The 144,179-nt window shown below is 43.1% G+C and overlaps 1 protein-coding gene and 1 long non-coding RNA gene across 2 annotated transcripts; one reads left to right on the top strand and one right to left on the bottom strand.

The window, feature by feature from the left end:
• The first annotated feature begins 30,020 nt into the window (after positions 1-30,020).
• LOC137332785 (protocadherin-20-like) lies at positions 30,021-51,186 on the top strand. Its single transcript, XM_067996721.1, has 2 exons — positions 30,021-30,131; positions 48,561-51,186. Exons 1-2 carry the CDS (start codon positions 30,021-30,023, stop codon positions 51,141-51,143), a joined length of 2,694 nt encoding a protein of 897 aa, XP_067852822.1. The 3' UTR covers positions 51,144-51,186.
• Positions 51,187-67,335: 16,149 nt separating this feature from the next.
• On the bottom strand, positions 67,336-136,778 carry LOC137332696 (uncharacterized). The gene is made up of 3 exons (XR_010965716.1): positions 136,532-136,778; positions 134,261-134,406; positions 67,336-68,591 (listed from the first exon to the last, which is right to left on the bottom strand). It is a non-coding gene; the product is annotated as an uncharacterized lncRNA (long non-coding RNA).
• Positions 136,779-144,179: the final 7,401 nt, after the last annotated feature.

The following is a 144,179-nucleotide window of genomic DNA, read 5'->3' as shown; positions in this document are numbered from 1 at the left end:
AGGAATAAGAGTGGCAGGGCTATAGTGATAGGAGATTCAATTGTAAGGGGGACAGATAGGCGTTTCTGCGGCCGCAAACGTGACTCCAGGATGGTATGCTGCCTCCTTGGTGCTAGGGTCATGGATGTCACGGAGTGGCTGCAGGGCATTCTGGAGGGGGAGGGTGACCAGCCAGTAGTCGTGGTCCATCTCGGTACCAACGACATAGGTAAAAAAAAAGGGATGAGGTCCTGCAAGGTGAATTTCAGGAGTTAGGAGATAAATTAAAAAACAGGACCTCAAAGGTAGTGATCTCAGGATTACTACCAGTGCCACGTGCTAGTGAATATAGGAACAGGAGAATAGACCAGATGAATGCGTGGCTGCAGGGATGGTGTAGGAGGGAGGGATTTAGATTCATGGGACATTGGGACCGGTTCTGGGGAAGGTGGGACCTGTACAAACAGGAATGGTTACACCCGAGCAGGACCGGGACCGGGACCTGGACCGATGTCCTCGCGGGGGTGTTTGCTAGTGCTGTTGGGGGAGGTTTAAACTAGAATGGCAGGGGGATGGGAAACTGAGCAGGGAGACAGAGGAGGGGGAAACAAGGATAGAAACAAAAGACAGAAAGGGAAGAAGCATTAGTGGAAGGCAGAGAAAACAAGGGGTAGAAACAAATTGGGCCATAGTGCAAAATAAAACTAAGATGACTAGCAATCTTAAAAAGACAAGTCTAAAGGCATTGTGTCTTAATGCGTGGAGCATTCGCAATAAGCTAGATAAATTAACAGCGCAGATAGATATTAACGGGTATGATATAGTTGCAATTACGGAGACATGGCTGCAGGGTGACCAAGGATGGGAACTGAACATCCGGGGCATTCAATATTTAGGAAGGACAGACAAAAAGGGAAAGGAGTTGAGGTAGCATTGTTAGTAAAGGAGGAAATCAATGCAATAGTGAGGATGGATATTGGCTCGGAAAATCACGATGTGGAATCTGTATGGGTGGAGCTAAGAAACACCAAGGGGCAGAAAATGTTGGTGGGGTTGTCTATAGGCCCCCAAACAGTAGTGGAGATGTAGGGGAGGGAATTAAACAGGAAATTAGAGACGCATGCAAGAAGGGTACAACTAGAATCATGGGTGACTTTAATCTACATATAGATTGGTCAAATCAAATTAGCAATAATACTGTGGGGGAGGAATTCCTGGAGTGCGTACGTGATGGTTTTCTAGACCAATACGTTGAGGAACCAACTAGAGAACAGGCGATCCTAGACTGGGTATTGTGCAATGAGAAAGGATTAATTAACAATCTTGTTGTGTGGGGTCCACAGGGAAGAGCGACCATAACATGATAGAATTCTTCATTAAGATGGAGAGTGAAATAGTTCAATCCGAAACTAGGGTCCCGAATCCAAATAAAGGAAATTACGAAAGTATGAGGTGCGAGTCGCCTATGATAGATTGGGGAACTTTACTAAAAGGGATGACGGTGGATATGCAATGGCAAATATTTATAGAATGTCTGCAGGAATTACAATAATTATTAATTCTTGTCTGGCACAAAAATAAAACAGGAAAGGTGGCTCAACCATGGCTTACAAAAGAAATTAGGGATAGTGTTAGATCCAAAGAGGAGACATATAAAATTGCCAGAAAAGTGACAAGCCTGAGGATTGGGAGCAGTTTAGAATTCAGCAAAGGAGGACAAAGAGGTTGATTAGGAGCGGGAAAAATAGAGTATGAGAGTAAACTAGCAGGGAACATAAAAACTTACGATAAAAGCTTCAGAAATGGGGTAATTATAATGGGGAACAAAGAAATGGCAGAACAATTAAACACATACTTTGGTTCTGTCTTCACAAAGGAGGACACAAATAACCTCCCAGAAATGTTAGGGAACCAAGGGTCTAGTGAGAGGGAGGAACTGAAGGAAACCAGTATTAGTAAAAAAAAATAGCACTCGGGAAATTAATGGGGCTAAAGGCTGACAAATCCCCAGGGCCTGATAATCTACATCCCAGAGTACTAAAGGCCTTGGAAATATTGGATGCATTGGTGATCATCTTCCAAAATTCTATAGACTCTGGAACAGTTCCTACAGATTGGAGGGTGGTAAATGTAACCCCACTATTTAAAAAAGGAGGGAGAGAAAAAACAGGGAATTACAGACCAGTTAGCCTAACATCAGTAGTGGGGAAAATGCTAGAATCTATTATAAAAGATGTGATAACAGAACACTTGGAAAGCATTAACGGGATTGGACAAAGTCAGCATGGGTTTATGAAAGGGAAATCATGCTTAACAAATCTACTGGAGTTTTTTGAGGATGTAACTGGTAGAATAGATAGGGGAGAACCAGTGGATGTGGTGTACTTGGATTTTCAGAAGGCTTTTGTTAAGGTCCCACACAAGAGGTTAGTGTGCAAAATTAAAGCACATGGGATTGGGGGGAATATACTGGCATGGATTGAGAATTGGTTGACAGACAGGAAACAGAGAGTAGAAATAAACGGGTCTTTTTCCGGGTGGCAGGCAGTGACTAGTGGGGTACCGCAGGGATCAGTGCTTGGGCCCCAGCTATTCACAATATATATCAATGATTTGGATGAGGGAACTAAATGTAACATTTCCAAGTTTGCAGACGACACAAAGCTGGGGTGGAATGTGAGCTGTTAGGAGGGTGCAAAGAGGCTCCAATGTGATTTAGACAAGTTGGGTGAGTGGGTAAGAACATGGCAGATGCAGTATAACGTGGATAAATGTGAGGTTATCCAATTTGGTTGCAAAAACAGAAAGGCTGATTATTATCTGAATGGTGATAGATTGGGAAAAGAGGAGGTGCAACGGGATCTGGGTGTCCTTGTACACCACTCGCTGAAAGCGAGCATTCAGGTGCAGCAAGCAGTTAGGAAGGCGAATGATATGTTGGCCTTCATTGCAAGAGGATTTGAGTACAGGAGCAGGGATGTCTTACTGCAGTTATACAGGGCCTTGGTAAGACCACATCTGGAGTATTGTGTGCAGTTTTGGTCTCGTTATCTGAGGAAGGATGTCCTTGCCATGGAGGGAGTGCAACAAAGGTTTACCAGACTGATTCCTGGGATGGCAGAACTAATGTATGAAGAGGGATTGGGTCGACTTGGCCTATATTCACTAGAGTTTAGAAGAATGAGAGGTGATCTCATCGAAACATATAAAATTCTAACAGGGCTAGACAGACTAGATGCAGGGAGGATGTTCCCGATGGCTGGGGAGTCCAGAACCAGGGGTTATAGTCTCAGGATACGGGGTATGCCATTTAGAACTGAGATGAGGAGAAATTTCTTCACTCAGAGGGTGGTGAACCTGTGGAATTCTCTACCATAGAAAGCAGTGGAGGCCAAGTCATTAGATGTATTCAAGAAGGAGATAGATATATTTCTTAATACTAAAGAGATCAAGGGATATGGGGAAAAAGCGGGAACAGGGTACTGAGTTAGACGATCAGCCATGATCATTTTGAATGGCAGAGCAAGCCCGAAGGGCCAAATGGCCTACTCTTGCTCCTATTTTCCATGTTTTTTTTTCTATGTAAGTGGTTTGGGCAGTGCAAATGATAGAAAGCAAAGCCAGGTGAAGAGCTTTCAATGAGGGAGGAGGAATGGCCACCTGTGAGCCACATTTCTCTCAGTGCCAGGATATCAATAGATTGATCCACAATGAGGTCACGGATAAAGAAGGCCTTGTTTGTGAATGAGTGATCATTCTGGAGAACAATATGGAGTGGAGCAGTTTTGGTTGATTCTGGGCTGGGCAGTTGAAGATGTGAACAGGAAGGACTTGCTCAAGGCAGATTCAAGAATGGGCAGGGGCAGGAAGGGAGGTAGGCTGAGGAATCGTGACAACTGGGGGGAACGATCGAGGAAAGCGTGGTGTTGAAGAAGGGGGAAGAAAAAGGAGTATTGCCAGATGAGAAAAGGAGGAGGAGATACCAGAGCTGCAGGTGGAAATGGCAGAAAAGGAAGGAGTAGGAGGCTCAGGTCTATGGTGTGGCAGCCAAAATCCACGCCAAATGGACACAGAGAAAGACCTTAAATTGCAAGAACCAATGGCAGAGATCTCGCTAAAGTCTTTGGGTCGGGACTGATAAGACAGGAGGTAACCAGTCCAATATCAGAGGGCCTTACTTGAGGTAGTGGAAGCCCAGAAAATGAAGAACAGGTCCAGGAGATGGTAATAGAGTGAGTCCAATGCAAAGATAAGTGGTGGGAGCAAAGATACAACTTGGGCCCGACATCAGTGACAACTCATATGGCAGCCAGTGGAAGAATGAAGCCCAATCAGGAGCCAGGAGAGGAGTGGAGGTTGATCCAGGTGCTGCCAGAAAATCAGAAAATGTGCCATGAACCAGCAGAGGTTGATCCTCGAGGCAAGCAGAGGAGCAGAGAATGATCGAGCAATGCAGTGGAGGAGCAAAGTGACAATCAGGAAACCAGGAACAAGTCCAGCAGCAGAAGAGTGAAGTATAGCCTAAGGAGCAGAGTTTGATTCAGGAAAACAATAGAGGAACGCAGTAAAACCCAGGAATCTAAGAATGGGGGCAAATAAAAGAGCCAGCAGAAGGGCAAAGCCCACTCCAGGAAACAAGCCAACAATGGAGGTCAGCCAAAGAAATCAGCAGAGTGACAAACTTTGGACCAGGAGTCGGCAGAGCAATGATCTTCTGCCAGGGGCCAGTGAAGACTAGAAGCCACCAAGATAGCGGTATGTAGCCCAGGAGCAGGCAGAAAACTTAAGGTAAGAGAGGTTTATCCTTTACTGGCAAGCCAACGGGTCCAGAAGTAGAGCAGGAATTCAACAACTGGTGAATCCCAGGTGGTCCAGCAGAGCATCTCAGTGCTACTTCAAAACATTTTCAGCGTCCTAATGCTTTGAGGTATTTCCTGATTTCAAATGTGTGTGTGTAAGAGAGGGGGAGGTGGAGTTGATGGAATGAAGATTAACTATCCACTCCACCACGATAACACAGTCTTGGGCCACACAGCCCTATGTTCTGGACCTTCATTCCAAAAACTCTTTGCTTTGCTACCTGTCTCCCACTTTCAAAAGCCTCCTCAAAACTCATCTCTTTCATTTTTCTTTCAGTCAACTCATCCTGCTCAGTGCTCACCTTATGTGCCTTGGGTCATTTTGGTTTGTGTGAAGGGCACTATATCGATGTTTGTTGTTGTTGTTGTTGTTCCTCCTTGTGGCTGATTGCTTTCGGAGAGGTCCTTGTGAGGAAGCCCGCAGCTGTGATGATGCCTCCCAGCTTTCTCTAATGACATCATCAGACTCCAACCTGCATATTTAAAGAGGCACCTCACCTGCTTCAGTTGGGCTTCATTGCCGCCTGCTCGGAAGAACAGGTTACACTAGAAGACAGCAGGAACAGTGCAGGGTAAGTCTTCCAGTCAATTTTAACTGCCCGCCCACCATTTTCATCGGGCAGATAAGGTTAAAGAAAAATGATGGAAGTTGTAGATTTCACCCTGCTCCTGGAGAACTCCACCATCCAGAGTATACTGTCACATGCTTGGATTGATTGCCTTTTGCCTTTGCACTTTTAGGCCCACAACAGGAGCTACACCTGCCCTCCAGGGTGTTTCTGGCAAAATTTCCAGGAAAGCTCGGGAACACACCCAAACAGGCTCCAGACCCGTTGCCAGGATGCAGGTAGAGCAGGCAGAGGAAGAGACTGCCTCCCTTGGATTGGGATATCCTGGGCAGCCAACTTGGAGTGGCAGTTTTATGTCCTGTTCCAAATTGCCATAAATATGCTGGAATTCATTCCCCTCAGAACGGAAATTTTTCCCGTTTTACTGTTTGGAGGCAGCTATGCATCGTAAGGACATAGTTATCATTAAAACAGCCTTTGTATGAACTCATAGGAAATTTAGCCCACAAATCTATTGCGTGGTGAGGGCAGGACAGGTAGTCGGCATGGGATCATTTTTTAATTAGTAAGTATAAGTTGATATATATGAATCTAGGGCCAAAATTGCAAATGGATGATGATTTACAATTATTGCCCGCAGTGTTGCCATTTTGCTACTTGTGACCGCTCTGTTGGTTGTAATTATAATAAATTCATGCTGGCTTAACTGTATTGTACATCTTTGTGAGAGAGACTGACAATAGAGCAGCTTTTTGTCTCTTCACTATATCAAAAAGTGAACTTAATTTGAGCCAAGCCTGTGAGAGGAAGAGAATTATTTTTTTCCTCTTTTATTCAATAATTGGAATCAGAAACTACATTACTATTTGCCATTGTCAGAAATTCACTTTCATAGACCCCATCATGATGGATCACAGCAAGTCATTGGTTATTACTAATAATAATAATGGTTCTGCTGCTGCCGTTTATAGCTACTCCTGATCAATCTTTTGTTTCTTAACCTGTTCCATTACCACCTTCCTTGCCTTGCACCATCATCCCTTTTGACATTTAATCACTCGTGCCCTCTACCCGATCACAGACCTTCCCTTTTGTTCTTTCGTCCCCCCACCCCCCGCCTTTCCCTGGCTCTGTACTTGCTCAAAAACTTTAACTCTTTAACATCTTCCAGTTTTGCCGAAAGGTCTTCAGCCTGAAACGTTAACTCTGTTTCTTTCTCCACAGATGCTGCCTGACTTGCTGAGCTTCCCCAGCATTTTCTGTTTTAATTTCAGATTTCCAGCATCTGCAGTATTTCGCTTTTGCTTTGGACATTATTGTTTAGTAATACTAGGTGTCCCTTTAATGTGCTTGTTATATGTTCTTTATCATCAGCCATTATTAGCCGTATTGTAATAACATATTGCTGTTATGACACAGAATGTCACAGAGTGACTCGATAGACAAATTTCATTTTGTTATATAAGGCAGGAGAAAATCTAAACCTCAACCCTGTTCCTAGTGGATATGGAACCAAGGAGTAAAAAATTCAATGGGGCCTATTATTGGGCATAGTCAGCGTGATCCGCTGTTAACCCACGCCCAGTGGCCCCTGCGCAGGCAGGACGAGACCTTCATCTTGCCTCAGTACTCACCTGCAAGCTGCGTTCAAATCCAGGCCTTGCACGTCAATTCAATGCAATTCGCACTTTCCACCAGCAGGAGGAGCCCCAATCTCTTAAAGGGAGGATGTCTCTTCAAATCTCTTAAAGGTAGACGGTACCTGTTATTTGCTAAAAGTAACAGCCTGCTATCTGCACGGAGTCTGAATGGAGATCAGACATCAAACACGTAAAACACAGATGCAGGTCCCGTGTCTATGTTTACACACTGATGAGTTATGGTAAATATTGGATAAAGGTTGCGGACTACTAAATCCCACATCTTCCAATCTGCATGCCAGACCTCACCAATCTGCCGATCTGAGTTGGTACCAGGCCTGCGAGAATATGTGCACCAAAGTTCCCCGATGATGCACTAGAGGCTTGGTGCAAGAGGTGGACAAAAGGAGGGACATCCTATATCCACACGAGGGGTGGGCAAGATGCCCTCCAGACAAATGCCCAAGTCAGTAGGAGACAGTAGAGGACGAAGTCAATGCCAGGCGCATAGCACCACAAACATGGATGCAGTGCAGGAAGAAGTTCAGTGCTTTGACATGAGTGATCAAGGTGAGTGAGGTCAACTATCAAGTGGCGTCTCCTACCAACTGCACAACCAACCACATCCACTGCTCCATGCACTACACCTCCCATCACCCACATACTAACAAACTCTTTCCATCAGTACTCAACTCTTCCAATCAGATGTTTCCTCTCACTCTAACACATTATCACTGTTGCAAGCCGCCCACCCACAACTCACAGGCCACACACACTGGCAGCTATTCAACCATGACAGGCACATCACCCGAACACATGTCCCGCTTTCTTGCAGGAGAAGGTGGTGCATATCAGAAGGCAGCAAATGGCATTGGCATTTAGCCCCTCATGCCTGTTCCGACATTTAATGAGATCATGGCGAACTTGTGACCTAACTCCATGTACTTGCCTTAGCCCCATATCCCTTAATACCCTTGGTTCACAGAAATCTATCAATCTCTGATTTAGACTTCACAATTGAGCCAGCGTCAACTGCCGTTTGCAGAAGAGCGTTCTAAACTTCTTCCACCCTTTGCATGTAGAAGCATTTCCTAAATTCACTCGTGCAATTCCTGGCTCTAAATGTTAGGCTATGTCCTCTCGTCCGAGGATTTAAGTACAGGAGACCACCAAAAACAGTTACAAATGTCTCGGCAGCCAGAAGCAATAATCCAGTCACTAACCTGTAAATCCTGCATGGCCCCTTTAAATAGCGCTGGTCGGGGTCCTCCAGGCACTCAAAGACACGTTCAGATGGTCGGGATTAAGACTGCGCATTGAGTTGAGCGTTAAGTGCCAAAATGGTGTCTATCACTTTAAATCAGCGTTGTACACTGGTTGTATCCATTTTCTCCTTACTTTACATGCAGCCGACATTCAGTATTTGCGCATGCGTTAACTCCTATACCAAAATAGCTTCCGGCTCACGTCATGCTGGAAACATGCGTGCGCAGGCAAGACGCCATCTTGGCACCTTGAGAGGCCACATAGCGCCGAAACAACGGCTGCTACACGGCCCAATTTAGCGTCCCATGTATTGAAGCTGCCCCTAATTTGTAACTAATTAGTTTTAAATTTGCAATCTGACTCAAGAGAGGCCACAGGATGGCCGGTGTAGGAAATGGAAGACTATCACAATGGTGCAGCAGGGATGCTCTTCTAAGGTTGGAACTTAGGCACATTGTTAGTGTAGAGTAGAGAAGACTTTGAAATGGACCGTGCTGTGCCTGACTTTGGAATGCTTTTGATGCTGACAGTGGGTGCCTGAAATGGAAAGTATTACATTCCTCAACACTAAATCTCTCACCTTAATGCGCACAAAAAAAAGTGAAGTCATTTTATTTTCAGTTAATAGCCAGGTGCTGCTACACAAATAGACACGAAAAGAAAAAGAGGAAGCTGACCAAAACAGACTTAAACCTGGGAAGAGGAAAGAGAAGGAGTCAGAAGAGACCAAACTCACCTGTATAACTTTGACATCCTTCAATCAAGAAAAGGATTGTTAGATTTTGGGGCTTTTGTTTTTCATATTTTTGTCAGGGTCAGTGTTTCCAACCATTCCCACAGTTGAGTCCTCGTTCCCTATTGTTTGAAGCCCAGGGATTTAACAGAAAACCTTTATTTTTCAGCTTACTGGTTATATCGCGTGTCCCCACACGATCTTCCTTGAATTCAGAAGGTAGGAGAATAAATACTTCACTAGACTGTGGGTTAGGCTGTAATGACCAAACAGATTTTCTAAACAGTAAATACATAAGTGGATAGTAGCAATGACACACTGTCAATTTTACAATAGTTATAAGCTTAACTATCTCTCTAATTGGTAGAAAATAAAAATGGGTCACAGTTGCGGCATTAAACTGCAATGTAATCATTAACATTGCATAGAAGTTTTTTCTGACTGTCCACTAAGTCTCTTTGGTCTATACATCTCAATCTGATGGCTTCAGACAAACTATTCAATGTTATAAGACACGATGAGAAATATTTTTTAAAAATGACTGGGACTAAGTAAATTTACAAATGTATCTGTTTAACTCAAAAAGACGGCCAATCAAACAGGTATTCAGACAAAACCCACAAGATGTTTTGAATTGACCTCTGCCCTTGGATTCCTGACTCTGAGAATAATATCTAGTTATGTGTCAAAATAACCTGGGCCATATTCTGTGACTAAACCTGTTTTTTCACCCTATATGTACTGTGATTGAAAAGAAGGAGTCAATATATCAGACAAAGGTACATCACTAAACCCTTCAAGATGCTCAAGAAAAATAAATACTTGCATTTGTAAAGCACCTGTCAGCAGCATTGCCTTTAATAAATTACAGCAGTATAATATCAGTCTCACATCATAGTCATGGAAATTTTAGTTCTGCCTTGAAAAAGAATTCTGATATTTCTGCTGACAGAGTGGAGAAGGAAAAGGTGGAGGATGTGGGCGAATGTTCCACAACTAAACCTGCTCAGGCATAGATGTTATCATTATGAACTTGATCAACAAACTGTACTAGAACATACTGTGTGTGCTCATAAATTGAAGTTTGCATTGTAGTGCTCGAGGCAATGCAGTACTTGTCAAGCTACTACTGACCTGTTTCTTTACTCCATGTGCACTTTTTAGATGCCAACAAAGAATTGAAGAACAATTCAGGAAGTTACAAAGGGACTTCGACAGATTAAGTGAGTGGGCAAAATTGTGGCAGATGGAAATCAATGTGGGGAAGTGCGAAGTCATCCACTTTGGATCCAAGAAAGACAAATTGGAATATTTTCTTAATGGTGAGAGACTAGGAACTGTGGAGGAACAAAGAGATTTGGTACCAGGTACACAAATCAATAAAGGATAGTGTACAAGTACAAGAAGTAATCAAAATGGTGAATGGAATGTTGGTCTTTATCTCAAGGGGACTAGAATACAAAGGGGAGGAAATTATGCTTCAGTTGTATAAAGCCTTGGTCAGACCCCATCTGGAGCATTGCATTCAGTTTTGGGCACCACACCTCAGAAAGGATATATTAGTGTAGGAGAAGGTACAGCAGAGATTCACCATTACCGAGACTTAAAAGGTTAATTTATGAGCACAGGTTTGTATTCCCTTGAGTTTAGATAGTAGAAGGGGTGATCTAATAGAGGTGTTTAAAATGAGGAAAGGCTTTGATCGGGTAGATACTAGCAAAGCTATTTCCTCTGGTGAGAGAATCCAGAGCAAGGGAACACAATTATAAAATTAAAGCTAGGCCATTCAGGAGTGAAATCAGGAAGCATTTTTTCACACAAAAGGGAGTGAAAATCATAGAATCTTACAGTACAGAAGGAGGCCATTCGGCCCATCGTGGTTGTGCCGGCTCTTTGAAAGAGCTGACCAATTTAGTCCCGCACCCCAGTTTTTTTCCCATAACCCTGCAAATTAGTCCTCTTCAAGTACATGTCCAATTGCCTTTTGAAAGTTCCTATGGAATCTGCTTCCACCATCCTTTCAGGTAGTGTGTTCCAGATCTTAAGCACCCCCTATGTGAAAAAATTCCTCCTCATTTCCAATCCAGTTCTTTTGCCAACTATTTTAAATTTATGTCTTCTGGTTACCGACCCACTTGCCAGAGGAAACAGTATCTCCCTACTTGCTCTATAAAAACTCCTCATAATTTTGAATACCTCTATTAGGTCTCCCCTTAACCTTTTCTGCTCTAAGGAGAACAATCCCAGCTTCTCCAATCTCTCCACATAGCTGAAGTCCCCCATCCCTGGTATTATCCTGGTAAAATTCCTCTGTATCCTCTCCAAGCCCTTGGCATCCTTCCTAAAGTGTGGTGCCAGAATTGTACACAATACTCCAGCTGAGGCCTAATCAGCGATTTGTAAAGGTTTAGCATGACTTCCTCCTTTTTGTATTCAATTCCATTATTTACAAAGCTAAGTATCCCATGCACTTTCTTAACCGCCTTATCAACTTTCCCTGCCAACAGCAAAAATTTGTGAATATGCACCTCCAGGTCCCTCTGCTCCCACTCAAAATAGTACCATTTAGATTATACTACCTCTCCATGTTGTTCCTCCCAAAGTGCATCACTTCACATTCATCCGCATTAAATTGCATCTGCTATGTGTCTGCCCATTTCACCAATCTGACTATGTCCTCCTGAAGTCTGCTACTACCATGATGACTATTTACTGCATTGCTAAGTTTTGTATCATTTGCAAACTTCAACATTGCACTCCCTATACCCAAGTCCAGGTCATTCATGTAGAACAAGAAAAGCAATGGTCCTAATACCGACCCCTGGGGACCCCACTGCATACTTCTCTCCAGTCAAAAAAACATCCATTCACCACTACTCTCTGCTTCCTATCCCTTAGCCAATTTCGTACCCAAGTTATGACTGTCCCTTTAATACCATGTGATTCTATTTTCCGAATATGTCTGTTATGTGGTACTTTATCAAATGCCTTTTGAAAGTCCATGTACACAACATCTACTGCACAACCTTCATCAACCCTCCCTGTTACTTCATCAAATAATACGGAGGGTTCATCAAAGGACTCAATTAGGTTAGTCAGATATGATTTGTCTTTAACAAATCCATGCTGGCTGTCCCTTATTAGCCCATGCTTCTCCAAGTGAGAATTAATTTTGTCCTTGACAATGGTCTCTTGTGGTTTACTGACGTTAGACTGATTGGCCTGTAATTACCAGGTATTTTCCTCTCCCCTTTTTTGAACAGGGTGTAACATTTGCAATCCTCCAGTCCTCTGGCACCACTCCCATATCCAAGGGGGATTGAAAGATTGTGGTCAGAGCTTCTGCTATCTCCACCCTTTCTATCTACTTTTATCCCATCCAATATCTCTACTCCTGCCTCCTCTACTACGACATTAACTTCATCCTCTTCTTTTGTGAAGACAGATGCAAAGTACTCATTCAGTACCTCAGTTATGTCCTCTGCCTCCAAAAGATTTCCTTTTTTGTCCCTAATAGGCCCCACCATTCCTTTGACTATCCTTTTACTTTTTATATGTTTATAAAAGATTTTTGGGTTCCCTTTTATGTTACCCGCTAATCTTTTCTCATACTCTGTCTTTGCCCTTCTTATATATTTTTCAATTTCCCCTGCAATCTGTGAATTCTGCCTGGTTTTCTACTGTATTCTGTACCTGACATTTGTCATAAACCTCCTTTTTCTGTTTTATTTTAATCTCTATTTCCTTTGTCATCCAGGGAGCTCTAGTTTTGGATGCTCTATCTTTCCTCCTTATGGGAATATGCTTGGTTTGTACCCAAACTATCTCTGCCTTGAAGGCCTGCCCTTGTTCATTATCTGTTTTCCAAGCTAATCCTTATTTCCAGTCCACCTGTGCTAGATCCCTTCTCAAATCACTGAAACTGACTCTCTTCCAGTTGGGAATGGTCACCTTTGATTTTTCTTTGTCCTTTTCCATAACTACTTTAAACCTAATTATATTATGATCACTATTACCCAGATGTTCGCCCACTGAAACACACTCACTTGCCCTACTTCATTCCCAGAACTAGATCCAGCACTGCTTCCTTCCTCGTTGGGCTAGAAACATACTGTTTAAGAAAGTTCTCCTGTACACATTTTAGGAATTCTTCACCTTCCTTGTCCTTTACATTGTTTTTTCCCCAGTCTATATTAGGGTAATTGAAGTGTGTTTTTGCTCTATTATTTTTACATTTCTCTGAAATTTGCTTACAGATTTGCTCCTCTATCTCCTTCTCACTATTTGGGGGTCTATAGTAAACATCCAGCAGTATAACAGCTCCTGTTCTGTTCTTTAACTCTAACCAAATCGATTCAGTCTTTGAACCCTCCAGTACATCGTTCCTCTGTAGAACTGTAATATTATCCTTGATCAATACTGCTACCACCCCCACCAACCTTTCTTTTTGACTTCCCTATCCCTCCTAGATACATTGTAGCCAGGAATGTTTAATTCCCATTCCTGCCCACATCAAACCAGGTCTCCATTGTAGCCACGATACCATAGTCCCATTGGACAACTTGTGCCTGCAGCTCATCAACCTTATTTGTAACACTTCTCGCATTTTCACACATGAATTCCAACACCAAAGTATCCAGCTTTGCTTTATGCTCCGATTAATTCCTGTTCTTTTTACACTATTCTTTATTCTATTGTTGTTTGCCCCTCCCAGTTTTCTATGCACCCTGTCTCTCCTCTCTGCCAGGTCATGGTTCCCCTCCCCCATCCAAATTAGTTTAAACCCTCCCCCACAGTACTAATGTCCCCGCGAGGACATTGGTCCCAGCCCTGTTCAGATGCAACCCATCCGGCTTGTACAGGTCCCTCCTGCCCCAGAACTGGCCCCAATACCCCAGGAACCTGAAGCTCTCCCTCCCGCTCCACTTCCCCAGCCACGCATTCACCTGCATTATCTTCCTCTTTCTGTATTCACTCGCACTTGGTACAGGGAGTAATCCAGAGATTACCACCTTTGAAGTCGTGTTCTTTAATCTTTTTCTTAGCTCCTAATATTCTGCTTGTAGGACCGCAACCCTTTTCCTACCTATGTCATTGGTTCCAACATAGACCACAACTTCTGGCTGTTCCCCTTCCCCTTGCAGAATGTCCTGCGCTCCGTTCAATGACATCCTTTACCCTGGCAACAGGGAGGCCACACACCCTTTGGGACTCATGTCTGCAGTTGCAGAAATGTCTGTCTATCTCCCTGACTATCAAATCCCCTAGGACAACTTCATTGCTACATTTTCTCATGCCCCACTGTGCAGCCTAGGCTCCCATGGTGCCATGGATTTGCTTCTGATGGTGAAATGTGGAATTCTCTCCTCCAAAAGGGTGTGGATGCTGGGCCAATTGAAATTTTCAAGACTGAGATTGACAGATTTTTGTTAGTTAAGGGTATCAAGTGATATGGATCAACAGCGGGTAAATGGAGTTAAGGTACAGAACAGACATTATCTAATTGAATGGCGGAACAGGCTTGAGGGGCTGAAAGGCCAACTCCTGTTCCTGTGTGCCTGGAGTGTGATACCTTTCGGTAGTGTTATACTTCAAAGATTTGATACCTCAAAACCTCCACACCTCCAAAGCGTTACACATCCATCGGACAGAAAAAATCATGATTGGCTCAAAGAACCAGTATCTGTTAAGTTAACCATGCTGATTGGCCCAAATAGTTAATTGATGAAACGTGAACCAATCAAAAGCAGATCCATCTATTAAGCAAGTAGTAAATATTACCAATCAACAATGAGTAACCAGCAATCAAATCTACCATTCATAAATCAGCAAATTAATTAATTAATAGCATTGTTTAGCAAATTAGCACAAAATTGAGCAATCCAATCATTCAAAAAAATGTACTGCAATGCCTTTTAGAGGCCAGGCTGCTTTCTGAACCATTGGCAATATACGCTTAAAAAATTAATTTATAATAAACATATGAAAAATAATTCCATCAATAAGGCCTGCACCTTCCTGAGTTCTACTCGATTCTACGTGTTAGACATGCATAGCCGGGCTTCCCTGACACTATTTCCTGCGCTCTGAGAATGCTCCACCTCAGTGTGCAGCCTGTGACAAAAATATGCTTGACAGAATCTTCGAGACAAATGTTATTCTCCAGCGCTGCAATGAATAAATAATGTCAGAAGTTTGGACAGTTCTAAAATCTCTGGGCTGCATTGTAGTAAAGTGGACTAACAGGCTGTGTTTCACCTACCAGCAGGCAGTGTTCAGCTTACTAGTATGTGTCCTGCCTAGGGGCTCTTTTCAAACATTCTTAGTCGTAACTCTAATCGAGATAGTTCATAATTGGGTCTGTGACTGCACTGAATGAATCACGGCTTTAATACATTGAGAAATTATTTGACTTTGTTTTAAAATTAATAGCTACCAAAAGAAAACTACAACATGCACGAACCCCTGACTTTATTTATTTCAGCAAAGATCTTACTGCCTTTTGGAAACAGCTTCAAACTCACAACCTCCTGGCTACCAGCCCCATGTTCCTTTTGGCTTTCCAACCACACCCCCTTCCCCAACCAACACACCCAAATGTGAGTTTTCTTTCTAGTTGTTTGACACACGTAGAAGTTCAACACTGCTGTAATTATAATGAAGAAAGGACAGTGGAGGATCTGAGCTGGAAATTCCTCTCAATCAATTCCTTCCAACCACATGATGCATTTTGTGCTGCCGGTTGTAAGTGCTCCATATGAATATTCAAATAACTACCTGGGAGTTTTTACACCAGAAATAGTCACCATTAATAGCAAAAGGAGAGGGGAGTGGGGGGCAGAGAGTCCATCCAAATGTTCAGTGGGGTGAATCACAGTTTTTAACTTTTTACGCTAGATATTCTCTCGGGTTCAGTGTTACCAGTCATTCCAGTAAGCTGACCTCAAGTCCCCTATGATTTAGAGTGTGCCCTTTTCTGTTCATTATCTAGATAAATAATAGCATGACCCTTGAATCATAAAAGAGAATCTTTACTCTGTACTCTGGCTACTGGAATATATCATGTGCCAACACATGAATTCTCCTCTCTTTATGGATAGCAGATCTGATCAACACTTCTAGTGAATTGGGATATAGGCTTCAAACCAACAAATGGTATTATTTACATGAAATAGATTAATGAACACTGCACAGTTTTCACCGTGAAATATGATTTCCCCACCACACCTTTACTTACCTGACTTAACCTGACTAACCTGACTTAACCAGATTTTTAAAAAACTGAATTCAAATTTTTTAACTGATTTCAAAACTCAAACTGCCATGGTGGGATTTTAACTCATGGGGGTAAATTTTAATTTCCAGTCAGAAAGGAAGTGAGGGGGAAGAATTCTGGATGCGAAACCCAGAAGATAAGAGGGTGGGTTGCCTGATGGACAGACTGGCCGGCTGTCGGGCAGGAAGGCCTGCTGCAGCAGGCTGCAGCCAGGCATCAGAGGGAGGGAGGGAGTGATCCTTAGGCCGGGGAGAAGATTGGGTTGGGGCCAGGGAAAGGATCGGGGGTGGGGGCGGGGGTGCTGAGAAGAAGATTGAGGGGGTGAGCAGAAGATCGGGGGAGCTGAGGAAGAGATCGGGGGGCTGAGAAAGAGATCGGGGGGGCTGAGAAGATCAGAGGCAGCTGGAGGTCAGCTGAAGAGTTGGAGGTAGGTGGGGGTCCACCATCAGTTGGGGGGGTCGGCCGATCGCAGGGGCCCTGTCGGCCAGGTGTGCTTGTTGCACCTGGATGAAGCACTCCTGGTCCTCTGGGCCCACAAGCAGTGCAATAAAGGTATTCACCTCATAGATCCGGCCCTTACCGCCTGCTTTCAACTAAGGTGAATGGGAAGCGATGGGAAACCTGAACAGGTAAGGTTAAATTTATTTTATTATTCCAATACACAAAATATTAAGTACCTCAAGTATCTCAATGAGGCGCATTGCCCTTTTAACGATTGGCCTGCCGGCTTTAAGTGGGAGCGGGACTTCCTGGTGTTGGCTCTCCATACGCAGACAAACCTGCCTGGATTAAACCCAGAAGCAGGCGTGTTGGAGCCAGGATGAGGTCCCACTCTGAAAACAGAGTATTTTTACTCCCCACCCGCCCCAACCACCCATTCTTGGGGGTTAAAATTTACCTCATGTTCTCTGGATTACTAATTCAGTAGCATAACCACTACACAACCGTACCCCCAAAGTCTAAGTTAGTGCGACCCATAGCTTCTCAGACTCACATGCTCCATATTTAAAATGCTGAGAGGAAAGGATAATGTGGATGTATGTTATTTAACACTCTATGGGCATAGAGGAGCATAGAGCTAAACGATGGTCAATGTCGTCTTGATTGGCTTTTTCAAAAAAGGATATGATAAATATCTGTTTAGGAATATTACTGGAAGATATAAGGACAAGTATAAACAGAAGTAATCAAATAATTCACAGGACACAATACATCTTCCTCTGCTGTGACCAGCAAGTTTGACTAATGAAACTGTGTGGACAGATAGATAGTCTAGAGATTTCTTGATCACCTTTGGAGTCAAGATGATATTTTGGAGAATGAGATTGTTTAAAGTAGGATAACTGCTGAGTTGGGTAAGCTGTACATGGTCTGTGAAAGGGGAAAACATGATGGGTTGAATGGCCTTTTTGCTTCTTCCATGCTTTCTTATGCTATTTTGTTCTTAACTTTGTTGAACCTCAGTCAGAACTTTTTCCCCCCTTTGTCACCACCTCCTAGTTTTGGTTGCTCAGCCAGTTTTCATTCCAGCTAGTCAATTTGCAATTAATTCCAAGAACCTTTATCATCTTGAAAAGCCTTGCACGCAGAATGTTATGCAATGCCTGCTGAAAATTCAAGTAAATTATATCCACTGCATAGCCCTCATCTGCTGATTTAGTGTCCTCTTGGATAAATTACAATAGATTTGTGAGGCAGAACCCATTCCCTGTAAACCTATCCTCTTTAACTGAACATTGATAGCATCCCGTAAATTGCTGTGAAGCATTTTCCCTGCTGCCTATGTTAGACTAACTGGTCTATAACTCCCCAATCCAATTCTCATTCTTTTTGACTATCGGAATCATGCCAGCTAATATTTAGGTACAGCTTCTGTATTTATGGACATCCTTAAAATGCTAGCCAGAGCCTCACTTATTTCTTCACTCATTTCTTTGAGGTCTCTGTGATGTATCCAATATGGCTTAGGTGTCCTCTTTGCCTTTGACCCTCAAGAAGTGTTGACAAAATAACTATTTTCAGGAGCACTTAGCTTCCACCAGTTGGTTCATTGGGCATTCAAGCTGTTGTAAGCTGCCATACGCCTGCCCAATTATAATGTCATAATTGGACTGTATTGCTGGAAAGGAGCTGGGCATCCAGAGCGTGGAACCAGGGCTGGGAGCAAGGGAGCTGGAAGGATCATTATACATGGTGCAAAGGCAGATCGACTCCTTGGCCATTCTCATGAGCCAGTTGGTTTTATTCTACGTCAAGAAAAAGAGCACTTGAGCTGGCTTCAGATAAGAGAATTGTGGGTTGAATTGGTGTGGTGCACGATGAGGGTTTCAACCGCACCTGCTCGGGAACCTCAGTAGTGAGCCAGCATGCTGATCCACAGGGCTCGAGTTGGAGATCGGCGTGACTCCTGCAGTGGATGCCAGTGAGAATCAGAGAGCGGAAGCCAGCAGAAGCCGAGGAGGCCTGGGATGAGGCTTATCGGACTATTTCTACTGTGCAAAATGAGCGAATCTGAATTTAGGGCATTTTAAACTTTGTTTATACTTTTGATAGGGCAGAAAAGTTACTTTTAAGGGTATGTAGCAGGGTGAGTGAGAAACTGCCATGTCAGCTGGATTATTGAGAAACTTCTTTCCTGGAATATGATTAGATAGAATGTTGTTTGATGGAATGTGACTGGGGAGAAAATTGAAAGATTTTGAACAATGTGATTGGTAAACAGTAGAAAATAATCACTTAGAAAGGAGAGAAATATAATTAGCCAATGAGGAAGATAAAAACATGAACGTTCAAAGAAAAGGCATGACAAACACGGTTGTCTCACTGTTCATTCTGCACATTTTTATGTAGGCAGAAAACAGTAAATTTACTAATAAAGTTTCTTTTCATACCTGACTAGCAATATTAAGTCATGGAGTAGGATTTATTTCAGCATCACACCATATAAGCTTATTTTTTTCAAATAACCAGCTCAGGGATCTTCAAATTCCCTGGATCTGCTGCTCATCAAGGGGTTAATGTTTTGAGTTGCTTCATAGCACATCCTCTGCTGGCCCCTTCCTGAGCCACTTTGATTGGATCTAAACTTTGCCAAAGGTTTTTCATTGTAAAGAATTAATTTACTCCTCGGCCCACATAATGGCCATGAAATTCGTCTCGGGCTGTAGTGCAAATCAGATGATAGCGAATCAGCAACCCCTGTTTTACACTCCGCCTGATTTTCTTTTGCATTGGAGTGTAAAATGAGCTGCCGATTCACCATCGCCTGTTTTGTGTTACTGTCCAAAACTAATTTCGCTCTCTATATTTCTATTTTTGAATCCATCTAGTTTTTAGCATTCCACTTACTTGAAGATTTTTTTCTTCATAGCTATTACTGCTATCAACAGTCAAACTTTCTATTTCCTCTTATCACTAATACATGTTTTAATTCCCTTCAGGAGACTTTTGTACAACTCCCAGTCCACGTTACATTTTGATTCCTTGTGCTTGTGTGCTTTTCTCTTACCTAACAGGATCTGATGGAATGATAGGAAGAAAACGATTAACACTAATGCCCTGAAATTACACTGTGGGATGCTAGCGTGTGAACATTTAACCCATGCACCTAAAATAAATTTGTGCTTGCCTCCACTGATATAGCACAGAGAAAAATTTCAAACAAAGGCATTAAGTGTTTTCCCATGCTGGTATCCCACACTATAATTTCAGGGTCCAAATTTTTTTTGGACAAAAAACTATTTCAGTAAACTGAATCTTTTATGAAATATTGTAGCAATACCCAAAGGTTTAAGTGATTTGCTGCATTGCATTATTTTCCTCACAAACTGCTCATGCTTAAACAACGTTCAAAACACCGGTGAAGTTTTCAAAGTTGAAGTGCAATGAATAATGAAATTTGCAGGCGAACCTGAATGCAGTTATCCCTGCCAGTTTCCTGGATTGTGTGCCTTACATTAAAAACAAAAATGTTAAAAAGCTGGTAGCCCCACCTACAGCTGCTGGCATTAAAAGCAGGAATTTCTGCTACACTGCAGCATTGACACTTTCAGGGACTGCTGAAGCAACCACACAGTTTCTTATTAGCAGATTAAATTCTATTAGTTGGAACTATGGATCTTAAAAGTATCTTCTATGTGGATTGTACAGGATCAGTGCTTCAGGTAATTGTTTAATTTTTATTTTTTACTTGTCTGCAGATTCATTTGTTTCTGTCCACTTTGAGAAGTGCAAGAACAGTGCATTCAGAAAGCCTGCTACAAGAAGACAGCCATATCATCAAATGTTTAATTTAAGATTAACAATACTTAAGAGCTTTATTTCATTGTACTTCCTCAACAGCATATTCAATGTTATTTATTCCATTTAAGTTTATACAATGTATTTCACAAGGAAAAATGGGCACTGTAGATGTTGTGTATAACTGAGCTATTGCCACATTGCTATTTTACATCTCAATGTCTGCACTCTGCAATGGGTCATTTTGAAAAGCATAAGGAATAAATGTACACATAGTGTAGTTGTTACTAGAAACTTTAAGGACTGCATTCTGCTTGTTATCCATAGGAAAACTATGACTAAATGTTGCTGAAGTACTTGTCAATGTCGAATTTGGTGAAGTTCAAAAAATTTTACTAACAGATTAGAATGATTAGCCCTATCGTAGGTTTAGTCAACTCAGAATGAAATAAAATCTGATGATAATTAAAACCCGACAGAATGGCTGTTAATTTCTGCTAACAGCATCACTGGTATGGAGTTTTAAGCATTTGCAAAAGCTGGCATTATTTGTATAACAAAATATGTGAAATAGAATTGGTGACAGGAACCAAAATTGGAAGCAGTAAGCCAGCTAGCACTGTATAAACAAGCAAATGTTCTTATCTGGCAATTTAAGGACTGTATGACATACTGGCAGTGGGAGTAAGTGTTCAGTGTCTACAGACATTTCTCCACAGACTCATTATTTGTTCCCCGTCTCTTATCTGCTAGATTATACCCATTATTAATGTTGACCTGCAATGATTTTTCATTGTTATACTTTTTTTTTACATTTTCTATTTTTACATTTACTATATTGAATATATATTCATCTCATACAGAGTTCTACACTATAAATATTTACTGCACATTCTTAATGTACAGTTATAACACATTATTTTCCCAAAAAACATTCACCTGCAAGCATTCCTGCAATGAGGCTTCACTATTTATAAAGTTATTTCACAGCTATTAGGTCTTTGAAAAGACATTATCATTTCTCACTGCAGTTGAAAATAAACTGTGATTAATCATTCAAATGAATTACAGCCAAGGTTTTCCTTCTTATCTAAATGATGGCAGGAACAACATCGTCTGATTGGGGTTTAAGCCCATTTCCGTCGAAAGCTTCTACTTTTCCCTGAGGCTAACCAATCAGGAAGGTGATTTTTGTGTCACTTAAAACCACTCCCAAAACTTCCACGACAACTCAGTCATGTGGCGTGGTGCCAAACTGACCAGAATGATCCCAAGTTCAACTGCAGAGCTTTCTAAGTTAGCTGATCTCAGCCCTGGACAAATAACAAGCTGTGGACTGGTGCCAGTCCCCCCTGGGTTAGGTAAGGAGACTCGCCAACTCCTCTTATGGACAGAATTTAGGGTGGAAATTAAACAGAATGGAAACCCAGCAGAACTGGGTCCCACCTGGGTGATGCCTACGGTGATGCACCCATGCTCTGTCATCACTGGCGCCCAGAATTTCAGGGCCTAAACACCTGCGCAGCTAAAGCCCAGCATGACATCCTTCAGAAGAGAGATGGAGAAAAAATTGGAAGAAAACAAAATTGCTTCCAAAGAGCTATCTATGCTCCAGTAACTATTTTCTTCTGCATGACCCTTTGGTTGGTGAGTGAAATATATAGCCTGGTGACAATGCTGATTTTTGTTTTAAACAAGGAAACAAGATTCCTGGTGTAAAAACAGAAAATGCTAGAAAACACTCAGCAGGTCAGGCAGTATCTGTTGGGAGAGAAATAGTGCTAATGTTTCAGGTCGATGACCTTTCATCAGAACTCCATTCCTGGTGTACCTGCTGAGCCAAGCTGTGGGGGGTGTTTTCCACTTTTAGAAACCCATGCATTAATCTTGTCATTAATCTTTGTTTATTTAATGGTAACAAAAGGAAATGTTAATTACTTCAGTTCTCCACTGGGTGAGTTTGTTCAATTGGTACCCCGAGCTGAGAGCTGCTCAACTATTGAAAGTGCTAATGAGCACAGGGCAGGAGACTGTTGGCTGGGTGAGTGTTTAGTCCCCAGTATAACCTGTGGTTCCCAACAGCCATCCCCTATCCCCAACACGACAGTGAGCCAGTTAGTGCAACAATTATAGCAAAATCCAGGTTGAACGGATAATGTTTAGCAGCTACATTATTGAACTAGCTCCAGCGATGACCTAATTCCTACCTGGTCATTTTAATTTCCTCCAGTGGAAACAAACCCATCTTTCTTTGAAAGCTCATTAGCAAGGCCTTAACAAGCAAAAGCAGATTGACAATAAAAAATGTTACCACCAATTTCGCTCACTTTCTGTTGAGGCAAAAAGAGGTGGCTAGATTTTTATCTTTTCCACCTGGGCATTAAGCATCACATGGGTGGAAGTTTGGTGGGGACAGTTACACCCCCCCGACAGAGCTCATTGGATTTTTCTTCCATTCATTGAAATGAAAGGAAAATCAGGTGGGTTCTGTTAATGACAAACCATCCACCCTGCCAGTGTTTCTTTCCTGCACTCCACCCAGGGCTATGCTTAACATCCTGGCAGTAAAGGTGAAAACTTATTCTTGGGAGTAGTGCACATAAGGAAAAATAAAAGCTAACAGTTTCAGCTGACCTGTCGGTTTCCCACCAGTTTCATTGCCCCTCTCTACCATTATTGCTGTTAAAAAACAGCAAAACAAAAACATCCCCCACAGACATTTGTTTGCCAGAGTTACTAATGTGCCAGTGCTAAAAAGAGCACAGAAACACTGAGAAGTTTCAGGACGTTATGAATAGATTGACAACTGTCCAAACTTGGATACTCGTGATTACATTTAAAAATGTTCCATTCATAAAGCTTTGTGTAAACAAAGATACAAGCCTGCAATGAGTTATTGTTGACCACGCTACAAGAACCCTGCGCACTCTAGAAACTCTGCACAAATCATGGGTTGTCTAGTTAATAATGAGTGGATGGTACAATATAGAAAGAAACCTGCATTGTACCAAAAGGCAGACAGCGATGAGCCAGATTTTGTGTGAGCGGCAGCACCGTTCGTTAGACTTCCACTTGCTCATAGACTTTCCATGGGGTTTTGCACGGCAAATTACAGGAGAGCCAAACTGCACAGCGGTCTCAACAGGGCATCTGGGACCTGTGTGAACAGGGCAAGCAATGGTGTATCTCCTTAACTAATCAGATTGAAGAATTGTTAATGCGCAGCGCAGAGTCTGAACCAGGAAGTGTAAGTTCGAATAGTGAATTCAATGCCAAATCAGGTACAGTAAGCAAAATAAAGAGAGGGAAAGAAGAATTGGATTACGAGAGAGAGATAAAAGACAAAAGGAAAAGAAAAAAAATTGTTAAAATGTTTTTTTAAATCTCCAACAATTAAAAGCTGAAGGAATGAAACTCCACACTTTTAAAAGTTAATTTTAGTGCCAAACTTTTAGTGCTAACTTTTTGTGGTGAGTTGAGTCCGTATCTACGACATCAGTACAAGAACGTCACGCCGTTCAATACTTTTGAATGGGGATCCAGATAATAAGATGCCATTTTTGCAAAGTGTACGGAGGGGCAGCGCCTTTCGGACAGCAACTTCCGGATTTTCACATTTAACTGCGCATCTCCAGTCATCGGAGGTTGCTGTCCGATTTGCGCATAAATAACGGTCAGTGCTATTAGCCTCACCATTATGTTCACGGCAAAATCTGGGCCATTATGTTTTGAACACACGCTGCCAACAGAGCTCTGTAATAATCGTATCTAGTGTTTCCAGCACTCGCAACGATGTACTGAATTGTTTTAATGGGCACAATTCAAAGGGTAAAAGAATGACAGATAACTTTTCTGTCTCTCTCCCTTCTATCCCTTGAATTGTTTATTAAAGCAATAGTGCCCCAAATGAATAAATCACTGGCCAAGTCACAAGTATTGGCAAAGCTGTACATCCTGTTATTTGAAGGACACTGCTTGAAAAAGTGGTTCGTGAACCTATTTTCTTTGTGGAGAAAGAGCTGAAAAAGTCTTTTCATGGTAACACTGCACACAATTGAAGCAATGATGCATTGCATAAATCACTGCATCCTGTGTCTTTAAACAATTTTAAAATGTTTGCCAAACATTTTCTTCATGAAGACAGTATATGCACAGCCATTGGAGTTTGGCCAAAAAACAACAGAGCCCAAAAATGAATGAATGGATTAAGATTTTTACTCACTTCACAATTTCGTTTTAACTCTAACCCTGCAAATTCAAATAGAAATCCATCAAACTTGTTTCAGAGCCCTTGAACTATTCATGGTACTGTGCAGATTCAATTCCCCAGCACAGTAAACAGATGAAATTGGAATAACAACATTCATGATGTGCTGCTCACTCTCAATCTGCTACATGTTTATTATGAACTAAGAAAAAAAATCCAGCAATTACTTTTTGAAAGGTTTTGCTGCAGCAGATGGAGAATCACAACAACTCAAGAATGTACAAAATTGACAGTCAAAAAAAGACCAGCTGGTCCATCAAGCCTGCCCCACACCATGATGGCCAGACCATCACAGATAAACACTTCTTCCCTCCCCCACAGCAATGTAATCTACAGGGAGAGGCAAAAAAAGAGAAAAAAAAACAAACTTGCATTTATATAGCGCCTTTAACAGAGAAAAACGTTTCAAGACGCTTCACAGAGGCGCAATCAGACAAAAATGGAGACCGAGCTAAAGAAAGAGATATAAATAGAGGTGTCCAAAAGCTTGAGTTTTAAGGAGTGCCTTAAAGGAGGAGAGGGCGGTGGAGAGGCAGCGAGGTTTAGGGAGGGATTTCCAGAACGTAGGGCCTAGACGGCTGAAAGCAGGGTCGCCAATGGGAGAGCGAAGGGAGGGGGGACATACAAGAGACTAGAGACAGAGGAATGGAGAGTGGGGCAGCAGAGTTTTCAAAGCAGGTTGTTTCAAAATCTAACTTTACCTTTAATTTTATATTAATTTGAAGGCAGAGAAAATGCACGCTCACATGGCTTATGACAAAAATGATGCACTGGCTCTTTTTGTTCCTTAAACAAAAGACAGTTTGCCACTTTCAAGAAAATGATGACCAGAGAAAATGTTATATTTTATCGATTCCCTTTGCAACACACATAAGGTCAGGATTCCAATGGCATCTAATCAAGAAAGTAACCTAGAATACAAACCTTGTGTTGCTCAGAAGACCAACACCCGACTTGATCTGTTTCCAGTGAAGCTGACTAGTGCTCATTCCTAAGGGTGCATTGACACCCAAAATAGCTGGTAAAAGTTGTCCAACAGCTTCCAAAAAAAGCTGGCACAGCTCCAACAGCTGACAACTGAAGAATAGTCCCATTTAGAAGCCTATGACAAGTGAAAACAAGTAGTTACTTTGGTTTCTAACTTAAGCTGTAGGTATACCCAATATTGGGCTCGATATTGCCAGGGCTGCGGGTTCGCGGCGGGGGGGCGATTGGGCACGTGGCTAACGTGCCCCGTGAAATCAGTCTGCCCCGCGCGCGATCGCAGCCTAATTGCATCCACTTACCCTGTCTTCCGGGTTTCCCACTGCTGATCTGCGCGTCGGGCGGACTGCGCATGCGCAGTAAGATCTGTCAGCTGGAGGAGCTCTATTTAAAGGGGCAGTCCTCCACTGACAGATGCTGCAACAAATCGGAAAAAATACAGCATGGAGCAGCCCAGGGGGAAGGCTGCTCCCAGTTTAATGATGCCTCACTCCAGGTATCATTAGATGGGGTGAGGAGGAGGGGGAGGACAGAGATCTTCCCCCCGGCGGGCGGGAGGAAGCGGCCTGCCTCTGCCACCAGGAAGACCTAGCTCGAGGTGGCAGAGGAGGTCACCAGCACCACCAACATATCGCCCACCTGCATACAGTGCAGGAGGCGCTGCAATGACCTCAGTCGGTCAGCCAAAGTGAGTACACTTACTCATTCCCCTACACTCCATCTGCCACATCACCGCCCCCACCCCACTTCTCCTTCTGCACTGCCAACACTACTCTGTCACATCACCCCTCACACCCACTCAAACCTCATCCTCATCTTACCTGCACTTACTCACCTCGCCAGTACTCATCCCGCCACTACCACTCAACCCAATCCTCATACAATCTCATGGCTCTATCTCATACTCACCCTCTGATGCATCTCTTTCACGGTCAGCCTCACTCAACCTGCCACTACTTGGGCATGCATCACATATGTGCAGTAGGAAGTGTAAGGCAAACGTGTCATGGATGCACAAGGATGTTTGAGGGTTTGTCATGGTTTTTACTTATATTGAATTTCTGACCAACTCACATCACATATTATATTGGCACCACTACTGGCACGTCTTTGTGAACCTTGTCTGGTTTGTGCAATAATGCCCTTTCCTGAGGATCACAATGAAGACCCACACCTGATGCCACCCATTGTGTCACTGCAAAGTGAGTGTAGGTGTATTTGCAGGGCTTTTTTGTGCAGATGACTGAGAGACGTTGGCGATGTCCCCGGTGGCACCCTGGAAGGATGCGGAGGAGAAGTTGTTGAGGGCAGTGGTAACGTTGACAGCGACAGGTAAGAAGATGGTGCTCGGGCCAGCCGGGAGCAGTTCGGCATGAAGGAGGCTGCAGATGTCCACGACTACACGTCGAGTGACTCTGAGCCTCCGTGTGCACTGCTGCTCAGAAAGGTCCAGGAAGCTGAGCCTCGGTCTGTGGACCTTGTGGCGAGGGTAGTGCCCCCTGTGACGCATCTCTCTCTGCGGTTGCCCTCCCTCCTGCTGTGCAGGTGGATGTGTCACAGCACTGTGTTGTGGAGCTCCACGTGTCAGAGGTGGACGGCTTGGCCGGCGAGGCTGGTGATGCTGTTCGCCCTCCGAGGAGGTCATGACTGTAGCTACGGCGGCCCCCATCCGGAAGATGTACATCTGAGGGGGTCCACAAGGTAGGTACATGTCTCTGGACCCGGGGTAAGTGTGCAAGTTGGTGAATTTGATTGTCAGGAGGAGGGTGGTGGAGGCCAAACTTTGTCCCAAGTGACAGAGTGGCCTCCTGCAATGAGTGAGGGTCTCCCCCCCACACCTGTCAAATGGACCTTTGCAGCTGCCACAGGCTGACAGCTGCAACACATCGATTTCAACTGGGAGTGATTCCCCAGTATGGGAAACAGTCCCAGTTGCCTCTAAAATCCCACCCCTCCTCACATATTCCCTTAATCAGGTCTGTTAATGACCTGAAATACCTGAATAAATACTCTTAAGTGGCACCCCGCCGGCTTTAATTGCCTGCGGGAGTCCCACATGCGGGGGCTGCGCGCGCACGCCGGCGCATCTATGGGGAACCCGGAAGTGGGCGGGTTGGAGCCGGGCTCCCGACCCGCTCCAGGATTCCCCGATTTTCGGAGCCCCCCCCGCCAGGAACGCAACCTATAGCGGGTGCTAAAATAGAGCCCATTACTTCACTTGTATTAAAGGGCGGAAAAAAGTAAATAAAAGAGGAAAATCCAAATATTGAAGGCATGAAATAATGCAATCTGATTAATTGTAAGCACTTTTATAATTCGCAATTGATAGATTTTTCATCTAAGGAAGGAAATACAAAGTGACATGTGGATTTTCAACAGATCAATTAGACTATCAACTCACCAAAAATTACCTCAACAGTCACTGTCCCACATCCAACTGCCTTCACTGCCCAGTTCACAGAGGCACACCACTCCACCAGGCCCTGTTCAAAAAGGTACTGCACCCCAACTCCCCAGCCTTTCACAGAGATGCTCTGTCCTCTTCCAACCTTTTTAGTTGTACTATTCTCCACTCAATGCAACCTGGCATTCTTTTCCCCTTCCGACTTAGTTCAAGCTGGTATTTGGTTCCCACCCCTCCCCATTCAATCTGGCACTGTTCTTCCACCTCCAGTTCAAGCTCGCATTCTGCTCCCCCTCAGCTGGTACTATTGTAGCCCATCACCCTCACCCCCTCCCCACCACCACCTCAGTTTCTGCTAGCATGCTTTCTCCACCTTTCAGTTCAAGGTGACACTCTTTTCCCTCCATCCTTTTGTATTGGCACTCTCCCCCCACACTCCCTATTAGATAATGCTGGCAATCTTTTTCCTCCCCCATTCCAAAGTATCACCCCCATCTGCTCCCTTCTTCTCCCACAACACTCCCAGATTTTCCCTCTTTCCACCTCCCCTTCTTTCCTCCTCCATCTCCCCTTCACTGACATCTATTTCCCCCATCCCGATGTCATTTATTGCTATACATTTCCTCCTTCTCGCCCCCCCACTTCATTGCCAGCCAATTCTTCCTTTTCACCTTCCCTTCACTGATAACCTCTTCTACCTCCTTTTCTACCCCTTACCTTTCCATTTCATTTCTATCCATTTCCCCTCCCCACTCCCTTCAGCACTGCTCCTACCTGAATGCTGTTGCTAATTGAAATGAATCTAGTCACTCCATACTAGAAGTAAGAACTACTGTTCTCACGTGAATTCCCACGTACAACAACATTGTATGGAGTTCTGGTCTCCATATTGTAAAAAGGATATAGAGACACTGGAGGAGGTGCAAAAAAGATTTACTGGGATGATACCAGAACTGAGAGGTCATACCTACTTGATCTATTTCCAGAGAGATTATATCTATCAGGAAAGATTGAGCAGGCTTGGGCTCTTTCCTCTAGAAAAGAGAAGACTGAGGGGTGACCTGATAGAGGTCTTTAAGATTATGAAAGGGTCTGAGAGGGTAGAGGTAGAGAAGATGTTTCCACTTGAGGAGAAGACCAAAACTAGAGGCCATAAATACAAGATAGTCACTAATAAATCCAATAGGGAATTCAAGAGAAACTTCTTTATGCGGAGAGTGGTTAGAATGTGGATCTTGCTACCACAAGGAATAGTTGAGGCGACTAGTATAGATGCACTTAAGGAGTAGCTAGATAAACACATGAGGGAGAAAGGAATAGAAGGATATGCTGATAGGGTTAGACGAAGTAGGGAGGGAGGAGGCTCGTGTGGAGTATAAACACAGGCATAGACCAGTTGGGCCGAATGGACTGTTTCTGTGCTGTAAATTCTATACAATTCTATGTAACATACAGTGGCCGAGTCACTTCCATTGACAGCAGGACTCTCGTAGGTGCAGCAATGAGGAAACAGGGGCCAGAAAGGGTATTAAGAGCTACGGAACCAAAACGGGTGGATGGAGTTAAGATACAGATCAGCCATGATCTAATTGAATGGCGGAACAGGCTCGAGGGGCTGAATGGCCTACTCCTGCTCCTATATTCCTATGTTCCTAGGTCCTAGCTCCACAGTGATTTTTGTGATTAAATGCTGACATGAGAACCAGGTCCCCAAAACAATGACATATGTCATAAATATAAGATAGTCACTAATAAATCTAATAAGGAATTCAGGTGAAACATCGTTACCCAGAGAGTGGTTAGAATGTGGAACTCATCACCACAAGGAGTCATTCAGGCGAATCGCATAGAAGCGTTTATGGAGAAGCTGGATAAGTACATGAGGGAGAAAGGAATAAAAGGATATGCTGATAGGGTTAGATAAAGTTGGGTGGGAGGAGTCTTGCGTGAAGCATAAATGCCGGCATAGACCAATTGGGAAGAATGGCCTGTTTCTGTGCTGTAAATTCTATGTCATTCTATGTGCATTCACAATACAGAGGTAATTTTAACCTTTGGCGATAGTGTAAAATGGGCGATATTGGATTGGCTGGCCGTTATCCACCCCACCTGATTTTCCTTTCCATTAAAAGTTATAATTACTCCCTACATGATTGCATCAATGCAAAACAGTTTCACTTCACCCTGACCCTGCAGTTACAGTGTAAATGGAGCCTGATCTCAAGGTCAAGGCACATGGGAATCTACCTCACTCTGTTTCACTTTGGAATCGATTTGGGCTTTCAAACCTGATTAACACTGCACGAGCTTAGCACTGGTGTGAAACTGAAAGCGCTTTGAACTGATACTAAATTTGCAGTGTGAATGCACTATTACGGTGATTATTGGCTATTTGGAATCATTTTACACATGCAAAATGATTCCAAATAGCCAAAAACAGTTGGAGATGCAAATGCCGTCCTAAGATCCATCAGCTCTCCTTTGTTTTTGTTTTGAATTTTAAAGAAAGAATTTGTATTTACACAGTGCCTTTCACCACCTCAGGTCCTCCCAATCCACATCACGGCCAATTAAATATTTTTGAAATGTGGTCACTGTTGTAATGCAGGGAAACGGAGCAGCCAATTTGTGCACAGCAAGATCTCTTAAAAGCAATGGTATAATGATGTTGGTTGAGAGATAAATATGGACCTGGACCCTGGGAGAACTGCCCTGCTCTTCTTCGAATAATGCCATGGAATCTTTTAAGTCCACCTGAGGGAGCAGAGAGGGTATTGGTTTAACCTTTCATATAAAAGACAGCACTTCTGACAATGCAGCACTCCCTCAGTACTGTGCTGAAGTGTCAGCCTATGGCCTCAAGTCTCTGGACTGGGGCTTAAACCCACAACCTTCTGATTCAGAAGTGAGAGTGTGACCACTGACCCAAGATTGATATCTAAATTTTGCACAGAATTGTTCAATACCTGTTCAAAAATTGTTTACCTATCATACCAAATTCTATTTTTCTGAACTGCAGTGTCTATTTGCAAGCTTTTTTAAAATTTTGCTTTCGAAACATTTATTTCATTGATTAGGTCTTCATTCAAGCCTAAGATTCCATACTCTCAAGTTTGTTGCTGTGCATTTACTTTTAATTGAAATTTAATTTATGTGACATACCTTTTTAAAAGGGGCCCTCGTGTGCTTAATGGATGCATAAGAAGAAGAATGAGCATCTCTTTCTTGCCTGATAACCAGAATGCGATTTGCTGGATTCAGTAAGATGTTAGATGTTGGCTGCTGTCAGCTTGAGGCCCCCACTCAACACAACAGGAGTGGGAGTATTGTACTCGTATAAATCCCAATTAATTTTACAGCCCAACTGACACCTAGCTCAGCAATTCACACTGGGTGGTTTAAGTCCTTACCGAGCCAGCATCAAAACTATTGTTTAAAAATGAACTCCTGATAAAAGAGTGGTTTTATTTTCTCTGAATCACCTTTTCCCAACACGTGTCATCGTTTTAAATGAGAAGGCGAGCCAATTTTTTTTAGTGTCTTTTTTTTTCTCACTGATTTGGGGCCATTTCACGTAACGTATCTTAGTATCATCGTATGGTACAGCACAGGAGGCCATTCAGCCCATTGTGCCTGTGAAAGAGCTATCCAATTAGTCCCACTCCCCTGCTCTTTCCCCATAGCCCTGTAAATTTTTTCCCTTCAAGTATTTATCCAATCCACTCCACAGCCTCTCAGTAAGTCCAGCTATAAATAAAAAATAGTACTAATTTACACCAGAGCTTTTAACAATTTAACAAATATTCTGCATGGTTTAAATAAAATACACACAGTATATGAATTGATTATAGAGAATTCACATTGTGGCCAATAAAATTCATTCACAGAATGTAACTCATGTCAGTCAGTGATTTATTTTCCATAGATTATCAATCCAAAACACCTCTACCTCATACTGGAGTTGTTTATAAGATCAAAATAGTCTTAAGCTTATTATTTTAGTTTACATCATTTCATATAGTCATACGTAACCTTGCTAATGTAAACAAATTTTCAGCAAGGATATGCTTTGAAAGGAGTGTTAAACTGAGCTTGAGGCAGTAAGGATTTCAATCACTACTGCACTGACCTCTTTCTTTATACCTGATTAGTTATTTGTTGCAAACCCACAAAAAATGAACCACTGGCTTCCAATTTGACAAAAACCCCTTCCCCAGGACTGCATGCTGCCCAAACTCACCCACACCTAGTGCATAACAAACCCTCTACCCCATTATCCCTGTTCAACTTGAGGCTTTTGCGAGTGAATGACTTCACTCCTGTCAACCATCAAAGCACAGGCCTACCAAACCTTACAGAATCGTAAGATCATCAGTTTATATATCTGCATGTAAACTAATCATGTATCATGAAAACTGCCATATCACATAAACTAAAGTATACCATTTACTATATAAACTGTAATGTACTATGTCATTTGTAATATACGATGACCCAAGAACTCAGTTCAATAAAGCAAATGAATCTCTATCTGGAGTCTGTCTGGTCTACGTTTTCAAAGTATATTTTTTACCAATTGATTTTTCTCTTGCCGTTGCAATTGGGTAAAATGAATTTTTCACTTATCCCAAATCTCAGTTTCATTTCTGTACATTTCTAGCAGTCCTACAATGCCACTTCCTCTTATTCATTTGACTGAAATCATTCCCACACCAGCTCAAGATCCAGATCTTTCATTAGTGGGCATTCACCCACTAAATCTTCAATTGTGTATATGCACATTTAACATATAGACTTAAAAGAATTCTCCAGGATGAACTTTCAGGTGTAAATATACCTCACTATCAACAAATTAAAAACAGATTCCAAGTTCAATTTAAAAAGATGTTACTGTGAGCCTTGACTGAGAGCAAAGTGTTTCTGGCAACAAATGTGCACAGAATATAGGCCATTGAACTGGCTTGCTAGCTTTTGTTAGCTTGGCTCAGTTGGTAGTTGGTAGCACTCCTGTCTCTGAATCAGAGGTTCATGTTTTAATCCTATTCCAAGATGTAAGCACACAAACAGTACCGCAGTACTGAGGGTGTGCTGTATTACTGAAAGTTCAGCTTGTTATGGTTCAGGCTATTACCCAACATTTGCTCTAGTGTTCATGGCTAGTGAGTAATCTCCATAATCAGACCAAGACCCTTATGAACTAAAATGTATAACCTTATTCGCTTCGTGTGCAAGTTAGCGTGCCCAAGTGTAGCAATTAAACACAGATCATGGTATTGGTGAATACATAGGATGTTCACTGTACACTCTCATCACGTCCAAAGGTAGAAAATAAAATAACCATACCAATGTACGCAGGTTAATTTTATGTAAAGGTTAAGTAATAGATGTCAAAAGAAGTAGCAACATGCACAAAGAACACAACATTTAAAACAATAACTCCGATTTTCCTTTCCTTTGTTCCCCAAGAATACTCAGCTCCCACAAAGCAGGGGTAACAGCAGTGGAGATTGGTTGGGTGCAGAGTGCTTTTGCCTGAAACAGATTCAAGTAGAGCAGGCCCATGAAAGTATGTGGGAGAGGCCAAGAATCATAGAATAGAATCATAGAATTGTTACAGCACAGAAGAAGGCCATTCAGCCCATCGAGCCCGTGCCGCTCTTTGTAAGAACAATCCAGTTAGTCCCATTCCCCCACTCTTTCCTCGTAGTCCTGTAATTTTTTTCCGTTCAAGCGTTTATCCAATTCCTTTTTGAAAGCCACGATTGAATCTGCATCTGTCACCCTTTCAGGCAGCGCATTCCAGATTATAACCACTCGCTGCGTAAAAAAGTTTTTCCTCATGTCACCTTTGGTTCTTTTGCCAATCGCCTTAAATCTGTGTCCTCTGATTCTCGACCCTTCCGTCAATGGGAACATTTTCTCTTTATTTCTTTACCTAAATCATTCATGATTTTGTAAACCTCTATCAAATCTCCTCTTAACCTTCTCTTCTCTTAGAAGAACAAGTCCAGCTTTTTTTTTATTCGTTCATGGGATGTGCACGTCGCTGGCAAGGTCAGCATTTATTGTCCATCCCTAATTGCCCTTGAGAAAGTGGTGGTGAGCCGCCTTCTTGAACCGCTGCAGTCCGTGTGGTGAAGGTTCTCCCACAGTGCTGTTAGGAAGGGAGTTCCAGGATTTTGACCCAGCGACGATAAAGGAACGGCGATATATTTCCAAGTTGGGATGGTGTGTGACTTGGAGGGGAACGTGCAGGTGGTGTTGTTCCCATGTGCCTGCTGCCCTTGTCCTTCTAGGTGGTAGAGGTCGTGGGTTTGGGAGGTGCTGTCAAAGAAGCCTTGGCGAGTTGCTGCAGTGCATCCTGTGGATGGTACACACTGCAGCCACAGTGCGCCGGTGGTGAAGGGAGTGAATGTTTAGAATGGGTGGATTGGGTGCCAATCAAGCGGGCTGCTTTGTCCTGGATGGTGTGGAGCTTCTTGAGTGTTGTTGGAGCTGCACTCATCCAGGCTGTATCCAGTGCACTCAGCTGTTTCTTAATATCACATGGAGTGAATCAAATTGGCTGAAGACTGGCTTCTGTGATGGTGGGGATATCGGGAGGAGGCCGAGATGGATCGTCCACTCGGCACTTCTGGCTGAAGATGGTTGCAATCGCTTCAGCCTTGTCTTTTGCACTCACGTGTTGGACTCCGCCATCATTGAGGATGGGGATGTTTACAGAGCCTCCTCCTCCCGTTAGCTGTTTAAGTGTCCACCACCATTCACGACTGGATGTGGCAGGACTGCAGAGCTTTGATCTGATCTGTTGGTTGTGGAATCGCTTAGCTCTGTCTAAAGCATGTTGTTTCCGTTCTTTAGCATGCCTGTAGTCCTGAGTTGTAGCTTCACCAGGTTGGCACCTCATTTCTAGGTACGCCTGGTGCTGCTCCTGGCATGCTCTTCTACACTCCTCAATGAACCAGGATTGATCCCCTGGCTTGTTGGTAATGGTAGAGTGAGGAATATGCCGGGCCATGAGGATACAGATTGTGGTGGAATACAATTCTGCTGCTGCTGATGGCCCACAGCGCCTCATGGATGCCCAGATTTGAGCTGCTAGATCTGTTCTGAATCTATCCCATTTAGCACGGTGGTAGTGCCACACAACACGTTGGATAGTATCCTCAGTGCGAAGACGGGACTTTGTCTCCACGAGGACTGTGCGGTGGTCACTCCTACCATTACTGTCATGGACAGATGCATTTGCGACAGGTAGATTGGTGAAGACGAGGTCAAGTAAGTTTTTCCCTCGTGTTGGTTCGCTCATCACCTGCACGGTACGGTAGCATAGTGGTTATGTTACTGGGCTAGTAATCCAGAGGCCTGGACTAAAATCCAGAGTCATGAGTTCAAATCCCGCCACGGCAGCTGGCGAATTTAAATTCAATTAATTAATATCAATTAATGAAATAAAAATCTGGAATTAAAATACTAGTATCAGTAATGATGGCCATGAAACTACCGGATTGTCGTAAAATCCCATCTGGTTCACTAATGTCCTTTAGGGAAGGAAACCTGCCGCCCTTACCCGGTCTGGCCTATATGTGACTCCTAGACCCACAGCAATGTGGTTGATTCTTAATTGCCCTCTGAAATGGCCGAGCAAGCCACTCAGTTGTAAAATCTCGCTACGAAAAGTCATAATAAGAATAAAACCGGACGGACCACCCGGCATCGGACCACTAGGCACCGGACACGACAACGGCAAAACAACAAGCCCAGTCGACCCTGCAAGGTCCTCCTTACTAACATCTGGGGACTTGTGCCAAAATTGGGAGAGCTGTCCCACAGACTAGTCAAGCAACAGCCTGACATAGCCATACTCACAGAATCATATCTTTCAGCCAACGTCCCAGACTCTTCCATCACCATCCCTGGGTATGTCCTGTCCCACCGGCAGGACAGACCCACCAGAGGTGGCGGTACAGTGATATACAGTCAGGAGGGAGTGGCCCTGGGAGTCATCAACATTGACTCTGGACCCCATGAAATCTCATGGCATCAGGTCAAACATGGGCAAGGAAACCTCCTGCTGATTACCACCTACCGTCCTACCTCAGCTGATGAATCAGTCCTCCTCCATGTTGAGCACCACTTGGAGGAAGCACTGAGGGTAGCAAGGGCATAGAATGTACTCTGGGTGGGGGACTTCAATGTCCATCACCAAGAGTGGCTCGGTAGCACCACTACTGGCCGAGTCCTGAAGGACATAGCTGCTAGACTGGGCCTGCGGCAGGAGGTGAGCGAACCAACACGAGGGAAAAACTTACTTGACCTCGTCCTCACCAATCTACCTGTCGCAAATGCATCTGTCCATGACAGTATTGGTAGGAGTGACCACCGCACAGTCCTCGTGGAGATGAAGTCCCGTCTACGCACTGAGGACACCATCCAACGTGTTGTGTGGCACTACCACCGTGCTAAATGGGATAGATTCAGAACAGATCTAGCAGCTCAAAACTGGGCATCCATGAGGCACTGTGGGCCAGTGGCAGCAGCAGAATTGTATTCCAGCACAATCTGTTACCTCATGGCCTGGCATATTCCTCACTCTACCATTACCAACAAGCCAGGGGATCAACTCAGGACTACATGCATGCTAAACAGCGGAAGCAACATGCTATAGACAGAGCTAAGCGATTCCACAACCAACGGATGAGATCAAAGCTCTGCAGTCCTGCCACATCCAGTCGTGAATGGTGGTGGACAATTAAACAACTAACGGGAGGAGGAGGCTCTGCAAACATCCCCATTCTCAATGATGGCGGAGTCCAGCACGTGAGTGCAAAAGACAAGGCTGAAGCGTTTGCAACCATCTTCAGCCAGAAGTGCCGAGTGGATGATCCATCTCGGCCTCCTCCCGATATCCCCACCATCACGGAAGCCAGTCTTCGGCCAATTCGATTCACTCCACGTGATATCAAGAAACGGCTGAGTGCACTCGATACAGCAAAGGCTATGGGCCCCGACAACATCCCAGCTGTAGTGCTGAAGACTTGTGCTCCAGAACTAGCTGCGCCTCTAGCCAAGCTGTTCCAGTACAGCTACAACACTGGCATCTACCCGACAATGTGGAAAATTGCCCAGGTATGTCCTGTCCACTAAAAGCAGGACAAATCCAATCCGGCCAATTACTGCCCCATCAGTCTACTCTCAATCATCAGCAAAGTGATGGAAGGTGTTGTCGACAGTGCTATCAAGCGGCACTTACTCACCAATAACCTGCTTACCGATGCTCAGTTTAGGTTCCGCCAGGACCACTCAGCTCCAGACCTCATTACAGCCTTGGTCCAAACATGAACAAAAGAGCTGAATTCCAGAGGTGAGGTGAGAGTGACTGCCCTTGACATCAAGGCAACATTTGACCGAGTGTGGCACCAAGGAGCCCCAGTAAAATTGAAGTCAATGGGAATCAGGGGGAAAACTCTCCAGTGGCTGGAGTCATACCTAGCATAAAGGAAGATGGTAGTGGTTGTTGGAGGCCAATCATCTCAGCCCCAGGGCATTGCTGCAGGAGTTCCTCAGGGAAGTGTCCTAGGCCCAACCATCTTCAGCTGCTTCATCAATGACCTTCCCTCCATCATAAGGTCAGAAATGGGGATGTTCGCTGATGACTGCACAGTGTTCAGTTCCATTCGCAACCCCTCAGATAATGAAGCAGTCCGAGCCCGCATGCAGCAAGACCTGGACAACATCCTGCCTTGGGCTCATAAGTGGCAAGTAACATTCGCGCCAGATAAGTGCCAGGCAATGACCATCTCCAACATGAGAGAGTCTAACCACCTCCCCTTGACATTCAACGGCATTACCATCGCCGAATCCCCCACCATCAACATCCTGGGGGTCACCATTGACCAGAAACTTAACTGGACCAGCCATATAAATACTGTGGCTACGAGAGCAGGTCAGAGGCTGGGTATTCTGCGGCGAGTGACTCACCTCCTGACTCCCCAAAGCCTTTCCACCATCTACAAGGCACAAGTCAGGAGTGTGATGGAATACTCTCCACTTGCCTGGATGAGTGCAGCTCCAACAACACTCAAGAAGCTCGACACCATCCAAGATAAAGCAGCCCGCTTGATTGGCACCCCATCCACCACCCTAAACATTCACTCCCTTCACCACCGGCGCACTGTGGCTGCAGTGTGTACCATCCACAGGATGCACTGCAGCAACTCGCCAAGGCTTCTTCGACAGCACCTCCCAAACCCGCGACCTCTACCACCTAGAAGGACAAGAGCAGCAGGCGCATGGGAACAACACCACCTGCACGTTCCCCTCCAAGTCACACACCATCCCGACTTGGAAATATATCGCCGTTCCTTCATTGTCGCTGAGTCAAAATCCTGGAACTCCCTTCCTAACAGCACTGTGGGAGAACCATCACCACACGGACTGCAGCGGTTCAAGAAGGCGGCTCACCACCACCTTCTCGAGGGCAATTAGGGATGGGCAATAAATGCCGGCCTTGCCAGCGACGCCCACATCCCGTGAACGAATTTTAAAAATTTTTTAAAAAGAAGGACTCGTACAGCTCGGTCAGTAGTGGTGCTACTGAGCCACTCTTGGTGATGGACAGTGAAGTCCCCCACCCAGAGTACATTCTATGCCCTTGCTACCCTCAGTGCTTCCTCCAAGTGGTGTTCAACATGGAGGAGGACTGATTCATCAGCTGAGGGAGGGCGGTAGGTGGTAATCAGCAGGAGGTTTCCTTGCCCATGTTTGACCTGATGCCATGAGATTTCATGGGGTCCGGAGTTAATGTTGAGGACTCCCAGGGCCACTCCCTCCTGACTGTATATCACTGTACCGCCACCTCTGGTCGGTCTGTCCTGCCGGTAAACAGGACATACCCAGGGATGGTGATGGAAGAGTCTGGGATGTTGGCTGAAAGGTATGATTCTATGAGTATGGCTATGTCAGGCTGTTGCTTGACTAGTCTGTGGGATATCCTTCCTAAAGTGCAGTGCCCAGAATTGGACTCATTCCTTCAGCAGGCCGAACCAGTGTTTTATAAAGGTTCAACATAACTTCCTTGCTTTTGTACCCTATGCCTCTATTTATAAAGCCCAGGGTCACGTATGCTTTTTTAACTGCTTTCTCAACCTGTCCTGCCACCTTCATAGATTTGTGCACATAAGCCCCCAGATCTCTCTGCTCCTGCACCCCCTTTAGAATTGTACCATTTAGTGATTCTATGATTTTATGATTCAAGTAGAGCAGGCCCATGAAAGCATGTGGGAGAGGCCTAACTGCACCTTCTGCTCCACTTTCCCTTTTCTATGCCAGTGGGTGTTTATTCAGAGATGCCCTGAGAAGAAGTTGGTGTTAGATCCTGCGCCCAGGCTCATTCAAATCGAAGCTTGCAGAGCATGCTGTAGCACTCTCAGGAGCGAGGGCCTCTGGATGCTGTTAGAGGGCACTGAGGTCTGCAGCAGGGGCTGGGAATCTAGGAGCAGGAGACCTCCAAGGGTTCTGAAATAAGGCGGCTTCAGGCCATGGCAGGTGGAGCACACTTCAGCTGGCACTCAACTGGAAGTGGGGGAGGGTAAGAGGAATATCAGGACAATTAAAACTAGGATCAGTCCATATGGTGTGAATACATCCTTTCCAGAATGGTGTTTCTTGTACACTCTGAGAAGCAACAGTACTTTTGGATAAACAGTCAGGTTTGCCTCTTGCTGAACCTTCAAGGCGAGAAGTTGCATGGATACAGCACAAGATCAGAATCATCCACAGACTTCACTTTTGTCATATTTGAAAACTAATCGCCTTATTTGTGCTTTACACCATGGCACTTCATGTTACAGCCATTTCTTTTCAAGTAAACAAAGAAACTGAGAGCTTGTTTTCCTTGTGAGGTGAGGTATTAATGGCTGGAAATTGCTGTTTCCTTTATATATTTCCCATAGTCATGGTTTTACCCCTTATAGTTACAAAGAATTTACAGCACAGAAACAGACCATTCAGCCCAACTGGTCTCTGCCTGTGTTTATGCTCCACACGAGGCTCCTCCCACCCTACTTCATCTTACCCTATCAGCATAACCTTCTTTTCCTTTCTCCCTCATGTACTTATCTAGCTTCCTCTTAAAGCCTTCTATGCCATTCGCCTCAAATATCCCATGTGGTAGCAAGTTCCACATTCTAACCACTCTCTCGGTAAAGAAGTTTCTCCTGAATTCCTTGTTGGATTTATGAGTGATGGATTCCTTTCATTGCTTAGCAGTCAGAGAGAAGAGAGTAATCTACATTACTATCTGTCAATCTTGAAATAAAGTGTTCCAGTCATCAAAACAACCGTTTTCCCACAGACATACCATTTGCAGTTCTCCATTTTGAATCTCGGTGAGGCCAGACAGCTTCAATTTGAACTCCAGCTAATTTAAAATCTGTATGAAACAGAGGTAGAAGTGTCCATATTTGTCAGTATTGTCCTTTAGATGAAATATTAAATTCATATTGCATCTGTTTATTTCTATGGTTTAGATGGATATTAAAGATCTCATGACACCATTCAAAGAAGAGCAAAACATTCTCTCAGTGTCCTGGCCGACATTCTTCCCTTAATTACCACCACCAAAACAGATTAAGTCGTCATTCATCCCATTGCTGTGTGTGGAATATTGCTGTTTGTGCAAAATGGCTGCCACATTGATCTACATGACAACAGTCACTGCACTTCAAAATAACTCATTATAAATTAAGCACTTTGGGACCTTTGGGAGAGATATGATCAGATGCCATTAAATGCAAGTATTTCTTTGACCTATAAGTTCAGTACCATCCACATTCTCACATTGCACCCAAGTGGTGTGCAATTGAAACCAGTTGAATTTCTGGGTTAGTTAATTTCTGTGGCCTGGGAGCAAAAAACACCACAGGAATGGACAGGTTCCTCAGATCAGGGGAGGGAAAGGTCTGCATAGCTTTAATTCCGACCAGCTTCAAAGCCTTCTGGTTACTGTGAAGAACAGCAGACAGATAGGGCTCAATTTTCAAATTTAAAAACGGATGGATTGGGGGAAGGGAAGCATTGAAAATTGCCACCATTTCAGACCTGCCCCCAACCCACCTCCAACCTGCCCATTTCCAGGATGAAGGGTGGGCGACCAACCCGCTTCCAGCAGGCAGGTCAGGCCTTAAAACCTTTCAAGGAAGCTTCAAGCCCACATTTTTCACTAATTCCCGATTTCAACCCCAGGGAGCTGGGATTCCCGGGCCTTCTGTTTTACGTCTCATGAAAGGAGGCGAGAAGGCCCGAGACTGAAAGGTAGATACCTAGAAAGAGGAGCAGGAGTGCTTCCCCGGGCCCAACAAGCCTACCTGCACCAACCCCACCCCCCAACGATTGCAGGAACACCCCCCCCACCAATCGCGGACCCCTCACTGATCACGGGCCCCCAACCCCGATCCTCCCCCTCAAACCCCTGATCCCCCAACCCCGCTCCTCACCGTCCAACCATCGAACCCGATCCTCCGACCCCGATCCTCCCCTCCGACACCGATCCCCTGACCCTGATCCTCCAACCCTCCGCCTCAACGATCATGGAACCCCGCGATGACCTCCGATCCTGGCCTCCCCTGTGACTGACCCCGATCCTATCCCCCATGAATCGCGACCCCATGCCAACCTATGTCCACCTGTGCCCACCTATGCCCACCCATGACCCCTGCCCCCATGCCCCTTGCCCATCCATGCCTCTTGCTCACCTATGGACATAAGACCATATGACCATGAGATAAGAGCAAGAGTAGGCCATTCGGCCCCTCGAGCCTGCTCTGCCATTTAATGAGATCATGGCTAATCTGATTTTTTCCTCAACTCCACTTTCTCTCCTTTTCCCCATATCCTTTGACTCCCTTGCTGATCAAAAATTTGTCTAACTCAGCCTTGAATGTATTCAATGACTCAGCCTCCACAGCTTTTTGGGGTTAAGAATTCCAAAGATTCAAGACCCTCTGGGAGAAGAAATTCCTCCTCATTTCCGTCTTAAACGGGTGACCCCTTATTCTGAGACTATGCCCCCTAGTTTTAGATTCTCTCATGAAGGGTAACATCCTCTCAGCATCTACCCTATCGAGTCCCCTCAGAATCTTATATGTTTCATTAAGATCTCCTCTCATTCTTCTAAACTCCCATGAGTATAGACCCAACCTGTTCAATCTTTCCTCATAAGACAACCCTTCCATACTCGGAATCAACCTAGTGAACCTTCTCTGAACTGCCTCCAATGCAAATATATCCTTCCTTAAATAAGGGCACCAGAACTGTATGTAGTACTCCAGGTGTGGTCTCACCAGCACCCTGTACAGTTGTAGCATGACTTCCCTGCTTTTATACTCCATCCCACTAGAAATAAAGGCCAATATTCCGTTTGCCTTCCGGATTACCTGCTGCACCTGTACGTTGACTTTTTGTGTTTCATGTACGAGGACACCCAGATCCCGCTGTACCGCAGCATTTTGTAGTGTTTCTTCATTCAAATAATGTTTTGCTTTTTTATTTTTCCTCCCAAAGTGGATGACTTCACATTTTCGCACATTATATTCCATCTGCCAAATTTCTGCCCATTCACTTAACCTGTCAATATCCCTTTGCAGACACTTTGTGTCCTCATCGCAACTTGCTTTTCCACCTATCTTTGTATCATCAGCAAACTTGGCCACAAGACACTCTGTTCCTTCATCCAAGTCATTGATATATATTGTAAATAGTTGAGGGCCCAGAACTGATCCCTGCGGCACCCCACTAGTTACAGATTACCATTTTGAAAATGGCCCTTTTATCCCAACTCTTTGTTTTCTGTTAGTTAGCCAATCCTCTATCCATGCCAGTATATTACCCCCAACACCATGAGCTCTTATCTTGTGCAGTAACCTTTTATGTGGCACCTTATCGAATGCCTTTTGGAAATCCAAATATTCTTTATCCATTGGTTCCCCTTTATTCACCCTGCCCGTTACTTCCTCAAAGAACTGTAATAAATTTGTCAGACATGATTTCCCCTTCATAAAACCACGTTGACTCTCCTTGATTGTATTATGAGTCTCCAAGTATCCTGCTACTACTTCCTTAATAATGGACTCTAGCATTTTCCCAATGACAGATGTTCGGCTAACTGGGCTATAGTTATCTGCTTTCTCACTCCCTTCCTGAATAGAGGTGTTACGTTTGCGGTTTTCCAATCCGCTGGGAACTCTCCAGAATTTAGTGAATTCTGGAAGATTACAACCAATGCATCAACCATCTCTGTAGTCACTTCCCTTAAGACCCTCGGATGCAAGCCATCAGGTCCAAGGGACTTGTCAGCCTTTAGACCCATTAGTTTACCTGGTACTTTTTCTCTAGTGCTAGTGATTGTTTTTAGTTCCTCCTTCTCCTTTGCCCCTTGATTATCTGCTATTATTGGTATGTTTTTAGTGTCTTCCACTGTGAAGAATGTTACAAAATATCTGTTCAATTCCTCTATCTTTTCCTTGTTTTCCATTATTATTTCTCCAGTCTCATCCTCATGCCCCCCCCATCCATGCAAACAAAGTCTTACCTGCAGACTTACCCGAAGATGTCCTCTCCGTGGCTGGTCTCCTGTCTAACTGAAACCAGCCTGTCAATCAGGCCAGTCAGTCGGACGGGAAACTGACAAAAAAAAATAAAAGACGTCCTTACGTCAAAATCGTAAGGACATCTGGGAAACCCGTACTAATGGGTTTCCCGACCTCAAATTGACCCCCCCTTCCCAGCTCAGTTTTAAAATCACCCCCATCATCTCCAATCCTATAATCCTTCTTGCTAGCCCATTAATATTTGTCTGGATGTTCTGGCATCAATCTAAAGGGGATGGCCACAACCTCGGTTACTCAATTTTTTGGTTAGTCTTCTTTTTGGATGTCCACCAGTCAGAAACTCAGAAAAATGACTGGGGGGCATTTTGAATTCATTTCCAAGTAATTACCATATTGTTTAACTTTTACCTATCTTAGAAAGTAAGATTATGGTGCCCTCTGAAATGTGTGCTAAACCCAAAGGGGTTGGAGACTCAGTGGGCCAGATCTCCATTCCAATTTCCTCTGCCTGACATCCTAGAACAGGCGCTCGCAGGGCAATAAGCAGAGGAAAATCAGTCCCAAAATGTTGATTCATCGCAGAGATATTTTATCCTGGAGGAGTCCTTCAAACAAAGAGTAGCCTTACATGTACAATTTAGGAGACAACACAATGTCAGAACTATTCTACAAACCATAAAAACCATTCCTTGAATTAGATGTCAAATTTCTATATTCAGTATTAAACTGAAACCATTAAAAACTGGACCATTTTTCTCCAATCATATCAGTGACTGCACAATATATGATTTGAAGCCTGGTTGACTCCAAGATGTAAAAATAATAGAATCACTGTACTGTTGAAAAAACAAATAGCCTGCAGCAGCTTTCAATAAGTCACAAAGACATTGATAATATTATCTGGATATACAGTAGTACTTCTACGGATTGAAGTCTTTGTCGATGTAAATTAAAATTTCCATGTTCCACATATCATAGTAAATGTTCTACTACAATAAACACAGGTTGACAAGTGATGCATGTTATCACTTGGCATTGATCAGTTTAGACACCAAAATCGGTGAATTTTTAATTGAAATTGCGTCCGCCAAAATTAATGCTTGCCTTTGGAGTCCAGAAATGTTAATCCTTTCAATACTATTGTGAATCAATCCATAGATGTAACCAGATTAAGATGTTTTTGTTTATTCCAACAATATAATGAATTAATAAATGTGCTTTTGGTTTTTTTTAATACTCTTCTCATACTTCCTTACAACAATAAACATCCAAGATTCTCTTTGGTAATAACTTCAAAATTTCTCTGCTTTCCTTCTTCAAAGAAATTACAGGGATAAATGCAGGCTTAACTGTCGTTTCTCTAAGCTCTCAAGGCTCCTCAGACTGAAGAGCTTTGTAAGTGCTTATGTATTCTTGTGAACCTCTACCTGAGGAATATGGCTCAAGATAACAGTTCGTTACCAAGGGACACAAGCAGGCTGGAATGTTATTCTCAATGTCAGCACCAACTGCTGGAGAAGAGCTGTTGTAAGCTCTGTTCAACTGCATGTTATAAATGTCAGTTATCTTGTACGTACTCTCGTATTCATTTAATTTGTATATTTTATAACTTTACTTGATCTTGTAAATAGATTTAGTGGCTTTGGCCTGTCAAATCCTGGTTGGTGTGTCATATTTTTAATTCTATCCAAAGCGAGTTTGGGACCTGTACTTATTCTAGTAGCAATATGGTAATCATGATAATTGCAATCTTCAGGGACAAAAAGTGAAAAGATGCAGACTTCAGCCTGTAAGGGGAACAATCTACTTAAGGAAGCTGTCATGAGGCAATAAGATAGTCACCAATAAATCCAAAAGGGAATTCAGGAGAAACTTCTTTACCCAAAGAATGGTAAGAATGTGGAACTCGCTACCACAAGGAGTAGTTGAGGCGAATAGCATAGTTGCATTTAAGGGAAAGCTAGATAGACACATGGGGGAGAAAGGAATAGAAGGTTATGCTGATAGGATTAGATGAAGACGGATGGGAGGAGAATCGTGTGGAGCATAAACACCGGCATAGACCAGTTGAGTCGAATGGCCTATTTCTGTGCTGTAGATTATATGTATTTCTATAAATTCGTGTAAAGTTATTTCTGCAGACCTTAGGGTAAAAATTCCAGAAGATGCCAACATTTCTACCACTGTCAACTGGGCAAGCAGGATCCAGAATTTGGGGGGCAAATGAAGTCGTTTGGGTCCCTGCTCCAATAAAACACTGTCCAAAATTGTTGACTTGACTGTTCTCACCAAGAGCCTCATTAGACCATCTGAAACGATGCAACTGAAGAGCAAATTGGCCCAGCATGCAATGGGCAACAACTATATGTCCGCACAACCACTGAAACTAGATATTAAAGATTAGATACATCCTGTCCTGGAGGCGAGGCATTTCTTCAAGTGCACTGCTCCAAACTGTTCAATTGCAATTGAGTTCAAATTTTGAGTATTTGATTCAGTGATCTCCTCTTACTAGATGTAATAGAAGACAATGAAGATCAAAGAAGAGATGCTAGGGAGATTAGATTGCATCAGAGGTGCATTCCCCCAACTCCGCCATTAGCCAAGAACCCATCTCTAATGGTCCCAGAAACAGCTACTATGCAATGTTGCATGCTCAAATTCAGGAGGGAAGCAATGCCAGAGCTGTGCCATTGTTGCAAATAACAACTTGCATTTATACAGCAACTTTAACATAACAAAAATGTCCCAAGGAGCTTCACAGAGGTGTAAGGACAATGGATACCAAGCCATGGAAGGAGATGTTAGGAGGGGTGACTAAAAGCTTTGTCAAAGATTTACGTTTTAAGGAAGATCTTAAAGGAAGAGAGAGAGGTGGCAAGGCAGAGCGGTTTCGGGAGGGAATTCCAAGGCTCAGGGCTTGGTGGCTGAAGGCATGGCTGCCAATGGTAAGACGCAGGGAGTGGGGGATGCGCACGAGGGCAGAGTTGGAGGAATACAGAGTTCTTGGATGGTTGTAGGACTAGAGAAGGTAGAGATAAGGAAGGGCGCGGCCATGAATAGATTTGAACATGAGGATGGGAATACACAGGGGGGTTATCGATGGCCATTCTGGTCCCTAGACTTGCATAAGCTGAAAAGGGTTCCACTCATTCACTATGCAACTGGTCAGTAATGATCAACGTCAGTCCAGGAAGGCCAATGTCTGTTTCCCAAGCAGTAATCATGATTCCTTCCTTTTAACCTGATCATTTTTGCCACCCTAAATTAGCGTGAAGGCAGACTGCAAGTATGCCTCCTTAAGGGCCTTCTTTTTATGTGATTAATAAGCCCTTTGTGGCAGCCAGGGGCAGAAGCTGAGCACATGAACAATGACGCCCATGTAGCTACCAGGATCATCATAGAACTTACCACTGGGATCTTAAAGTATCTTTTCTGATGTGTCAAGAGGTCAGGGGCTGCTTACAGTACAGTCCCACCAGGGAGTCCAAGATCATTATCACCTGCTGCGCGCCACATAACTTTGGGCTGCAAAGAGGCCTGACCATCCAGTGGGAGAAAAACTAGAAAGGCCAGAGCAGGTCCAGACCCTGATCCAACAAATTAAAAGAGAACAGCAGCAGCCAGGGTGATTTTCCTCCAGGTTTTCTTTTATCTCTTTGGGAGGCACTTGACTTCTACTAGATGCTACATCTTTTAAGGCAGAGCCAAGTCCTAGACCTCCACTGTGTGGAATAGTTGGCATAAACAAGCATAAAACCCTCAAACCAATTAGATAATAATTTAAATAGCATATCCTATTATTTACAGGATAACTAGAAAGGATTACATACTGGAGCAGAAAAGTCTTCAAACTGCCATTTTTTGGATGTATTTTTAGGGAAATAATTACAAATACCAATGGCTTGAGGGGCCCAGATAGAGTAGACAGGAAGTACCTGTTTCCCCTAGCGGAGAGTTCAAGAACTAGAGGACATAGATTTAAGCTGATTGGCGGAAGGATTAGAGGGGACATGAGGAAAAACTTTTTTACCCAGAGGTTGGTGGGTGTATGGAATTCACTGCCTGAAATGGTGGTAGAGACAGGGACCCTCAACTCTTTTAAGAAGTACCTGGACCTGCACCTAAAGTGCTGTAAGCTGCAGGGCTGTGGACCGGGTGCTGGAAGGTGGGATTAGAATGGGCACCTGGTTGTTCTTCGAGCCGGCGTGGACACGATGGGCCGCATGGCCCCCATCTGTGCTGTATCTTTTCTATGATTCTATGGTTCTATGGCTTGACTCCTATGTTCATTCTCATCATGAAGATGGTTTTCTATTTTGGACAACTTTTGTTTAAGAAACAATGGGTAAAACATCTTCTTCACATCAGTGGGAACATCGCCTGATCAATGGGCATCATTTTGTGTTTTCAGTGTACCAAGTGCTTTAAAAAGTGGTGCAGTCGGGCATGCTCTTTTAAAGTTGAGGCTCAGGCACAATGTTGGACAGAGCTAAGGAACCTTTATTCTCCATCTAACCTTCTATCCCTCATCTGGGAGTGCTGGATGCTGAAACAGGGTGCCTGAAATAATATATTCCATTTCCTTCCCCTTGAATAGTATGAAATTCACAGCCAAAACACACGGTGAAAACTTAACAGCAGAATGTTTTTATTTGCTTTTGATATCCATAATAGTAGATTCAGGTGAAACATTTCATATTATCACATTAAGTAACTAATACTTTGTTTTACAGAAACTTGTCTACATTTTGCTTATGTTATTTTGCTACAAGATACATAGTCATCTGGCCACAGAACTTGAATATGAAGTGCAAGAGAATGAAGATGAAGGAGTTTTTATTGGCAATATAGCCAATGATATATCTTTGGCATCAGATACTAAATGTGATTCACTGGCTTACAAACTCATGAATGAAATGGAATATGTGATGCTCAAGAGCGAGAGTGGGGAGTTGTATACGTCTAAGCAGAGAATCGACAGGGAAACTTTATGCCCAGTTGAATTCCATGGTGGTCCTTGTATCCAGGAAGTCAATGTGGTTATTCTATGTTCTGATCAGTATCTGCAAATGGTGAAGGTTAAAGTAGTCATCCTGGATGTCAATGATAATGCACCTTATTTTGCAGAACAAGTGATGAAACTTTCTATTCCAGAGGATGCAGCTGCAGGCACGTCATTTGGAATTGACTATTTTGCCACCGACAATGATACTGGGAAGAACAGCATTCAAAATTATTATCTTGAAAATAGCCAAAATATTTTCAGTTTAAAAAATGATGAAACATTATCCATTGTTGTCCAGCAATCACTAGATAGGGAGGTAAAGGATCTATATGAGATGAAAATTGTCGCTGTGGATGGTGGCACACCACCATTATCTGGAAGAGCCACACTTCTGATCAATATTCAAGACATTAATGACAACTGTCCTGTTTTTAATGCATCAGAGTTTGAGGTTCATGTTCCTGAAAATATATCCTCCAACAGTGTGGTGGCACAGCTTCATGCTGTAGATGCAGATCTAGGACCGAATGCTGAAATCACCTATTCTTATGGTAACCGTGTGCAGGACATATCCAAGAAGCTATTTAACTTAGATAGTGTCACTGGGCTTATCACATTTTCTGGAAATAGAAGTCCGGAAACACATCCTGAACATAAACTCACCATTTTAGCTAATGGTCCAGGCTGTGTCCCAGCTATAGTTCAAATTACAGTGTCCATCATTCACAGCAGCAAATACAATCCAAAGTTGGAGATCAGCTATATAGCTAACCAGGCAGATGGTGTGATTTACCTGAAAGAGACTGCACCCGAAAACACACCAATTGCCCTCCTAGAGGTGACTGATCCAGACCATAGTCTAAAAGGGACACTCTACATCAGTGGCAATGTGCCTTTCTATTTAAAACCCTATGAAAGGTCAAGAAATAAACATTTGGTTGTCACATCACAGCTTTTAGACCACGAGCTTGAAAACCAATATGAAATCATCATTAAGGCAGAAGATCCTCATAATATTCATGAACTAGCAATCCATGTTAAGATTACTGATGAAAATGACAACTCCCCACAATTTTACCAAAATTCATTTGAAGCTTCCATTGAAGAAAACAATGCACCTGGAGCTTTTTTACTGAAGATTTCTGCAACAGATGCAGACAGTGGTCAGAATGGGAAATTGGCCTACCTGCTGGGACCTGATACTCCGCCCATATTTTCAATTGAACGGTTTACAGGGACTTTAACGGTGTCCACCATCCTGGACAGAGAGAAAGAGAAACTGTACAGGTTTACTGTTTCCGCTGTTGACCATGGAGCCCCTCCTAGAAAGAGGAGTACCGTTGTAATTATTCATGTCTTGGACCAGAATGATAACGCACCCTCCTTCCTCACCAATGACTATACATTCTTTATACCAGAAAACTTCCCGAGACGTGGTGAAATTGGAGTGATCAATGTAACGGATTTAGATGCAGGGCCTAATGGATATGTTACTGTCTCCATCCTAAATGGTAGTAATAATTTTTTAATGGACAACGTTAGGGGAACCTTACGCTGCAATTCTTCAGTAGACAGAGAGAAAAATACCATGCACATATTCTGGGTTGAGGCTGTAGATGGAGGAAAACCATCCCTCTCTGCAACAGCAAAAATAACTGTGTTTGTTCTCGATATAAATGATAATCCTCCAACAGTATTACTTCCTCAGTCAAATGCCTCATGGCTTCTCGTGCCCCCTAACACACCTCAAGGAGCCGCAGTGGCTGAGATTTATGCTATTGACTATGATGCTGGTATTAACGCCGTCATGACTTATAATATTATTGGGAGAAATGGCCCTGCCCCTCATGTGTTTGGAATTAATACTGCGACAGGAAATATTACATTGCAGGAGAAGCTCTTGCGCAAAGACTATGGTTTGTATCAACTGCTAGTAAAAGTCAGTGATCTTGGGCAACCACAGCCCCTTCATTCCACAGTAATGGTCAATTTGTTTGTCAATGAGACCGTGAGTAATAAAAGTTACTTGGAAGCTTTGTTACACAGGCAGACTGTTTTCACAGAAGAGAAGCAAACTGAGCCAAATCCATGCCCATTGTTACAGACATTAGATATTCCCTGTTCGCCTCCAATCATCCCCATTGCAATCACGATGATCATTGTCTCTGCTATTTTCTTTACCATTGCTCTCTGTATGCTTCTAAGCATGAGAAAGAAAAGCAAAAGAAAAGAACATTACTTAGATGCCCAAATACCATTAAAGATAAATCTTGACTACTACACAAAAGACTGGAATGATGCACAATTGTAGTGCTAATAAACCAGTTGAAGAAAGCACAGAACAGACTGCAAAAAGCACACGACAAGTGACTGTGTAGATTACTTAAAAATAAACTGCATTTCAAGAACATTTTCTATTTTTCTTATATATATATATTTATAACATTTTCTCGACAAATTGCGTGTAAACAAGCTCTTCAAAGATGTTCAATAAATACTACTGAGAAATTTGGCACAAAATATGAACATTGAGCAGCCGAAGTTCAGAAGAACTGAAAATAAAGCAACTGTTATCTGTATAGTTCTACTTATAAGATACAGAGGAATTAAGCACAGGAATGTACTATCAACTTGGTTTGTTGAAATACTGAAATCAATTAACTTGATTGTAGACTGAAAACAGTCCATGGGAGATAAGCTTCCCATAGCGCTCATTTCTTTTCTTTGAATCTTACCAGCATACCAAAACAAAATATCTTTTTCCAAAATTCTGTTAGATTACATTTCCACTGCCATTTTTGCATTACTACAAAATGGTTTCAGGTAATCTAATTCTATAGTGCACTGCAGCAAGAGCAGTTGGATTTTCAGCAGTTGGGGGTTTCAGATCTTAATTCAAATTCAGAGGTGACAGTATAATTCTGGTTTCCCAAAGCTAGAGGGCTCGATTCTCCTCTGCATTCCTGCCCAAAATGGGGCAGAATAGTGATGGAGAATGAGACAGAATTGGGCGCTGAGGTCTACTGCAGCCTCACCGCCCTATCCTCAATTTCCCTCACCTCCCACTGGGACGGCTGCTGGCTGCCCTTTCCCAACTCACTGCATGCAAATATTGGCAGAGGAGCGGGGCCAAGGGCACCGGCCCATTTTCCAAGGTCAGGGAATGAAGTGTGAGGACCTAATAGAGACCTCATCCCCCTCCATGTAGCCCCCTACTCACTTATCTGTGTAGGCCTCTCCCTACATATGGGCTCCTACACACTTGTGTAGGTCTCCGTCTCCACGGCTCCCTTGGTCTTCAGTGCTGCAGTACCACTGGGATTTTGCAGTCAGGCTCTAGTGGCCAGATTCTTGGTGACGGGAATGCCGCCAAGAGCGCGATGTGCATATTCAACGACCCCCGACCCACACAGAGGTCAAGGCGGAGTCGGAGTGACAGGCGGAACTACGTGCCTGAAGCTACTCTGCCCTGAAGGGAAGAATCCAGCCCAGGATGTCGGATAAATTCCCTGCATCATGACATTAATGCAAAAAGCACCAAAACTTAAAATGGTATATCGTATGTTGAGCAAATGTTTATTTCTTAAGTTTTTATTTTCACTTTAATTGCACGCATTGGTCCCGGTGTGCACATGCATGCATTGATGAGAGTGCCTCATCACACCACCATTCATGGTATGCACATGTGTAGAGACTTGAGGACCTGTTACAAGCAGCATTGTAACCATGAATGCCGCCACATTAAAAAAAAATTTGGATCACAACCTGCATTATAACTGCGCCCTTACATATTCTCTGAGTTTTAGAGCAAAACTTGTGAGTCTATAGGAGAGATTTACAATCATTGTGGCAAAAATGAAGCATTTTTTGTTTTTATTAAGACATCTTTTGGATTGTGTACTGATGGCTACAATACAGACACAAGGTTAAGGTCAGTTCTTGGTTGGTGTTTTCTACAAGCCAGAGGAAATTTACATTACAGTCTGCCGAAGAGTCACATCTCGAGCAAAGCAGAGGCCTGAGTAATTCAAGAAGTTCTTGGTCTACATAATCTGACTACTGTCATTGTACATAGAAGGGAACCCAGCCAGGGTGCTAGAATGGGTATCAATAGGGGAATGTTCATATATTAGTACGTCTATGACTAGTTCATGTTGAAACAAAAAGTAATTGAAAACGCTAATGTATATTGAATGCCAAAGCATGGGTTTTCCTTGCTTTATAGAATCTTTGATAGCTGATGGATGAAGCATTAAGTTCCAGCTATCACAAATGTTTGAAACTATGTATTGATAAAGAATGGCAATTATAAATAAAAGCGCTAGATTGTTAATGTATTTTGTACTGACACGTCTTCACAAGTTCTGGAACCAGTAGTTTCAAGTTAGTTGGCACAGATCAAAGAATAAGGGCATGGTTGAATAGCAATTCTTGATTGACAGCTGTGTGAAGATATGGGTTGCCTCTGTCAGTAGGGCAGGACCAATAGCTATCTGTAGTCATTTTGACACACAACTCTGCGGCCAAGAGGTTACAATAATGGGTTTATATTGCGCTTGCTGTACTTACTAACCAGCCATTCGTTAGCCAGCAAAGAAAAGGAACTAGTTTGTCTCCATGGTAGTGGCCTGCCGTGTAAGAACTGAACATCCATTTTCAAGTTTGAATGTATGATGAGAGATAGCCAGGGAGAGATGTTTTTATTGTTTTTGGCTATGTATTGTAAAGTTTGTAAATTATCGTAAATATATTGTTTTGCACTGAATACTGTTTATTTACCTGTTCTGTGTTGAATAAATTCTCTATTGGTTTATTGTCTGAGTCTCAGTCTGATAATAGTGTGTATTCAATCTGCCTACCAAAGAGAGGAGAATCACATGGCGACTTACTGCATCCCAGAAGCCAGCATACAGTGACAAGGGTTCTAGATATGATTCTTCGGTCTCACTATTGTTTACCTAAGAACATAAAAACATCAGAAATAGGAGCAGGAGTAGGCCAAATGGCCCCTTGAGCCTGCTCCACCATTCAATAAGATCATGGTTGATCTTCGACCTCACCTCCACTTTCCAGCCTGATCCGCATATCCCTTGATTCCCCTAGAGTCCAAAAATCTATCTATCTCAGCCTTGAGTATACTCAATGACTGAGCATCCACAGCCCTCTGGGGTAGAGAATTCCAAAGATTCACAATCTCTGAGTGAAGAAATTCCTCCTCATCTCAGTCCTAAATGGCTGACCCCTTATCCTGAGACTATGCCCCCTAGTTCTAGACTCTCCAGCCAGGGAAAACAACCCCTCAGCATCTAACCTGTCAAGCCATCTCAGAATCTTATATGTTTCAATTAGATTACCTCTCATTCTCTTAAACTCCACACAGTATAGGCCCATTCCACTCAATCTCTCCTCTTAGGACAACCCTCTCATCCAAGGAATTAATCTAGTGAACCTTCGTTGCACTGCCTCCGAAGCAAGTATATCCTTCCTTAGATAAGGATCAAAACTATACACAGTACTCCAGGTGAGGTCTCACCAAAGCCCTGTACAATTGTAGTGAGACTTCCATACTCTTGTACTCCAACCCCCTTGCAATAAAGGCCAATACGCCATTTGCCTTCCTAATTGCTTGCTGCACCTGCATGCTAACTTTTTATGCTTCTTGTACCAGGACACCCAAATTTCCCTGAACACCAACATTTAATAGTTTCTTATTATTAAAAAAATATTCTGTTTTTCTATTTTTCTGACCAAAGTGAGTAACTTCACTTTTCCCCACATTATACTCCACCTGCCACCTTCTTGCCCACTCACTTAACCTGTCTAAATCCCTTTGCTGACTCCTTGTGTCCTCCTCACAGCTTACTTTCCCACCTAGCTTTGTATCATCAGCAAACTTGGATACATTACACTCGGTCCCTTCATCTAAGTCATTAATATAGATTCAGATTGTATTCAGATTGTAAATAGCTGAGGCCCAAGCGCTGATCCTTGTGGCACCCCACTAGTTGCAGCCTGCCAACCTGAAAATGACCCTTTTATCCCTACTCTCTATTTTCTGTCCATTAACCAATCCTCTATCCATGCTGATATATTACCCCCAATCCCATTAGTCCTTTTCTTGTGTAACAACCTTTTATGTGGCACTATATCGAATGCCTTTTGAAAATCCAAATATACTACATCCACTGATTCCCCTTTATCTATTCTGCTAGTTACATCCTCAAAAAAGCGAATAAATTTGTCAAACACGATTTCCCTTTCATAAAACCATGTTGACTCTGCCTAATCATATTATGATTTTCTAAGTGCCCTGTTACCACTTCCTTAATAATGGATTCCAGCGATGGATGGATTTTCCCGATGACTGATGTCAGGCTAACTGGCCTGTAGTTCCCTGTTTTTTCTCTCCCTCCTTTCTTGAATAGTGGGGTCACATTTGCTACCTTCCAATCTGCCAGGACCATTCTAGAATCTAGGCAATTTTAGAAGATCACAACTAATACATTCACTATCTCTGCAGCCACCTCTTTTAGAACCCTATGATGTAGGCCAACAGGTCCAGGGGATTTATTGGCTTTTAGTCCCAACTCCACTTTCCAGCCCGCTCCCCATATCCCTTGATTCCCCTAGAGTCCAAAAATCTATCTATCTCAGCCTTGAATATACTCAACGACTGAGCATTCATAGCCCTCTGGGGTAGAGAATTCCTAAGATTCACAATCCTCTGAGCGAAGAAATTCCTCCTCATCTCAGTCTTAAATGGCCAACCCCTTAACCTGAGACTATGCCCCCTAGTTCTAGACTCTCCAGCCAGGGGAAACAACCAGTTTCTCAGTCGTCCCATGAGTTTCTCCAGTACTTTTTCAGTGCTGATATGAATTACTTTAAGTTCCTCAATCTCATCAGACCCTTGGTTCCCCATTATTCCTGGTATGCTTTTTGTATCTTCTACTGTGAAGACAGATACAAAATATTTGTTTAACATCTCTGCCATTTCCTTATTCCCTATTATAATTTTTCCTGTCTCAGCCTCTAATGGACCAACGTTTACTTTTGCTACTCTCTTCCTTTTTACATACTTGATTTTTTACCAAGATATTGGACCCTACTCCACCCATAACCATGTGATCACCTCTGCGAGGTGAAAAAACAAATTAAAAACCCAGGCCAATTTAAAAAAAAACTGGGAAATTCCTCTCCAACTTTAGATGATTGAAATTTGTCCAGGAGATCACTGTGGCCCCGATAATTCTATGCATTACCTACGTTTTGTACAAGGTGATCTGCGCCCCAGCCAGAAACAGGTCCAGCTCTCATTTGAAGGAATGCAAGACTTTTACAAATACACAGAAAATTTAATCCGAGTGCTGTTTTCTGAGGCAAAACAAACAAAAATGTGTGGGGTTCATCTCCATGGGGGTTCTCATGCTCATCTACCGTATCTTGATGGAAGAGCCGTGGAAACCCTGGCGATATGGTGTAAACACTGTTTACGCTGTTTTTCTGAGGTTTCTGTGGCTCATCCATTGACGCTACGGCAGACGAGTGATTCACCCCCACTGACTTTTAACTTTAAAGAACTGGCAACAGGTTGTTTCATCCGGGTGCAACAGTGCAGCCAGAGCCACTTGGACAATATACTTCACAGCTCTGACTTGTTCTTTGATGATCTAAAATAGCATCACTGATTAACATGATCGCATGTCAGACTTCAATAAGGGGACATCAGATTGAGTAAGAAAACTGATCTTGAAATCATTTTTCAAGCCAATCAAAAACTTGCCTTTCTTTTGGGTTCCCGGTTTGTGTTGGTTGTTTTGAAGAAATAATAAATTGAAATGTTTTTCTATCTCATTTAGTGCAGTCAGTATATTGATAATTCATAAGAAATTTTAATCAATAGTGTGACACACAAGTGCAGTTGATTCACTTATATTTTTATTTCCTTCAAACTATAATTAAAATGTTATAATGTTTCAGGGACATAAAAGGTGTTAATATTGTATTGCCATTGACTGCTACTGATTCTATAATGATGCTTTTATAAAGCATTTTTATATTCTCTTGAGTACTGTCATGTTGCCATTGGACAGTGCAACATATTTTAGATTATTTTTCAACAATAAGTACTAGCTGTGCTGAAAATTCAAAATATGCCCCTCCTTCATATAACTATCTCACAGAGTTGAATGTGAGTATAAGATTCACTTTTATATCCCATCTGTGCAATTCTGTACAGGATGTTCAGGATAGTCCTTTAAAAAGGTCTGAACTGACCAGAACAAGCAATGTTATTTCCTTTCACCCATTTTAAGATGAGAATGGGCCTGAGAGTAGCAGTAATAATGGACACAAAATCCATTTTGGACTTGATCACCCATTTACTGAAAAAAAGTGAAAGCCAACCTGACCTTCAATTGACCTGAGGATCTTATTAAGAAAAACAGCTTCTAATTGACCAGAATAATTAGAATCTGTTGCCCTAAAACGGCTGATTAAGTTACATGCAGATGTACTTCAGCCAGAATAATTGTGCGTTACAAGGTACAGTGTTCCTGTCCTCCTAAATTAGCATATCCTCCAACCTGGTGAGCAATGCCACGGGAGACCCACTATTATATCGATCAACCAATCCTCATTCTAACCATGTCAAAATACGCAGTAATGTGGGAGATGAGGTGATGGTATCAAGGAGAACAAAATTTATTGATATTCTATGTTAAAATATTGACATAATATTCTAAAATTGGGTATGTACAGTCACATTTGAAACCACTGTTACGGTTTATAAATCTAAATCTAACTTGCCTGAACATGACTGAGATGCCTCCATGTATATTTAGATGTCGATTTGTGGCATCTCAATGGAAAACCTGATTAGCCAGAAAATCTTGAAAAATGTAGAAAGAATAATGAATACTTTGAAGAACAGTGCTCAGTCTCACATTGTTTATTTCATCTGACATATCCGAATGAAAGTAATTTATTAACTGAATGGAAACTTAGAGTACTGACAAGTAAAGTAGCTGATGTTCATTCAATTCAAGTAAAAACTATCTCCCGTGTTAAAACTTCAGCATCCTTTCTACTTCATGTATGTTTCAAAACTATCACAAAATTAACATTAAAAGAGTCAATAGCAACATAGGACTCATTTTAATAATCAGCTTAAAAATACCACAACTTATTTATTTTTGTTTTTACATGTTTTTATTTTTTTAAATATGTTTATTTAAATTGAGGGCACAATATATTGGGAACAACTAAGCAAGGGGGTTTACTGAGCCTACCAATTGGTAATTTTTAAGCAGTATTCCCAAAAGTCAACAGAAAACCAAATTGGATTAAAGTGAAAAATTACAAACCTGATTAAGAAGTATATATAGTCTACCCCTTTTAATTCAAAGTCACTTCATTCAAATTTTTTTTAGCACTATATTCCCATTTTAGTATGATACTTAGATTGCTTAATTCATATTATCGAATGACTCAATTATTTACCACAAAGAAGGCTTTGAATTATCAGGAGTAGACTCTATGGTGCTGAAAACTAGTGCCAACATCTTGTAACTTAAGGCAATCTCAGTGCAGCGCCAATTTACAAACACATGATACAGTGACATAAACCATATCAAAATATATCATTGTATTATTCACGTAGCATCTCTGATGATTAAAATAGCACAAAGCTCTTCTGGCTCTTCATCCGACCCAAAAAAAGCTCGGCAAACATTTGGTTCACATAGAAAATGCTCCGTTTATAGAGGTATCAAAGAAACCACTGCACCAAAGTGAAAGCATATCATTTAAATTCACACAATGAGAATGATTCTGTTTGCAGGTGTTCAGCCTTTCCATATGAACTGTTGGAATCTGTTCGATAAACATTTATGATTGAGCTTTGTTCCAGCAAAACGGTTTCTTATTCCTTCTGGTTAATCTTACTCTTCAAACTTGGTATATATCATTCTACCATCAGAAAGTTCCTTGCCTTTGTTTTAGACTCAATAATTTTTTATTGCTATAGGTTAGTTCAAGATAACTGCTCTAATCATCAGTGATACTACCAAGATTTGTGCAACAAAACACATATACACCTCTTAAAATGATTAATCATGTTTATGAAAAGGGATGTATAGCCTCCCACTTAATCATAATTTGCATTTCACTCATTTTTCCCACTGTATTGCATGTAAATGAAACTCTTTAATTTAACACATCTATCTGCACAGACCATTATTTGCAAAAAATTTGGGCCTGTAGCATGATTTTGTTCATACATATATGGTCTGATCTAGTTAGTCTGTGTTGATCTGATAGATTCACCCACCACTTTGTGAGATAAAAGATGAAATAATAAAATCAGTGAGAACAAAAGTGTTTGAAGGTTTTAATTACATTTATTGAAGACAGCAATTCAAATACAGAAATTAAAAACTTTGCACTGAGAAATTGGATGGTGAAGTTTGTCTTTCATTCATTTCAATAATGTTCTCTTAATTGCATAACAGTCTGGAGTCTCAACATTATACAATTAGATATTGTGCTGTTACTTGCACATTCCAGTGTTCCTAACACACAAGATTTTGCACTGAAAGCACTAATACATGCAATCCTTGGGAAATGGAAGGGTTGAGGGGGTGTTAAATTATACCCTTTCTCTCCTGGTGAAGTCAGAGTGTTAAAAAATGCGCTAGACCAATTATGTGTTTGTGAAATTGTGAGTATTCAGAAACATTTAACCTGTTTTAATATACAAGTACATAGAGACCAAATGAAGTGTATTTAGGATCATAGGAACTGGAGTAGGCCATTCAGCCCCTCGAGCCTGTTCCGCCATTCAATTAGATCATGGTTGATCTGTATCTTAACTCCATTTACCCGCCTTCATTCCATATCCCTTAATACCCTTACCTAACAAAAATCTAGCAATCTCGGTTTTGAAATTTCAATTGACCCAGCCTCAACAATTTTTTGGAGGAGAAAGTTCCAGATTTCCACCAACCTTTGTGTAAAAAAATGCTTCCTAACATCAACCCTGAACAGCCAAGCTCTAATTTTAAGGTTATGCCCCCTTGTTCTGGATACCCCCACCAGAGGAAGTAGTTTCTTTCCATCTACCTTATCAAATCCTGTAACCATTTTAAACACCTCAATTATAGCACCCCTTAATCTTCTATACTCCAGGGAATACAAGCCTAGTCCATGCAACCTTTCCTCATAATTTAATCATTTTAGCCCCGGTATCATTCTGGTGAATATGCAAAGCACCCCCTTCAAGGCCAATATATCCTTCCTGAGGTATGGTACCCAAAACTGAATGCAGTACTCCAATGCGATGTAACTAGAGCTTAATATGACTGTAGCATAAATTCTACCCCTTCGTATCCCAGCCCCCTTGAGATAAAGGTTCACTAATTTAATGTTAGAACCATTCTTTCAAACATAGGATAACAAAATTCAGTCTTGAACATATGGGAATCACATTTCCTAGGGTGGGCGAGGGCACAACTCAAAAGTGGGGTGCCAGAAAGTTGGAGCGGATCCCAGGTCCACTGGGCTCCATCCCATTTACAATCCATCTCAAGTTCCATTAGAAGAAAATAGGCGAGTCCCCCACCCATCCTCCCTATCTCCATAGCCAGCTTTGTTGTCCAGGTCTTGCTGCACGCGGGCACGGACTGCTTCATTATTTGAGGGGTTGCGAATGGAACTGAACACTGTGCAATCATCAGCGAACATCCCCATTTCTGACCTTATGATGGAGGGAAGGTTACTGATGAAGCAGCTGAAGATGGTGAGGCCTAGTACACTGCCCTGAGGAACTCGTGCAGCAATGTCCTGGGGCTGAGATGATTGGCCTCCAACAACCACTACCATCTTCCTTTGTGCTAGGTATGACTCCAGCCACTGGAGAGTTTTCCCCCTGATTTCCATTGACTTCAATTTTACGAGGGCTCCTTGGTGCCACACTCGGTCAAATGCTGCCTTGATGTCAAGTGCAGCTGCTCTCACCTCACCTCTGGAATTCAGCTCTTTTGTCCATGTTTGGACCAAGTGTTGCTTGATAGCACTGTCGACGACACCTTCCATCACTTTGCTGATGATTGAGAGCATACTGACGGGGTGGTAATTGGCTGGATTGGATTTGTCCTGCTTTTTGTGGACAGGAGGCGCGGCTAGTTCTGGAGCACAAGTCTTCAGTACTACAGCTGGGATGTTGTCGGGGCCCATAGCCTTTGATGTATCCAATGCACTCAGCCGTTTCTTGATATCACGTGGAGTGAATCAAATTGGCTGAAGACTGGCTTCTGTGATGGTGGGGATATCGGGAGGAGGCCGAGATGGATCAACCACTCGGCACTTCTGGCTGAAGATGGTTGCAAACGTTTCAGCCTTGTTTTTTGCCTCACGTGCTGGACTCTGCCATCATTGAGGATGGGGATGTTCACAGAGCCTCCTCCTCCCGTTAGTTGTTTAATTGTCCACCACCATTCACGACTGGATGTGGCAGGACTGCAGAGCTTTGATCTGATCCGTTGGTTGTGGAATCGCTTAGCTCTGTCTATAGCATGTTGCTTCCGCTGTTTAGCATGCATGTAGTCCTGTGTTGTAGCTTCACGAGGTTGGCACCTCATTTTTAGGTATGCCTGGCGCTGCTCCTGGCATGCTCTTCTACACTCCTCATTGAACCAGGGTTGATCCCCTGCCTTGTTGGTAATGGTAATGTGAGGAATATGCCGGGCCATGAGGTTACAGATTGTGCTGGAATATAAATCTGCTGCTGCTGATGGCCCACAGCGCCTCATGGATGCCCAGTTTTGAGCTGCTAGATCTGTTCTGAATCTATCCCATTTAGCATGGTGGTAGTGCCACACAACTGAGGTGTCCTCAGTGTGAAGACGGAACTTCGTCTCCACAAGGACTGTGCAGTGGTCACTCCTACCAATACTGTCATGGACAGATGCATTTGCAACAGGTAGATTGGTGAGGACGAGGTCAAGTAAGTTTTTCCCTCGTGTTGGTTCGCTCACCACCTGCCGCAGGCCCAGTCTAGCAGCTATGTCCTTCGGGACTCGGCCAGCTCGGTCAGTCGTGGTGCTACCGAGCCACTCTTGGTGATGGACTTTGAAGTCCCCCACCCAGAGCACATTCTGTGCCCTTGCTACCCTCAGTGCTTCCTCCAAGTGGTGTTCAACATGGAGGAGGACTGATTCATCAGCTGAGGGAGGGCGGTAGGTGGAAATCAGCAGGAGGTTTCCTTGCCCATGTTTGACCTGATGCCATGAGATTTCATGGGGTCCAGAGTCAATGTTGAGGACTCCCAGGGCCACTCCCTCCTGACTGTATATCACTGTACCACCACCTCTGGTGGGTCTGGTCTGCCGGTGGGACAGGACATACCCAGGGATGGTGATGGAAGAGTCTGGGACATTGGCTGAAAGGTACGATTCTGTGAACATGGCTATGTCAGGCTGTTGCTTGACTAGTCTGTGGGACAGCTCTCCCAATTTTGGCACGAGACCCCAGATGATAGTGAGGAGGACTTTGCAGGGTTGACTGGGCTTGATTTGCCTTTGTCGTGTCCGGTGCCTAGTGGTCCAATGCTGGGTGGTCCGTCCGGTTTTATTTTGATTCTGACTTTTCGTAGCAAGATTTTACAACTGAGTGGCCTGCTAGGCCATTTCAGAGGGCGATTAAGAATCAACCACATTGCTGTGGGTCTGGAGTCACATATAGGCCAGACCGGGTAAGGACGGCAGGTTTCCTTCCCTAAAGGACATTAGTGAACCAGATGGGTTTTTACAACAATCCGGTAGTTTCATGGCCACCATTAGTGATACTAGCTTTTTATTCCAGATTTTATTTAATTAATTGAATTTAAATTCCCCAGTTGCCTTGGCGGGATTGTACAGACACGGGCTGCCTCCCCGACTATGAAACTGATCCCATTCTTGCAATTTGGGACGGGGTCAATGCCAGGGCTCAGTGGTGGCTTAAGGTCCTCCCCCACCCCACTTCCCGTGGCAGAACAGGGCTCCAGGAATTTTGGCCCCAAGATTTTCTTAATTTCAGCATTGAATTGAATTCTGACCTGTAAAGTCACTCTTGTTCAATTGTTTGCTGGCAATCTCCTTCTGAAGAGGTACTTTCAACTTCTGAAACTCTTTTGAACATTTGCAAATCAGTCCAGGCTTTCAGTCAAAAAAACATTATCTGGGTGGTTGTCGACGGAATTTGGGACAGGATTCAGTTATGCCAGATCCCCGCCCCCTTTTCCATTCATCACAGTTTTCGGCAAGGCATATTATGATGCCATGAAAATGAGGGATATACATCACACATTTCCTGCCTTTTGTGCTCTGACAATGCTGGGTGCCAGGAGCACCTCTGTATTCCCAATGTTCAACATTGCTAAGGATTTCCATGGGGGAATTTAGAATTCAAAAGGCATTTTTCCAAAAGCAATTGCCTGAAGGGAAAACTGAGCCAGTTAAATTTTTTTTAATGTTGAAGCTTTGGACACACTTACACTGTGGCAAAGTGTCACAGCAAAATCCCCTACCTGAGTCAGTTGCTCCATTGGCACCATAAATAGTTTATGAGGCCACTTCCAATATCAATAGGCTGCTCACTCCAGAATGTGGACCTGGGTCAGGAGTGCAGCTTTGGGGTAGGTGGGAGCTCCACTCTGTCCAAACTATGCCCCCAAAAGGCCTCCCCAGGAATTTCTGGGCTAGGAACTTAAAGTTAAATGTCACATGTTGGAGAAAATCTTTTTATGGTAAAGGGTTAAAGGGTTGAACGCATGCCCATTTCCCAAAAATGGCATTATGAAAACATTTGGCTTTCATTAAAATATGGGAATTTCTCAAATGTCAAAGTTATAATCATTAGTCATGTTGGGATCTGGCCAAATGCAAGTGCTAATCATGCATAATGTACAAGTGCCAATCATCGAACCCACTGGTTTTCAAACTTTCCCGCATGGGAGAAACCCCTGTGAATATGAACAACTCTAAGCGACCCCTTGCAAATAAAAACACACTCTTGGGGAGCTCTGTAAGTACTGACACATACCCAGTGACCACTTGAGGAGAAGGCGAGAGGGGAATATGATGAAGGTATTCCAATTAATAAAGCTCAGGGATGTAGAAGATCAGTCAGGGATATTTGATTTGCTGCAGGATAGCAGAACAAGGGACACAAGTCTATGTTGAAAATGGTTAGATCCTGGTAGGACCCGAAAACACATTGGGCTCGAATTTAGCAGGCCTGCGGGTTCCCAGCGGGTGGTCCTCCGGGAGCGTCGAAAACGCGAACGGCGAAATTAGTGGGTTGCCCACGCGATCGTAGCAGGCAACACACTAATAGGAATCAATTACCTGCTCCTCCGGGGTCCACGGCGCTGGCCTGCGCGTCGGTCGGGCTGCGCATGCGCAGTTCGATCTGTCAGCTGGAGGCTCTCTAGTTAAAGGGGCAGTCCTCCACTGACAGATGCTGCAACCAATAGAACAAATTGCAGCATGGAGCAGCCCAGGGGGAAGGCTGCTCCCAGTTTAATGATGCCTCACCCCAGGTATCATCAGATGGGGTGAGGAGGAGGGGAAGGACACAGATCTTCCCCCCGGCGGACGGGAGCAAGCGGCCTGCCTCTGCCACCAAGAAGGCCTGGCTCGAGGTGGCAGAGGGGGTCACCTGCGCCACCAACATATGGCCCACCTGCATACAGTGCAGGAGGCGCTGCAATGACCGCAGTAGGTCCGCCACAGTGAGAACACGAAGTCTTTCCCCTACACTCCGTCTGCCACAACACTGCCCCCACCCCAAATCTCCTTCGGCACCGCCCACACTATTCTATCACATCACCCTTCATACCCACTCACACCCCGTCCTCATCTTACCTCCACCTACTCACTTCGCCAGTACTCATCCTGCCACTAACACGCAACCCAATCCTCATACAATCTCATGGCTCCATCCCATACTCACCCTCTCGTGCATCTCCCTCACGGCCAGCCTCACTCAACCTGCCACCACCTGTGCTGCAGCCACAGGGCATGCATCACATATGTGCAGTAGGCAGCGTAAGGCAAACGTCTCGTCAGCATGAAGGGGGTGCACAAGGGTGTCTGAGGGTTTGTCATGGGTGTTACCCATATTGAATTTCAGAGCAACGAACAGCACACATTATATTGACACCACCACTGCCATGTCTCCGCGAATCCTGTCCGTTGTGTCCAATAATGCCCGCTCCTGGGTATCACTATGAGGACCCACCACTGATGCCACCCATCGTGTTACTGCAGAGTAGGTGCAGGTGTATTTGCAGGGCTCGTCCGCGCATACGACTGAGAGACATCGGCGGTGTAGCCGGCTGCACCCTGGAAGGATGCGGAGGAGAAGGTGTGGAGGGCAGTGGTGACTTTGCCAGCGACAGGTAAGCAGTTGGTGCTGGGGCCAGCCAGGAGCAGCTCGGCATGAAAGAGGCTGCAGATCTCCACGACTACATGTCGAGCGAATCTGCGCCTCCCTGTGCACTGCTGCTCGGAGAGGTCCGGGGAGCTGCGCCTCGGTCTGTGGACCCTGTGGCGAGGGTAGTGCCCTCTGCTACGCGTCTCTCTCTGCGGTAGCCCTCCCTCCTGCTGTGCAGGTGGGCGTGCAACAACACCGTGTTGGGGGGATCCACGTCTCTGCGGCGGACGGCGTGGACTGCGAGGCTGCTGGTGCTGGTCATGCTCTTCGTCCTCCGAGGGTGTCCACACACCACCCAACTGGCAGGTGTTGGTCTGAGGGGTTGTGCAGGGTAGGTGTGTGGTTCCTCGGACTGGGGCTGCGGTTTCGTGTCGGTCTGTCCTCTGGCTTGGCGGGGGGTGGTGGAGGGCAGGGGTTGCCCTATGTGACGCGGTGGCCTCCTGCGTGGGTGAGGGCTCTCCCCCGTGGAGTGTACCTTGGCACCTGCCACAGGCTGCTGGCTGCAACACGCCTGGTTGGAGGGAGTCTGTTTCCCCCAGTGTGGGAAACTCACTGCCTTGAACCTAAAATCCCACACTTCCTCTTTTGACAGCTGCTTCAGCTCATTAACTGACCACAACGAGCAAGTTAAGTACTCTCAAGTGGAACCCCGCTGGCTTTAATTGCCTGCGGGATTCCCACCAGCGGGGCTTGCGCGCGCAGCCCCGCACGTCAGCGCGGTACCCGGAAGTGGCCGGGATTTCGTCGCGATCCGGTCACGTGACCGGAGATCGGGATTTTCGGGGCCACCCCGCTGGGAACCCGCCGGAAACCCGACCCTAAAATCGAGCCCATTATTTCACTGAGAGGGGGGGTTGGTTTTTGGAATAGTTTAAAAAGGGATGTTGTCGGGCAAGCTTTGGTCTCTTCAAAGTCAAACTGGACAAGTATCTTGAAGTTAAAAAAATCATCAGTTTAGACTGCTGGGAAGCAGGAAGGGGAACTAGACATACCCTGTGATTGTTTCCATCCATCAGATTTTTTGTTTCTACTGATGAACTCCCAGAGACTCCCTTCCACGTACTCCCAGGAACCACCTGTAAGTATCAATACCCTTCTAGGACCTCCTGTAAATATCACCATACTCACAGGGCTCCCCTGCAAATATTGACACATTCCCAAGGCCTCAGAGAATCATACAGAATCAAATACAGAAATTTGATGACAGATGGATAGAAATCTAATAACCTGCAGACTGCTTGGGATTCTTTCGAGGATCCTCCATGGCCCAGGAATACAGTTTGAAAATGTATTATTTAATCTGTCAAAAATATCTCAGCTCTGCCCTAAAGCAAGAGCTTAACCTGAGCTCTGAAGTGGCATAAACATGGTACTTGTTGGATTCACATTTGTGATTAGATCATAATGCGACAGATGATCTGTTTATAATTGTATCATCACATTCGCAGTAAAATTATAATTTTTTTCAGACAATATTTTTGGCTCAAAAAGAATTATTGCCCACAGACTTATGTAATATGAGCCCTGTATATAGAAGAACAGTTTTGTTGCAATAAAAATATAATTATCTTCGTGTACCCCTGAGCTAAGGATTAAAGTGCTTTGCAACAGATATCGCTGAGGCCTTGCTGAGCAAGTTTCCATATTACAACAAATAGTACTTTTTTCAATATTACTTTTTTAAACTTGACATGAATGGGATTAATATGGCTACAATATTTAACGGAGATATTAACATAAAATGGCTAACATACATTGACATAAAATGGCTGATTGAATATACATTATGGGAAAGTGGAGTTAGCCTGAATTGGAAACTCAAACAGTTCTTGCAGAGCCCAGACTCCCAAATGCTACCAGAGTACGGCATGACCCCCAAGTGTTCCCAGGAACAGATCCTGTAAGATAAAATATCATTTCTATCCATTCCTTATCATAAATTCAACCCGTAGGGACCACTGATTACAGAGGGTGAAATAAACGCACATTACTTTGTCAATTCAAGATGAACTTTATTCATGAAGCAGACACTGGTTATACATGGAACGAATGACAGTAATATAACCTTAACTTGGAGAGTGGCACTCAAGACCTCGGGTTGATCAAATCCTCAGTCTTGGGAGCGAGCTTGACGCCTCATCTTCCATTCCTTCTTTACCGGCATTTCCCAGACATCCCCTGACGTCTCCTCTTCTTCAGAATCTCTTGATTCTGGGTGCGCACCTTAGCTTAGGAGTCATGCATTCTTTATACCTCATCTCTGCTTTCATGTCAACATCAAACAAGCTCCGATCAAGAAAGAGATAGATTAAAGCCTTCTGTCGTCATTGTTATAACTGGATAGCCAGGCGATGAAGGATAGAATGCTGGAGCCGAGTCTTCAGTTGCTTCCAAGCCTTCATTCACACAGCTCAACGTTACCAATTGATACCCACCACCTGAATACAATTAACACTAATTGACATAAATCATGTAGATACAATTAACAGATTCCCTTCTCTCTCTTTAAATCAAATTTAAAAATAAACTTTATATATCCAATACAAACAAAATTTCAAAAATTAAAATTTCCATACTCTGTACAACGTAAACTATTCAAAGCATTACATTGTGAGGCGATCCTTCTTAATTTCTTAGTACATGTATTTCTTTTAGTAAAACAATCTGACAGTGGATGGCTTGAATCCACCCTTTTAATTTTAAAGATTTCCATTCTCTCCAGCATTTGTTTCAAGCCAGCAAGGTCAATCCGTAATCTCTTCTCACTCACATTTTTCATAGAATGTTCGTTATCCCACAATGAACGATTGTCTACATAATGGGTATACTATCTTCAGTGTTCCCATTCTACAGGATGTCACTCAAGATATTTGCCAAATAGAAACCCACATCCACTGTGTCGATAAGAGCCAGTGTTTCAGCAGCCAGAGTACTTTTAACAACCCTTTTTATTGAGTCATTGTTTTGCCCAATCTATTCGAATGGCATCAACTAAGACACTGCAGCACAGTTGTGGGTTTGTTAACAGTTCCTTCTGATAATCGTCTGGGCCATTGTCATTGCTGTATGTGGCATCGACACTTATTCTGTTTTGAAGTCTCAGTTTCTGCACATAGCAGACAAGCAGTCCATCATGATCCCCGATGTTACTGAAGGACCAGAATCCCTTCAACCCCATAGGTGGTCCAAAGTCCCAGCCTCCAGCTCTCCCAGACTCCCACTCTTCCGAATTCTCCAGGCCGAAGGCCAACTCCCAATTCTTTATCAGCCACCAGACGATGAACTGTTATTCGGAAAAAAAGTTACCGTCCTCATTTGTTGAATACAGTTCAACCTTCTCACATAAAATAGGCAGTTATCCAAAATATAAATCACTGGTCATGTACTTGAAAGGGTTTGGTAGCATGCAAGTATATACAACAGGGTCGATTGTAGCTCGGGGCATGCTTCAGGCAGGCTGGATGTGGGGCAGAAGGGAAATCCCTGTGGAGAGTTCAGCCTGAACCTGGGCCATTTTAACTCCTGTGGCTCGATTAAGTGCTGCAGCACTGTCTGCCACCCGAAACCAAAGGGAGGGAGCAGAAATTGGATTGGGAGTCCGAGGATGCCGGGAATCCAAGGGAATGGCGCATGAGGTCTTGCTGTCAGGTTTGGCGCCATGCAGGCCTCCAGAGAATTTAGTTAAAATGGTGTTGCACGTCAGTGACATCATTGGGCCGTAACCTTTGCTTGTAAAGTAGGCCCCCGCCTGTATGAGGTGGGTGGCTATCCTGTGCCTGATCTGAGATAAGTTAAGATGGTGGAGGATGGGAACACGTCACAGCCCCTATCCCCACCTGCACCATTCCCACTGGGCAGGCAAATCGATCCTTACGTTTCCTTAATCCTTAATCTCAATATCCTCCCTGCAGAATGGAGCCCAATACTGCACACAGTATTCGGAGGCCTTATTAAGGTTTTATATAGGCTCATCCTTACCTCTTTTCTTTTATATTTTACACCTCTTGTGATAAAACCTAGAATTCAATCAGCTTTTTTTACTGCCTTATCAACCTAAGGGTGTGCCTTTAATGTCCTGTATACCTGTACTCCCAAATCACTCTGCTGTTCCGCAACACTGAGCTTACTTCTATTCAGAGTATAATTACTGCTATTTTTTCACATGAAAATGTATCACCTCACATTGAAGCCTGGATTTTAACTCGTGGGTGGGGAGGGGGAGGGGCGGGTGGCAAACTGTCCTGACCTCGGCAGTGTGATGTCAGGGTAGATTTTAATCAACAACACTTCACATATATATCAGTCAACAACAGAAAAACATCTCATAATTAAATGAATATCCAGGAAAATATGAACATTTTGCACATCTGCGTCATACCTATTATTCTTTACAAGAAAGTCAACCCACTTCTTTTTAATCATAGGAGCAATGATGCTGATTAAATTGAGGACACAAATTAATTTGATCTTTTGATCAAAATTACAATCTGTTCTTATGTAAATGGAGCAAGCAATTTGAACTGTCAAATTGTCTCTTTTTCATGCCCATCTATTTGCATTCTCAACACATCCCTCAACTTGTTTCTCACTTCAGAAACACATCAAAAGCAATTTCGATCTTGGCAGTTTTAATTTACCCCATTTCTTGTGGGTTTCTAAGCCTGTCACTGGGGTTAGGGAGCTGGATTTAACAGTGTAAATGCCAGAAGTCAGCTCATGGAGGCTAATTTCCCAGAATCCAAATTAAATTGAGCAAATGTAAAGCAACTTAAAGGGAAGATTTTGTCTGATTACTATGTATCAATAATGTTGAAAACAAGGGAAGCTTTCCCTTGATTTTAAAATGTGTTTGTTTAAACTTATTCCACAAGCCTATCATTCTCTGTGGAACAAAAGATCCATTGACTTTCCTGTTTTTTAAAATTTTAATGTATATTTAAAACCCTTTTACATATTGAACAATTTGTCATCATCAATTTTATGGTTTCCCAAATTGGTGGAGAGGGCAGAAAATCTGGAAACTACTTGAACTTGGAAGGTTCACCGTTGAGATATAAAGGCCCAACTTGAGAGGCAAGTTTGGTGTTTTAGTCATCAAATGAAATGCAACTCTAATTCAAAGTACAATAAGCATTCATCACCATCCGTTCTGTTCGGGACTCCTCAACTTCCAAGAATTTAAACTGAACTATATCATGTAATTCACGGACTCGAACAAATCATAATTTGGGGCGAATGATATGACATCCCATTAACATTAATCTAAACTTAATTGTATGTAATGAGATTTGCAACACAATTCTGCACACAATGGGCATAATTTTAGCCCGGAGCCAGGAAGGAGGTGGCGGGGGGGGATTCGAATTGCAGGAAACCAGAAGTACGGGTTTCCCGGGCGTCCTTACGATTTTAACATAAGGATGTCTTTTTTTTGATGGTTTCCCGCCCGACATGCCGGCCTGTTTGACAGGCTGGTCTCAGTCGGACAGGAGAAGAGCAAGGAAGCGGTAAGTGTTCAGCTAAGTCTTAGATTGGGTGGATTGTGGGGGTGGGAGGTGGGGGGACATGGTGGGGAGCGCATTGGTGGGCGTGAGGTGCATTGGGGCATTGGCGGGCATGGGGGTCACCGGGGGGAGGGAAGTTAGTCATCGGGAGGGAGGTTAGTGATTGGGGGTCAGTCAATGGTGGGCGATGGGGATTTAGTTGTTGGAGGTGGGTTAGTCATCAGGGGTCAGTCATTGGAGGGGGTTCAGTCGTCGGGGAGTTCAGTCACTGGGGGTCAGTCATGGGGGGGAGTTAGTCATTGAGGTCAGTCATTGGGGGGGTCAGTCATCGAGTGGGGGATCAGGATCGGGGGTCATTGGGGGGGATTGGGGGTCAGACACCAAGGGGGGTTTGGGATCAGGGGTCATCGTGGGGGTCGTGAACATTGGGGGAGGGCATCGGCAATCGTTGGGGAGGTCACTAGAGGTAGACTTGTTGGGCCTGGGGGAAGCATTCCTGCTCCTCCCACAAGCTGTGCTATAAAGGCATTTACCTGCAGTTTCGGGCCTTCTCGCCTCCTCTCGTGTGAAGGAGAAGGCCCGGGAATCCCGGACCCCAGAGGCTAAAATCACAAAACCTGAAAAAATGGAGGCCCGCAGCCTCCTGGAAAGGTTTTAGTGACCAACCTGCCTCCTGAGAGTGGGTTGGTTGCCCACCCCTTGTCCTGCCCTCATGAAAACTGGAAATAGGTGGGTTCAAGGCGGGTAGGGCGCAAGTTTGAAATTGTTGCAATTTTTAATGCCCCCCCCCACCCCCAAACCACCATTTTTCAGGATTAAAATCATGCCTAATATCTGAAGGCAATTACAATGCAACTTTCTGATTAGATCTCAGCAATAATAAACCACTTGCTACAATGAATGACTTTTCCCATTCATATTAAATAAATGTCTTGGCAATTTTGGGATTGAAGAAATAGTTGCACATGCCGCTACTATGTCTTAGGTCTGCTTTAGTCCTGTACAAAGTCTGTACAAAGGTAGATCCTTTTTGCTGAGGAGCTGGAATGAAAGCATTCCAAAAGAAAGATTCGAAGAGGGAGGCTCCTTCGTCAAAAATATATCCCTGTAGTGGTCCAAATTGAAAAAATTACAGTTCCCCTTCAAAAAATTCAAATTTTCCTCTTGGACTACTTTATGAAGCACTTCAGAATTTACACCCTAGTCAACAATATTTAATGCTTCATAAATTTGACATTTTTATGTTTTATTTTAGGGATACATTAAAATTATGAAAAAAGGCTCCATTTTTAAGACTGCAGGATAATAAATATATTTATGCTTTATTTGTGGATAAACTAATCAAGCTTTCTTCCTGGTTAGAAGCAAAAAATGTTATGTCACAGTGGGACAAAGATAGAAATAATCTCATTTCATTATTTGAATGTCTTCAAAATATATGTTGGTGGTCTTAATACAAATCTGATTTTTTTGCAGGAGCTCATGATTGTAATGATCGCTTCATAAACAGATAACATTCTGGGATCATATACAAACATATAAAATCGATGGGCAGGAAAAGAGCAGCTGGTCAATCGAGCCTGCCCCACAGAACTAGGACACCTGGAGCATCTCGGCGAAATAGCCTCTCAAAGGGAACGCAATAAAGCCCTTTAACAATTTTGCATACCTATATCCAATCATCCCAAATTCTATGCATTTGTAAAGTAATTGACCCAGCCTTTTAAGCCCTTATGAGTAGCTAAGGTCTTTTAATCTGGGGACCATCCCCATGGTACTTGTCCCACAGCTTCTGTATTGACCACCATGTAAGAATTCCAAAACCGGACGCAATATTCCAAATGTGGTCCAGACAGGGTCTTGTATAAGGACTGGATGGTGTGCTTTATTTTATATTGAATAGTTCTATTTATGCAACATAATAGCTTGTTTGCTTTGGCCATGGCTTCTTGGCATTGGTCATGAACACTTAGAGAGTTATGAACAATAATGCCATGATCTCTTTCTCTCTCAACTGATTTTAATTCGGTATCATGCAGCGTGTAAGTACACTTGGTATTGATCCTGCCCAAGTTCATTGCACTGCACTTGTCTAAGTTGAAGGCCATCTGTCACAGTTTGGCCCATTCCCCAGCTCATTTAGATCTGCTTGCAGAAGTTCCTTCTCCGCAGCCCTGACAGTCGCACAAATTTTAGTGACAACTGTGAACTTACAGACCATTCCCTTAACACTTACATCGAGATTAATTATGAAAGTAGTAAAAAGCAACGGACCCAAAACCAATCCCTGCGGGACACGACTAATAACTGGCCTCCAGGTCCGAGAGGTGAGCACAGTGTAAAAGGAGAGTCTGAGAGGTGAGCCTAGTGTAAAAGGAGAGTCTGAGAGCGAGAGGCGAGTCCGAGAGGTGAGCGCAGTGTAAAAGGAGAGTCCGAGAGGGAGAGGAGAGTCCGAGAGGTGAGCGCAGTGTAAAAGGAGAGTCCGAGAGCGAGAGGAGAGTCCGAGAGGTGAGCGCAGTGTAAAAGGAGAGTCCGAGAGCGAGAGGAGAGTCCGAGAGGTGAGCGCAGTGTAAAAGGAGAGTCCGAGAGGTGAGCCGAGTATAAAAGGAGAGGCCGAGAGGTGAGCCTAGTGAGCCATCTCCCTCTCAAACAGATATACCGCTTTGGATACTGTTGGGGGAGATGGCTTATCAGGGGAAAGCAGCAAGAGCCAAGTTCGTGGCTCCAGGATGGTATGTTGCCTCCCTGGTGCTAGGGTCAAGGATATCACGGAGTGGCTGCAGGGCATTTTGGAGGGAGAGGGTGAACATCCAATAGTCGTGGTCCACATCAGTAAAAAAAGGGATGAGATCCTGCAAGGTGAATTTAAGGAGTTAGGAGATAAATTAAAAAGCAGGACCTCAAAGGTAGTGATCTCAGGATCACTACCAGTGCCACGTGCTAGTGAGTATAGGAACAGGAGAATAGACCAGATGAATGCGTGGTTGCAGGGATGGTGTAGAAGGGAGGGATGTAGATTCCTGGGACATTGGGACCGGTTCTGGGGAAAGCGGGACCTGTACAAGTGGGATGGGTTACACCAGAGCAGGACCGGAACCGATGTCCTCACGGGGGTGTTTGCTAGTGCTGTTGGGGAAGGTTTAAACTAGAATGGCAGGGGGATGGGAACCTGAGCAGGGAGACAGAGGAGGAGGAAACAAGGATAGAAACAAAAGACAGAAAGGGAAGAAGCAATAGTGGAAGGCAGAGAAAACAAGGGGTAGAAACAAATTGGGCCATAGTGCAAAATAAAACTAAGATGACTAGCAATCTTAAAAAGACAAGTCTAAAGGCATTGTGTCTTAATGCGTGGAGCATTCGCAATAAGCTAGATAAATTAACAGCACGGATAGATATTAACGGTTATGATATAGTTGTGATTACGGAGACATGGCTGCAAGGTGTGCAAGGATGGGAACTGAACATCCAGGTGTATTCAATATTTAGGAAGGACAGGCAAAAGGGGAAAGGAGGTGAGGTAGCATTGTTAGTAAAGGAGGAAATCAATGCAATAGTGAGGAAGGATATTGGCTCGGAAAATCATGATGTGGAATCTGTATGGGTGGAGCTAAGAAACACCAAGGGGCAGAAACGTTGGTGGGGTTGTCTATAGGCCCCCAAACAGTAGTGGAGATGTAGGGGAGGGAATTAAACAGGAAATTAGAGACGCATGCAAGAAGGGTACAACTAGAATCATGGGTGACTTTAATCTACATATAGATTGGTCAAACCAAATTAGCAATAATACTGTGGGGGAGGAATTCCTGGAGTGTGTATGTTATGGTTTTCTAGACCAATACGTTGAGGAACCAACTAGAGAACAGGCGATCCTAGACTGGGTATTGTGCAATGAGAAAGGATTAATTAACAATCTTGTTGTGCGGGGTCCCTTAGGGAAGAGCGACCATAACATGATAGAATTCCTCATTAAGATGGAGAGTGATGTAGTTGTATCCGGAACTAGGGTCCTGAATCTAAATAAAGGAAATTACGAAAGTATGAGGTCCGAGTTGCCTATGATAGATTGGGGATCTTTACTAAAAGGGATGATGGTGGAAAGGCAATGGCTAATATTTAAAGAACATTTGCAGGAATTACAACAATTATTCATTCCCGTCTGGCGCAAAAATAAAACAGGAAAGGTGGCTCCACCATGGCTTACAAAAGAAATTAGGGATAGTATTAGATCCAAAGGGGAGACAAATAAAATTGCCAGAAAAAGCAGCAAGCCTGAGGATTGGGAGCAGTTTAGAATTCAGCAAAGGAGGACAAAGAGATTGATTAAGAGGGGAAAAATAGAGTATGAGAGTAAACCAGCAGGGAACATAAAAACTGACTGTAAAAGCTTCTATAAATATGTCAAGAGAAAAAGATTAGTGAAGACAAATGTAGGTTCCTTACTGTCAGAAATGGGGGAAGTTATAATGGGGAACAAAGAAATGGCAGAACAATTAAACACATACTTTGGTTCTGTCTTCACAAAGGAGGACACAAATAACCTCCCAGAAATGTTAGGGAACCAAGGGTCTAGTGAGAGGGAGGAACTGAAGGAAACCAGTATTAGTAAAAATAATAGTGCTAGGGAAATTAATGGGGCTAAAGGCTGACAAATCCCCAAGGCCTGATAATCTACATCCCAGAGTACTAAAGGAAGTGGCCCTGGAAATCGTGGATGCATTGGTGATCATCTTCCAAAATTCTATCGACTCTGGAACAGTTCCTACAGATTGGAGGGTGGCAAATGTAACCCCACTATTTAAAAAAGGAGAGATAGAAAAAACAGGGAATTACAGACCAGTTAGCCTAACATCAGTAGTGGGGAAAATGCTAGAGTCTATTATAAAAGATGTGAGAACAGAACACTCGGAAGGCAATAACGGGATTGAACAAAGTCAGCATGGGTTTATGAAAGGGAAATCATGCTTAACAAATCTACTGGAGTTTTTTGAGGATGTAACTGGTAGAATAGATAGGGGCAAACCAGTGGATGTGGTGTACTTGGATTTTCAGAAGGCTTTTGATAAGGTCCCACACAAGAGTTAAGTGTGCAAAATTAAAGCATATGGGATTGGGGGAAATATACTGGCATGGATTGAGAATTGGCTGACAGACAGGAAACAGAGAGTAGGAATTAACAGGTCTTTTTTCGGGTGGCAGGCAGTGACTAGTGGGGTACCGCAGGGATCAGTGCTTGGGCCCCAGCTGTTCACAATATATATCAATGATTTGGATGAGGGAACTAAATGTAACATTTCCAAGTTTGCAGACGACACAAAGCTGGGGTGGAATGTGAGCTGTGAGGAGGATGCAAAGAGGCTCCAATGTGATTTAGACAAGTTGGGTGAGTGGGCAAGAACATGGCAGATGCAGTATAACGTGGATAAATGTGAGGTTATCCACTTTGGTTGTAAAAACAGAAAGACAGATTATTATCTGAATGATGATAGATTGGGAAAAGGGGAGGTGCAACGAGACCTGGTTGGCCTTGTACACCAGTCGCTGAAAGCGAGCATTCAGGTGCAGCAAGCAGTTAGGAAGGCGAATGGTATGTTGGCCTTCATTGCAAGAGGATTTGAGTACAGGAGCAGGGATGTCTTACTGCAGTTATACAGGGCCTTGGTGAGACCACATCTGGAGTATTGTGTGCAGTTTTGGTCTCCTTATCTGAGGAAGGATGTCCTTGCCATGGAGGGAGTGCAACGAAGGTTTACCAGACTGATTCCTGGGATGGCAGGACTGACGTATGAGGAGAGATTGGGTCAACTAGGCCTAGATTCACTAGAGTTTAGAAGAATGAGAGGTGATCTCATCAAAACATATAAAATTCTAACAGGACTAGACAGACTAGATGCAGGGAGGATGTTCCCGATGGCTGGGGAGTCCAGAAGCAGGGGTCACAGTCTCGGGATACGGGGTATGCCATTTAGTATCGAGATGAGGAGAAATTTCTTCACTCAGAGGGTGGTGAACCTGTGGAATTCTCTACCACAGAAGGCAGTGGAGGCAAAGTCATTAGATGTATTCAAGAAGGAGATAGATATATTTCTTAATGCTAAAGGGATCAAGGGATATGGGGAAAAAGCGGGAACAGGGTACTGAGTTAGATGATCAGCCATGATCATTTTGAATGGCGGAGCAGGCCCGAAGGGCCGAATGGCCTACTCTTGCTCCTATTTTCTATGTTTCTATGTTTCCATAGCCATTAACCGTAACTTTCTGGGCAATTAAAAGTAATCAATCTGGATATAAATATTTCATAATTCTATTTACCTCATACTGTAAATAACAGAAAATTACTGAATTAAAACTATCCGCTATATTATTCAGCAACCACATCCAATTGAACCAACTTAATTAAACATTATCAAGAAATATCTCCGTTGACTACAGCTCCTATAAGTAGCTGATTACTGTTTGAAGCAATGGAATGTTGGATGACAGACACAGTGATATATAGAGTTGTCATCAACTCATTTCAGAGCTGCACAGCCTTAGAACCGATGATGTTCATGAAAGATCTAAAACAATTTTCTGAAAAATCAGATGAAATTCGGGTCTGTTCAGATTTAGTTCATATCAGTTTTATTAGTACTGCAACAAAAGAAAAGCATCTTTGTCGCTGATGAATTATTTGGGGCGACTTTTAGCTGCCAGCCCCCCATTTTTCACCTGAAAAACAGGCGACAAGAAGTTGAAAATCTGGTCGGGACCTTGTGCACGTAATTGCCCACCTAAATCAACTTTCAGGCAAGTCTTTAAATGGGCGTCCAGCACTCCCTTCCAAAACAGGTGGGAAGCTGTTTAAATATTCAAATCGAGGGCCTAAACCTGTTGTTGCACCCCAATTGCAACTTTCAAGGAAGAAGAGGTGAGACATGTACGGCGTATCCCAGTTGCACTTTCTCCTGGCATTGGGAGGAGTAACTGGAGGTCCTTTAAGAGATTATTGGAGGCCCAAAAGATAAGTTTTTGTGGGTGTTTTTAAAGATTTTTATGGGGCCAGGAGGAGTAGGCGTGGTGGCCATAGCATTGTGCTTATGGATCTCCCTAGATTTGCTTTATCATGAAATGGGGAGTGTGTACCAGATCCGATTATTGCAGTCCTGTCCATCGCTCGCCTGTAAATGTTGCGCATTGAAAGTTACCACTGCTGTGGTGAAAGGCCCTCTATAGTTGGATTCTTCAATCTAGCTCTCAGACTTCTTTTCAGTACTTCTGTTTTGGCAAAAAGTTTGCTCGTTAAATTTGATGTGTCAGTCATTGAATTTGAAGGGTGGGGAGCAGGGAGATGTCTACCAGTTCAGACATTCTTCATTATTAACAATGATTAGATCTGTTAGAGACCTACATTTCTGACCAACAGAATTTTGCCATCGATATGACCAACACAAATGAAAAATAACCATTTCTTTCAGTTATTAAGTCAAGCAACTTTCATGCAAATCGCCAAGTATTTCCTGGAAACTTGCAACAGAGCGATGGAATATCGACATCAGAAAGCCATTTCCAGTGGAAAAGTCTGGAAAAAATATGTGTGTTTGGGTTAAGCCAGTTTTCCCAGTACTCCGTAATTTCCAGGGACTTTTGCACCACTTCATCTGGACCTATGCCAAAACCATCCAAAGCTCATTAACATGGCTCCGGCCTTATTCAGAAGAGCTGCGAGCGTGGATTCCCTGGATTTGCTAGTTTACTCGTGGTGTCCAGTTATTCTGAGAATCTAGACACAGGTGGGCTCAAGGTCACCTGCTAGCCATGTCATTTATGGCTCTCATATGATTCTCAGCCTGGGAGGACTATTCAAACTTTGCAGCTTCATCTCTGCAGTTTGGAATTGAATTTTTTCTGAATTTTTTTTTTGCTTCTTTTCTTTCTGACATCTTCAATTTTTCTGACCAGAGTCCTGTGAGCGACTGAAGCCACTATTTCTAAGATCCCTCCACCCATCTCGTCTCGCCCCACCCCTCTCAACGTATTCAGAAGGGCAGAGTAGCTGCAATGGCCGTCACACTGGACATTCCCCTGTTCACCGTTATTACTATTGTGGAGGAGGAGCAGAGGTTCCCAGGGCCCGTCAATTGATTGCACCACATCTGAAGTCCATGGAATGCCGTGATGTTAGCTGCAGCATGTGCAAAGTAGCTTCCCAACAAATTATGGCATAAGTTCACGTCAAGAAGCGCCCCAGCGTGACTTACGGTATAACTTACCAATTACAGCAGTCAAAAAAATTCCTACCCCATACATTAGGAATTTTTTAAAACTTGAACAATCAATCTGCATTCACTTGATTTTACTGCACTGATATCCTACAATTGACAACAAGCTAATGTTTAAAATATGGGAAACAAAGTGATTTCTGGGTCCTCCTGATTATCACAAATATGATACATTTTGTCGTTGACGTTGAAATTATGTGCATGATTACTTTCTTTCTCCACTTTGTCTCATATTACCCTGTTTGAATAGAGATTGTTATTAAATTTCACATATTTGTTTCAGACTAACTATTGTGTTGATAGCAAAGTGTTCTGAGTGTTCCCTTACCTTCACCAAACAATGCATTCTCACTCGAGCAATTCTAGGTCATGGAGTGAAAAGAACAATCCCAGTGCCAACCGTGGGTAACATAAATAGGTTGTCACATCTGATACATTGCTGAAACCCTAATACAAGAGAAGACTGATTACGGGATTATGGAATTTTACAATCTTGAAAAACACACAAAAATGGAGCAATTCCTCTTTATGCCAAAATTAAGTAGCCCTCTGTTAGTGCATGTTTCCTTGGCTTTGAAGGCGTTAAAATAACTTTGTATAGCTCATTAGTAAGAGCACGGATTTACAGGTTTCCTGGAAAAACGGACAGAATTACAGAATTTCATCACCAAAACAGCAATAAAGTTCTTGGAATCCAACACAATAAAAATGGAGTTCGCCCAATTCATAGGAACATAGGCACAGGAGTAGACCATTCAGCCCCTTGAGCCTGCTCTGCCATTCAATTAGATCATGGTTGATCTGCAACTCAATTCCATTTAAGTGCCTTTACTCCATACCCCTTGATACCCTTGAAAGCTCCAATTGCCCTGGTATCCATGGTCTTTTGATAGAAAGAGTTACAGATTTCTACTACCCTTTGTGTGAATTCAGGCAACAGAAACCAATGGCCTTAATTATAAATGCATGGAACCACATATTGCAATCTCCAAAAATCCCAGAATCCTTTGTAATAAGAATGGAATTTGACTCACTCAGTTACTGTGAATCCATGGCTCTACTCAATAGTAATGTCACACTAGGAATACTGTGTGCAAGACTGGAGAGCATACCTTTAATAGGGTATTGATACATTTGAGATGGTTCAGAGAAGAGTGAGAAGGATGAATTCAGCACTTTAACTCTTGCTACACAGTACCAAGAACTAGTTATGTTGCAAACTGGGGCATTTTGTCACTTAAGCAATTTAAATGCATAAATGAATCACCAAATACATTACTTCTTAACTAACAGAGTTGGGATGAGATTTACGGTAGAAACTTTGACATTTAGCTGCCTTGCAATCAGAGAGGACAACAAAACTCATTCAGAATTCCAAATGATTCCTTTCATTTTCTTGACAAATTTCTTTCCTTTTTTCTCACTTCATCTGGTGTAGTTGCAAGCTGGTGTGATATTTAACATGTAACCCTTTTGCTTGGACAAGGACCACAGTTAGATAACCAGTCTCTATTAATTTTAAAGTCAATAGCTCTGCTGAGATCAATACCTTAAAGGCACTGCAAAGGGATTGAAGGAGCCGACCGAATGCTGTAAATGGTGGGTCCCAGGGTAACCCATACAATGTGAACAAAGTCAAAGTATTTTCTACAAATGGGGATATAGGGATAAATTTTCATGTTCAGCACTTTTACCTTATAGTCTTTCTTCTGGATTGATGAGTAGGTGTGCAGGAAAGCTGTGAGCCAACAGGTCGGTTAACGAATCAGCTGTTACAACACAGTTTGTCTTGCTGACAGGACTAACAGAGATAATTGCTGCTAAGAATTGGCATGCATCTCATCTTAAAATATGGTGATTGTAATATTTCAAAAAAACAAATTTTTCTTAAAAGCATCTTTCATTTGATTAGGAGTAACACTTTTTTTAACCAAATCCCATGAATTTCTTAATTTAACCTGAAACTACCCCATGATTTTAACACAAATTTCCTGAGTACTCACTAGCTTTATCCATTACTCATACACAAATTAAAACAACATTATAGAAACCTATCTCAGCCAGAAAGAACTAACTTATTGCGGGGCCCAAAGTTAACTCACAATTTCACCAGATGTTTTTCTCATTAGTTATCACCTTCTCATGGTGGCTGCTTTCTTTACGTGAGGTAAGATGCTCGCAGTTCTTCTTGTCAAAACACAGCAGATATGTGGCCAGTGTGAACTCTTTCTTTATGTCCCCTCATACAAAACACCACAGCCTAGCCTAGTGTTTCCAGGGACCATTATACCAGTATGTAACTGCCTGCTGGAAACTGTTCAGGGGCAAAAGGTTTGACAACTGCTGGTTTTCACACTCTCCCAATGGAGGAAAGAATCTTTCCTCTGCTCACAGCAACCCCCACCCCGACCCTAATTTCTGTGGTCTGATCAAGAATAGAAGGTCACCACATGTAAACTCAGTTGACCACAGCCCTATTTACTCACCTACTTGTCTTGATTTCATGCTTATATTGAGCAATTTCAATTACGCAGAAAAGTCTACATACTAATTACCAAACTCATGTATGCAGGTTAGTTCGAATTAGCATACTTTGGGGACATATTCTTCCTTGAGCTGTCATTCAAGTTTCACAAAGGGTTATTATTTTCAGCTGCAAAGAATCAATTTTTTTTAGTCATTAGTGTTAACAAATCAACAAAATTAATTTGCTGCTGTATCCAATTAGTATAATAAATATATGCTTCATGCTTTGAAGGGGGGAGGGTTGCATTATTAATGAGTTTTTGAAATTATAATAATGCCACTACAAACACTACCTCTTCTTTCTCTCGTACACTGTTCAACTTTGTTAGGATCCATATCTAAAAGGAAAAATGGTTCAAACAGGGCAGAATGGCAACCTAACACTAACCAAAGGGGAAGATTTCCATTGTGTAGGGAAACCAGAAACACATTTATAAGGAACAGGTTTATAATTTCAGCTAGCACATAGAGGAAATCTCCCCCACCTCCATGTAGGAATATTTACAGAATCAAGATGATACGATGGTCTTAAGCTTTTTGCTTTCACCTGATGTGCTTGTCTTCAAATCTAAACTAGCTAGCCAGATACAGTGATGCACAGGCTTCTTGGCTATGAATCACACTGCTTCACTTAAATGCATGATATAATTATGAAGGAGACAATACAAAGTTTTTCTGCCTCTTCTCTCTTCCAAAACAAAAAAGGTTTTGCCAAAAGATTTTTTATGAAGATCAGGCCCCTTTGAGCCTAACTGTTCAATATAGAGATGGAGAATGGAAAGAGACAGAGAAAAACAGAATGTGATAAGAAAGTAGTTAAGAGGTACAGGAGAAGGTAATGCAGCATGGGTTAGGTCAAAGTTTTTTTAAGCAGCATAAGAGAAAGTGTGCTTTTATACTATGGCCGAAAAATTGGTTTTGAGCCTGGAACGCTGCCCGAAGATGTCGGCCCTAAGCTCACTCCAAATTGGGCCTGGGGCCTCTTTTCCATAAAACCGACAAGTTGCAGATGCCAATCAGGTGCCTCAATACAGCTCACCAGCTGCCAAGCTGGCCTACAGGTAGGTCCTAAGAAGGAGGTGGGGGAGGGGGGGAGAGGCAAAAAGGGAAGGGGCGAGCAACCGCCCGCAGCACCGTTGTGAAGCCTGCTCTTCCTGGCTCCACATTAAGGTGAGTGAAAAAATTACATACCTTTTGTGTTGGCAGCCGCCAGTGGACACTTTAAGGACCATTGGTTAGGCCGCAGTAGACCCGGAAAAATAGAATGCATGCTCCAGCCAGTTTCTGCCTAATTAGCATATTCAAGTGACATATCACCTGTTTCAGGCATGCACTCTGGACTCTTGGAGATTTCCAGGATACCACAACCCGAAATACATCCCCCGAGCACTAATTTAGTGTCCAGAAAGCGGGTGTGACACAGGCCAATTTCTCCTCTGCAACTTTAATTGATGTAAAGTGGTTTCTCAATCCAGACTTGACTCATTCTTATACTTGAGGCAGATTGATGTACCTCAATATGGTTCTTATAGCAATCCTTGTTAAATTCATCAGCGAGGCTGCTGGTGTTTATATTTTTTAAGAGTTGCAGAATTAAGGGATACTTCACAATTTTTCTTCTGTATCCAAGTCCAGGAAGAGTTTTCATATCAACTGGACTTAATATAAGGGGAAAAGAGTATCAGTCAAAATTCTCATTTCTGATTGCGATTCAGTGATTCATGGTGAAAAGTGTGCATGTGTGTACATACTTGGTTTGGGTTTGGTGTTGCTGTGATACCAATAGCCTTCCAACACTCGCTTAGGCTGAGACATTAGGAAGGGCAACTTGTTACAAGAGAACTGCCAGCACTCATGAAACTGTACCACAGAAAGAGTCTTTACCTTCAAGAAGGAAAAGAAAATGGAAAATACTGGAAGGGGTGGGGGAATTATAAACATGCAAATACAGACAATTTTCAGTTTAATTTCCTTTTATTATAACCACTGAAGAGAAAAAGCCATAATAAAATTCTCAATGAGAACTGAGTCACCTAATCACTATAATATTCTGAGCATCTGTGAGTAATTACTGAGGGAGAAATCTACCCTTCAGACCTACAGTTGAGTTCACAGCAAAGAGATAAAAACATCCTCCAATCATTTTAACAACAGAGAATCACTGCATTCGGCCTTCGAATAAATTATCCCATATTATTACCCTTCAGATTCTGGTTGTAATCCCAACGGTGTTGAGGTACAGATCAGCCATGGTCTAATCGAATGGAGGAACAGGCTTGAGGGGCTGAATGGCCTTCTCCAGTTTCTATGTTCCAACCAGGTTTTGGATAGTAACATGACTCATTATGACAGCTCACTAAATGAGCTAATAACTTGATAAAGCCAGAGCAGAAACAAAAATAAATCAAATACTTTCAAGATTCACAGTTGTTTTCCTATAAAGAGAAGATTTGCATATTCATTTTGTGGATTATGAAAAAGGCACAGCAACATGTCCTCACCTCAGTCTTTTAATTGCAAAGGAAAATCAGTAACATCTTTATTTTTAAACTCAAATTACAAATGTTGTGTATTAATTTTGTCTCAATTAGATTACTGGATTTAAAGGGGAAAAATGAGCGAGGTATTTTACATTTATTATTTCGTACTAAAAAAAAAATTTTGCAACATATATTATGACTTTCTTTTCCAGAATTGCATGTGTCAGGTTATTTTCTTGATGCATGTTCCACTTTAATCATTCAGTGTCCTAGAATTCAATGCATTATTGAAAACATAACAAGACTAATAAAACATAACAACACTGGTCTGATTAATACTGTAAGACACTCTTAAAATTCTGCCCAATCTTAGAAATCTGCCCTTTGAAACAGGACCTTTTGACACCCCCCCACCACCACCCCCCCGATCCCAGATCTAAGCAATGAGCCTCATCATATATTTTATTTGTCTCATTGGTGGATGAAGTGTCAGCAGTTACTTTTTCCAGACCATAGCTGCGATCAACTGAAAATGTAAAAATACACTATGCTATTAATAATCATACTACTGTTGCTAAAGAATGCAAATTTAATCATCTCTACAGAAGTCAGGGAAAGTGTCTCTTCCTCATATTTCTCTGCAATTAAAGGATTGCTTAATATATTTCTGTCACCACTGCTGCAAGGTTACTTAGCAACCACAGTAAGGATTCTGGGCTTGGCCACTCTAATTACCTGAATATTTAGAGAGCAGTAGACTTGGAAATGTATTCATAACAATAAATTTACCGATCCTACACTCACAGAAGGGAGCTGTGCCTGAAGGGAGAGCAAGTCAGAGATAGGGCCTTAATATTGTACTGCCAATTCTCTGACCCTTCGACTGTGACTCCCTGCTGGGAATATGGCAGTGGTGAATTTGGCCCTTCGTTGCAAATGTTACCTCAACGTTTAGGGGGCAATTTCACAAGTCTCTGCTCCCAGCGTGGAGCCTCGCGAAAAGCAAGCACTGGTCAGAGAATCGAGGCTATATAGTGTTGTAGGCCCACTTCAGACCCATGCTCATGTTTAATGAGGGCTCTGTGCCAGCAAAAGAGCCTCACAAAATCTCCCCCTTTAGTGTTATCTTGCAGACTTTCTTGACTCTTTTATTTCTTGCTTCAAAATTGGGGATCTGTCTGGAACCAGACATTTTATACAGAATTCCCTACTCTGTTTCATCACGGATTGGCATTTCTGAGAATATCTCTATCTCTTTTCAGGGAGAAGACCTGAGAGTGGAGCAGAACTTTGATCCACCGCATGGATGTGCTCCTGACCCAGGCCGCAACTCGGGGTCAGGCAGTTACCAATCGCGGGCAGGCACCGTTATCATTTACATCGCTGACTGCGGAGGGAATTTCACTGTGTAAATGGACCTGCAGATCCCACCACCCCCCTCAACAGGCTTAATAAAATGTGAACTTCAAACAGTTTCCTGAAAGCACTTGACTACTCATGAAACTAACCTTTTCAGTTCTAACACCTGCCCCCTCGGCCCCACCACCATTTAGCAATGCTGGACATCAAGGATGCACAGGTGTCCATTGCACCCAGTGTTGCTAGGGCACAAATAACGGGAAATATATCTTCTGAGGTATTTCCCTAATTTGCGTGTCATCATAATTCACCTGCCAATATGTATCATGCAACATTCTCCAGTCGGCTGGAAATTTGGATATGCAAATAAAATGACAAAGGCCAAAAGTAACCGACCAGCCACAAATTCCGCACCTGCCCAGATAATGGCGGCTTTGCGCCCAGATCACTGGGATTTTAGGGCTTTTATTTTTAATTTCCACTGGCTGATTCAGCAGATTCAGATTTAATTGACAAGTGATGGCACACTTGGACACAGGATACAAAATAAATTAACTTAATGAAAAGACTAGAAGTTTAATGGGAGTTTAAATTTTTACCCTTTTTTTCTACTAGCTCAGGAGAATGCACAACTTTGTGCAATTTCCGGACGTTTAGATATTGAAAAGTAATGCACAACTGAGTGGCTATTTGGACTACCTACAACAATGCTGTTCAACTACCAGTTAACTGGTATAAATACCGCACTGTGGGCCAATCTAAGTATGGGGTTCACAATCCCGTGTGAAAAGGAGGGAGAACACAGAAGGCAGAAAACAAGTTCTGCACGCCACAGTAGATGGCATGATGGCATGGTATAGTGCTCAACATAGAGGAGGGGCAAGGATGGTAGGCCAACCCACTGGAGGTCAACACAGAGCCACATACAAGGAGAGATATCACAGAAGAAGGAGTCAGGCTTGATGGAAAGTACAGGGTAAGAAATAAGAATGAATGTGAGTAAATGTAGTCTGCTATATATGGAGGTCATCATTGGGCTGATTCTCTTCTCCCAGCACCATAAGGGGGCAATTTATTTGGAATGTCCTGAAGTGTGCCTCACGGGGACCAAGAGCTCAGAGCCCAAACTTCCTGTGAGGCCTCATTTGAGAACTGCAAACGCTCACTAGGCGCACTGGGAGGTGCACTATTGGGCGCAATAATGAAGGGAAAAGGGAGTCTGGGCACTTCTGTTCCTTTTGAGGTAGCAGGAACTTAAAGAGACAGGTGTATTGGAAACCCTGACAAAACAAAATCGAGGTTACTGCATTTTCTGGTGAATAAAGTAGAAAATATTAAAAGTGCCAGTTGCAGATGAGAATGCTGAAATTAATTATAGCCGGCCAAAAGTTTAAATTGCCATTTCTGTGGTCTTCACCTTTAATGAAGTGGACGTCCCCTGCCAATGTATGCATGCTGCTGTGCCATGGCAGGAATGGCAACTGCAGAAACAGCAACCCAAACAAAAGTCTGGCTTTCCTGCTTTGGAGGAGGTGGCTGAAAGGGCAGCACGGTGGAGAAAATCTCACACACACATGCGAGCCCACACACTTATTTAAATAGAGAACAATGGGTACAGTAGCATAGTGATTATGTTACTGGACTAGTAATCCAGAGGCCTGGACTAAAAATCCAGAGTCATGAGTTCAAATCCCGCCACGGCAGCTGGCAAATTTAAATTCAATTAATTAATTAAATTCAATTAATTAAATAAAATCTGGAATTAAAAATACTAGTATCAGTAATGATGGCCATGAAACTACCGGATTGTTGTAAAAACCCATCTGGTTCATTAATGTCCGTTAGGGAAGGAAACCTGCCGTCCTTACCCGGTCTGGCCGAGATGTGACTCCAGACCCACAGCAATGTGGTTGATTCTTAATTGCCCTCTGAAATGGCCTAGCAAGCCACTCAGTTGTAAAATCTCGCTACGAAAAGTCATAATAAGAATAAAACCGGACGGACCACCCGGCATCAGACCACGAGGCACCGGACACGACAACGGCAAAACACCAAGCCCAGTCGACCCTGCAAGGTCCTCCTTACTAACATCTGGGGACTTGTGCCAAAATTGGGAGAGCTGTCCCACAGACTAGTCAAGCAACAGCCTGACATAGCCATACTCACAGAATCATACCTTTCAGCCAACGTCCCAGACTCTTCCATCACCATCCCTGGGTATGTCCTGTCCCACCGGCAGGACAGACCCACCAGAGGTGGCGGTACAGTGATATACAGTCAGGAGGGAGTGGCCCTGGGAGTCCTCAACATTGACTCTGGACCCCATGAAATCTCATGGCATCAGGTCAAACATGGGCAAGGAAACCTCCTGCTGATTACCACCTACCGTCCTCCCTCAGCTGATGAATCAGTCCTCCTCCATGTTGAACACCACTTGGAGGAAGCACTGAGGGTAGCAAGGGCACAAAATGTACTCTGGGTGGGGGACTTCAATGTCCATCACCAGGAGTGGCTCGGTAGCACCACTACTGACCGAGCTGGCCGAGTCCTGAAGGACATAGCTGCCAGACTGGGCCTGCGGCAGGTGCTGAGCGAACCAACACGAGGGAAAAACTTACTTGACCTCGTCCTTACCAATCTACCTGTCGCAAATGTATCTGTACATGACAGTATTGGTAGGAGTGACCACCGCACAGTCCTCGTGGAGATGAAGTCCCGCCTTCGCACTGAGGACACCATCCAACGTGTTGTGTGGCACTACCACCGTGCTAAATGGGATAGATTCAGAACAGATCTAGCAGCTCAAAACTGGGCATCCATGAGGCGCTGTGGGCCATCAGCAGCAGCAGAATTGTATTCCACCACAATCTGTAACCTCATGGCCCGGCATATTCCTCACTCTACCATTACCAACAAGCCAGGGGATCAACTCTGGTTCAATGAGGAGTGTAGAAAAGCATGCCAGGAGCAGCACCAGGCGTACCTAAAAATGAGGTGCCAACCTGGTGAAGTTACAACTCAGGACTACATGCATGCTAAACAGCGGAAGCAACATGCTATAGACAGAGCTAAGCGATTCCACAACCAACGGATCAGATCAAAGCTCTGCAGTCCTGCCACATCCAGTCGTGAATGGTGGTGGACAATTAAACAACTAACGGGAGGAGGAGGCTCTGCAAACATCCCCATCCTCAATGATGGCGGAGTCCAGCACGTGAGTGCAAAAGACAAGGCTGAAGCGTTTGCAACCATCTTCAGCCAGAAGTGCCGAGTGGATGATCCATCTCGGCCTCCTCCCGATATCCCCACCATCACAGAAGCCAGTCTTCGGCCAATTCGATTCACTCCACGTGATATCAAGAAACGGCTGAGTGCACTGGATACAGCAAAGGCTATGGGCCCCGACAACATCCCAGCTGCAGTGCTGAAGACTTGTGCTCCAGAACTAGCTGCACCTCTAGCCAAGCTGTTCCAGTACAGCAACAACACTGGCATCTACCCGACAATGTGGAAAATTGCCCAGGTATGTCCTGTCCACAAAAAGCAGGACAAATCCAATCCGGCCAATTACCGCCCCATCAGTCTACTCTCAATCATCAGCAAAATGATGGAAGGTGTCATCGACAGTGCTATCAAGCGGCACTTACTCACCAATAACCTGCTCACCGAGGCTCAGTTTGGGTTTCGCCAGGACCACTCAGCTCCAGACCTCGTTACAGCGTTGGTCCAAACATGGACAAAAGAGCTGAATTCCAGAGGTGAGGTGAGAGTGACTACCCTGGACATCAAGGCAGCATTTGACCGAGTGTGGCACCAAGGAGCTCTAGTAAAATTGAAGTCAATGGGAATCAGGGGGAAAACTCTCCAGTGGCTGGAGTCATACATAGCACAAAGGAAGATGGTAGTGGTTGTTGGAGGCCAATCATCTCAGCCCCAGGACATTGCTGCAGGAGTTCCTCAGGGCAGTGTCCTAGGCCCAACCATCTTCAGCTGCTTCATCAATGACCTTCCCTCCATCATAAGGTCAGAAATGGGGATGTTCGCTGATGACTGCACAGTGTTCAGTTCCATTCGCAACCCCTCAAATAATGAAGCAGTCCGAGCCCACATGCAGCAAGACCTGGACAACATCCAGGCTTGGGCTGATAAGTGGCAAGTAACATTCGCGCCAGTTAAGTGCCAGGCAATGACCATCTCCAACAAGAGAGTCTAACCACCTCCCCCTGACATTCAACGGCATTACCATCACCGAATCCCCCACCATCAACATCCTGGGGGTCACCATTGACCAGAAACTTAACTGGACCAGCCATATAAATACTGTGGCTACGAGAGCAGGTCAGAGGCTGGGTATTCTGCAGCGAGTGACTCACCTCCTGACTCCCCAAAGCCTTTCCACCATCTACAAGGCATAAGTCAGGAGTGTGATGGAATACTCTCCACTTGCTTGGATGAGTGCAGCTCCATCAACACTCAAGAAGCTCGACACCATCCAAGATAAAGCAGCCCACTTGATTGGCACCCCATCCACCACACTAAACATTCACTCCCTTCACCACTGGCGCACTGTGGCTGCAGTGTGTACCATCCACAGGATGCACTGCAGCAACTCGCCAAGGCTTCTTCGACAGCACCTCCCAAACCCGCGACCTCTACCACCTAGAAGGACAAGAGCAGCAGGCACATGGGAACAACACCACCTGCACGTTCCCCTCCAAGTCACACACCATCCCGACTTGGAAATATATCGCCGTTCCTTCATTGTCGCTGGGTCAAAATCCTGGAACTCCCTTCCTAACAGCACTGTGGGAGAACCTTCACCACACGGACTGCAGCGGTTCAAGAAGGCGGCTCACCACCACCTTCTCGAGGGCAATTAGGGATGGGCAATAAATGCTGGCCTCACCAGCGACACCCACATCCCGTGAGCAAATAAAAAAAGTGTTCACTGTGACCTAAGAGCTTTTTTAATATGGAGGAATGGGGAAAACAAATGATCTGAAAAATGATGGCCTTGTCATAGGATGAGGGTCATGGTTTCACAGTAAGGATGTTCTTTTTATTAAAGGCGGGATGTAATATTTGATTGAAAGGATTTTTATTCAGCTCGGATTGTAGTAGTGGTTTAGATATGGTGAGGGAGGATTGCTGGTGAGTAGTTAGAAAGTGCTTGAATCAGGGGAGAGGGTTTCTGGAATCAGAGCCAAGTGATTGCAACGGTCAAAGCTTCTCTTGGTTCCTGTTCCTCCTCTGGTTGTGATTCTTCACTCAGCTTCTCCGCAGGGGTTTCTTCTTGCTTTTCCTCCAGCTGGACTTCTCTCACCATGGCCAAATTTTCTTCAAGCATACTCCTCCAAGTATGCTAAATATAAGGGTGTTCCAAATGTTCACCATTTTTTTTAAAGGAGGTTGCACAATTAATTACGAGGACTACTGCAGCCCTTGCAGACACTTTCAGATGCAGCAAATTGAATAAGGAAGCAATTTGTCAGAGTCCAGCAGCTTGTCCACTTAACACAGCTGATACCTAAATAGGAAGCTGTAGCATTAGTTTAGTTTGGGGCAATCTGCCCTGAACTGCACCTGGCACTTAGAGAAAATCCATCTCCACTCATTTTAGCATGTAATTCACATTGCTGTGCCGTCTTTAGGTGCAGTCAGGTGCAGAGGAAGTTCAGCTGTTGTACCATTCAGGGACAGAATGGGGGTCAAAGGATTAGCACCCATATTTCCTCTGCTTGGACACATTTTTGGGCTGCTATCTGGAGGCAGAGCAGAGGAAAATCTACTCTCAAATGTGCTGGTAGCCACTGATAACAAAGTAAGTTACAGGAGTCAGACAAGTTTAGTTCAGCACTTTAGTACACTTAACCCAAAATGACCCAGTACTCTGCTGCGAATGCAACATAAAGAGAAGTACTGAACATGGCTGAGAAATAGCACAATGGGATCAACAAAAAAAAACTAGAATGAATGTAGCTGGAAATAATTGAAGATTGACTATAATTATTCACACCTACAGCTGGCAATTATAATGTGCTCGGTGAGTTTTCCAACAGTCTTGCGAACTTACTGTGTACCAATTCATGAGAATATATGCACATTTAGAGCATATTTATTTTTTCCTTACAGAAAATGGCTACCTTCAACAGAAAGCACAGAACACAGATGGATGGAGAGAAAAAGAGAGCAAAACATTTCACCCCTTCAAAGACATTATCATTATCTTAGATACAGGCAAAGGACTCAAACATCCTAGTGCAGCTAGGAGTTTCCAATTAAGATATGTCAGCTTCAACTGGAGCCTCAGCAAATCTCCAGTGCCAAGCTTGGCCGATAGATGAGGACAATGACTTAAGAAGAACCTTCAGCAACCTTGATATCAGAAACGGTATGATTTTGGCACTTGGAAACAAAATGGAGTGCATCGCCTAATGAATCCTGTCCATCATCAAATTAATTAAAAATCTGGCTGTTCTATTTTCTAACACATGCATGTTCAGTTAAATGGTATCTTGTAAAAAGGGGATCATGAATTGATCACTTAGTTTGGGTGCTAGTGATATTGGGCTAGAAATCGCGCAGAGCGGTGAGGCAACGCTCACCACAGCTCCTGCAAATTTAATTAACAAAAATACTCACTGCGGGCTCTGTGGCGTCGAATTGCTTGAATTTGAACTTTAAAAAAATGTGTGCTTTCAACTCAGCCTCTGCACAGCGTGAATTGCTGCGGTTGGAAACATCTGTGAGGAGAAGACACGCCCACAAAATCTGTCAGGAAGAGAAGTCACCCCCACAGATCCAGGCTACATTGCTCAAACAGGCAAGCAGACGTCATTCATTTAAAGTTAGTATTCTGGATGTCATTGTAAATAAAAAATGAAATCTTTTAAAATAAAAATCCAAAGAAATAACTGAATTAAATTAAAGAGATAGTAGGGGAAAGTAAAAAAAAATTAAATGACCACAATCTATTAAAATAAGGAGTAATATGAGACTCCACATTTTTTAAAAATTATTTTTAGTTGTTTGGCAGCCATTAAGCCTTACTGCACTATTAAAACTTAGTTGAGACCTGGTATTTTTAAGCATACCTGTTTGGTGGCATAATTAGTTACTTTCCAGCTGGGCAGATAACCAAGTTGGTGCTTTTTCAATGATTTCTCTGATTGCAGCGTGCGATGGCCCTTTAATTCAAAGATGTCATATCATCTGCGAACCATTGGGAGCAAGTTCACAATTTCCGCGTTTCACTTCGCATGTGCAAATGCGGGAACTTGCTCCTTCAATTCACCACTAAAAACGGAGAGCAGCGTTGAGCTCCTCCGATGTTAAGGGAGCAATTTCTGGCCCAATGTTCTCTGATCTGGATTTAATTGGTGACAAACTAAGGTATTTAATGTCATGCTTTGCTCATCCAAATCAGACGGTTCTTAGATAGGGTAGAAGGTTAAAGTAAGTTGTAATGAGCTTTGGAAGCAACTCTCCAAAGTCAAGGTTTAATCAATGTGAAGTAAAAACTATAAAGTGTTTTAAATTATAGTGTAATGGCTTAAATCCCTGAGCAGAGAGAGAGAGAAAAGGTAACAGTATAACGTTTGTACAAGATTAATTAAGCTAGAATGAGAAGGTGACAGCCAATGAAAGGAAACAATGACGACAGATGACGACTCACCACAAGCATCACCAGAGGTGAAGCCCAAACATGCCAGAAAAAGACAGTACTACAAACGCCAAAGCAGCCAGCCTACTACAGGTGATTTAAATTCACCAGTTTCATTTAAATAAAGCCATGGCCCTTATTTTAACCCTGGGTGGGTCAGTAGCGAGGTGAGCTGGAAACACACCAACTGCTCCAGGAATGATGCCGAGGCTATTTTAACTCTCAGGCCTCATTTAAATCCTGCCAGCAGACTTGCCGCCCATTCTGGGAGAGAGATCAGCAGGAGGCGGCAGAAAATCATGAGACCTGGAGGCTGCCCGCCAACACAACGCAGGTGGCAGGATCGGCTTCTGGGGCTGCCTCGTGGGGGTCTTGCGTTTGGGAAGGCCGACGTTTTCTTTGTGGGGCTCAGAGGAGCAACTTACCTGTTTGAGCCTCGGTTCCCCTTCCCACTGTTTTCACCTGGCAGGAAAGCCACAACGGTTTCCCAGCTCAGGCCAACAGTTAAAATTGCAGTGGGTCCTGATGAGGTCATCAGGACCCGACATGCACATGTGAAGAAGGACCCCCTGTTGGTTTTGGGCAGTGTCCTTGCTGCCTACTTGGCAGAGCAGATTAAAATTTGGAACAGTGGGTTCCTGGCGGTTTTCTCCGGCTAAATAACTTGGGTGATTTTATCTGCTCGCCCGCCTGGTTTCTGATGGACAAGTAGGGTTAAAGTCCCCCCCTCCCCCCCATGGGTCTCAATCTGATAAGAATGTACATTCAGTCCACCCTTTGAACAGAGAATCATTTGGTGGTACAAAAGACATTTCAGTTGCTAGTGCAGAGAGTAAGAGTTTTCAATTGCAATTGCTGAGTCTCTCTATCATTTATCCAGATCTTGAGTGGGTTATGGCATGCTCTGGATCATTGGTGATGCAAGGTCCAATTATGGATGTAACTGGTGATGCTGAACCTGAGAAAATATCTCGCATAAAATCCTAAAAATCATAATAGTGTTGAACTCCATTTTAGGCTTATTTAATTTGAAAATCATTCAACAGCTGAATGCACGGAGGAAAAGAAGAGCCTGGATATTTTTCACGTTAAAATTCCTCAGCCTGGGTCAGTTGCTGCCACACTCTCTCCCCTGGGTCAGTTGCTGCCACACTCTCTCCCCTGGGTCAGTTGCTGCCACACTCTCTCCCCTGGGTCAGTTGCTGCCACACTCTCTCCCCTGGGTCAGTTGCTGCCACACTCTCTCCCCTGGGTCAGTTGCTGCCACACTCTCTCCCCCAGGTCAGTTGCTGGCACTCTCTCCCCTGGGTCAGTTGCTGCCACACTCTCTCCCCTGGGTCAGTTGCTGCCACACTCTCTCCCCTAGGTCAGTTGCTGGCACTCTCTCCCCTGGGTCAGTTGCTGCCACACTCTCTCCCCTGGATCAGTTGCTGCCACACTCTCTCCCCTGGGTCAGTTGCTGCCACTCTCTCTCCCCTGGATCAGTTGCTGCCACTCTCTCTCCCCTGGATCAGTTGCTGCCACACTCTCTCCCCTGGGTCAGTTGCTGCCACATTCTCTCCCCTGGGTCAGTTGCTGCCACACTCTCTCCCCTGGGTCAGTTGCTGCCACATTCTCTCCCCTGGGTCAGTTGCTGCCACTCTCTCTCCCCTGGGTCAGTTGCTGCCACTCTCTCTCCCCTGGGTCAGTTGCTGCCACTCTCTCCCCTGGGTCAGTTGCTGCCACTCTCTCCCCTGGGTCAGTTGCTGCCACTCTCTCTCCCCTGGGTCAGTTGCTGCCACTCTCTCTCCCCTGGATCAGTTGCTGCCACACTCTCTCCCCTGGGTCAGTTGCTGCCACTCTCTCTCCCCTGGATCAGTTGCTGCCACTCTCTCTCCCCTGGGTCAGTTGCTGCCACTCTCTCCCCTGGGTCAGTTGCTGCCACTCTCTCCCCTGGGTCAGTTGCTGCCACACTCTCTCCCCTGGGTCAGTTGCTGCCACATTCTCTCCCCTGGGTCAGTTGCTGCCACTCTCTCTCCCCTGGGTCAGTTGCTGCCACTCTCTCTCCCCTGGGTCAGTTGCTGCCACTCTCTCCCCTGGGTCAGTTGCTGCCACTCTCTCCCCTGGGTCAGTTGCTGCCACTCTCTCCCCTGGGTCAGTTGCTGCCACTCTCTCTCCCCTGGGTCAGTTGCTGCCACTCTCTCTCCCCTGGGTCAGTTGCTGCCACATTCTCTCCCCTGGGTCAGTTGCTGCCACTCTCTCTCCCCTGGGTCAGTTGCTGCCACTCTCTCTCCCCTGGGTCAGTTGCTGCCACTCTCTCCCCTGGGTCAGTTGCTGCCACTCTCTCCCCTGGGTCAGTTGCTGCCACATTCTCTCCCCTGGGTCAGTTGCTGCCACATTCTCTCCCTTGGGTCAGTTGCTGCCACTCTCTCTCCCCTGGGTCAGTTGCTGCCACACTCTCTCCCCTGGGTCAGTTGCTGCCGCACTCTCTCCCCTGAGTCATTTGCTGCCACTCTCTCTCCCCTGGGTCAGTTGCTGCCACTCTCTCCCTTGGGTCAGTTGCTGCCACATTCTCTCCCCTGGGTCAGCAAGTAATGAGCTTAAGGCCTATACCAGAAATGCGAGCACATAATAATAAGCTGCTGCTTCAGTGGTGTGGTGTGGGAGTGCTGCATTGTTAGAGGTGCCATCCTTCTGATGAGATATTAAACTGAGGCTCTAGCTGACTGTTCTAGTGAATGTAAAGGATCCCAGGCACAATTCAAAAAGCAGGGAGTTCTCTCTGTGTCCTGGCCAACATTATTCCCTCAAACAACACCATCAAATACAGATTCATCCCTGATGCAGCATTTGTTGGATTTTGAAATTCAAAAAATGACTGGCATGCTTGCCTACATAAGAGTAACTGCCTTTTAAAAATAATCTGTTGTGTGTGAAGCATTTTGAGACTTTTATGAGAGATGTAATAAGCATGATATAAATACAAGTCACTTTCAGTTGAGCAGGGCTTCAGAATGACAAAGCTTATCTGGCCTGACCGTGGCAAAACTATATCTGTTTATATATCTTTATTAATGCCATGAGCTTTTGAGCATTTAGCAACTTTTTAAAAATTAAATAAGCCTAAAATGGAGTTCAACACTATTATGATATTTGGGATTTGATGCTAAATATTTTCTCAGGTTCAGTATTACCAGCTAAATCCATAATTGGACCTTGCAGAGCATGCCATAACCCAGCAAACATATTGGGCGCTAAATTCGGCCATGTAGCGCCCATTGTTGTGGCGCTACACGGCCTCTCCAACATCCAAGATGGCGTCTCGGCTGCACACGCACATTTCCAGCATGACGTGCGCCAGACGCCATCTTGGTACAGGAGTTAGCACATGAGCAAATACCGAACGTCGGCTGCATGTAAAGTAAGGAGAAAATGGATGCAACACTGATTTAAAGTGACAGACACTATTTTGGCAATTAATGCTCAACTCAATGCACAGTCTTAACCCCGACCATCTGAACGAGTCTTAGATTGCCAGGAGGATCCCCACCAGCACTATTTAAAGGGACCATGCAGGATTTACAGGTTAGTGGCTGGATTAATGCTTCTGGCTGCCGAGACATTTGTAACTGTTTTTGAAGGTCTCCTATATTTGAATACTAGGACGAGGGGATATAGCCTGAAATTTAGAGCCAGGACGTGCAGGAGTGAATTTGGGAAATGCTTAAAATCTTCGACATGCAAAGGGTGAGAGAAGTTTAGAACGCTCTTCAGCAAACGGCAGTTAAAGCTAGCTCAATTGTGAATTCTAAACCTGAGATTGATAGATTTCTGTGAACCAAGGGTATTAAGGGATATGGGGCTAAGGAGGGTATATGGAGTCACATGTCCGCCATATTTGACTTGAATGGCGGAACAGGCTCGAGGTGCTAAATGCCACTGCCACTTGCTGCCTCCTGATATGCATCACCTTCTCCTGTAAGAAAGCGGGACTCTTGTCCCCCTCACCTCCTGTGGACATAGGGTGTCCCTCCTTCTGTCCACCTCTTGCACCAAGGTCTCCAGTGCATTAGCATACAACCTTGGTGCATGCACTCTCGCAGGCCTGATACCAACTCAGATCGGCAGATTGGTGAGGTCTGGCATGCAGATTGGAGGATGTGGGATTTAGTAGTGCGCAACCTTTATTCAATGTTTTAACATAACTCATCAGTTTGTAAACATAGGGACGGGAGCTGCATCTGTGTTTTACGTGTGCGATGTCTGATCTCCGTTCAGATTCGGTGCAGACAGCAGACTGTTATTTTCAGCAAATAACAGGTACCAGTGACATTTAAGAGATTTTTAAGAGACAATCTGCCTTTAAGAGATAGGGGCTCCCCCTGCAGGTGGAAAGTGCGAATAGCATTGAATGCTCATTCAACGCTGATTCAGAACCCTGCTTGCAGGTAAGTCCTCAGGCCTGATGAAAATCTTCTCCTGCCTGCGCAGGGGCCATTGGGCGCAGGGTAACAGTGTATCATGCTACTCTCGCCCAATAATAGGCCCTGTTCAATTTTTTCCCCTTTGCTCTGTTACAAAAGAATGTCAAGGAACTCCATTTGAGTAATAAAAGTATCTCTTTGACATATTCATCTTAAATTAATGTTTTCACTCCTCATGACATAAATCATGTGTGAGACAGAGGAGTTTTAATGCAGCACACAATCTGAAAAATAAGTGTGGGATTGAGTCACTGGAATTATCAGAGAGCAGCAAATTCCATTAAGTAGCCTTCCTGTCTGCTCTGAAGGCCAGAAAGTGCCGATCAAGACAAAGCCTAGCCTATTGAGGCGTTATCTTATCACAGGCTTCTGGCTTCCATCAATGTACTTGTAATTTGGACAGTTCTCGACTGTATTCTGTAAATAGAGGTGCACTTAAAGTTCAGGTATCTTTCACTTTATCCAAAACAAACTGAGGTATTCTAAATTAGAATAGAGTTCTCCAAAAATCAATTTCAATTTATCAGAGAAACCAAAAGAAATTAATTGAGATTTGCTCTAAATAGCCATAGCAGGCATATACTTAGTTGTGGTGGATTATGAAAAATATGTTATTAAATGATAAGGCTAAAAAAGTCAGTGGCCATTTGCTCCAAAAATAAATGAGAGCCAAAGAGTACTCACCGTTATTTAAGGGAAAATGGAAGAGCAACTTCCGGCGAGCGACATGCGCAGTCAAACACGTCTAGCAAGCCACTCATTTGTACAATCCCGATACAAAAAGACATAGTAAGAATATAACCGGACGGACCACCCAGCATCGGACCACTTGGCACCAGACACGACAAAGGCAAACCAAGCCAAGGCAACCCTGAAAAGTCCTCCTCACTAACATCTGGGGACTTGTGCCAAAATCGGGAGAGCTGTCCATCAGACTAGTCAAGCAACAGCCTGACATAGCCATACTCACAGAATCATACCTTTCAGCCAATGTCCCAGACTCCACCATCACCATCCCTGGGTATGTCCTGTCCCACCGGAGGTGGTGGTACAGTGATATACAGTCAGGAGGGAGTGGCCCTGGGAGTCCTCAATATTGACTCTGGACCCCATGAAGTCTCATGGCATCAAGTCAAACATGGGCAAGGAAACCTTCTCCTGATTACCACCTACCGCCCTCCCTCAGCTGATGAATCAGTCCTCCTCCATGTTGAGCACCACTTGGAGGAAGCACTGAGGGTAGCAAGGGCACAGAATGTACTCTGGGTGTGGGACTTCAATGTCCATGACCAAGAGTGGCTCGGTAGCACCACTACTGACCGAGCAGGCCAAGTCCTGAAGGACATAGCTGCCAGATTGGGCCTGCGGTACATGGTGAGAGAACCAACACAAGGGAAAAACCTACTTGACCTCGTCCTCACCAATCTACCTGTTGCAGATGCATCTGTCCATGACTGTATTGGTAGTCCTTGTGGAGACGAAGTCCCGTCTTCACATTGAAGACACCGTCCTTCGCATTGTGTGTCACGACCACTGTGCTAAATGGGATAGATTCAGAACAGATCTAACAGCGCAAAACTGGCCATGCATGAGGTGCTGTGGGCCATCAGCAGCAGCAGAATTGTATTCCAGCATTATCTGTAACCTCATGGCCAGGCATATCCCTCACTCTACATTACCAACAAACCAGGGGATCAACCCTGGTTCAATGAAAAGTGTACAAGAGCATCCCAGGAGAAGCACCAGGCGTACCTAAAAATGAGGTGCCAACCTGGTGAAGCTACAACACAGGACTACATACATGCTAAACAGCGGAAGCAGCATGCTATAGACAGAGCTAAGCGATCCCACAACCAACGGATCAGATCAAAGCTCTGCAATCCTGCCACATCCAGTCGTGAATGGTGGTGGACAATTAAACAACTAACGAGGGAAGGAGGCTCCGTGAGCATCTCCATCCTCAATGATGGCAGAGCCCAGCACATGAGTGCAAAAGACAAGGCTGAAGCATTTGCAACCATCTTCAGCCAGAAGTGCCGAGTGGATGATCCATCCATCTCAGCCTCCTCCCGAGATCCCCACCATCACAGAAGCCAGTCTTCAGCCAATTCAATTCACTCCACATGATATCAAGAAACAGCTGAGTGCACTTAATACAGCAAGGCTATGGGCCCCGACAACATCCCGGCTGTAATGCTGAAGATTTGTGCTCCAGAACTAACCGCGCCTGTAGCCAAGCTGTTCCAGTACAGGTACAACACTGGCATCTACCCGACAAAGTGGAAATTGCCCAGGTATGTCCTGTCCACAAAAAGCTGGACAAATCCAATTCGGCCAATTATCGCCCCATCAGCAAAGTGATGGAAGGTATCGTCAACAGTGCTATCATGCGACAGTTACTCACCAATAACCTGCACACCGATGCTCAGTTTGGGTTCTGCCATGACCACTCGGCTCCAGACCTCATTACAGCCTTGCTCCAAACATGGACAAAAGAGCTGAATTCCAGAGTTGAGATAAGAGTGACGGCCCTTGACGTAGAATCATGGAATCATAGAATGGTTACAGCACAGAAGGCGGCCATTCGGCCTGTCGAGCCCATGCCGGCTCTCTGAAAGAGCAAGCCAGTTAGTCCCATCCCACCGCTCTATCCCCGTAGCCCTGCAAATCTTTTCCCTTCAAGTACTTATCCAATTCCCTTTTGAAAGACACGATAGAATCTGCCTCCAGCACCCTTTCAGGCAGCGCATTCCAGATCATAACCACTCGCTGCGTAAAAAAGATTTTTCTCATTTCGCCTTTGGTTCTTTTGCCAATCACCTTAAATCTACTTTGGCAATATTGGCATCTATCCAACAATGTGGAAAATTTCCCAGGTGTGTCCTGTCCACAAAAAGCAGGATGAATCAAATCCAGCCAATAACCACCCCATCAGTCCACTCTCAATCATCAGCAAAGTAATGGAAGGTGTCGTCGACAGTGTTATCAAGCGGCACTTACTCATCAATAACCTGCTCACCGATGCTCAGTTTGGGTTCTGCCAGGACCACTCGGCTCCAGACCTCATTACAGCCTTGGTCCAAACATGGACAAATGAGCTGAAGTCCAGAGGTGAGGTGAGGTGAGAATGACTGCCCTTGACTTCAAGGCAGCATTTGACCGAGTGTGGAAACAAGGAGCCCTAGTAAAATTGAAGTCAATGGGAATTGGGGCAAACTCTCCAGTGGCTGGAGTCTTACCTAGTACAAAGGAAGATGGTAGTGGTTGTTGGAGGCCAATCATCTCAGCCCCAGGACATTGCTGCAGGAGTTCCTCAGGGCAGTGTCCGAGGCCCAACTATCTTCAGCTGCTTCATCAATGACCTTTCCTCCATCATAAGGTCAGAAATGGGGATGTTCGCTGATGATTGCACAGTGTTCAGTTCCATTCGCAACCCCTCAGATAATGGAGAAGTCCGTGCCGGCATGCAGCAAGACCTGGACAACATCCAGGCTTGGGCTGATAAATGGCAAGTAACATTCGTGCCAGACAAGAGCCAGGCAATGACCATCTCCAACAAGAGAGAGTCTAACCATCTCCCCTTGACATTCAATAGCATTACCATCGCCGAATCCCCCACCAACAACATCCTGCAGGTCACCTTTGACCAGAAACTTAACTGGACCTGCCATATAAATACTATGGCTGCAAAAGCAGGTCAGAGGCTGGGTATTCTGTGGCGAGTGACTCACCTCCTGACTCCCCACATCTTGTCCACCATCTACAAGGCACAAGTCAGGATTGTGATTAAATACTCTCCACTTGCCTGGATGAGTGCAGCTCCAATAACACCCAAGAAACTCGACACAATCCAGGACAAAACAGCCCGCTTGATTGGCACCCCATCCACCACCTTAAACATTCACTCCCTCCACCACTGGCACACCGTGGCTGCAGTGTGTACCATCTACAAGAAACACTGCAGCAACTTGCCAAGGCTTCTTCAATAGCATCTCCTAAACCAGTGACCTCTACCACCTAGAAGGACAAGGGCAGCAGGTACATGGGAACACCACCACCTGCATGTTCCTCTCCAAGTCACACATTATCCTGACTTGGAAATATATCACCGTTCCTTCATCGTTGCTGGGTCAAAATCCTGGAACGCCCAACTAACAGCACTGTGGGAGTACCTTCACCACACGGGCTGCAACGGTTCAAGAAGTCGGCTCACCACCACCTTCTCAAGGGCAATTAGGGTTGGGCAATAAATGCTGGCCTTGCCAGCGACGGCCACATCCCATGAATGAATTTTTTAAAAGTCTTAATGACTGCCAACCAACCTCTCTGGCACTGAAAATTAACTTCTAAAAATGTGGAGTATCATTTCTTCCGATTTTAATTGTTGTTGGACAAATATTTTGAAAAAAAATTAAATTTTTCATTTTTTTACTTTTCCTTTCTGTCTCTTTTATCTCTGTCTTTTAATTCAATATTTGTTACCCTCTCTTTATTTTGCTTTCTCTAACTGATTTTACGTTAAATTTACTGTTGTAGCTTTCACTTCCTCTGTGCGGCTTGTCAAGGATGCTTCAATCCGATTGATTGAGGAGACAGAGAGATCCTTTCCCTGTTCACACAGCTCATAGATGCCCGGGAGAGGACATTGCACTTTTTGTAGCTCACCATTGGAGGAAGTTCCCGCGCTAAAGCCTGTGGATCGTTTGTGGGTAAGTTTAAATCTAATGAGTGGCAGGCGCCGTTCGTTCACTGCTCCGAACAAATTCCAGACCAATATTCTTATGTCATTTACTGTAACCAACTGTGTCCCGACATTATTCTATTCATCTGTTTCCACATCAAGTTAAATTTTCAAGCTGGTAATTGCTATTTTAATTGTAACAAGTCCTCATCATGCTCCTTCTTATTTACTGAGGTTGGATTGCTCAGCCCAGAAATTCCAAAATGGCTCTTTTGGGGGCAGATGTGAAGCAGGAGGGAACTTCAGCCCTCCCCATGAGTTTGCCCTGGCACTACCCAAGTTCCATGGTCATCAGCATTAGCATATTTCAGGCATTCATGCCATTTGTCTGAGAGTTCCACTGATCTCCCAACGACAGCAGGAGATTAGGAGAACTCCGCACGGAATTTTTATGCAATAGTCTTCAGGATATGACCACCCAAGAGGCAGCGCTAAACAGTTCAGGACACAGAGATAAAATACCATGAGAGAATGGTTGAGCATCTGCAGGGGCAGCAGAGAGAGGCAAGGCACAAAACCCCTGGGTTATTAGAATGGTTCGATAAAAGGGGATTTTAACTCCTGGGTGGAACCCCAGGCAGCTCGAGTGGGCCGCCCGCCCGTGAGATACAACGGAGGCCCGATCCATTTTAACAGCTGGGCCTCATTTGAATTTCATCAGCCAGCTACGTGCCTGAAGTGGGTGTCCAGAGGTCGCTCATCGAAGATAATGGAAAGGAAAATCGGACGGAGTGCATAACAGACGGCTGCTTCGATATCTCCCGTTTTACAACCCGCCGATGTCGAAAGTTCCACCCTTCATTTTATCGTATGCCTCTCTTTTCAGATTCAGCTTAGTTTTAATCTCTCTATTTATCCACAGAACTCTATACTTTGATGCAACTCCTTTTCACCTTATTGGAATCCATTTATTTTGTATGCTATACGTTTCATATTTGAAGTTTTACCCCACTGACCCATCAACCTATTTGCCCTCTTTTCTGCCCAATTAATTTAGGCCACATGCCTTCTTATCTCACTAAACTTTGCCTTTTTCCAATACAATTCCCTGACCTTTGACTCTTCATTATCCTTTTCTGTTCTTACATTGAACCTACCTATATTGTGGGTGGTCACTTTTTTCCCAGATCTCCTCTTACTCTCTCATCAGTCATTTGCTCCATTTTATTTCCCAGAACTAAATCAAGCAGTGCTCCTTTCCTTGTTGTGTTAGAAACATACTGATCTGGGAAGCAGTCCCACATGCATTCTAAAAAGTATTCCTTTATCCCAATCTGTATTGGGATAGGTGAAATGATCCAATATTATTGCCCTGTTGTTCTTGCATATCTCACTGAACTGTCTGCAGATCTCCACCTCTACCTGATCTCCACTGTTTGGTGGCCAGTAATGGAAGACACGTGGCTGTGGAAAGTGTGCAATGCAGTGGGATAGTTTTGGATTGCTCCAGCAAAAGAGCTGACACAGACATGATGCACCCTATGACCTCCTTCTGTGCTGTAAACTTTTATGGTTCTAAGTAAGGAGCAGCCTATAAGAAGCAATAACAACTTGCATGGGAACAATGGAAGGAAACAAAACCACTCCAGGTTCATTATACAATAATGCACGAAGCGAAAATGCTTGCACAGTCATTCCAAAATTGTTGCAGCAAAGCGAGAGGCAGTAGTCATAGTCCTTCAAAGCCCTTGTAAAATGATGACAAGAAATTGAACTTAAATTACTCAGGACTTAAAGTGCAGTTCATAATGGGATTTTACCATATTCAGGTCCACCTTTAGGTAGACTCAATCACCACTCTTGCCATGTTTGCTGCCCACAACTATTTACCTCATCAACCACACATTAAATCCTGCTTCCAAATAACTTCAGATTTCTGATTCAACAGTGGATACCTGGCTTTTAGTCATGTACTGAATAAAAATGTACTGCCTCCCAGAAACATTCCTCATCAAAGTTTCCAGACAGATGAAAATGGAGATAAAACTACAAATATAATCTCCTTATTTATGCAATTTATGCATTTACTGAGAGTCACAGAGCTGATCAACTTTTACAGATAATCTCCCTCGACCAACAAATTGAACACAACGCAATACATCATGGTTATTTCGCTAAATAATCATTACAATAATTGTAATTACAATAAGGTCCAGAACTGATTAAACACAATGGCACTTTTGAACTGTACCGTCAACGAACAGAGAATAGGTAACAAAAATATACACCTATTTCCAGTCATGGACACCTGATTGTGAAAGTAAGCTTCTCCCCTGTGTATGTGTCATACAAGGCAATGAGCAAAAGGTGAAAAAATAATTTTTTATTCTGGGAGTTTTTTTCAGTGCAAGTTTCTTAGCATTATCATGGTGTGAAAGGATACCTGGAATTGTTGCTCAGTAACTCTGCTGATCGCACAAGTCATGCTTGAAACAATGGAATTGAAATCACCAGATTTTTAAAGAAATATTTATTGAGATTCTAAATACCTAACGATTAAGCATAATACTGACTAGCAAAAGTCATAAATATCAAAACTTATTCCTCTTATTCCCCTCCCTTGCATAAAACCAACCAACCGTAAGTAAAAAACAATAGACAGTGAATTAAGCTGTTCAACATGCTGAACCCAAGGACGTCTACATCAGCGAAAGTGTGGCTAAGCATTTTGACTGAGTACCTCGCAGGGCCTCATACTATTCATTACGAGATATACAAATCTGTCAGTAAATACAATTATAAATACAGAATCAGCGAAACAAAGGCTCTGACATGACCAATCACATAATACCTGTCCATCTGTGAAAATTAAACACAAATGGATCCTAAATTCTGTTAAGTTTATCCTGTCTAAATTTAAATTTGTACAACATTTTATAGGCTACACCATTCATCAAAGATTTAGAAACCAAGCAAATTAAAAAGACGTCTCTAAATTCTACCAGGGAGTTACACAATCATTAAATGTCTATCTAACATTGAAGTTTGTGCTGGCATTGTAAAATCATTAGATAATCTCAGAAGGCCATAAACTGGCTTGAAACCTTCATGTTTCAGCAATTCTAAAACTCCATCGTCACCATTTTTCAAAATACTTGAATTTTATAATTACAATAACAGAAAATGAAATGAAGTATATAACAGATGTAAAGAATTTTCGAGATTCAGTTTTGAGGTACAGGAGTCTTAAAGGCTCGATATAATGATTCAAATTCATCTCCTTTGTAAGGAAGATAGGATGACGCTTTGGGCTCGATTTTAGGAGGGAGGCAGGTTGGCTGTGGGGGGTCGACTGGGCACGTGGGTAACGCGCCCAGTGAATTCGGGGTGCTCCGCATGCAATCGCAGCCTAATTGAAGCCACTTACCTTGGCTTCCGGGTTTCGTGTTTGAAAGCTGCACAGTGGGCGGACTGCGCAGCCGCATCATAGGCTGTCAGCTGGAGGAGCCCTATTTAAAGGGGCAGTCCTCTACTGACTGATGCTGCAAAAAGGAGCCAAAATTATAGCATGGAGCAGCCCAGGGGGAAGGCTGCTCCCAGGTTCAATGATGCCTCACTCCAGGTCCTACTGGATGGGGTGAGAAGGAGGAGGGCAGAGATCTTCTCCCCAGCAGACGGGAGGAAGTGGTCTGCCTCTGCCACCATGAAGGCCTGGCTCGAGGTGGCAGAGGAGGTCACCAGCACCACCAACATATCGCGCACCTGCATACAGTGCAGGAGGCGCTGCAATGATCTAAGTAGGTCAGCCGAAGTGAGTACACTTACTCATTCCCCTACACTCCGTCTGCCACATCACCGCCCCCACCCCACATCTCCTTCTGTACTGCCAACACTACTCTATCACATCACTCCTCACACCCACTCAAAGCTCATCATCTTACTTGCACTTACTCACCTCGCCAGTACTCATCCCGCCACTACCACTCAACCCAATCCTCATACAATCTCACAGCTCCATCTCATACTCACCCTCTCATGCATCTCTTTCACGGTCTGCCTCACCCAACCTGCCACTACCTGTGCTGCAGCCACAGGGCATGCATCACATATGTGCAGTAGGAAGCGTAAGGCAAACGTGTCGTGAGCATGAAGGGGATGCACAAGGGTGTTTGAAGGCTTGTCATGGTTTTTACTTATATTTGATTTCTGATCAACTCACATTACATATTATATTGTCACCACTACTGCCACGTCTTTGCAAATCTTGTTTGGTTTGTGCAATAATGCCCTTTCCTGAGGATCACAATGAAGACCCACAACTGATGCCACCCATTGTGTCACTGCAGAGTGGGTGAAGGTGTATTTGCAGGGCTCTTCTGTGCAGACGACTGAGAGATGTTGGCAATGTCCTCGGTGGCACCCTGGAAGGATGCGGAGGAGAAGTTGTTGAGGGCAGTGGTGACTTTGACAGCGACAGGTAAGAAGATGGTGCTTGGGCCAGCCGGGAGCAGCTCGGCATGAAGGAAGCTGCAGATGTCCACGACTACATGTCGAGTGACTCTGAGCCTCCGTGTGCACTGCTGCTCAGAAAGGTCCAGGAAGCTGAGCCTCGGTCTGTGGACCCTGTGGCAAGGGTAGTGCCTTCTGCGATGCATCTCTCTCTGCAGTTGCCCTCCCTCCTGCTGTGCAGGTGGATGTGTCACAGCACTGTGTTGTGGAGCTCCACGTGTCAGAGGTGGACGGCGTGGCTGGTGAGGCTGGTGATGCTGTTTGTCCTCCGAAGAGGTCATGACTGCAGCTATGGCGGCCTCCATCCGGAAGATGTACGTTTCAGGGGGTCTGCAAGGTAGGTAAATGTGTCCGCACACTGGGGTTGAGATTGCACGTTTGTGAATTTTATTGTTAGGAGGAGGGTGGTGAAGGCCAAACTTTGTCCAAAGTGACAGAGTGGCCTCCTGCAATGAGTGAGGGTCTCCCCCCCCCACCTGTCAAATGGAACTTTGCAGCTGCCACAGGCTGGTGGCTGCAAAACGTCCATTTCAACTGGGAGTGTTTCCCCCAGTACAGGAAATACGCTCAGTTGAGTTGAAAATCCCACCCCTCCTAAAATATCCTACAAATCAGGTCTGCAAACGACCTGAACTGTCTAATTAATTGGTTTAAGTGGCATCCCGCCGGCTTTAATTGCCGACGGGAGTCCCGCATGCGGGGGCTGCGCGCATCTAAGCGCGTCACTGGGGAACCTGGAAATGGGCTGGTTGGAGCCGGGCTTCGGACCCGCCCCGGAAATCCCCGATTTTTGGAGCCCTCCCCCCGCCACGAACCTGCCGTCTCAGACGTCCGAAAGCTGTATTCCAAACATCCTCCCATTCCCTATCTGCCCTAATAGAGCTAAACCCCCAGAACTATAACCAAAAAACTTGAGATTACTTTCTTCAACATAGCACAATATTCTATCAAATCCACAGATTTAATTTTCACTGTGTACTATTTTTATTGCACTGATTAAAGTGTTCATGTTAAATTCCTGACTCTACTATTTTAATTCCTAACGTGCTATTTTAAAATGATTATTAATAACTGTGTTCAAGTAATGCAAACAGAAATTTAACACAGATGTATTAACTAGTACACTAAATAGAGAAAAAAAAGGAAAGTAAACCCCTTAATGGTCTTAAAACAGATTTTAATGCATTTCATATACTCAAGTATTTTAACCTGGCAGTATTTGTACTTTCCAAACAGTTCTAAATGATTTAAGCTTCTTGGTTAGAAATTCTATAAAGATCTGAGCCTCATCAAAAATCCTGAACAGACTTTAAAGCACTGTCTAAATCAAACTTCTCACTGTTTAGTTATATTCGGAAAATATCTGAGTACTGTACATCAAAATATAATCTATATGTAATGAAATCTTCTAAATCACACAGCTACCAATACATATTTAAGTCCTTCTGATTCCGTGTTTATGGCCTGAGACCTCTGGAGATCTTTTCTTAATTTTCCCAAAGATGTTTTGTTGGAAATTGGATGGAGGATATTTGTGTGCAAGGGAATGAGATTGTCCCTTTAAAGGATTCCTCCCACCTCCACCCAATCCCAATACTGTGATGTTTCAAAAATATCCTGTGTCCCCTTTTGATTCAGTCAAATCTCCCCTTACTCCCAATATTTCTGCCTGTTTTCTGCCCTCACGCTCTTTTCCCCAAGAGCGATGACTCAAACTGTACCAAGTGACAGCTTTCTGCTTCCTTTGCAAGTGGATATTTTGCATGTGCGAGTCAGGATATTTATCATAGTTCACTGTTGGATACTTAGCATTTACTTTTAATATATGGACTGGAAAATGTAGGAATATTTTTTCATATTATTAAAAGAAAGAATTGCATTTATATAGCACCTTTCATCCCTCGGGACGTCCCATAGCGATTAACAGTCAATGAAGTGCTTTTGAAGTGTAGTCATTGTTGCAATGTAGGAAATGCGGCAGCCAAATTGCGCACAGCAAGGTCCGACTAACAGCAATGTGATAATGACCAGATAATCTGTTATCTTAGAACTGTAATGTAAAATGCATGAAAAGGACATGCATTTTTGAAGCAATAGTGTGATGTAGTTCTCCCTACTGTTTTACATGAGGCAGCTTCATCTTTTTTTAGAAATGATTGACCACACAGCTTGAAAAATCCCTCAATGGGAATTGAAGTTCAAAATGAAGAACAAGTACTTTGTCTGCTGCTATGGTACTTTTTGCTGAATAGAACTATGCCAATGAAGTCAGGATTATAAGATGTAGTGGCACAAAAGGTAACTGTTTAACATCATATCCTATTTATGCAGGGATTGCAAAACTGTGTAATTGTGCCCCACAGGTGTCCATAAGCACATTTTGAGTTGGTGCATCTTAGGAGCAGATTCACTCACCCCTCATGAGTAGAACCTCTCGACAATGTTATGAGCTTCATTAAGCCTTCCAGGAATACTCTGATGTTTCACTGAGACAACTATCCAGCATTTCTAACAAAGCGCAAAAAATAAGATGAGCCACACTCTTGCAACTTTATTCCTGCTATTTACCAGAAAGTAGTGTAATAAAAATGAACCCAGCAACCTTTTTGCATGCCTAACTTCCACAATTTTCTAATTACAAGCTGTTCATGCTCCTGTGTGCCAATGTTTATTCAATAGGAGACAAATGGTCCTTTCTCTGTACGGTACCATTCCAATTACATTGGCAGAGATTAAAGCAAACTGCTGTGAGCTTTAACATATCTGGAAAACTGAGTATGCTTTGTATACTCTGCAGCATTGGTATTACTCTTTTGGGATTCAGTAATAGTCCATCCTCATTATTACATTGTAAAATATTTAAACAAGATATAAGTTACACTGTGCAAGTGAAAATCAAATCTCTGCTGTCATCATACATTCACAACAATGCAATCTCTGCTCTGATACTGCAAACTCGTTACCTGCACATGACACTGCATTCTGCACTTCCAGTCAACTGACCTGTGATAGACTATCACCCAGTTTCCAAAGGGTACAGGGTTTTCACAGACAGACCAGCTAACTTGTTCAGGTTCTGTACATGCATATTTACAAAATGTTTATGAAATGAAAAATTCTCATAGTATTATAACAACATAAATATGAATTGTTAACTTCTTATTGCCATCATCAAATTTTTTGGTTCATAGAATCATAGAATGATGCAGCGCAGAAGGGGGCCGTTCAGCCCATTGTGCCTGTGCCCGCTCTTTGAAAGAGCTGTCCAATTAGTCCCATTCCCATGCCCTTACCCCGTAGCCCTGTAAATTTTCCCCTTCAAGTAATTATTCAGATCCCTTTTGAAAAATATTATTGAATCTGCTTCCACCATCCTTTAAGACAGTGCATTCCAGATCATAACAACTCACTGCATCAAAATAAATTCTCCTCATATCCCCTCTGGTTCTTTTGCCAATTACTTTAAATCTGTGTCCTCTGGTTACCAATCCTTCTGCCACTGGAAACACTAAAAACCTTCAGGTTTTTGAACACCTCTATTAAATCTTCCCTTAACCTTCTCTGCTCCAAGGGGAACTATTTTCTCCACGTAACTCAAGTCCTGCATCCCTGGTACCATTCTAGTAAATATCCTCTGCACCCTCTCTAAGGCCTTGACATCCTTCCTGAAGTTGGTGCCCAGAATTGGACTTAATACTCCAGCTGGTGCCTAACCAGTGATTTGTAAAGGTTTAGCATAACTTCCTTGCTTTTGTGCTCTATGCCTCTGTTTATAAACCCAAGGATCCCATATGCTTTTTTAACAGCCTTCTCAACTTGTCCTGATACCTTCAAAGACTTGTGCACATACACCCCCAGGTCTCTCTTTTCATGCACCCTCTTTAAAATTGTACCATTTAGTTTATATTGCCTCTCCTCGTTCTTCCTACCAAAATACATCACTTCACATTTTTCTCTGTTAAATTTCACCTGCCATGTGTCTGCCCATTTCACCAGTCTATCTATGTCCTCCTGAAGTCTTTTACTATCCTCCACATTGTTTACTAGATTTCTGAGTTTCGTGCCATCTGCAAACTTTGAAATTGTGCCCTGTATAACCAAGTCCAGGCCATTAATACATATCAGAATGAGCAGTGGTCCTAATACCGACTCCTGTATTCTTCCCTCCTGTCTGAAGAACAACCATTTAGCAATACTGTCTGCTTTCTGTCCCTTAGCCATTTTCGTCTCCACACAGCCACTGTCCCTTTAATCCCATGGGCTTCAATTTTGCTGACAAGTCTATTATGTGGTACTTTATCAAACGCCTTTTGAAAGTCCATATATACAACATCAACCACACTACCCTCATTAACCCTCTCCGTTACTTCATCAAAGAACTCAATCAAGTTAGTCAAACATGATTTTCCTTTAATAAATCCATGCTAGCTGTCATTTATTTATCAAGTTTCCAAGTGACAAATCATTTTGTCTTGGATTATTGTCTCTAAAAGTTTCCCCACCACCGACATTAGGCTGACTGGCCTATAGTTGCTGGGTTTATCCCTCTCCCCTTTTTTGAATAGGGTTGTAACATTTGTAATCCTCCAGTTCTCTGGCACCATCCCCATATCTAAGGAGGATTGAAAGAATGTGGCCAGAGCCTCCGTTATCTCTACCCTTACTTCCCTCAGCAACCTAGGATGCATCCCATCCAGACCGGGTGACCTTTCTGCTTTGAGCGCTGGCAACATTTTAAGCACCTCCTCTTTATCTATTTTTATCCTATCCAATTTCTCTACTACCTCCCCCTTTACTTCGACATTAGCAGCAAACTTTTTTTTGTGAAAACAGAGGCAAAGTGCTGATTTAGTTCTTCAGCCATACCCTCTGCCTCCACTAGAAGATCTCCTTTTTGGTCCCTAATCGGCCCCACCCTTCCTTTGATTACCGTTTTACTATTTATATGTTTATAAAAGACTTTTGGGTTCCCTTTTATGCTGGCCGCTAATCTATTCTCATACTCTCTCTTTACCCCTCTTATTTTCTTTTTTAGATCTCCTCTGTACTTTATGTATTCAGCTTGGACCTCTACTATATTATGAGCCTGACATTTATCATAGTCTCCTTTCTCTGTTTAATTTTAATCTCTATATCTTTAGTTATCCAAGGAGCTCTAGTTTTGGATGCCCTTCCTTTCCCCCTCGTGGCAATGTGTCTAGTCAGTACCCAAACTATCTCCTCTTTGAAAGCCTCCCATTGGTCATTTATGGTTTTATCTGTTAATGTTTGATTCCAATCTACCTGGGCTAGATCCCCTTTCAACTCATTGAAATTGGCCTTCCTCCAGTTGAGTATTTTCACATTTATTTTAATGCTGTTATTCCACAGTTTACAGCCACCACGCTTTGTGTTTTTTTTTATCAAACACACATCATTATTAACACCCTATTGCAGTGACAAGATGAGAACTTTTATATCCATAGTAAGCCGTCAGTTCAACACCTTTCTGTTTCCTCACTGTGATGGTTCAACAGAGTGATGGCTGTCCAAAATCTGAAAATGGCTGTGTTATATTCACCGCAGTACAGAGTAACAGACAATCTAATGAAGCATTGGGCCAAATTTTGCTTTGGCAGTGCATCTAATGGTGTCTGCCGTTCATGAGACTTGGCCTTGCATGTTTAGGTTTTAACATTTTTTGCGTGGCAAGTTGCTGAAAGTGTGAGCTGATAACATCGCAGCAAGGGAAACAGGGCATCTGGGACCTGAGTGAACAGGGCAAGCAAGTGACTATCTCCTTAACAAATCAGATTGAAGGATTGTAAAATAAACAGCACAAGGACTGAGAAGGAAGTGTAAATTAGAGTGGGTGAATTCAATATCAAATCAGGCACAGAAAGAGAAATAAAGAGAGAGAAAGAAAGATTGGATAAGAGAGAGAAAAAAAGAGAAAGGAGAAGTAAAAAAAATGTAAAAATTTAAAATTTTACATTTTTAAAATCTCCAACAATTAAAACCTGAAGGAATGAGACTCCGCGCTTGTAATAGTTAATTTTCAGTGCCAGAGAGGTTGATTGGCAGTAATTTACACTTATCACATCATTAAAAGTGTACTTGGACTTGAAATGACGACTTAACTTTCTGCGGCAAGTTTAGTTCGTATCTACCGCACAAATACAGCAACTTCATGTCATTCGATGCATTTCAGTTGTGAGGCAGATAACGTGATGCCGTTTTCACAAAGCTACCGGCGAAGCGCCGTAACTCAGACAGCAACTTTTGGATATCCATGTTTAACCACGCATCTGCCCCGGCCTGAAGTTGTTGTACCATTTGCGTATAAATAACGGCGAGCACATTGAGCCTCACCATTATATTGACAGCACATTCTGGGCCATTGTAATAAAGGAAACTAACACTTTTGAAACCAATTTCTTGTCACTGATATCAAAGTTTAGACATTGAGTTTTATATCACTTTATGCTTTTTAGTTTCCCCTTGAGGTGTTATAGTGACCTGCTCTAACTACAGGGCAAAGCATCGTGAAATTATGCATTAATCATCATTCATCTGAAATAAAGGGCTGGCTAATGTGCGAATACGTTACTGAGTAAAAGTTGGTAGCAGGATGTTAGCATAGGTGGACAAGTTAATTCACAACCTTTACCTAGCTCACTCATGGAATATACGCCTGAAAGATTCATGTCATTGCTAGTTAATCTTTGTTTGCAACATTCACTGGTAATCTGGAAGCTGGAAGGCAGTTTCTGGTGTTTATCATTATCCAGTTGTTTCTTAAATGCAACAGTTGTTTGCCAATCACTGTAACATAGCAAATTTACTGAAGGAAAAGATCACATAACTGACTTGAATTTATTTTATTACACACTGAAAGATACTTGCCTCACAGATATTTCCAATACATTTATCTGCCACTTTGCCATAATAACTTATGGTGCAACCAATTTTGTTTGTTCTTCCCTTTCCAAAACCTCTTTTGCTCTGTTATGTATGTTATAAAATGTTCATTTTTTGCTCCACCTCTATGGTGCATTTGCAATATTGATTTATTTTCTCTTTTCTTCCAAATACCTTCCTTCTTTTTCTATGATGAAATAAGAATTATTTTCTTCCTCTTACTCCTCACACTAGATCTATAGTCCTTGTTGAAGCTATCGTTGGCATTTCATTGCCTGGGGAGGTTGTTTCCCAATGTCGAGTTGCCAATGGCCAGCACGTAACTGGTGTCATTTGCCATGTTCTGGGCCTCGCTGGCTAACTAACTCCATACACAGTGTCTAAGGTCAGTATCAAAACACGTCATGATCGAACCCATTGCAAACATTACACCCCCTCTAGTAATACAAAAATAATCTTCCTCGAAGGATACCATTAGCTCAGAATTTTATATAATGGCTTAAGTAGTATAAACTTTTGAAAAAGTAAATTGTTTTCATTGTCTGATAGTCACAGCGTGCTACAGGGTATTGTAGTTTCATTGAAACATGTTGAAAACTACAACCTGCAAAATGCATCTTTCTCACACACAAACAAATGGTTAACTGGAGCTGAAACCCTCCAGTGCTTTTCTACTTCATTTTCATGTGACCTAGGTTGTTGTGGTGCACTATGGTATTGTAGTTCCACAAGAGTAGGGTAAAAACTAAAACAATATGCATCAATATCTTTCTGTCTCAGACTTCTACATGCATACACATAGAATTTGTCAATAGCTGCTGAATAGCCCAACTCAGGATCTTGACATAAGATTAGGCCTATGTGGGGGAAACTTCATGCAGGCATTTTTAATACTAAATAACCAATCTTGCAATTATGTTACGTGATTTTTTTTCAAAATAGTGTCATTATTAACTGTTCCTCATATTGTAAATGTTATTTCTAGCTGACCTGAGCAAAGAACAAAAATAGTAATCATAAATAGTGTGATGAAATTATTTTAGTGATTTGATTGGACAATTTTCTGGTAATTGCTGGTTTGTGAAAGGGAGACATTGTAAAACAATTGAGTGATTTGATTTTGCACCTTTTTGCTGGTTCCTCATTCTTTATTAGTCCTTTTGACTACTTTTGATTCATCCACATCGAGTCAATCAGATTTTGGAATACTTCAGAAAGAAAGAGAGAAATTGCATTTATACAGCTTCTTTCATAACCCCAGCACATCCCAAAGTGCTTATCAGTCAATGAATAACTTTTGAAGTGTAGTCACTGTTGTTATGCAGGCAACTGCAGCAGCCTATTTGCACACAACAAGTGAGATGAATAATCTTTTCTATTGGTAGTATTGATTGAGGGAGAAACGCTAACCAAGGATACCAGGAAAACTCTCTGCTCTTCTTTGATTGATGCCTGAAAGGCAAATGGAGCCTTGATTTAAAATCTCATCTGAAAGATGACAATGCAGCAATTCCTCAGTACTGCAGTGAAGTGTCAGCCCAGATAATGTGCTCCAGTCATGGTTGGCACTCAAACTCAAAAGACAATTTAACAGATAATCTAGCAGCTATCCGGTTATTTCAGCCAATCACAGATTTTTGTCCAACTGGGACTTTGGATCACTGAGGCCTTGGGTATGACATCTCTGAAGCCACTATTTTAGATTTGACACCATTGAAAGGTGTCATGCTATGGACACTTGCTAAATGAGAGACTTTTAATTACATACATATTAGGTGGTATAACAATAGGATGCAGATGAAAGCAGGTACGGTAGCATAGTGGTTATGTTACTAGTAATCCAGCAGGCCCAAACTAATAATCTGGAGTCATAAGTTCAAATCCGGCTTGGGAATTTAAATTCAATTAATTAAACAAAATCTAGAATTAAAATACTAGTATCAATGATGGTGGCTATGAAACTACCAGATTGTCGTAAAACCCATCTGGTTCACTAATCCCTTTAGGGAAGGAAAGCTGCCGTCCTTACCTGGTCTGGCCTACATGTAACTCCAAACCCACAGCAATGCGGTTGATTCTTAATTGCCCGCTGAAATAGCCAAGCAAGCCACTCAGTTGTAAAATCTCGCAAAAAGAAGTCATAATAAGAGTAAAACTGGACGGACCACTAGGCACTGGACACAACAAATGCAAACCAAGCCCAGTTGACCCTGCAAAGTCCTCCTCACTAACATCTGGGGACCTGTGCCAAAAATTGGGAGAGCTGTCCCACGGACTAGTCAAGCAACAGCCTGACAAAGCCAACGTCCCAGACTCTTCCATCACCATCCCTGGGTATGTCCTATCCCACCGGCAGGACAGACCCACCAGAGGTGGCAGTACAGTGATATACAGTCAGGTGGGAGTGGCCCTGGGAGTCCTCAACATTGACTCTGGACCCCATGAAATCTCATGGCATCAGGTCAAACATGGGCAAGGAAACCTTCTCCTGATTACCACCTACCACCCTCTCTCAGTTGATGAATCAGTCCTCCTCCATGTGAAGCACTGAGGGTAGCAAGGGTACAGAATGTACTCTGGGTGAGGGACTTCAATGTCCATCAACCAAGGAGTGGCTCGGTTGCACCACTGCTGGCCGAGTCCTGAAGGACATAGCTGCCAAACTGGGCCTGCGGCAGGTGGTGAGCAAACCAACACAAGGGAAAAACCTACTTGACCTCGTCCTCACCAATCTACCTATTGCAGATGCATCTGTCCATGACAGTACTGATACAAGTGACCACTGAACAGTCCTTGTGGAGACAAAGTCCCGTCTTTGCACTGAGGACACCATCCAACGTGTTGTGTGCCACTACCACCGTGCTAAATGGGATAGATTCAGAACAAAACTGGGCAAACATGAGGTGCTGTGGGCCGTCAGCAACAACAGAATTGTATTCCAGCACAATCTGTAACCTCATGGCCTGGCATATTCCTCACTCTACCATTACCAACAAGCCAGGGGATCAACTCTAGTTCAATGAGGAGTGTAGAAGAGCATTCCAGGAGCAGCACCAGGCGTACCTAAAAATGAGGTTCCAACCTGGTGAAGCGACAACTCAGGACTACGTGTATGCTAAACAGCGGAAGCAACATGCTATAGACAGAGCTAAGCGATTCCACAACCAACGGATCAGATCAAAGCTCTGCAGTCCTGCCACATCCAGTCGTGAATGGTGGTGGACAATTAAACAACTAAAGGGAGGAGGAGGCTCTGCAAACATCCCCATCCTCAATGATGGCGGAGTCCAGCACGTGAGTGCAAAAGACAAGGCTGAAGCGTTTGCAGCCATCTTCAGCCAAAAGTGCCAAGTGGACGATCCATCTCGGCCTCCTCCCGATATCCCCACCATCACAGAAGCCAATCTTCAGCCAATTCGATTCACTCCACGTGATATCAAGAAACGGCTGAGTGCACTGGATACAGCAAAGGCTATGGGCCCCGACAACATCTCGGTTGTAGTGCTGAAGACTTGTGCTCCAGAGCTAGCCGCGCCTCTAGCCAAGCTGTTCCAGTACAGCTACAACACTGGCATCTACCCGACAATGTGGAAAATTGCCCAGGTATGTCCTGTCCACAAAAAGCAGGACAAATCCAATGCGGCCATTTACCGCCCCATCAGTCTACTCTCAATCATCAGCAAAGTAATGGAAGGTGTCGTCGACAGTGTTATCAAGCGGCACTTACTCATCAATAACCTGCTCACCGAGGCTCAGTTTGGGTTCTGCCAGGACCACTCGGCTCCAGACCTCATTACAGCCTTGGTCCAAACATGGACAAAAGAGCTGAATTCCAGAGGTGAGGTGAGAGTGACTGCCCTGGACATCAAGGCAGCATTTGACCAATTGTGGCAACAAGGAGCCCTAGTAAAATTGAAGTCAATGGGAATCAGGGGGAAAACTCTCCAGTGGTTGGAATCATACCTAGCACAAAGGAAGATGGTAGTGGTTGTTGGAGGCCAATCATCTCAGCCCCAGGGCATTGCTGCAGGAGTTCCTCAGGGCAGTGTCCTAGGCCCAACCATCTTCAGCTGCTTCATCAATGACCTTCCCTCCATCATAAGGTCAGAAATGGGGATTCTGCAGTGTTTTCACAGTGTTCAGTTCCATTCGCAATCCTTCAGATAATGAAGCAGTCCGAGCCCGCATGCAGCAAGACCTGGACAACATCCAGGCTTGGGCTGATAAGTGGCAAGTAACATTCGTGCCAGACAAGTGCCAGGCAATGACCATCTCCAACAAGAAAGAATCTAACCACCTCCCCTTGACATTCAACGGCATTACCATCGCCGAATCCCCCACCATCAACATCCTGGGGGTCACCATTGACCAGAAACTGAACTGGACCAGCCATATAAATACTGTGGCTACAAGAGCAGGTCAGAGGCTGTGTATTCTGTGGCAAGTGACTCACCTCCTGACTCCCCAAAGCCTTTCCACCATCTACAAGGCACAAGTCAGGACTGTGATGGAATACTCTCCACTTGCCTGGATGAGTGCAGCTCCAACAACATTCAAGAAGCTCGACACCATCCAAGATAAAGCAGCCCGCTTGATTGGCACCCCATCCACCACCCTAAACATTCACTCCCTTCACCACCGGCACACATTGGCTGCAGTGTGTACCATCCACAGGATGCACTGCAGCAACTCGCCAAGGCTTCTTCGACAGCACCTCCCAAACCCGTGACCTCTACCACCTAGAAGGACAAGAGCAGCAGGCACATGGGAACAACACCACCTGCATGTTCCCCTCCAAGTCACACACCTGCTCTTTCCCCATAGCCATGTAATTTTTTTTCCTTTCAAGTATTTATCCAATTCCCTTTTGAAAGTTACTATTGAATCTGTTTCCACCACCCTTTCAGGCAGTGCATTCCAGATCATAACAACTTGCTGCTTAAAAAATGTTTCCTCATGTCGCCTCTGTTTTTCTTGCCAATCACTTTTAATCTGTGTCTTCTGGTTACCAACCCTTCTGCCACTGGAAACAGTTTTCCCTTATTTACTCTATCAAATCTCTTCTCAACTTTCTCTGCTCTAAGGAGAACAACCCCAGCTACTCCAGTCTCTCCACATAACTGAAGTCCCTCATCCCTTCTACCATTCTAGTAAATCTCTTCTGCACCCTCTCTTGGGCCTTGACATCCTACCTAAAGTATGGTGCCCAGGATTGAACACAATACCCCAGCTATATGTATTTAAAGTTTCACTTTTGCTGGGATTTTGTGTTTACTTTAAAATCTGTACATTATTGCTATATGTACTTGCTGGTTGGTGACATGTTGAATTATAGATAGCTTTTTGGCAATCAAAGGTATTAAGGGATATGGGCCAAAGGCGGGTATATGGAGTTAGATCACAGATCAGCCATGATCTTATGAAATGGCAGAGCAGGCACGAGGGGCTGAATGGCCTACTCCTGTTCCTATGTTCCTATATCTCGCAAAGGTGGCAATTTGGGTTGGAGTTTCTTATAAAAGTCAATGTGGGATTTTTCTGGGCTAGGAGCTCTGTCTGCCTACATAAGAAAGTAAGGAAAGAGAAAGGCCTTTAGGCCTATCAATTCTATTCCTTCAAATGGCCATGTACAATTTGCCTCATCATGGACTTATTGAATCTCAGGGATGGCGGTAATCACAACAAAACTTTAAACAAGGTAAAGCTTTGTAAAATGACATCCTAAAATAATCTAGTGAAATTTCAGACTATCAGTCTCACTTGAGAACCTACATTATTGAATAGTGACCAGCTGGCTTTCCACCAATGACATTTCCATGATCGCAACAGCATGAGAGCTATCAGGCTCTTAAGCTCAGTTGATCATTTATAAAAATGCTTATGCACATAACCTTCATTGCTATTCTAAATCAGGTATTTATCCAGCTGCATTTAAATTATGTTAATTGATACAGCATTAACTGATTTTGCTTGGAACCTATTCTACTAATTCCGCTCTGTGGGGGAAAAAGAAATCTTGAGCTCTCTTGCCTCACAGCAGGCTTGTTGATTTTATGATCATGGCCTCATATTCCACAATCAAATTCCAAGTGAAATAACAGGCTTACATGTCCATAATGCCTTTCATCACTTTAATGATCTTGATTATGTTGTACCTCAGTTTTGTTTTCTCCAATGAAAACAAGTTCAGTTCTGTCTCCCTTCACAATTCATGGATTGAAATCGCTCTGTATGATATTAATAATGATCCCGTTGATGCCTTTGTCACAAAAATGAAGCATTTTTGTCTAAGATTTAGCATGGTATTGGCTTCTTTAGCCCTATGATACATGAGTGGTTAACCCAGCTTCACTTACTGAAATCATATCCCACATTAACTAAATAAAACGGTTGGAGAATTTAATTGTTTTGATGCGCCTGAATTCCAAGGGAGGGGCCAAGCTATTCAATTCAAATATACTTGTGGGATTTGTCCAAATACGCATTTGATAGGCAGCTTTTTTAAAGGTTTAACATAGTTACTTAAATCTGCTTGGCTCCAGTCACTTTTTTGAAGGCACTTATCAACCTGTCTTTTTCAAATCATGGTGACCACCTGGAGCCAAAGAGAGATCGTCAGACCAAATGGCTTCTCTAGATGGTGAAACAAGGAAAAGAACTGTTGCATAAGAATATTATTTGCGTTATAGTTTAGGACAGCAGTTGCAAACTATTTATTATTTTCTGCTAAACTTAACAACTGCTACCTGAAGTGCTTTCTGTTTTCCCTCCTAAATGGCCTAGCTCTAATTTTAAGATTGTGCCCCCTTGTTCAGGCCCCATTCTTCCAGCAGAGGAAATAATTTCACTGCTCCCACCCTATGGGATCCCTTTATCATTTTAAAGACTGCAATTAGATCGCCCGTCAAGCTTCTAAACTCAAGGGAATAAAGCCAGGTTTATGCAACCAGTCCTCATAATTTAACCTGTAAGACCCTGTACCAATCAGAATAACTGCTTCAGGCCGGCAGAAGGAAGCAAGTCCAACCAATAACAAGCGGCTCCAACAGAGCACATCATAGCAAAGGGAAAGTAACATCCAACTCTTTGGATGGAGAGCAGGGGCAGGTCTGGCACATCTCGTTGTGCAAGTTAATATTCTCAGCAACTGCTCGGATGAAGTCAAAGTATCGCTCACTGTCTAATAAATTCCTACCATCATTCCAAATGTTGATGAAGGAAAAAGTCTGCAAAGTTTCACACTGAATGGAGGTAGATGTTTGTTAAGTAAACATACACATGAAGTACATTTACCGGTATTGTGTGCATGGCATTTGCTAAAATAGTGTCGCCGTAGCCACGCCTGTGGCTAGTCAGCGACTTCTATTGGACAACACAGCTCTAACAGCTGGGTGATCCAGTCTGGACAAGTAACAAGAAGCTTGCCAGTACGGTAGTCCATGCAGCTTTTAGCTGGTTAAACTCTCAAAATACCCTTGCATGCAATTAGGGGGCTCCCAAAGTCTTGGATCTTGCCAACCTGCACCTAAACTTTCAGGATTAAGATAAAGTGTGGTGTGTCATAAAGGGAGGAATTGTGTATTCTGTCTCAGACAAACAGGAAGTCTAGCTCTGTGGATATCACTGAAGTTTCATTTGGAGAACCTTAAAGATGGTGGTAGGTTTTTGTACGTGTCAGACATGTGTCCTGGCTGACCAAAGCAAATCTCACATCTTGGACTATAACATCTGATCCAGTCTGCAACACTTTATTTTTGATTTTCTCTCCAGTATACCACTAAAAAATATTTTTTAAAATGTAGGGATCAAAACAAATCTAGAAAAATGAAATATTAAAAAAACTATAAATTAAGAACTTGTTTGCTTTCTGCTGCTCAAATGTTTGAGGTCTCATGTTTAATTTGGTCTCTGATTAGTTTAAATCAGTAATGCCATTCAATGTGTGAAAAGGTTAGGAAAATGCAGAAGCATCAACTTGTCTATATTAACATTCCCCATTGAGAACAGCGATTAGGAAACTGGTATTAACTTGCACAATTGTTTTTGGCAGAGAGCCAAGAAAAGCAAAATATGCAAAACTCTTTATATTAATTATCAGAACAAAGGAACTCACATATCAATCACTGACTTGATTCAAACAGAGACAGCAAGAGGTACCCCTCCAGAAGATTCAATAGCTGAGACTGCTAAAATAGAAGGCTCTGTAAGAATCGCACCAGGAATATTTGGACATCTGTTGTGTTTCACAGGTTGCCCGAAATAACTCAGAGTCCAGTCAAAGGTTGAGGCTATGGGGAAAACTCCTCATCTTGGAACGTCCTTCAGGAGAAGGGACACTAGAGTAACAGTAGAAACTGCACATCAAACGTCATGTCATATTCAGGTCTCAAAATTGTTAAAGCTTTTTGCCCACAGCAAAACATGGTACCTGTCACAATAGCTGTGACTAGTGAAGGATTAATTGAGAAAATGAGTTTGAACTGGGTTGTCAGGTTCTGTAATTCGGATTGTGCCTTTTGAGTCACAGTTGAAACAGGGTTTGTTGCTTCAAATCTAACTAACGCCATTGACCTTACAAAAGAAAGGATTTTACTCTAAGAGTTCAGAGCTTTGTATAGTGTCTCACCACTAAGTTTGCATCGTTGTATTTTACAATATTCATAGCATTCAGGATTTTTTATTTTAGAAGTAGTCATATCTTTCATGATTTGACAATATTGTATTTTTAGTCTGGTGTAATACAGTACCTTTGTTCATTTTTGCTTGGAAGTATTCAGAAGATAGTTCACTCTGATCATTCAGAGTCACTGTTATTGGTGTGTTTTATAAAAGTATTTCTTTCTTTTGATTTCATCATAAATGTGGAGGTCAAAGAAATAATATGATTCATAAAGTGGAAAATTTTACTGTTGCAGAAAGATTGCCTGAGAGATCTTCTGCAGTACTGAAAAAAGGTCAGCTTCCCACAAAGTGCAAAGCTACGAGCAGCGTTTGATGCATTGTTTGTGTTTTAATCCCACTGGAAACCAGGGGATAAATTTGACAATTTGGAGAACTCTGGGTGCAGAGCCGCAGTAAATCCTGGGTGATGCAACCTCTGCAACATACAGCATCAAGATGGGAGAGAGGTCCAGTCATGGACCAGCTGCAAAGGCAACGAAAAGGAAATGGTACCGTAAACAACTGAATCAAACAAGCACTTATCAAGGAATTTAGCAGAGAATTCTCCACTCATGAAAATCCTCCTTTGGTGGCGGAAGGCCTCACCACCCAAATTTTCCCTCATTTTCTGCCACAATCCTGTTTGATTTCACGCAGGGTTGCAGAGGAGAATCCAGCCCAAAGTCTTCTTTAGTTTGCTCCCATGGCAGTCGAGTAGTAACTAAGCCTATCGTGGTACATAATGATAGACAAGAGAACAATGCAGTCTCATTTTTGATCAAATCCAAGAAACAAATGGTGAAACATCATAGTGTCAGGATGGCATTGCTCAGCTGATTGAAACTTGATCATCAAAAGTTCTTGGCAGATGCCCATCACAAATGAGTGACATTTAAAAAGTGAATCCTTTTGACAAATGGATCATTTTGATTGGTCACCTGACAAACAGGAGGGAAAAGGGATTTTAGTGTATGAAATATTGGAGTTTTCACACCCAAATCAGTAAACAGTGGCAGAAAGAAGAAAGTTATCGAAGCTACAAGAAAAGGTCTTGAGAAGTGAAGTCAAGAGATTTTGAAAGAAATTCGGGAGTTCAGAACAACTTATGAAGCAAGTCTAAGCTGAGAAAATATGAAGAGTGTGACTTCATAGGGTTCAACAGTGTAGTCACATATGGGCAAATGTTTTAGAATATTATTTGTAGGTTTTTGAGAACAGAAGGTAAGTTTAGGTTTACCAGGAAGAGAAGCAAACACCAAAAACAAATAAAAAAGAAAGAAAATATACAGCCACAAACGGAGATCAACCTTGCAGGCAAACACGAGTGACCAGAAGGAGACAAATCCACCCCGCTCTTCTGGCCAACATTGAAGCATGATGTTGTATGAAGCTAGCAGCTTATCAGTAATGTACTAAAATAGACTTAAATGTACCTGGACATACTTGTAAATTGAAAGCTGTCAACATGTCAGCTATACAATGAATTTAACCATACGTTAATCTTCGACATTGATTATAACTTTATCCTGTATTAAGTACAGCCCAACTGATGCTCAGCAGAAAAAAGGAAGAGGATGAATTATACTGTTGGATTCACTATCGAGTGGAGTTTATATGGAGCTCATGCAGCATAAACCCACCACTGTAAACAGTGAAATAGTGAAAAGTGAATAAGTAACTTATGATATTAATTGTCTAGCCAAGCACCAGTGGACAGATTCAAAGACCAAATTCAAAGTAAAGCAAGGTTAATATTCACAGTGCCTGTATTTTTCACTCAATCTAATTTTGTTGAAGTTGGACAGCTAAAAGTATGCTAATGCTTGATTATATATGTAGAAGATTTTGGCATTTAGCCAGCGAAAATCCACATTCACATAGTTTGCCACACTACTTAAGGATTCTGTGCTTTACTAAATTCAAGTCAATGTGACACTTATATATAGTGATAAAACTCTATTGTTGCACTGCTCAGTTAATGACAGAAATGTCTGACGTACTTATTATGCATGATCTTGTGCACGACAAGTAATGGCAAGCCAATACAATGACTGTTCCAGGTGAATAATCTTTGTTTTGGAAAAATAAGAGTTTTGGATGTGCTTTATAAGGGTAGACGTGCCTCAGATGATGAAATCTGATATTGAACTGTTTATGTTCTACAGGGAGAATGGTAGCCCTATGCTTTTATTTGATGCTGAAAAAGCATTTGACTGGTTGAGGTGGTACTCTGCACAGTATATCCTCCACACAATATCAACAAATCAAATTTATACAGAACCTTGAACATCCCAAGGCAGGGAATGTGGACCGGGGAGCAATTTGAACACCAAGCAGGGATTGAGAGAAGGGCTGCAGGTGGTGACCAAAGGCGATGTCAAAGAAATAGATTTTGAAGAAGCTTTTGAAGGTGGGATGAGGTGAATCAAGTTAGAAAGGTTTTGGGAGAGAATTCCAGTCCGAGGCCGGGAATTTAATCAGAGCTGCTCCCGTGTAAACTGAGTTTCTCCCGCACTTCCAGAAAAGTTACTGCGGCAAAGCAGGAGCAGCTCTGAGGAATTTCTCAGGCCATGACGGCTGAAGGTTCTGATGAAACAGACAGAAGAGATAGAATGCACAGAAGTCCAGACTCAGAAGAAGAGGGTGCGAGGTGGGGTGTAGGAATGGAAGAGGTTGCAGAGTGAAGTGGAGCGAGGTCATGCAAGGTTTTGATGAAGGTAAAGTCCACCCACTGCAGGATGGAGAGCCAGCGCAGGTCAGCGAGGACAGGGATGATTGGTGAGCAGGACTTGGTACAAGAAAGGATACAAGTGACAGAGTTCTGGATGGGTTTGTGTAGGATGGAGTTTGGGAGGGCAGGAGGGGTACATTGGAGAAATCAAGCAGAAAATTGGATATCAGAAAAGTATTTAAATTAGAGTGGAGTGTAACGCCACAAAGCCATCAAATAAAATATATTTTGGGTAGTATGGCTCTGAGACTTGCCATTTGCATTGATGTATAAATGAAAATAAAATCTGGATGCTTCTGTTATTAAAGAAAATGCAGCTCACAAAGTGATGCAACATGGGTTTGTGCTAACAACCACTCACATCACATCACATCCCTGCCAAGGGAAGGGAAATCAGGGCAAGATTCATAAACTACTCCCTTGCACCCCCTAGTGACCAACTCAAAAGTAACAGAGGGAGCAAGTTACCCATCTAGCTTCTCAGCCACAATTGATACCTGATTAAAAGCAGAGATAATAAAGGCACATGGTAGTGCAATGGATACCTCTTTTTATTTGTGGGATCAAAGTAATAATCTAACCTGTATAACTGTTCTGAACTCATGTCTGTTTCTGATATCCTAAAACACACTAATGTTATGTAAATTCTGGGGCGAACATAGCAGCACATCTCATTCTGAACTGCTGTGTACAAGGGACAGAATTCCATGTAATGCCACTGTCTGAGAATTTCACAGACTGGCGAATCAGTGTGTCAAGCTTTACCAGTGGTATTCAGTAGGAGTTTTATAGACTGATAAAGAATACTAAGTTGCAATTATAACAGCTCCTGTATTTCTGTTACAAACATGGACATCTGCCTTAAATGATATCAACTCCAATGGAGATACTCCAGTCATAATCCTGAAGAGAGCCTGCCACATCGCTGAAGTTGTGGATTGTGGACAGTCTGTCCCAGTGTGTATCTTTGGCTCACTTCTGTCCCTATGTGTATCTGTGGTTCTCTCTCCCTTTCTGTCCCTGTGTGGCTATCACTATCTCTCCATGTGTAACTGTGTTTTTCTTTCTCATCAAGTATCAGCTTGGTTCAATTGGTAGCCCTCTCAACTGAGTCAGAAGGTCACTGGTTTAAGCCCCACCCGAGGACCTAAGCATGTAAATTAGGATCACACCCCAGTGCAGTACTGAGGGAGTGCTGCATTGTTGAAAAGTCTGTTTTTCTGTGCAGTGGTCATAAAAGATCAGTTGGCAGTATTCGAAGAAGAGCATGGTGCTCTCCAGGTGTTCTAGCCAACATTCCTCCCTTAACTAACAGCACCAAGAAAAGAACAGATGAACTAGTCATTCATCTTATTCGTTGTTTATGGGATCTTGCTGAGCGCAAAGTTGCTGTTGCACTTGCCTACCTGAAAGCGACTATACTTCAAGAGCAATTCATTGGGTGTGAAGCATGTACTGAAGAGGCGATAATGCAATATATCTATTCAAGTACTTTCTTCTTACTCCATCTATAACTATATGTATTGGTGGTTCTATTTGTGTGGTTTTTTTTATTCGTTCATGGGATGTGGGCGTCGCTGGCAAGGCCAGCATTTATTGCCCATCTAATTGCCCTTGAGAAGGTGGTAGTGAGCCGCCTTCTTGAACCGCTGCAGTCCGTGTGGTGAAGGTTCTCCCACAGTGCTGTTAGGAAGGGAGTTCCAGGATTTTGACCCAGCGACAATGAAGGAACGGCGATATATTTCCAAGTCGGGATGGTGTGTGACTTGGAGGGGAACGTGCAGGTGGTGTTGTTCCCATGTGCCTGCTGCTCTTGTCCTTCTAGGTGGTAGAGGTCGCGGGTTTGGGAGGTACTGTCGAAGAAGCCTTGGCGAGTTGTTGCAGTGCATCCTGTGGATGGTACACACTGCAGCCAATGTGTGCCGGTGGTGAAGGGAGTGAATGTTTAGGGTGGTGGATGGGGTGCCAATCAAGCTGGCTGCTTTGTCCTGGATGGTGTCGGAGCTTCTTGAGTGTTGTTGGAGCTGCACTCATCCAGGCAAGTGGAGAGTATTCCATCACACTCCTGACTTGTGCCTTGTAGATGGTGGAAAGGCTTTAGGGAGTCAGGAGGTGAGTCACTCGCCGCAGAATACCCAGCCTCTGACCTGCTCTTGTAGCCACAGTATTTATATAATTGGTCCAGTTAAGTTTCTGGTCAATGGTGACCCCCAGGATGTTGATTGTGGGAGATTCAGCGATGGTAATACCGTTGAATGTCAAGAGGAGGTGGAGAGACTCTCTCTTGTTGGAGATGGTCATTGCCTGGCACTTGTCTGGCGCAAATGTTTCTTGCCACTTATCAGCCCAAACCTGGATGTTGTCCAGATCTTGCTGCATGCGGGCTCGGACGGCTTCATTATCTGAAGGGTTGCGAATGGAACTGAACACTGTGCAATCATTAGCGAACATCCCCATTTCTGACCTTATGATGGAGGGAAGGTCATTGATGAAGAAGCTGAAGATGGTTGGGACTAGGACACTGCCCTGATTGTGTACACCTGTGATTATCTGTGTCTACGTATCTGTGCTTTCCGGAGTCCAGATTTTCAAACTGGGGTCTCTATATCCTTTGGACAGCCATGAAGGGATCTCAGAGGGTTGATGAGGTCATCAAATTTCCATCCATTTGTCATCAGATTTTTTCTATGTTTCTGTATTTGCTGATTACTGGCTTGTCATTTCTATTGGTGTAAACTAATACAAAAAAACATCTTCTGCAATTTTGGCACAGCTTTCTCTTGGACAGCTGAAACTGACCTTTGGAAGTCAGGATGGGGTCCCTGGGAGTGTGCCCATATTTGCAGGGATCCCCCATACAGAAAAGTTTGAAAACTACTGCTCTCGAAGTCAGTTTTGCTTCTTACTCCTAACCAACACTCCAGGGAAGTTTGTCTGCGGGATAAAATTCAGTTATTCATTCAGCCTAGGATTACGGACTCAAAATTCAAACTTTGTGAAAACCAGAAACTGTAAAAACACATCCCGATTTGTAATGAGTCTAAAATCCAGAATTTGCAGTTTGAATCTGTGCAAATTCAAATTCCATTGTTAATACTGCAGAAACTTCAGCTGAATACACTCTCCTGAATATTAAATACATTAAGGAATATATGTTCAAGGTTAGACTTTCTTCAACATTTTATGAGTCATAGTACTGTCTCTTCCACTGCAGCATTTGGCAATGGTGTTTTTTATAGCCCATTTCAATGCATATTCCCCTCCGTATTTATAACTATAATGTGTACTTCAACACTGGCCACATGGGTGATGTTCACCTGATGGTGATGATTGTTTACAAGCACAACAGCAGTGTATATGGGGCAAAGGTTGTTTTAAACTCAGTGACTATAAATATAGACGCTGTAGCATTATCATTAAATAGCAATAATGCCAATTGAGCTGTCAAGATGTTTTAGGCAGTGTGGAAATTTCTGACCTGCCATATGGATAATGACACTCTGAGGACATATGAAAGTGCTCTTATCCCAGTAGTCCTCTTAAGTAGAAGGATAAATAATATTTACTTCTATACTCTAACTAGCAAGCGACAGAGGTTACTTTTTCTTTTGGACTGGGATAGTTTGATGCTGGCTGCTCTCAACCCACTCTCCCTGATGCTGGACCCGAACCACTCTCCTTCAATGGCTGGTGCAGAATCCCAATTTACCTCAATGCTACTGCTTATATTTCTTGTTGCACTGCTTTTGCCTGTTTGAATTTTGCTGGGCTGTAAGTTTGGGAAGGGTTGTCAGATTTAACCACCAACGAGGGAGCAGTGCTGAGAACAGCCCTTTTCAAATCTCTACGCCTATGAAATACAAAGAGGCAAAACAAATGGAGCAAGTAACAGTAGAGAAAATAAAAATTTCCATTTTAAATTTGCAAATTCACAAAAAAATGTATATTTGCAATAAGATGCTCGAACTTATGCGGTCCAAATGACTTCAAATGAATTTGATTTAAAATTTTGACTGTTGCAGGCTGTGTGTAGTCAGAATCTGCCACCATCTGTACCACAATCCTGCTGAAAGAGATCAGACCCAGGCTAGATGCAGTATAATTCACCACCTTTTGAGCCAGTAACATGCAGTTGTTACTCTCCATCACAAACACCACCGACTTCCACCTCTTTAACACCGTCCCCTTCCACAAATGCCTCAGACCATCGGCTGCTGAAACTCTCCTTCGGGCCTTTTTCTCCTTCAGATTCAACTATTCCAATGCTCTCCTGGCCAGCTTCCCATTACTTTTCTAACTCACCACTATTTACCTGCCGAAACTGGCCCGGAGTTAAAATCCGCTTCGTGGAAAAAAGCAAACCAAGAGATGCTGTTAGATAGACCAACCAGGGAGTGAGCACCTGAGCAGGAATCAGTCAATTAGAGGCAAGAAAAATGAACAGAACGGCGCCACAGAGTCAACTCACTTGGAGATGCAGCTCCGCAGACTCATTCACAGTGTAATAAGGAAAATTCAAGTTAAATGGAGAAATTCAATCATGACACAAAAATGTCTTTCCTGTATCTTCACTTCCTTCATCAACAACAAGGCATTATACTCTCAGAGGAAAAGGTCTCTACCCAGCAGAACAAACCTGGTGGAGCTGACAAAGGCCTGGAAACAAAAGATAAGTAGCAAAGTCCTTGCAGGGTACTGACCCTTGAGTAAACAGTCATGTAGTGGGAAGTGCCTTTTGTATGAAGGTTTTCTCTACAAGGCCATCACAGCTAAGGAAGATACATCAGCCACATCCTATAGATGTTGCACTTCATCTCCTTTGATCAAAAGCCCAAAATGTGAAGAATAACCTGTTCATATCATAACTACAACCAAATCAATCTTCAAACCCTGTAAACTCATCAATCATCAGCAGAACCAAAATAGCTAGTCTCACCTTCACCATGGTAAGGGTTAAAACCACAAAAAACTTTCAATTTTTTGATGTCCAGATCATATGTAAATTATTTGTGTGTTTTTTAAAAAACTTTACTTATATTTTTAACAATGTTCTTATATTGTTAATAAAACCCATTGAACAATTCATCCAGGGCTTCCAACAGTTGAGGTAACCCATCATGCATTTTGTAATATTACAATGCTTTTTAACTTTAAGAGGACTATTGATTTATCAAGTTACTGAAGAAATGGATGCTGGAAGATGCTTAGGGTAAATATTCCAGTGATTCTTTCAGTTGAAAAGAACTTAGATCAAAACGCAAACATACTGCTCCTTTAATACTTGTACCATATCCAAAAACTATACAGAATTAGAATCTCCCACTTGCTTCTGCGGCATATTTTCTAACTCACAATATATTCTGTTCTACGTCTGGTCTATAATAGTGTATTTCATTCCCCATTATAATCATAATAGAAATAATTTACTGTGAATTTATGAACTGGCAAATCATTTCCATTAAATTGAACTCATACCATCCACAGGACACTACATTTAGTTTACCTTTGGGGCCAGGCCACTGTTTAAACAGAATATATGTGGTATATTATGATGGCATCTTTAGATGGCATCGATTCAATTAGTGGGACTACAGTAGAACTTCTATTAGTCATTTTAATAGAGGGGATCCCCAGGTGCATCGAGTTAAATTGAAACTACAGCACAGAATCACGCCATTCGGCCCAACTGGTCTGTGTCAGCATTTATGCTCTACACGAGCCTCCTCCCTCCCGACTTCATCTAACCCTGTCAGAATACCCCTCTATTCCTTTCTCCCTCATGTGTTTATCCAGCTTCCTCTTAAATGCATCTGTGCTATTTGCCTCAACTACTCCTTGTGGTAGCACGTTCCACATTCTTACCACTCTTTGGGTAAAGAAGTTTCTCCTGAATTCTCTATTGGATTTATTAGCAACTATTTTATATTTACGACCTCTAGTATTGGACTCCCCCACAAGTGGAAACATTTTCTCTATGTCCACTCTATCAAACCCTTTCATTATCTTAAAGACCTCTATTAGGTCACCCCTCAGCTTTCTCTTTTCAAGAGAAAAGAGTTCCAGCCTGTTCAGCCTTTCCTCATAAGGATATCCTCTCAGTTCTGGTATCATTCTTGTGAATCTATTTTGCACCCTCGCCAATGTCTCTATATCCTTTCTATAATGTGGAGCCCAGAACTGCGCACAATACTCCAAGTGTGGTCTAACCAAGGTTCTATCGAAGTTTAACATAACTTCTTTGCTTTTGAACTCACCTCTCTGGAAATGAACCCCAGTGCTTGATTTGTCTTTTTTATGGCCTTATTAACCTACGTCGCTACTTTTAGTGATTTGTGTATCTGTATCCCTGGATCCCTTTCCTCCTCTATCCTGTTTACACTCCTATTACCCAAGTAGTCATGATGTGGAGATGCCGGTGATGGACTGGGGTTGACAATTGTAAACAATTTTACAACACCAAGTTATAGTCCAGCAATTTTATTTTAAATTCACAAGCTTTCGGAGACTTCCTCCTTCCTCAGGCAAATGTTTCAGGATCTCCTTGAAGCCTACGCATTTATACATATAGAACAATACATGGTGTTTACAGACTGCCCCTGCAACTGCCCGTTGCCAAGGCAATCACCGTGTTCAGACAGAGAGGTGTCACCTGCAGAACCCCCGAATACACATTCAACAAAAAAACAAACAGGGGAAAAAAAACAGAGAGAGGCAGAAACATCCGGAAGGCAGAGAGAGCCAGCAAATGACCCATTATATTAAAAACAGATAACATTTGTTCGCTGGTGGGGTAACGTGTAGCGTGACATGAACCCAAGATCCCGGTTGAGGCCGTCCTCATGGGTGCGGAACTTGGCTATCAATTTCTGCTCGACGATTTTGCGTTGTCGTGTGTCTCGAAGGCCGCCTTGGAGTACGCTTACCCGAAGGTCGGTGGATGAATGTCCATGACTGCTGAAGTGTTCCCCGACGGCTTCAAGGAGATCCTGAAACATTTGCCTGAGGAAGGAGGAAGTCTCCGAAAGCTTGTGAATTTAAAATAAAATTGCTGGACTATAACTTGGTGTTGTAAAATTGTTTACAATTACCCAAGTAGTATGTGGTCTCCTTATTCTTCCCACCAAAATGCACCACCTCACACTTATCTATATTGAAGTTCATTTGCCAATTACACGCCCGATCTGCAGGTTTATCAATATCCTCTTCCATTTTGACGCATTCTTCCTTTATATTATCCATACCCCCCAATTTGGTGTCATCCGCAAATTTTGAAATTGTATTTCCAATTCCAAAATCCAAATCGCGAATGTAAATTGTGAACAACAGTGGTCCCGGCACCGATCCCTGTGGAACACCACTTCCCACCTTTTTCCAGTCTGGGTAGCTACATAATACCTACTCTCTGTTTTCTGTTTTGTAGCCAACTTGCTATCCATTCTGCTATCTGTCCCCTGACTCCACATGCTCTGACCTTTGACATGAGTCTACAATGCGGCACCTTATCGAAGGCCTTTGAAAATCCTTTTCCTACCACTGGCGTTAAGCTAATTGGTCTATAGTTCCCTGGACTTGTTCTATCTCCCTTTTTAAATATAGGAATAACATTAGCTGTCCACCAGTCCTCTGGTGGATCATGAGAATTGTTAGATAATCAAGATAATTTATTCTTACACATGTCACACAACAATATGCCACGTATGGGAATTAAAATAATAGAAACACTATGTTGTTTTATTCACCAAGAAAAGGACCTGAAATACAAATACCAAAAAAAAATTACCAATTTGAACTCTAGTCCACAAATCTTTTGGTGGATAGTTGAACTACATATAATGCAGGTTCCAACATTGTTGCTGTTTCGTTCAAGAGTCAGCCTCAATAAAGTAACTTCCATCATTCCTATGGGTCCTGTTCTCAAAACTAAGGGTTAGAAACAAAAGATCACGGTTTTGTTTGCAGGGTATCAGCTACTGCTTGCATTGTTTAGTGTGTAGTAACACCACAATGAAGCTCTGTTCCTCTATTCAATTTGTCCAAGTATAAAGCAACACAAAACAAATTATATGAAGAAAGCAAACATGACACAGAAATTGAAATTTGTTGAATGATATACCTTCAGATGTTTTGAAGATTACAGTTTCATAATCAATCACTACTTCATGCAATCCAGGTGTGAGGCGCATTGCCGTGGTAACTTCAATTTTTGACATTTGTTCCTAAGTAGTTTTTGGTGCATTGTTCTTTTTCTGCACTACTTACAGGCCTTCTTACTTTCAAAGGAAATATTACAAATTTGGTCCATTTCTTTCCGTACAACATGTACCGAACGTGTCTTCCGTTGGTGCCAAGGATTCTCTTCTGCTTGAATTATTTCCATAAACAATTTCTTTGTCATTAAAGCGTTCTAAGCCTTTACTACAATTGGCAAACATGTAATTCTCTTTCTTCAAAAATCAATTGCCATGACAAATGCGGGATCTCAGATGCAATACAGCCCACAATAGATCTCGAACTAGTTCCTTAGCCCCCATCATAAGTTCCTTTCTCAGGGCCCCATAATAATTAATTATTCACCGGCCTTTCCTCTTCTGCAATGAGTTCGTAAAATCAAGCAGTCTTCTAGAGACCATAATTGGTTCCCTTTTCCCAAAAACTATGCTGAACAATTTTTCACCATTATGAACAACAATAATAACTTGCATTTATAAAAGGGCTCGGAATTTGTGCTGAGCAGCGAATGAATAGCACCTGCCACTCATTAGATTTAAACTTACCCACAAACTATATACGGGCTTCTGGGTGCCAATTTGCATAATGGGGAGCCAAAAAAATGCAGGCGTCCTCTCCCAGGCATCTGTGAGCTGTATGAGTGGGAAAGGAACTTTCTGTCCCCTAAACCAATCAGATTGAAACATCCTTGACAAGCGAGAACCAGGAAGTGAAAGCTGGACCAGTAAATTCAATGTAAAATCAGTTAGAGAAAGCAAAATAAAGAGAGTAAGAAATATTGAATTAAAAGACAGAGATAAAAGAGGCAGAAAGAGAAAGTAAAAAAATGTTTAGATTTTTTTTCAAATGTCCAACAGCAATTAAAATCATAAAGAATGAAACTTCACACTTATAAAAGTTAATTTTCAGTGCCAGTGAGGTTATTTAGCTGTCTTTAAGACTTACAACGCTGTTAAAAGTTAGCCTAGAGCTAAAAAACTGTCTGTACCTTTTTCTGTGTAGATTAGTTCATTTCCAGCTGCGCAGAAGAGCAACTTTCCTCTGGTCCATTCATTCCAGTCTGGTACTGCGTTTGACCACGCACGTGCACTCGCGGAAGTTGCTGTATCAGACGTACAGAAATAACGGTGAGCCCTGTTAACATCGGCATTATTTTATGAGCAAATGTGTTATTTCAGGAGTAAAGACCAATGCCTTTAACATAGACAAATGTCCCAAGGTGCTTCACAGAGCATAATGAAACAAAAAATGGACACCCCGCCAAAGAAGGAGGTTTTTGAAGAAGTGGCCAAAAGCTTGGTAATAAAGGTGGGTGTTAGGGAGTGTCATAAAGGAGTAGAGGGAGGTGGTGAGATGGAGATGTTCAGGGAGGGAATTCCAGAGCATAGGACCTAGATGGCTGAAGGCACAGGTGCCAATGTTGGGGCAAAGGGAGTGCTAAATGCTCAATAGGCCAGTCAGCGGAATGCAAAGTTCTCGGAGGGTTGTGTGTTAATTGTATCTGTGATTTATATCAATTAAGTGTTAATTGTCTTCAGGTGGTGGGTATCAATTGGGGACTCGCTTGTATCCTTTTATAGGAGGGTACATAATGTTGAGTTGTCGGAATAAAGGCTTGAAAGCAACTGAAGTATTCTATCCTTCACCACCTGGCTATCCAATTTATATCACTGTGGAGGGGCTGGAGAAGGTTACAGAGGTAGGGAGAGGCCATTAAGTGATTTAAACACGAGGATGAGAATTTTAGATTTTAGGCATTGGGTTACCGAGCATAGGGTCGATGGGTGGGCAGGACTTGATGTGGGATAGGATACAAGCAGCAGAGTTTTAGATGAGCTCAAATTTATGGAAGATTCAGGATGGGAGGCTGGCCAAGAGAGCATTGGAATAGTCGAGTCTGGAGGTGACAATGCTGTGGAGAAGTAGGTGGTCCTTGTGGTGGACAAGATATGGGGTCGTAGCTCAGCTCAGGGTCAAATATGATGCCGAGGTTGCAAACAGTGTGCTTCAATGTGAGACAGTGGCCAGGAAGGGGGATGGGATCAGTGGTGAGAGTACAAAGTTTATGACGAAGCCGAAGACAATGGCTTTGATCTTCCCAATATCTAACTTGAAGAAGTTGCAGCTTATCCAAGATCTGATGTCGACAAGCAGTCTGATAACAGAGAGGCTGTGGACAGGTCAAAAGAGGCGGTGGAGAGGCAGACCTGGGTAACGTCAATGTATATGTGGAATCTGACCCTAAGTCTTCAGATGATGTCACCAAGTGGCAGCATGTAAATGAGGAAGAGGAGAGGCTCAGGATGGATCCTTGGGGGACTATAAAAGTAAGAGTGCAGGGGTGGGAAGAGATGCTGGAGATGCTCTGCCTGTAGGTAAGAGTGGAACCAAATGAGGGCAGTCACACTGACCGAAACAACAAAGAAGAAGCATTGGAGAAGAATGGCATCAAATGTGGAGAAGATGGAGTGGTTGAGTGAATGAATAGAATTAAATAAAATTCTATGATTCTATGAAATATTCTTTGAGAGCTTTATATTTTTCTGAGTTATCACACCTTGTTAGTTTCCTAAATTTTCATACAATGTTTCACTATTAATTTTACAACTGTGGAGCTGCAGCTACGATCAATATTGCAAAAATATTTCCCCTATTGTACAGATGGGAGCTGCAATTACCTACCTGTTAAAACATTTTTTCCAAGTATTATGGGCCAGAAATTGCTCCCAAAATAACGGAGGAGCTCAACGCCGCTCTCCATTTTTACCGGTGAATTGAAGGAGCAAGTTCCTGCGTTTGCACACGCGCATTAAAATGTGGAAATCGTGAACTTGCTCCTATTGGTTCGCCGGCGATTTGACAGCTTCGAATTAAAGGGCCATCGCACGCTTCAATCATTGAAATCATTGAAAAATCGCAAACTTGCTCATTAGTCCAGCTGGAAAGTAACTAATTACGCCACCAAAAGGTACTCTTAAAAATACCAGGTCCAAACTAAATTTTAAAAGCGCAGTTAGTCTTAATGACTGCCAAACAACTAAAAATTAAATTTTAAGAATGTGGAGTCTCATATTACTCCTTATTTTAATAGTTTTTGGTCATTAAAAAAAAAATAAAGATTAACATTTTTTTTTCATTTTCCCCTACTGTCTCTTTAATTTAATTCAATTATTTCTTTGGCTTTTTATAAAAAGAATTTTAAATTTTTATTTACAATCATATCCAGAATATTAACTTTGAATGAATGAAGTCTGCTTACCTGCTTGAGCAATGCAGCCTGAATCTATGGGCGTGACTTCTCTTCCTCACAGATTTTGTGGACATGTCTTCTATTCTCACAGACTGATCCATGCTAATCAACTCAGAGGCTGGGTTGATGGCGCACATTGTTTTTAAGTTCAAAATCAATCAATTCCACCCCACAGAGCCCGCAGTAAGTATTTTTGTTAATTTAATTCACAGGAGCTGTGGTGAACGTTGTCTCACCGCTCTGCACGATTTCTGGCCCTTTGTGTTGTGGAAACTTTTAAGCGTTTACAGCATAGCTCAATTTCAGAATCTTCAATTTATATACTATTGACCTTCACCCATCTGCCTTGGGTTCTTATTGATTACAGAGCCTGAACTCAATGCCAATAGCAGATACCGCAGCCACGAGTGGGTGTACAAAAAACATGGGATAGTGCAGGCAATCTATCCTGTGAAAACATTTTGATAAAAGCTAGTGTTAGGCAAAACAAATACTTCAGAAAAATAGTCGAGGCACTACAAATTTAAAGAGGCGTTGTCTTTGTAAAATAATGAAAAAAAATGTTTAGAAATAGGAAAAAGAGAGAACTGTGAATTGCTTTCATCATTATAGCTTCACTCACAAAACACACAATGATGTATTGCAATGTAATTACCTTATCAAATTTGTAAAGAAGCAAAATACAATGTTTACCAAACCCTTTTTTTAAGGAAGAAAGTTCCTCTTTAAATTGTACATACCCTCTTACGCAGATTCTGTTGTTTGACCTTGTCAACAAAATGTTTTTTTTCTGAAATAACTTTCATTGTGGAGGACTAGCTGGCATTTTATGCAGAGTTCATCCAGACTTGCTAATATTGAATGTGAACTGATTTGTATTTCATATCCATTTACCCACATATCCTCTCCATCACCAAGGGTGAATTAATAATCTTGCTGTAAAGAAGCCCTTCGGTAAGAGTGACCATAATATGACAGAATTCTTCATTAAGTTTGAAAGTGATGTAGTTCAATCCGAAACTCGGATCTTAAATCTAAACAAAGGAAACTACGAAGGTATGAGGCGCAAGTTGGCTGTGGTTGATTGGGGGACTACATTAAAAGATATGATGGTAGACAGGCAATGGCTAGCACTTAAAGAATTAATACATAATTTGCAACAAATATATAGTTCTTTAAGGCACAAAACCTAACAGGAAAAGTGGTCCAACCGTGGCTAACAAGAGAAATTAAAGATAGTATTAAATCAAAGGAAGAGGCATATAAAGTTGCCAGAAAAAGCAGTAAGCCTGTGGATTGGGAGCATTTTAGAATTCAGCAAAAGAGGACCAAGAAATTGATAAAGAAAGGGAAAATAGAATTTGAGAGTAAATTAGCGAGAAACTTAGAAACAGACTGTAAAAACTTCTATAGGTATATAAAAAGGAAAAGACTGGTGAAGGCAAATGTGGGTCATTTACGGACAGAGATGGGAGAATTTATAATGAGGAATAAGGAAATGGCAGAGAAATTAAACAAATACTTTGGGTCTGTCTTCCTGGAAGAAAGAGGAATTGAAAGAAATAAGTATTAGTAAAAAAAAATAGTACCAGAGAAATTAATGGGACTGAAAGTTGATAAATCCCAAGGATCTGATGATCTACATCCCAGTGTTTTGAAAGAGGTGGCTATAGAGATAGTGGATACATTGGTTGTCAGCTTCCAAAATTCTATAGATTTTGGAATGATTCCTGCAGATTGGAGGGTAGCAAATGTGACCCCACTATTTAAGAAAGGAGGGAGAGAGAAAACAGGGAACTAAAGACCTGTTAGCCTGACATCAGTCATAGGGAAAATGCTAGAATCTATGATAAAGGATGTGATAACAGAACACTTAGAAAATAATAATAGGATTTGGCTGAGTCAACATGGATTTATGAAAGGGAAATCATGTTCGACAAACCTACTGGAGTTCTTTGAGGATGTAACTAGTAGAATAGATAAGAGGAAACCAATGGGATGTGGTGTATTTGGATTTTCAGAAGGCTTTCGATAAGGTCCCACACAGGAGGTTAACATAGAGTCATAAACATAGAAACATAGAAAATAGGAGCAAGAGTAGGCCATTCGGCCCTTCGGGCCTGCTCCGCCATTCAAAAGGATCATGGCTGATCGTCTAACTCAGTTCCCCTATCCCGCTTTTTCCCCATATCCCTTGATCCCTTTAGCATTAAGAAATATATCTATCTCCTTCTTGAATACATCTAATGACATGGCCTCCACTGCCTTCTGTGGTAGAGAATTCCACAGGTTCACCACCCTCTGAGTGAAGAAATTTCTCCTCATCTCGGTTCTAAATGGCATACTCCGTATCCTGAGACTGTGACCCCTGCTTCTGGACTCCCCAGCCATCAGGAACATCCTCCCTGCATCTAGTCTGTCTAGCCCTGTTAGAATTTTATATGTTTCGATGAGATCACCTCTCATTCTTCTAAACTCTAGTGAATATAGGCCTAGTCGACCCAATCTCTCCTCATACGTCAGTCCTGCCATCCCAGGAATCAGTCTGGTAAACCTTTGTTGCACTCCCTCCATGGCAAGGACATCCTTCCTCAGATAACGAGACCAAAACTGCACACAATACTCCAGATGTGGTCTCACCAAGGCCCTGTATAACTGCAATAAGACATCCCTGCTCCTGTGCTCAAATCCTCTTGCAATGAAGGCCAACATACCATTCGCCTTCCTAATTGCTTGCTGCACCTGAATGCTCGCTTTCAGCGACTGATGTACAAGGACACACAGGTCTCGTTGCACCTTCTCTTTTCCCAATCTATCACCATTCAGATAATAATCTGCCTTTCTGTTTTTACAACAGGTTGGTGAACAAAGTTAGAGCACATGGAATTGGGGGTAACATACTGGCAAGGACTGAGAATTGGTTAACAGACAGAAAACAGAGAGTAGGAATAAACGGGTCTTTTTCAGGTTGGCAGACTGTGACTAATGGGATGCCGCAGGGATCGGTGCTTGGGCCCCAGCTATTCACAATCTATATCAATGATTTGGATGAGGGGACCAAATGTAATATTTCCAAGTTTGCTGGTGACACAAAACTAGGTGGGAATGTAAGTTGTGAGGAGCATGCAAAGAGGCTTCAAGGGGATATCGACAGGCTAGGTGCGTGGGCAAGAACATGACAGATGAAATATAATGTGGAAAAATGTGAAGTAATCCACTTTGGTAGGAAAAACAGAAATGCAGAGTATTTTTTACATGGTGAGAGATTGGGAAATGTTGATGTTCAAAGGGAACTGGGTGTCCTTGTACATGAGTCACTGAAAGCGAACATGCAGATGCAGCAAGCAATTAGGAAGGCGAATGGTATGTTGGCCTTTATTACAAGAGGATTTGAGTACAGGAATAAAGATGTCTTACTGCAATTATAGAGGGTCTTGGTGAGACCGCACCTGGAGTATTGTGTACAATTTTGGTCTCTTTACCTAAGAAAGGATATACTTGCCATAGAGGGAGTGCAACGAAGGTTCACCAGACTGATTCCTGGGATGGCCGGATTGTCGTATGAGGAGACATTGAGTAGACTAGGCCTGTATTCTCTAGAGTTCAGAAGAATGAGAGGTGATCTTATTGAAACATACAAAATTCTTACAGGGCTCAACAGGGTAGGTGCAGGGAGGATGTTTCCCCTGGCTGGGGAGTCTAGAATAAGGGGTAGGCCATTAAGAACTGAGATGAGCAGAAATTTCTTCACTCAGAGGCTGGTGAATCTTTGGAATTCTCTACCCCAGAGGGCTGTGGAGGCTTAATCATTGAGTACATTCAAAACAGAGATTGATAGATTTCTAGATATTAAAGGCATCAAGGGATATGGGGATAGTGCAAGAAAATGGCATTGAGGCAGAAGATCAGCCATGATCTTGTTAAATGGCGGAGCAGGCTCGAGGGGCCGGATGGCCTGCTCCTGCTCCTATTTCTTACATTCTTGTGTTCTTATGACCGCCTACTTCCACCTCCATAACAGCACCCATCTCCATTGCTGCCTCAGCTCATCTGCTGCTGAAACACTCATCCATGTCTTTGTTACCTCTAGACTTGACTATTCCAATGCTCTCCTGGCTAGCCTCCCATCCTCCATAAACTTGAGCTCATCCAAAACTCTGCAGTCCGCATCCTAACTTTCACCAAGTTCCGTTCACCCATCACTCCTGTGCTTGCTGACCTACATTGGCTCCCGGTCCAGCAACACCTCGATTTTAAAATTCTCATCCTTGTTTTCCAATCCCTCAATGGCCACCGCCCCTCTCTATCTCTGTAACCTCCTCCAACCCTACAACCCTCTGAGATCTTTGCGCTCCTCCAATTCTGGCCTCTTGTGCATCCCTAATTTTCATAGCTCCACCATTGGTGGCCATGCCTTCAGCTGCCTAGGCCCTGAGCTCTGGAATTCCCCCCATAAACCTCTCCACCTCTCTACCTCTCTCTCCTCCTTTAAGACGTTCCTTAAAACCTATGTCTTTTGACCAGCTTTTGGTCACCTGTCCTAATATCTCGTGGCTCGGTGTCAAATTTTGTTTGATAATGCTCCTGTGAAGCGCCTTGGGATGGTATACTACGTAAAAGGCGCTTTATAAATGCAAGTTGTTGTTTGTTGTGTTCTGGATTATGGCTTTTGTTATTCTGTTGTGCAATTCTTTACATTTATTTTAAATTTACTATAATACTTTTATTTTTTTCCATGTTATACTTCCAGGTCAGCGTACATTTCCTTGGTATTTCCAAATTAGACTCTGACATTTCCACGTTAGACCTCAAAATCTGCCTTATTGCTGACATTGTACGTAACTAGAAATGATTTTTCAATTTTTTCTCCTCCTCATACCTCCCCGCCTCTCCCCCCAGCTCTGAGATTCTGAGGTTAATTGTAATATTCCAGTTGCTGCTTGGTTGAGCTCAACTGACCCCACACAATCATGGATCAAATTTAGGACCTTCTGGTCTGTATGGCTCAGTACAATCCCAGGTGGTGCCTTTTCCATTGAGACATTTAGTCACAATTTCACAACTGAAGGTTCAAAATTAAGTGAGTTTCCCCACCTACATGGTACCAACTACAATTTATACATTCAGTGTGCACAGAGTGTGCTCCTCCCTTTCTTTACTCATTATTGCAACATGACATATGCGCATAGTGTGAACTGTCCTAACAGCAGCAAGGATATTTCTGTGATGTCTTATTACAGTCAAAAGATTTAGGACAGTGCATAATCTTATTCAGAGAGAATTGCTTTTTGTAAAAGTTAGGCCAATGCTGTCTTATTAGAAAACCTGTGACCAGCACAGCTTCTGAATCTAAAGAACATGGAACAGATGCTGGACGCCATAAAGAACCACCTGCCGAGAGCAAGCAGATACTTGACATTAATAAAAGATTGCACTGTGGCAATTACATGTGGAATTCTCACCCATTGATAGGGCAGGGGGGAGGGAGAATTTCCAGTATATATATTTAACCCAGTTATTGCTGGAAGGAAGAACTGCACCCTGCCTGTACTTCAATAATACTGTTGAAAATCTATCAAAAGTAAGAACATTACTGCACTTAATATTTCACTTTCGGATATCAGAACATTTAGCGCTTAAACACTGGTCATGTAAAACATTCCAAAGGGCAAAAAATATCTCCATAATAAAGCAATAAAGATCCTTTTAAAAATATCCCACTGTTGCTCTCCAGTCCTGTGTGCCAATTTTTCCTTCCACCTCATCTGAACCAGCTCACACCTCATCTTTCTACAATCTGTAATAATCCAATCTGATGTTCTCATTTTTGTATTGACAGTTTACTTCTCCAGTTGGATCTTAAACCTTATTGTATTATAGTTACTATTCCTGACGTGCTCTCACACATTTGACTCATCTACCTGATCTATTTCATTACTCATAACAAGATGAAACAATGCCTTTGCCCTTGTAGACATTCTAGTATATTACTTGAGGACGGAGTCCTGCATGCATTTCAGGAATTCCATTTCCTTTTCTCCATTACTCTCTCTCTGTCTTAATCAATGAGTTGATAACTAAAATCTCCCAGAACAATAATTTTGATATTCCTATTCATCTCTCTAATCTGACTGCAGAATTCCTCTTATATTTCCTTCCCACAATTTGGAGGTCTGTAATGGACCCCTACTAAAGTAGCAAGCCCTTTTTTGATCTTTGAGCTCCAACCATATTGACTCTGTACCTCCTCCTTGTCTACATGAACCCTCTCTACAGCATGTCTCCTCTTTTACCAATATTTCCACTCCACCTTCTGTCTTATTTTTTTCTATCCCTCCTAAACATGTTATATCCCCAAAATGTTTATTTTCCATTGTTATTCAATTTGTAGATAGGTTTCTGCTAATGCTATTGAGTCTAGATTTCACTGCTTCAAGTTCCTCCCCTTTATTTCCCACACTCTGCATTGGAATGCAGGCGTCTTAACCTTTTTTTTTTGCTTTTGTTTTAACACTACTCCTTTTGCCCATTTTGTTTTGTCAAAGCTACGCCTTAATTTTACTTTTCTCTTTTCCCTGTTTATAATTATTCCTCTACTCCATATCACTCTTGCTAAATTGTTTTCTGCATGAATATTATACTCATATTCTCCCTTCTCTATTAGTTGATCCTGGTTGGTTTTATTTTCCCACCCCCTTTTCCTAATTTAAATACTTTGTCACTTCCCTGTTTAACTATGTTGCCAGTGCACTAGCACCCTGCCCTGTTCAGATGTAGCCCATCCTTGTGGAATAGCTCTCATCTGTCCCAGAGCTGGTGCTAATGTCCAACAGTGGAATCTGACACAACACCTTTAATCATGCACTGATTGCATCATCTCTTCTACTGAATCCCCTATCACTCCTGCTTTTCTAGCTGTGTTGTTAATCGATCCACTCCACTCCCCCCCATGAGCCATCCCTTGTTTGTTGGTGCCATTGATATTTATTTGATAGCCCGACCTAGAGTACTAATTTTCAGGCAGTTTTCAGGCCTGCCTGTAAATGGACAAGCAGCCCGCTCACCTGAAACAGGTAGGAGACTGCTAAAATATGCAAATTAGAATGATAAGCCAGTTGCGGGTACAAATGGGCAGAGCATGCACGCGGCATGAACCGCTTATTTTTACCTGGCATTGAGCGGCCTAAAGTACCGCTGAAGGCCACTCACAAAATAGCCCAGGAAACTGTAAACTTATTTTTGGTGGGTCCAGGAAGAGCAGGAGTGCTCCACCTAGGCCCCTGTTGACCTGGGGCTGCAGAAAGTAACCTGAGATGTCAGCTGCTGATACACACAGGCAGGAACAACTTTTGAACTGAAGTAACCTGAGTTCAGTCGCTGGCCTTAGCTGGCTGGAACAGGTTTGAATTAGCTAAGTTTTGTGAAAGACAAAGGAGATGTGATAAGACACAAGTCCTTATTTAGAAAATGCTACCTAAGTCCTTGGGACAGAGCCAATGAGGAGAAGACACAGGGTAACCGAGAAAGCCTAATCCAACGAAAGAGAGAGAGAGACAGCTCGGCTTGAAGAGATAAGATTCGGAATAAGAATGAAGGATCTGGGGTGTGGAGCCAGAGCGAAGACTCCAGAGACCAACCATCGCGGAAGTGGAAGACA

This window comes from Heptranchias perlo, chromosome 15, assembly GCF_035084215.1.
Source record: "Heptranchias perlo isolate sHepPer1 chromosome 15, sHepPer1.hap1, whole genome shotgun sequence".
Classification (NCBI taxonomy): Eukaryota; Metazoa; Chordata; class Chondrichthyes; order Hexanchiformes; family Hexanchidae; genus Heptranchias; species Heptranchias perlo.
Note: the sequence above shows the minus strand (reverse complement) of the source record. Positions and strands in the feature narration are given on the sequence as shown.

Coding starts and splice junctions, on each gene's coding strand:
- LOC137332785 (XM_067996721.1), top strand. CDS start 30,021: ATGTGGAACTCATCACCACAAGGAGTCATTCAGGCGAATCGCATAGAA. Junction 30,132..48,560: donor TAAAAGGATATGCTGATAGG/GTTAGATAAAGT, acceptor TTTGTTTTACAG/AAACTTGTCTACATTTTGCT.